This window comes from Condylostylus longicornis, unplaced genomic scaffold (assembly GCF_029603195.1).
Source record: "Condylostylus longicornis isolate FDR11 unplaced genomic scaffold, ASM2960319v2 ptg000045l, whole genome shotgun sequence".
Classification (NCBI taxonomy): Eukaryota; Metazoa; Arthropoda; class Insecta; order Diptera; family Dolichopodidae; genus Condylostylus; species Condylostylus longicornis.
In genome coordinates this window covers 1,122,479-1,266,657 of record NW_026578014.1, presented here as the reverse complement: position 1 = coordinate 1,266,657, position 144,179 = coordinate 1,122,479, and the positions used below count along the sequence as shown (strand labels likewise).

Genomic DNA, 144,179 nt, shown 5'->3' with positions numbered 1-144,179 from the left:
CTATAAAACATTTTCAATTTATTATAGATGAATATGTTTGTATAAAAAATATTTGGCATTTACTTCTATTTTATTGTTTAATTTCATACAATAGTACATTCACATATATATATATATACATAGGTATTATATAAGAGTAGCATGATAAGAATCTGAATAGATTAACATTTAAAATTTATTTATTTACATGTAGGTAATAGTGTACAAGCCCAAAATTTTATACTTCTTAGCATAATATCCATAATATCCAATATCGAAATTATCTTTTTCAAAAAAAGAAAAACATTTACATATTATACAGAAATTGTATAAGAAACAGATGTCCTTTTTAGACTATTCATATTTATATGGTAAAAATGACGTACGCAAACCTCTATATGTATATACATATATACATGTTAAGCAAAAGCAGAAGAACTAAAATTTAACTAAAATTAGCCTAGAAAACTATTACAATTCATTGAATAACAAAAGCATTTATTATACACAATGATATGTAGCTACATACATACTTATACATATAAAAAGGCAGATAAGCTTATAGGAAGTGTACCGAAAAATGTTAAGAAAACAAAAAAACAAAAAAAGGAAACCCACATTATAATATCATCAAAAACAAAAATAAAAAACAAAAATAAAAACAAGAACAGCACCAGAAGCAGCAGCAGTAAAATGCAAAATAAAAGGGACTGATTATCAATAAAACCAACTAACAACTAAAAGTTGACTAAAAACTAAATTCTTATACGAGCAAGTCAAATTGTAGTTATCTTAAAAGAAAGTATTGAGAAAATAAATGAAACCAAAATCAACATTAATATAAATACATACTTACGTATGCCTATGTATACATACATACATATATGTATGCATAACTCTGTGTTTGAATATCTAAAAAATATCTAACGCATTTCAAGTCAATAATCTAAAGAAGAAAAAAGAAATAAAAGATGAGATCTTTGTGAGAAGATTTACCTCCAAGTGAGAAATAACACCAGGTCAGCTTTCGAAGGAATAATAACATAATTTTTTTCCTTATTCTAAGGAACATGCCCCTCAACATAAAAACACTTTACTAAGTAAACATTATGAGCGTATTGAAATGAAAAAAAAATAAAATTAAAAAATTACAGAAAAGAAAAAAAAAACACGAAACCCTCCAACACACACTCCTTGATTGTTGTTAAAATAAGTTAGTAAGGTCTTTTAGTATCTGTACATTTGTATGTTTTATTTAAATTTACATTAAGATTCTTATCATACATATATATATGTATGTAGGTGTAAATCTAAGTATAGTTTGCGAACCTATATCTAAGGTGCGAGATTTATGTTTCACTTTTACCTTTAATAACAATAAATTGTGTATTGTGTATAAATGACCATCGGGAACGTCCCATTCGTGTATTCATAAAATTGATCATCATTTGGACTTGGTGAATAGACAGTTATAAATTGAATTTAACGTTTGTAAGTGTTAAATAAGAGGTTTAAATATTTAAAGTAATCACCCAACAAAGCTTCTAGACAATGCGAACGAAACATTTGTCAGTCATTAATGCAAAATTCATCGTGCTAAAATAGGGGGTGGAGGTGAAAAAAAATTTTCTTCTAACAAAATCACCTATTTATTAGCGCCTAAAAGATGCTAGAATTTCAGTCGAAAACAGGTAAATTTTGACGGCCATTTTGTTTTTTAAAAGTTCAAACATATTATACCGAGAAAGCAGAAGCCAGTCGCTGTTTTTCTCCATTGGCAAATTTATTTTTTAAATTTTTGTATTTTTTGAAAACTTATGGTTTGTAGAACTTCTTCAAGAATTATAACATTCTTTAATACACTTTCATAAACAAACATAAAATTATACCTTGGGGATCATCGATGGATTCTCCAACATTATGTAAGTATTCCTTCGTAAATTTTATATTAAATTACCCAGATTGTTTGTTGTTTTTTTTTTAAGGATTTACAACTAATGAACACTCTTCTGCAGTCAATGAATTTCAACATTATCGGAAGCTTCAACAATCCGGATTTCAAATTCAGTGAAAGGTTTATCCATAAATGCAATATAATCTTATAGTAAGCATGAATAATATTCCTTTTTTATTTAGTTTTGTATTTAGTTTGTTTTGCTCAATAGCAAAAATGAAAACAAAAAATAATAATATACATAACCCAATGCACGTGGCTACTTAAATGCACTCCTTTGGATTAAAGGTTTTTAAAAGAAATTGAAACAATAATAATACGTACATTATATTTACCTGGTGTAGGTTTGTATGTACATAGGAAATCATCATAGTACCTACTTATATACTAAATCTAGTAAATTTCGATTCGATCCTTCTTCAATATTCTATGCAATAATGATGATACAAAATATGTAAAAATTGTACATATGTGTATACACTCTGATGCCTTATAGAAATTTAAACCATATAGAATATTGCGTTTCTCTTTTAGCCTTTATCGAAATATAAATTAGAAAAAAGGAAGAAGAAGAAGAAAAATCAATTTTCAATGCGAGTTTTTAGCATCTTTAGCATCTACACATAATCGTGCCTGAATACATTGCTTTTGGTAATTCTTTTTTTTGATTATATGTAATAGATATGTGTAACATTACCTTTCGAAATATACTTAGGACATTATTTTCTTTTTTTAATTTTTTCATTACTTTTTACTTTTTCGATTTAGTTTTTGTTTTTTTTTTTTTGTATGAAACCTTTTTGTTTACGTATTAGACTAAGAAAGACAGATTTGTTTAACACCTTGGGTTGCTATTGTGTGCTAAATAGATTTTAAAAAGCCGATATTAAAATTTATCTATATGCTTAATATTTATATATATCTACATACCCAAACATATAATCTAATGTATAGGTATGTAAAATATTTTACATATTAAAAGAGAATGTACACAGTTAGTTTTAATTTATTTGTTTATTTTTTATATTTTTATTTTTCCATTTTCTTATATAGATAATTTTGTTGTTCCTTTCTTTTTTTTTGTTTAAAAAAATACTTCCTTTTAGTTCCTGTGTATACAATCTCCGGAGATAACAATGAAAACAGTTGTTTATATATGAAAAGATAAATTTGTATTGAGATAAACGGTACGGTAATAAAGATCTATTTTAAACAATGTGGTTTTTGTTTTATTTGAAATTTATGTAAGAGTTTTTCAAGATTATACAAAATGTGTATATGAAGTGTTGCAGATCTAGAGATATGATTGTACATACGTACACTTATAGTTGGGTACATTAAAAATACTCTTATATATATTTGCAAAAATAAAAATGTTAAAGTTACAAATAAATTAAAATTTTACTTTTTTAAAATTTAAGTAATTTTTTGTTTTTGTAGATGTTGTTTCAAGTTCATTAATGCGAGTTTTAACAAACAAAATTAATTTTTTTTGTTGAATAATTAAGCTGCACATACACACATTTGTATGAGCCAAAGGTGGAGACATTGGCTTCTTGACTGTAATACGTGGAGAGTAGCCGACATGCTCAGTGACCATGTGATGATCGCAGCAGATACCCAAATAAAACTGCCGTCTATAAGGTTATATCCACGAATCAGGCTATATGGAATACATCTACAAAAAAGAAAAATATTGAACCTCACAATAACACAGATATAAAGCGAGAATTTATATTAAGAATAACAGAAGAAACAAGAAATATAAATTCAAATAACATACAAAACATATTCATATGTAGATACATATATAGAGAACGTGGGAAAAAATAAAGCTTTGGATTAAGCTCAACTGACAAAGAAGTTAAGAAGCAAGCAAAAAGAGATAAGAGAAGAATACACAACAAAATAGTCAGAGAAGCCGGCTAAACTGCTTAGAGTTAACCCTAGTCTGGTAGCTACACTTCTTGGCCCTATAATATAGACCATATACTTCGGGGTCTGTATAGGGTAACAATGAGCTATGGGCGATTATCAGTAGTGTATAAAAGAAAGTGGAGATAGCTGGCATGCACGCTATGGAGGTTCACTAATTCGATGGCCAGGCAAGAATTAGATTGAAACTCACAGGGAAAAAGGTAGGTGGGTATCAAATAGGAAATCTTGGTCAGAATGGACAATGCGGAATTCTCACCGGAAGTGAACAAAGGAGGCAAAAAAAAAACTTGCTCATACATAGAAACATATATGTCCTTGCTCTACATTTAATGAAACTAGGTAATTTATTAATATCAAAATATAATTAACAATTTTAAATTATATTCGAAAAGAAAATCTAAATTTATTTTTAAGAAATTTTAAAACCTAACTGAAATTTCTATTACAACTAATAAAGTGCAGTACTGTAAAATATTGCTAATATTTAATTTGGTTTAAGAGAAAAAAATCGATAAGATTATGCTAATGTTATCGAAATAACTATAAATTCTAATTGTTGTTAAATTACCTAAAAATTCAGTAAAAATACGATATTAAGTTTTTAACTGGATTTGAATTTCTAAATTAATATTTATTTGAATTCATAATTCAATCGTTCACATTTAATTTTGCGAATAAAGCTTCATGTGAATGTTGGTCATGAAAAAATTTCAGCGATTTTGCGCGTATTTCGGCTACTTTTGTCTTTCTTTACATAAAGCTGTAATCGATTTTAGGAAATCGGTATACACAGAGGATGATCCATGAACCATTATTATGCGCTCAGTCATATCATATACCGCCGCCTGGTAGAAATGTCATATGAATGGCAATAAACCGTACTTATTTTTCGGAATACATTGACGTTTTGTAAGGAGCTGTCTAACTTTATTTTTTTTTAGTTTTAGAGCTAATTGTTAGTTTGTGGACTACCGAACAATAGCCAGTTGATGATTTTTGGACTTTGGTCATAAATAGAATCATAATAGAATCATAAAGAGAATAAACATTTTTGTCATAAATAGTATAAATGTTGAAACTTTTAACTTCTGTGAAATAAAATGTATTCCACAGGTACTAAACGTATGAAAGAATCGAAAATATTATTCAGCGGAACACATTGCCATTTTATAAATCTTCAAATAATTTATTATTATTTAATTAGGGAAAGATCCTAAAAACATATAATAAATAACCATGTTCAGAGGTTTTTAAGTACATATGTTTATTGATAAAAACTCGTACATAAAAAAGAAAAACAAAATTAACAAAAGATATTTACTCAAACAACTAATGGAGGAACAAAAAAGACATACACTCGAGTAAGCATAAACAAATAAAGAATTTGTTTGATTCTTAAAGAATCGAAATAATAAATTACAGTCATCGAGTAGAATGCCAAAATTTGTTAAATTCAAACTAAAATGAGAATGAAGAAAATAAAAATTTGTGTTTTGGTCAATTTTCGAATAATGTCGTTGACCAGGAGTTTTATAGGCTCGAAAATAGTCAGATTTGGTTTTATTTCAGCTTTAACCAAATAAACAAGATTTTTAAGCACGTATCATCTGACTGTGGTGATAACTGCACGTTTTGCTGTTGCGACGTATTTTATTTTTAAGATAGGAGTTCTAAGTTTTTACTTTGTCTATGAATACTTATTATAATTCAATAATTTTATATTTTTAAAATTGTATTCTTAATTGCAACTCAAACTTCGGTCGTTAGTAATTATTTTTATAAGGATTGTTTATTGGTAATATGTAAGTGTATATTAACTGTTAGAAAGTATTAATTGTTACCTACGAAACATTAGGGTTATAACACTTTTTGCATTTTAACCATTTTTTAAATTGAAAGACATTGCGCTCTATAGTTATTATTGTTCAATATTATGAATTTATGTACATACACACTGTTTTATTTTAACTTTTATTTCACTAGAGGTTTTTTCTGCTGCTACTCAAGAACAAGGGTGTTGTTTCCAATTTGGTTGTTTCTCAATAGAGTCATGTGAATTGTGCGAAGGTGACTAAATGTTTACACAATTATTATGTATTTGTATTTTTTGTTATTATTTTATTATATTTTGTTTTCAGTTATATTTTGACTTTTGTTCTTTAATTTTATTTGTTATAAACTGCTATTATTAAGTATAAGGACTTCATGCTGAGTTTCAATCACATCGAATTTAAAAGGTTCTCGATGATGCGATTTATAGCCTTGTCTTAAGAAAATACCAAGAGTTGGAAACATTCTTTTATTTTTAAGTAAAAGATTTTTGTAAATATTTTTTTCTTTTTTATACTTCTTGATCTGTTGTTTTGAATTTTTTTTTTCTGTTTCAATGAGGTACATGCAGTTTTTAAAGAGCATTTAGCAAACAAAAATTTTCAACAAGGAAGGAAAAATTTACAAAAATTGATTCCAAATTACATAAAAAAAGAAGAGAAAACTAAAAACAAAATTTAAATCGAAAATATTTTTCGCTATTAAAAAAAGAAAATTATATTATAGCTTTACGAAAGAGCAATCTTGTCTGCCGAATTTTTAAATGTTTGAATGAAGTTTACTACTTGTATTTGAAAATTTATTATTTATGAAAACTATGGGCACGAAATCGATTTGTAAAATTTCATGTGGTTATGTGTTTAATATGGCAAATATGACTATGAGCTTAAATTTAAAAATGTTACTGTGATAAAATATACGCGCCTCATCAAATATTATAGTATTTTAAGCTCATATTTGGTATGAACTTATAAAATGCATGTTGGTCTTATTACTTTACTAAATTGCTACTAATAATTGCACAATATACAAATGCAGTTATATGAATTTTTTAATTTTGCAAATGCTTAACTTAAAAAAAACGTTACACTTATACTTGATTAATAAAACATTTTGTTACCTAGTAACCTTCCAGTTAATTCAATTTAAATAATTACCCAAAAACCAGTTAACACTTGTCGCGGTTCATTCCTCTTAAAATAATACTAAAAATTTTTTAAAATGATTGCCCACAACAATTTTTAAAGGATTAACAAAAAAAAAAAAAAGTAAAAAAGAAACAAATAATTTAAAAATTTGTTTTTTGGTCCTGCCTGATCTTGTTAGAAGATTAATTTATTCTGAAGTTAAACAAATCTAGTTATCTGTTAACATGGAGTTTAAATAGGAAGTACATATAAAATATCAATAGATTTTGCAATTAATTCAAAATCGAATTATTTTGCGCATCATTCTACTAGTACAACCACTTATTAGAAGCTGGGTAATTTCAATATTCTTGGACATAAAAATTCAAGTACAAAAATTATGCAAAAAACTAAAGAAATTATGTCAGGAAGGGAATTTTTAAGAATGTTATTATGTTCTCCAAAAAAAATAAAAAAATTCGTGCATAAGAAAAACACAAAAAAACGGCAAAAGTAGATTTATATCATTTTCTTATTCCTGTTCGTTACTAATGTTCTCATTAGTTTTTTCATTTTTGATATTAATCGAAAAAAGCAGTTCATAATTAGCATAAAAATTAACATAAAACATGATTAAACATTTTTGGATGATTTGTTATTCCATTTTTTACAATTATTTCATTACATATATGGTGTAGTTTCCTCTTAATTTTGTACAACATTTTCTACTGGAAAATTTAGTTTTTTTCTTTTTTAGTGAAAATTATAATGGATTTTAAATTAGAAGTGTATTATTAGTTAACAGTGAACAAATACCCGATTAAAAAAGTGAAATTTTTTTTTCAACCATCATTTATTGCAAGGAATTTATTTTATAAAAGTTATATGGTATATGTGGAGTAGCAAACGACATATAACCAAAGTATTTCATTCAATATCTAAGAAATTATCTTATTGATTTCTATAATTTTTATTCCAAAAATTAACTTTAAACAATAATATTAAAGTAAACTAAAAATTCCGTAATATGAATTGTATAATTAACTCACGAATTACTTTAATACTTAAAATTTTAATCAATTCATAGATTATAATTTACTTTGTAACTATACGTAGTCAAAAATTTAACATAGAAACAATATTTTTATTGGTAAATTAAAAAGAGTGTATAACGTAATTTTCTTAAGTATACAGCGAGTTCTCGAAAATATATTAAAATATAGTTTGAGTTCACATTTTGGCATATTGTATTTAAATTCTGTTTTTGATATTAGTGTCCAATAATTAGATGCTTCAAAAGTTACATTGAAATGTGTATGCATATGTTATATTTATTTCACCCTCAAACGGTAATATTATAATGTTATATATTAATGTGATAATAAGTATAACTACATTTGGGTATATGATATAAAATTTATTATGAGTTTTTTTTATGTAAATTAATTTTATTTTATTTTTCAACCAAATTTTTCAATTTCTTAAAATAAAATATCAAAATATTCTTCTTTACTTTTTATAGACTCTAATGATCATCGTATTATTATACGTAGTATAGTTAAAAATCTTAAAAAGGTTCAATCACGAAAAAAATATTTATACAAAGATTAACATAATCTGCATCGTAAATAAATAACTGAGTAAAAAGAAGTCAAAAATAAATAATTTAACTAGCCAGCTAGTTATTATGAACTAATATTACCTAAAAAGAAAAAATCTGATGTGATCAGCACATAACCGACAAAAATGTAAATTTAGCTCTTAGTAGACTTTCGCTTTGAGCCATTTAACACCCCTGAAAAGTTTTCCAGTTAGTTCCGATAACATACAGAACTCAACTATTAAATTTCAAGAAACTCCATCAATTAGTTCCGTAGATGTGGTAAAAATGTAAAATCAGCCTCTAGTCCGATTTCCGAGTTCTGATCTTTCTAAAACTCCGAATCTAAATATTAAATATCAAGATTGGTTAATAATTCCCTTTTATATGCGCAAAAATGTAAAATCGGTCTCAAAAGTTGATAAAACCTTGACATAACCAAAATAAACTCTCACGTTAAATTTTATCAAAATAGGTTCAATCCAAATTGAGATACACATATGCAAACATAGCCAGACAGGCCGATATCTTTCTAAAAACAGTTTATATAAGCTTCCCTACTATAGGGAAGTGCGTTTCGACCGAAAACTTGAAATTTGGTGCCATCACATGACTTCTCTTAATGTATACAATGCGGTCGTTAAAAAGAAAATTGGAAGAAGTAAAACATAGAAATTGCGATATTTCGCGAAATTACAGTTTGTATATTGAACACAATAACTTTAAAAACGCTTGACTTTAGAAATGTCTATAAAAGTCAAAAATGGCGACAGCATCGCACAGTCGCATCGAAGAAATCAATAAAAAGAAATATAAATGAACAGTTTTATGCATATTTTACGTTTATATAGTTATTTATTAACAGTAAATTCACGGTATATAATAAGAGAAAGTTAAGAGCACGATGTTTTTATGAATTTGAGAAAATAAAAAAAAAAACAATTTTTTTTTTTTTAAATAAAAATTTAGTAAAACTTTTCAAATAATGAAAATTAGTCTTAAGCATTTTGATTATATAATAATCAAATATATACATATATGTATATATATATATATATATATATATATATATATATATATATATATATATATATATATTTATATATATATATATATATATATATATATATATATATATATATATATATATATATATATATATATATATATATATATACAAATATATATATATATATATATATATATATATATATATATATATATATATATATACAAATATATATATATATATATATATATATATATATATATATATATATATATATATATATATATATATATATATATACAAATATATATACAAATATATATATATATATATATACAAATATATATACAAATATATATGTATATATACTTATATGTATATATGTGTATATATTATATATATATATATATATATATATGTATATATGTAAATTAATGAATTTCGACACTGTTAAATATTTTTTATTTGAACACTAAACATTTGGATTAGTCAATTGAAAAATTAAATTGGTTAAAACTATGTATCATTGATAAAATATATATCAGTAAACAAAATCCTAATTTTTCATCTTGAACAATAAAGAATTTTTTTGAAATCGATGAATAAAAGGACTGACAACGGGGAAACATTGTTAAGTATGTAGTTTATAAATGTAAGGATATCTGCATATGTACATATGTATATGTGTATTGATTATTTATTCGGCCAAGAAATAGTGTTCTATTTATATTATATGATACAAAAGTGAATGTTGTTTTCCCATTTTTGAATGAAGAAACAAAAATTTTAATGCTTATAATTTATTTAAGAACATTAATATTTTGGAAACGACAGCTTATAAATTGGAATTTAAAATTTTATACACAAAAGCAATTTAAATATAAATGGTATGTATTTTAATCTCCTGTGTTTAATTTTAAAACAAAAGCATTTTTCCTAAAAAACTTTGATTTTTGCTTGGGTAAGCTTTTGTTACTGAAAATTGTTCTACATTGGTGCAAATGGATAAAGTCCACCAATATTATAATATTATGTTAAATCATGCATGTTATTCTACTTAAATCATGGTAGAATGTTGAACAATATGCTAACAAAATGAATAAAATAGACCAACATTAGATCATTTTTATGGGAATTGTCTTAAGTATAGAAATTTATATAAAGTAAGTCGGTATAAAATTTACAATATTTTATATTAAATAATAGTAGAAAACCTGATATCTAAGTACTCGAAGAAAGTCAAAAAAAAACTATTGCTATTCTGTTTTCGCACAGGTTTTGCCTTAAAAATTAAATTTTTTTTTATGCTTTCGCTTTGAAAATTCGTGACATTATCGAACATTTCAAATCAATATCAGTTGTTTCTTTTTCTTTGCGCTATTTTATTGGTAGGTTTTTTATATTTGAAATTGTTATAATTTTTATTAAATTTTTTTATTGTCTTGGTTAATATAAATGAGCGGTAGTATAAGATGTAATGAAAACTTTTCATTAAAACTGATTCTAGGAGATTATTAGATTAATGTTTTTGAGTTTTTCTTTTTGATACAACGAAAGTGATGATAGGTTAATAAAAATACTGTATTCATTCATATAAAAAAAATTAAGGACGAAAATTTATAATAATTAAGGTTTAAGGTATTTTAAGGCATTTAATAAAGTTGTAATTTTTCTAATATTGAAATATTAAGTGATCTGTTGATGGGTTTAGTTTTTCTTTAAATTTCTACATCATTAAATTTCTACAAGCATTTAACACCATTGAAAAATGAAGAAAATTAATGTGAAAAAGGAAAAAGAAATAACACTAAAAACATATAATTTTATAACTAGTAATTATTTTAACATAAATTTGATAAAAACATAAATAAATCTATAAGCGTCTACCTATTAAATACTAAGTGTGTTAAGAAAACTAAAGATGATTTATTTTTTCATGCACATACCAAATCTACCTCAATATGATTATATTGAGGTAGTGTTAATACTATTATTTGTATCATCGGTTCTGGAATATGTTATGATATGCATTTGCAAAAAATTTCATTTTTAAATTTAAAATATTGAAATGATATTGAAGTAAACGAAGCAATAATAATGTAGTATAAAGAAGAAAATGATTGCTCTTATTGAGTGACTTATTTGTTATTTTTTTATGTTCGATGTTGTTGTACTTTCAATAGAAAAAAATTGATATTCATCAATAGAGTAAAACTCATTCAAATAATATTTTGGTAATTGTATACACGATTTTGTAATAATAGTTAAATAATCATAAAATTACATATTTAATATTAAAATATAGAGCGAAAAGTCCAAATACAATTCAATGAGTATAGAGTTCATGTATTATTCTATTTACAACAATATCTTAATAACTGACGAACTCTTGGTAATATGAGAAATTTCCAATGGCTATAGTAATTGGATTTAATTCCACATACATTAGAGAAAAATTTAAATTTGTATATAAAAAGTTTAAATTTGTGTAATGGTTTTTTTCCACGTTTAGTATTCTTCTTTCACTTTCAAAGCGCTATATAATCCCTACTATATACAAGATCCAAATGAATCTATAATATACACATTCTATGAATCTATAATTTTACACATTTACGCTCCTTATGTATTTTATAATATGCTTTAGTACTATAGTCCTACAATTGTTTTTGCAGGTAATTATGCAACTGAAATCAAAATACTATTTTGGCAACCTAAAAACTATTCCAAATTCAATCATTGTTTTCTGTAGATAATACCAAAAGTTGACTAAAATGTATGTTACATATAAATGTAAATACAAACTTGTATGTGAAATTATATTTTTCAATTTTAATTTTCAACGAAAAATAATAAATTTTAAATTACAAAAATATAATTATCATAACCATAACATACATATAATCATCTCGTTTACGAATATAAATAAATTTGTATTATGATTCTGTATGCACCCTTGTAAAACCATAACGTATATTTATTTATTATCATCATATCTGGAGCGTTCATTATATTATATGTAACAATATATTCATTTAAACAATATATATACATATATAGGTATTGTAGAATGTGTAAAAATAATTATTAAAAAAATAATTTAAAAACAATTTTCACAATGTAAAATCTCGTAAATCATCAATTTTTATCTTAAAAAGCCAGTAATTCAATAACTTTACTATTTTAACAAATAAAATTTGAACTTTAAACCCACTGTTCAACATTTATTGCAACATAATTTATTAAAAATATGAAAATGATAAAATCGCTATAAATTTTAAATTTTCAACATATTTGTCATTCATCTATATACAAAAATATTTTATTTATTAATATAAATAGGTGTACTTATATATCTTTGCAAATATTTTATTTTATATAAAATATATGACCGAATAAAGGATAATGTATTTCATTATTGATAACTTAAAATGCCAATATATCGGCTTTTCGTTGTGATATATATATACATATATATATTTGTTTTACAAAATAGTGTAATGAGTACCCTATTGGCGTTTCAATTAAATTAATAATGCTATCAACTTTCAAAAATATATATTTTCATGTATTAAAATGTAAAGTATATGAATATAATATATAAAATATATCCTGGAAAATGACGGTGTTTACAGAATATTATTGAAAATTGTTAGATTTATATTTACAACGCTAATTTCACTCAATTTGTTTGAATACGGTACATAAATTTGATTTGGTTTTAATATTCGAACTTTACATTTCAAATATAAAAACAAAATATCTAATTTATACAAAATAAAAGCTTTAAGTAATATCTGCCTTTCTAAAATTAATAATAAAAATAAATCGTTATATAATTTATGTCAAATATATATATGTCAAATTTATTTATGTCAGAGCTATAAACATTCCTTATTATGGAAAGAGGCTACTTATATGAAATATGTATGCACTTTCTGGCTTTTCGTAGAAGAAAGAGTGCAGGAAACTACTGATTATTAAATAATTTACTTAGACTCTACTTGGGAATATTTCGCGAATCTAAAATATTTATTTTTAAAAACTCTAGTATTTGAAAGCACTTCAGTACATACTAATACATTAAATTGTATATTCTATGGATTAGTAAATACAACAAACACATATTCATCTTTTTACGAGTATACATATATATATATATATACATGTATGTATATATATATATGCTATTAATATATGAATATATATTCATAAAATGCATTCATATATATGTATATATAAATATATATATGTATATATTTATATATACATATATATATATATATATATATATATATATATATATATATATATATCATTCATATTATATCATTGAAAGCGACATTTATAAATGATAACTTTTTTTTTGTTAAATATATGATTTACAAATTTATTTTAAAGGCCGACAAAATGGTATATATTGCATATAAATCAAACAATTGTCCAGCAATGACAGAATGCACATGCACATTTCAAAAAAAAATTTTTATACACATTCCATTTATGTATTTTACACAAAACATAAATTTAATATACGCCATGATTTTAATTTAAATTAAAAAAACAAATTCAAAACAATGAAAACAAAAAAAAAATCAATTTTATTACTATAGCGGAAAGGATATACACAAATATCCTTACGAGCGTATTTTCATTTTAACCTAGTTTATTTTTTTATTTTTTTTTAATGCTGTACGTTATATTTAAAGCATATACGAACATATTTTATTGGTATATATACATGTGTATGATATATAAAATAATGTATGGATTTTTATGATATTGTGCTTTGGTGAATCTATTCATTGGTTAGTGTATTTTATAAAAATCAATATTGTGGACCTCTATTGTTTGATGATCAATTTTAAAGTTTTAAAATGTTTCATGCTTTTTTTCTACAGCCCGTAAATGCATCTCGTTGTGTTGTTCATAATATGGATGACGGCAGCTTGGAATGATATCAACCTTAATGTATTACTAAAAGATCATAGGACTTAACCATATCTATTTAAAAATACATAAAAAAGAACCAAAATAAGGACAGATAAAATAAAAAATTAAATGAAAATGGTAAACAAAAAGCTTTTCAATTAAAAGCAACTCCTCTCTCATAATTTTTATCATTTTACTGTTATTTATTTTCGGTTTTTTTTTGTGTATAAATTATGAATTTTAAGATGTCCTTTTCGCCCTTGTATTTGGTCGGTTAGCAATTAGCTTAAACCAGATGCTCGCTGCTTTTAATTCATCATAATTCTTGATGGGTAAAAAAGTAAAGACATCTTTTGTTTTTGTTTTGTGTTCATTTGTTTTTGTTGGTTTATTTTGAATACATTCGTCGGTGTATTTTAATACATTCACGTTTTCGTTTTTAACTTTATTCAACTTTTTATAACTTTTTTTTTTTTTTGGAAAACTTTTTCTCAATTTATTTTATTTTTCCATTAAGAAATTAAAAATTTATTTCATTGGTATTAAATTGAAAATTCACTGAAAGGTACTTTAATAAAATAATTTTATATAAGTGTTTGGAAGGCATGAAAGTCTCTGATGGATTTTATGTTGTCTGATATAATTTTAGAAGAGTTGTTATAAAATATTCCAAATTAAAAAAACTGATATCCTTAAAGAAATGAAGCTGTCAAAACCTACTACTTGTGAACCTACTAGTTACTTGTGAAATTTTTTTAAAATGAGCCTGAAAGTATGTAATTATTAAAAATTCGATAAACATTGTATGCATTTATGTATATTTATCTTTTAGTAATTCTTCAATTCTTTTATTTTTGGAAATAATTAGGCTTGGTTTAGGGTAGGAAAGTAGTATTAAGTTTTAGATTATTCATTAGGATTAAATTTTACATACATATAAACACAATGTTTTTAATACAAAAATTGTTTTTTTCTAAGTTTTTCTAATATCATAAAAATATATACAATCAATTGTTATGAAATTTCAGTAAAATAATGAAAAAAAAATTATATATACTAAATAGACCTTATGTTAACAAGTTGGAATCAGCGAGTTGGAGAGTATTTTGGCCACGAACATTCTATAACATTGTATAACTAAGATTAATTTTTTGTTGTTTTATAATGATTTGTAAAAATTATAAATTGTGCAGAGCAAGTGACGCAGAAGAACTGACCTTAAAAAGTTAAAGTGTTATTTAAAAAATATTCTTCAAGTGATTAAATCAAAAACAAAAATATATTTAATAATAATTATGTGCCATAATCAAATAAGAAATTTTAATTTTCCAAAAATTTTTGAAAATTTTTTAATTAACATAAAATTTTTAAATTCTAATATTTTCTTTTTATTTCCATTTAAAATACATTTTAATTATTAGTGATTTGTTTTCTTTGAATAATGCGTCGCCTTAAACCATGAAGTGCTCTTTTAAATATGTTTTGCTTAAAGATAAAACTTATAAATAATTATAGTTCCTGTATCACCTATTTATACGTTTATTTTGTCAGATATTTTATCTTATTATCTTTTTACTTGTATTTTAATTTTATGTTCATTATTTTCTCTTATATACATATACACAAATTTTTGAGCATTCTACAATTTCATACTTAATTTTGATTTATTAAATATTCTCAAATTATCGACTCACCTAACTGTGTTTACAACACCTTCATCATTGTTATACAATGACGAAAACAAAAAAATAAAGCCGAATATAATAATAACCAAGAAATTATGTGCCAAAACTTAATCATAGTTGCAACGAATCTGACAACAAAGTAACTGCTTTCGAAAATCTTAAAAAAAAAAAATGAATTTATTTTTTTCTCTTAATAAATCATAACAATCGAGAAATAACAGATATTGTTATACGATATTTACTCATGTATATAAAAGTATGAATGTTGATATAAAATGTGTTAAATTGCTAATAAAATCACATCATATGCCATATACATAACTTACATGTATTTATTAAATGGATATGTACGCTGTATTGTACAAAATATATTATATTTTGTACATTTGTATGTAAATACAAATCTATACGACAAATGTTTTATTGGAAGTTAATAAAATTAACCGCGTAACTTAAAATTTACCAACAAAAAAAAAAAGGAAAAACAAAACAAAAACCACGAATAAAAACAGAAAAAAAGCAAGTTAACAGCGAAGAAAAGTTAAGAGGAATCAAATAATTTTCACCCGAAACAAAAATTACTAGCGCAGATTCAATCTGACAAATGAATCAAAACAAAATCCTTAAAAATATTTCATATAATAAATTATCTTTTGTGACACCGACTTTTTATACATACATATAAGATGTTCAAGCAGAAGATGTTAATGTACAAACTTTTACTTCCAACATTTATTTGTATGGAAAATAGCATAGACCTACACTATGTATTTTATAATTATAGTTTGTTTATGCATTTTATATTTCTAAGTGCGCATTATTTTACTTAAATCACGAATTCAGTTAGCATGAGTGAACACTCTAAGAGGCTTACTTCTAAAACCAATCTTTAAAGTATATTGATTTATGTAATAATAGAGTGATTCCACATTTTTAGAGAAACTAAATTAGCAAAAAATTTTAGTTAGCTTTTCTAATATGTTTTTACATGCATATGCTATAAGGAACAGGGTTTTATGATTAAAAAAAATTTTCAAATTCCCTAACGTATAAACACTTCATTCAATGGACTGCAATTAAAAAACGCGATCCTCCCCTTAAAAATTTGAAAAATATAGGTAAAATGTGCCATACCAATGGTGCCATACAATATTCAGTACAAGTGCTTATTTCCTCAAAGCGGTTTAATGCATTGAAGAAAATTTTTCTATTTTCTAGAACAAACTTCACATACATATTTTATATTAATTAATGGTAAACTTTAAACATTTCTCTCGAATTTGCTTAAAACCGTTATATATTTTTCCTATCAAACTTTATTTTTGATTCATTATGATTGACTCATTTAAATTTTCTGCTCCACAGTTTGAGGTTATTTAAAAAAAAAATTATTTCAAAATATTTTTATGGTATTTAAGAGGTTTTTTTCTATTTCAATTTCATTTTTGAATTAAAAAAATAAAATGGTACAAAAATTTTAAATTGTAGGATACATATTTGCATGTGTGTGGTCATTGCTAATAAGAAAATGAATAATAATAATTTTTATATCTATTTATCATTTTCCAGTATTTTCATGGATATTAAAATTATATTGGTCAGAAGTAATAAAAACGAAATTACAATACATATAAAATTCTAAAAAAAATGTGCTTCATACTTATTTATATGGAGATATTTTGAACAGTTATTATGTAATTTCAACTACACATAGAACCATTCAATACAGAGTGTTGCATGTGGATTACTTCGATTAAAAGAGTTTTCAAGAAATCTCATTAAGAGTTCAATATTTCAAAAATAGTAAACGTGTTGGCAAATAATTAGACAACAAGTCACAAATTCACACAAGTGATGAATGTCAAATTAAGGTTAACGAAGTGGAAAAGTATGCGCTACTCATTATATTACAAATATTTTTTCTTAAATGAGATGGGTATTGTTAGGGATTTTATCATTTATCAAACATAATATTCAAAATGTTTTTGATATATTTTAAAAAATTGTACCAGATATTCTTTACTCTGAGTTTCTGTTATATTTTTTAAAGTGATTAAAATATACTGATGCATTTCCGCAATATCTATTCCTGATTCAGGTAAACTTTGGCCGATTTACTGCAAAATAAAACATTATGACTTTTTGAAATGTTTTCAAGAAGAATACGATTAGATTGGTCATTCGTTTTTAACTTCGTGCATTGGTAGTAACATTAAAATTAATTCAATTCATTTTTCGCTTAAATATCTTTTCATTTAATTTTTTTATACTTAGTCTTTTTTTTAAAAAAATCCTGGCTTCACTCTTTTTTTTTTCAACTTCACCAAATAAAAATTTCTTTAACTTTGTGCGAAAATTTACGACTTTTAGTATTCAAAGACCAACAATTGCATAATAAAATGATAAATAGTAATATAAAAATATTATTATAAAAAATTAAAAATTATATTAGGTGAAAATTGATAAAGAACAATTAATTTTTTAAAAATTTTTAAATTATTACAACATTATGCAAGTTTCTTACTTAAAATAAAATTTTAATTGGAAATCGGGACTAACTCTCCCCAATCAGAATAATTGTAACTTTTTTAAAATATCGCAAATATTGATTAATTTTATTACAATTTTTTTCAATTTATTTATTACATAATGCTTCGGTTTTTAATTAAATGTCATGAATGTACAGGTAAAATATAACATTAAGAATTTTTGTGGGCAGCCAACTTTCAGATTGGTATGCTAAAATATTCAGATATTTCCTATTTACAAATAACTTCAATAAATTATCTCAGCCTATGAAAGATTTAATTGTCAAGCACAATTATGTTTATTAAATGTAAATTGTCCACTAGCTAACATATACATAATACTCTTTTCTTCCTATGAAAGTTTTGCAAAACAAAAATGTGCTCTTTGAATATTTTTGTCAATTTGATTTTTAACTTTGTAAGATCGCATTATCAAATCATAAGTGTATGTGTATGAATGCATACGTATTTATAAGTACATACACTTTGTACATGTACATAGATTTTTTCGCTCTATACGTAAAACTATCTATAATATGACAATAAAAAAGAAATAAACGATATAAAAAACTAAAAATAAAAAAGAAATATTGAGTTAAAGTGCAAGAAACGAAAAAAAAAAGTAAAAATTTTTCTTTAAAGGAAAATTCAAAAGCATACCCACTGAGAAGTTAAGGCAGTACATCAGTATAAACCAGTGAAAACTAATTTGCACAAAATGAAAATAACAATTCGACAATCTTCACTACCAATTTTGAAGTAAATGGTGAAATATATTTTTGCATCTCGGCATAGTTGTTGTTCTTAATTTTTGTTTTCCTTTTTTTTTTAATATCATTTATTCCATTCGAAAGGATTAAGTTAATTCGTAATTTATGTGTCACAAAATTGAATGCAACAGAATTATATTAATTTATAGCTCTGCGTTATACTGCGCAGTTTTAAGTTTTTTTTTTTTAAAGCAAGAAAGCTAAAAGTGAGAGATGAGGAAAGTGACTCCGTGAAATAGTGTTTCATATAAGAAAGACACACAATAAAAGACACACAAGAGAGTGTATGTTGCAATCTTCATTGAAATTTTTATATGTTATTTCTTTAAAACTGTAAAGAATACCATACTTTCTTGCTTTGGGAGTTTTTTAAATATGCAGTGAAGTAAAGCAATAAATTAATAATATTATTTGAAAACTACGAAAGTTCATCCAGTTATAAAAATTGGAATTGTTAATCGAAATACCCTAGTAATTACTAATTTTTGCAATATGATTTTAAAGCTATTATGGATACTGATAACAAGATCAGCTTAGCAGATTTCAGTAAAAAAATAAGTAGCTCAGATAGACGATTTATAAATAAAAATAACGTGACATTTCATGTTTTTTAATTTTTCCAGAAATTTTAAGTTGGTAACTTTAACAGAGTATACTACTTTAAAATTAACATAAGCCTAATATTATAATAAGAATGCACGTATATTAGTTTGTTGTAAAGTTTATGTACATATATGATTTATATTATGTAGGTATATTAATATTAAACTTGAATAAAAATTCGATTTGCGGGTAATTTTAATGTTTTTGTTGTGAATGCGCAAATATGTGCAAATTGGATGTCATGCGGTGAAAGATTTTCGTTAAAAAAATTAAAGTAAAATTATGTACATATGTAGGTACTATAATATTTTTTTTTTCATTTTTCTTTTATTAAATTAAATGTTATAGGATAATAATTTTTCATAAGTACATACATACATACATATGTATATAAAATCACAAATACAAAATTGTAGTGTCAATTTTTTTGTTATTTATTTTTTTTTGTTGTTTTGTGTTTATTGTAAGGAGTACAGATGTGTTGTATGTTCACAAGTTAACATTTGTTTTTATTTATATTTAATTTATGCTTCGAAATTGAAATAAAATTTATATTTTTGAGCTTATATAAGATTAAAATCATACTAAATCATAAGAAAATTAAATTGAAATATTTTCTCAAAAAAAAAAAAAAAAAACATTTTTTAATAACTTTTGTATTGATTAAAAACCAATCGATATGATGTCGTAGCTTCATTTAATTAATTAAAGAGCAAATAAAAAATAAATTAGGAAAGATTTAGTGCTAGGTACATCTTTTATTTTATAAGTTGTAAAAAATATGCAAGATGCGTTGTTAATAATAATAAACTGCACCTAGATATTAGATAATCCTCTTATAATTGTTTCTTTTCAAGCTTTCGCAACGTGAGCCTAAAAAGTAGCAATTGGTATAATATTTAGGACTTCCAATTTAATTAAATATTATTTTAATGACATAGCCTAACTAATACTTTAGCCTATATATAAAATTAAAATGTTCAAAATATTATGAACCTCCTAAAGCAAAATATTTGAGTTGAATTTGGTTGAATCATGAATTTTTCTATTTGAAAATTCATTTTAGATTTTAAAAATACTCATATAACTTAGACCTAGTTAAAGTGCTAAAGTCTTTCTTTTTACGTTATGTCCCCAATAATATATCTGCATATATAACACTTTTTTTAATTTTGGCATATATTCCTAAAACTTTGCATATAATGCAATATTTTCCTTCAGGTGCTTATATAGAGAGTTTTTTTTTGAATTATTCAAAATATAAAGAATATAATCAAGGAAAATTTTTTTATAAAATACATTCACATATTTTTGGTTGATAGTAAAATAAAATATTGTGTCAGTGTCATCATCAAACGTCAATATACTCGGTTTCTGTCAAAAGAAAAACTGAATTATTATTATGTTATACCTTTTTAATTTTTTTTTTTGGGTTTTTTTTTTCATTTTTACTTAACATCTTCATTTGAGAACATTTTATTCGCTTATATAAGATTATGATTGACTTTTATATGACAGCGATATAATCATACATTGTATTTGTATATGTTTGTGCATGTTGCTTCTGTTTGCTATATTGAATGCTTGACACAATAATGACATGAATATTTTAATGATATGTAAATAAAATGACATTTTTTCTGTTGTTTTTTTTTGCTAGATTTATTTATATTTTTTAAATAAATAAAGTAGTAAAAAAAGTACATTATTTAATGCTCTTCTCTTAATCACTCAATGATCACTCAGTCAGCCAGTCAACCAATAATTATTGTGTTATCAAATAAATAAAACTGTTATAATATATGCATAGGCATACTATGAACTTCATTTAAAAGTATTTATCATACAAAAATATAGATACGAGTACAATATAGATAAAAAATAGTATATGATAATATTACTGAAACAAATTGCTAATGTGTGTGTAAAATTGTTTGCATGAAATAGCATAAATGAAATTAAAATAATAAGTGATAATTACGAGAATCATATTAATTATGTACATAAAAAGTTATTAAAAAGTTCATAGAGTTTAATTACGTATATGAAGTATGTATTTATAAAAAAAATTGAACAAATTACAATATGTACGTATTTTATTATATCTTGAAAGATTTTTAATATAAAACATAGATTGTGTGAAGTTGTACTCGATATACCTTGTTGCCACAACACATTTAAGGAGCTATAAGAAAGCGATACATTTTAAAATGAGTTTACAATATATACAGATACTTTTAAAAATTTTAAACATTTGTATTACGTTACATTTTGAATTAATTACGATAAATTATGAGTTGCGAGTTTTAAAGTTAGTGTTTTCTTTACTTTTTTTCAGAACTAAAATTATATAAAAATTAATGATTTTTATAACAATTTCTAATTATGATAAGAAACTAAAATTTTATGCTTTTTAATACTGTTTGAATTCTTTTTTAAAACGTTCCCTGTCCGCTGAGCCACATATGGTTCAGGAAACGTGCGCTTGATAAGCACTGATACGTTCTTGAGCCATATGTGCGTCAGGGGGTATAAGAAACTTCTAAAGCAAATTATTCGACTGGACGTAATGGAATTGTACAGTTTCTGCACTGGACGTGCTGGTACGATAATAAGGTAAAGAAAAATGCCGGGACATACGAAAAAATATTTTTTTAAATTTTGCATTTTTGTATTGGGACAGGGAACGTGTTAATAAAGTTAAATACAAAACTAAAATTTCAATTTTAAATCGATTACGAACTTTATAATAAAACAAGAATACCAAGTACAAAGAAGTAATGATTGCACCCTTTAGATGCAGGTATGTACATACATTTGTGTACTTATGTATTTGTTTCGTTATTTTGAATCCTTATATATAAATATAAAAAATCTTTTGATGATGTCAAGTACTTTGATGACAACAGTATAAACACAAAAATTTTCTATTTATCTTGTTGTTATTTAACTTAACTGTAAGCGGCGGCATTCCATTAAATAAATATGTACAAAATAGATTTTGTATTTAGTTTATTATAATGGGTAAATCAATATACTGAAAATTGATTTTTTGTCCGATACCATGAAAGAAAAGGCAATAGTTAGTTAATTGCTATATTTGGATTACTTAATTATCTATTTAATAAGGATACCTATGGTGGAAAATAATTTTTACTTTGTGTTCACAGTATACTTACATAATATAAAGGATGAAAATTATTAACCAAATTTTCACATTTTATTCATATGTTTTTTCTTAATGCTGAACCTAATTTTGATCTCTTCATAATAATGCTATCGTGTAACATTATTTTTCGGCCACTTTTAGTATGAAATTTTCAATATTTGTGCTTTTAAAATAACATATCATGCGGCAGTGTTGAAAATTATGTCCCTAGAAATTTTGGGACATAATTTCAAACCTGTGGAAGTTATTGCAAATAAATTTTAAAACTCTACTTTAGTGTTGTGAGAAGATTAATACTGATGATATATTTAGATATTTTTACCGATCGCGTTGCATACAATAAGGGAGGTGATGTAATCGTAACAAATTTTACATATCGACTTTTCGGTGGAAACGCACTTACATCGAACATGTAAATTTTTTTGAAACGATCATAGATCGGAAATCGTACTATGAGCCGAATTTACATTTTTCATCATATCTATGGAATTAATTGATGAAATTTCTTGAAATTGAATATGTGAAATCTCGGATGGCAAAAAGCAAAAAAGCTGCAAAGAGCCAAATTTATATTTTTCTAGGTATGTGAACTAAAATCTCAATAACACCCTTAAAATTGAAAAAAACTGTCTAAAAGTCATTTTCAGAATCTTCTGTAACACTGTTGCTAATATAGTCAATACACATTGCGTGTGGTTATGTTATGACAATATCAGATATTTTTATGTACATGTATTCATAATAATGCCAATCAAATGACGACACCCTTCATAATTGAATACATACATACGTATATACATATTCGTGTATATCGTTAAATATTTAATTTTTTTTATAGTATAAATTGTAAATATGTTTACATTTAGTTGTCCTTTAGTAAATTTTAAGTAAATATTGTAAGTGCATGTCTATATAGTGTAAGTGTGTTTATCGAAGTGTTAAATAATGATTGCATCAATATTATATTATGTAAAAGAGTATGGCAATTAATACAATAAAGTTGGGTCAAACCAATGGTTTGTATTGTAGCACTTTTCCCTTCAGCAAGTGAAAATTCTGCTTTTAAATACAGTCGATGTATACCTATCACACATTCTAAAAATTATTTTCATTCATATACAAAACTCTTTCTAGGATTGCATATATTTAGGATGATACATACATGCAGTCTTTGAAATAAAGCAAAAATTAATATAAAGAGGGTTTAACATAATGCTCGATTTTAAGGTTTAATTATGTGAGTTAAGAAAAATAATTATATTTTTTAATGTCATGGAATTTACCGTTAGCTTTTTGTGTTTATAGAAATTTGAAAAAGCTTGCGGTTTCGGAAATATAAGGTGTCAAAAATTCAAATTTTACAAATTTCAAGAGGCAATAACTTGAGAGGGGAAGGAGATGGAAAAAAATTTTCTTCCAACGAAATGAACTATTTGTTAATGTCTAAAAGCCCATAAAACTTCAAGCTTCTACAGGTTGGGGTCTAGAAAATAAACGACATCAAAAATTTGGAAAAAACGGACTTTAGATAACGGTAAATTTGAGCGGCCATTTTGTTTTTTTAAGGTTAACCTTTAGTATACCCCGCTAGGGGAAGCAAGCCACTGCCTTTCTGCGTTTGCAAAATTTGAAAAGTCCTTATGGTTTCATTGCACTAAATAGTTAAAGAATGGCATTTTTAGGGTTTCGGGAGGGTATAACTTCTAAAGGGGGGGGAGATAGATAAAAATTTTGTTCTACGAAAATAAGTTTCTAGTAAAATTCTATGTACGTACAAAATTTCAGCTTTCTATCTTCAAGGGTGTAGAAGTTTTGTAAACAGACACACGGACAGACGGACGGACGGACGGACGGACGGACAGAGTGAAACTAATAAGCACTTTTTTTCAAAAATTTTTTGGGAAAGTGCTAATGATAATATCAATTCAAACTATATATGTTTACTTGCCCTCCTTTTCAAGAGTTTTTATTTTAATTAACAAATCAATTCAAGTTTAGGTTATATTCGATTGCTTAAGTAAATTAAAAAAAAGCGAATAAATATATGTTATGTATTTAGTGTATTTAAATAGAAAAACATAAAATAGTAAATAAAAATATTTTATTTTTGATTTAATTCACATTTTTTTTCTAACTTTTTTTTGGTATGAAATATATTTGTGTACAAAAACAATAAATAAAAAAGTTGGAAAATTTCAAACGATATTATTTTTTATTTGCTAAAAATTGGTATGTATATATACATATATATACATATGTACATACAATATAAATTTATTTATTGCTTCATTCCTAATTAAAATTTTTTGGACTGGAATTGATTTGGATAAAACTGATTTTTAATTTCTACTCTCTGTAATTAAAATAATTGACGCAATAAAAAAATAAAAAAATAAATAAATAAATAAAGTAAAAAAACATAACATACTTTTCCATAATGTAATTATGAAATTATGTTTATCAAAGGGATTTATTATTTTTAATTAGGAAATTCATATTATAATACAAATTTATTGACAAATAAATAAGCTAATTATCATTATTTAAGCGGTTTTGTATAAATATGTTTTATTTGCATTACGAACACACAATACTTACAATGTACTTACTTATTTCCTTTGAATTCTTCTTAATTATAATGTGTATGTGCATGTTTAATTTTGCATTCATATATTAAGAATATCTTAGGTGAACGAGACAGTTTTTTACGGGACATGGATCATTTTGGGCATATACTTAAAGGAGATGGAAAATGTGTGTGTATAATACCTTAATGTGTACACTATAATGCTACAAACAAGGACACTGCATTTCATACTATTTTCGTTTAAAACATAGAAGAAGCAGAACAGAGATATTGGAAGCTGCAGTAAAAAGCGCATTATCAGGGAATATCTTGGGGATAGTATCATAGAATGAAAGTATTGGATTGAAATTGAACAAACATAGTGCTCTGCAAAAAGAAGATGATCTGTAGGGTAGAAAGGCAAATCTATAAATGAAGCAAGGCAAACCGTGTGGTTTCTGTTTTTCTTAACCATGGTATAGTATGCGATTTAATAGGTACATGTCCAGAATCCAAGCATTTTTTATTGAATTGATAAACAATTCTCTAAGAAACTTTTTTTATTGCTTAATATACAATTTATATATTATTCATTTAATATACATTTTATGAGCTAAATATATATCAATATCATAATAAACGAAATATATACCAAGATAACTACAGCTAAACCAGAGCTTTAGCGTTTCTACTATTTGCATATTCATAATTTAACAAAGTATAATTTTTAAATATTCAAAAAAATTGTGTGCAATTGTCAAACTCTTAAATTATAACACAATTTTAAATTAAATTAACAAACATTAATATTTTATAATTAAAGATTGTGAATTTCTCCCACTTTAAATTTATTGGACTGCATATAAGTTAAATTTAATGATTATCTTACACCCATTATTAATAATTAGTACGGGAGCATATTGTCCATTTTAACATGCTTACATTCATATGTATGTATGTATGTAAGTATATGCAAGTATTATAGGAGCAGTGTGAATGTAGGGAAATTAAAATCATTAAATTGTTTTTATACAGGCATTAATTTTTTATAAAAAAATTTAATCTTAACATTATATCATTTAGTGTTAAAAGAAAAATACAACAAAAATGTGTAATCAACAAGACGGGTTGGGGTATTGAAATGTATTTACATTCTTATATATATGGAAAATGCATCTCATCGTTTAATTTACCCATATCACTGCTTTACAACAGCAAAAACAAACAGAGCATAAACTAAAGTATGTAAAAACAAACTTCAGTCAACTTATATAGACCACTATTTGGCTAGCGCCGTTTTTATTACTGAAAATCAGCTTGTCTATAAAACACATTGAATGATTGCAATAATAATATTTAGAGACAAAGAAGAAGAGCTGAATAAATTCAAGAAACTTTTTTCTCTCATATTATTTTGTTGTAATTTTGTAGCATATCATTTGACCTTTTGATTAACATTACACTTTATATGATTTAAATCTGTTTCTCAAGTGATGCTCGCTGTAGTGAAGTGAATATGCACATTCTTAAGGATGAAATTTTTGTAGGACATGTATAATATGTAATTCAGTTCTCTCTTCTAATTTATTTGTGTACGCAGTGTGTATTGTAATTCATTAAAATTTTCTATACCTATTTAAAATTTTAGCCAATAAACTTTAATACGAGTATTTTTTTTTTCAAATTTCGCGATAACGAAAACAAAATATTAACTTTTGCCGTAAGTGTGAAATGGTGCTTCTGATCATAAATCCTTTTTTTCACTAATGGGGACAATACCTAATTGTTCTTGAAGACTTAATTTTTACTCGTATGAACTTAAAACATTTTCTTGTATTATTATACACACATATGTACGTATATTGTGTATACGCTTAATACTGGTACATTACAACTTTTTAAATAAAAACAAGTGTTGAAACGATAATTTCTGTTTCTAATTGATAAGCGCGTGCGATATTACTTTGTGTGTTCTTGTATAAATGATATATATCATACGTATTTACGTAGTGTGTAGTAAATTTTGAGTATATTTATACGTATTCTGTGATCGTATACGCTTCTGTGTACTTACAAAAAGCAAACATGTAAGGGTTATGTTATATTTGTAGATTGTAGATTCCTGAAGAGAGATGTGGCAATCTACTCCGTACACGCTTGAGTTTACACCCGTGTTCTTTCTGGACATCGGTCTATAATAAACAGAACCAATCTTAAAAACTGGACCACCCTGTCCACACACGACTTGTTCGGGAAAAACTACTTCGCATCCACGAACGAAGTTTTGCCGGAGGAGACAGATGTTCGAGATGATTATCCCGAGAACAGTTTCGCCCTCGACGTCTGTGAGTGCCGTGGGCCAATACTTTCTCTGCAATATCATCGCGAGTAAGGCGTCGGTTGCTCAAAGTTCCCACACAATATAGAATTGCAACGACGGAAGTATAATGAATGTTTTTAGAGCAGCCATTGAGCCGCCCGCATTATTCAAGTCACTCTCATTCATCCTCTGAAGCTTTTCCAATCTGGTCCGCATACTCAACTGTTCCACCTTGTTGTACCGAATTTCGGAAGCGGAGATATCCACAAGGTCGTCGTTGCTCTTCCGATGAATCTGTCTACGAGTATATGATTATTCCAGGAGAGGTTAATTTATAGTTAAGTAGCGGCGTTCTTACATAAAATATTATGCTTATATTTATATAATTATATTTTTATAATGATTTTACCCAATAAATACATCTTTTAAATTCACAAAGTTGTAAGCACAGACTGTTCACTTAAACATTGCAAAATGGTGTGACAAATTAAAGATTCACAATTGCTAACTTTTTATAATTTGAATTAAGATCCAGAAATAATTGTGTTATGCCCATAAAAATTCAAAAAAGACCACAAAATCGCATTAAAATGTAGAAAGAAATAAAAATTTTAATAATACAAATTTTTTATTTGAAAATTTTATTTCCGATTGATTTTAAATTAAAGTTTTCGAAAGGCACTATTTTTCTTTTAAAAAGATTCTCAGTAAGAATTTGTTTTATGTTGTAATAAAAAACTTTAACTTCTTTTCTTTTATTAGGCATTCTATTGTTGAAATTTAATTTATGTTGCTATTCCGCATTTAAGTGTAATTTTTCAATTAATAATAAAGAACGTGAAAATATTGGAACAAATATTTTATTGCAATAAACATTTGTAGTAGAATTAAATTAAGATAATCGAATGTGTAAGTCTTACACTTCAGATTCTATTGGAACAGTTAGTTGAAATTAAAAATTTCTACTAAGACCTTATAATTTTTTTCAGTGTACTAAGAATTTATTGTAATAGCATTAAAATATGGTTTATTAAAAATGAAATTGGGTTTTTCGCACAATGAAGCAATCAAAATATTGAAATTTGTGGTTTTTTTATAGTTCCACACTTTCTTAGAGCAATAATTTTTAATATTGTCAATTTGATAGATTATATTTGTGTTGAAATGTTGTCTTCTATAAAGTTTTCAATAATCAGAATAGTTTTTTTTATGTATTTTTGAATTATTGAAGAATAAATAAAAATTATTATGGTATTTTTTAAATCTTCAATCAAAGAACTAAATGAAATTGCATTTTCAGTTTTGAACTTTCAAATTATGATTTTGGTCAAACAGAATTGTAATAAAAAACTTTATTTATAGCATCTTTAATTTTTTAATGTTTTTTTAAATTTTGCAAATTATAAATGCGGTTTTTTAACTAAAGTTTCACTTCACTATGGTGGGAAAGTTTAATATTATATTTTCTTATCTTTTGAATAGGGGAGGGGGAGAAAGTTTAAAATTAAAAATTATTTACACATTTATCAATAATAATAATCTATCAAAGTCTATTGGAAGATTTCGTGTTTCATATTTAAATTTAATTTGTGCAAAAAGGGTTAATCTTCTCAAGCGCGATAAGATTGTAATAAAAAATTATTCAACCTTATATTTTATATCCTTGTAAAAGAATATGCGGGCAAACAGACGGACGGACGTAATACTTTTTTCCAAAATTTTTTTGGAAAAGTTCGGATTGTATATTATTGTGTACAATGTCTACATGCGTATATTCATCAAATTTTCACGAGTCAAAAACTATAATTAAAATTTTATATTTCCATTTTTATTTTTTGCTATACTTTTTAGTAATAAATTTTGTTTTTGTTAACAATATTCGTAATAGAAATTCGTCAAAGAAAAAGTTTCCAAGAATTTCATTTCTCCATACAAAATTACACATGTGCGTAAATATGTAGCAATATGAAGATAAACAAAAAATAAATTTTAATCATTATAAACTGTTTATAATTTGCTTGATCATACCTTTTTTGAATGTTGTTATAATCCTTAAATATAAAAAGAAAAGTAGTAACAATGATGGGATTTAGTAGATATGACACTACGAATGTATATACAATATAAAACACCGTGGGGGAGATGAGACCACCATTTAATAATGATAAAATATAATAATAAATAGTAATATAGCAATAGTAAATGATATTATGACCAGTTAGTAGAATAAATATTCTTTAAGAATAAAATGATAATGAAAATTACATACGAGCATAGTTCTTTAAAAGAATTTATGTAATATTTAAAATACTATTTGACTATTTATAAGCACTTTAAAAAACGTATTTTATAATGAACGCGACACAATATATGAATAATGCATAATGGTGTATTGAAAATTGAGTGTATCAGTAATGATAAGCTAGTTCAAATAGTGTGACACTAATGAAAAATTAGTATAGTTGCAATTTAAGAAAATTGTTAAACTTTATACAAGAAATTTCAACAGCGGCCTCTCAAATCGAAATTTAGGTTATAAGAAAGAGGCGTCATATAATTTATAACACAAATTATACTTTTGTTTTTCTTATTATCGAACAATTTCTATAACTCTACAGCTTTTCACAACCATATTTATATCTTGCATACCTTGTTCATAGGTAAATCTAAGAATGAATAGAAATTCGAAATTTAAGCAAGCATTTTAAGTACAAATAAAAATTACGACAAATCATTAATCATTTCTTGCTAAGATTTGTTTGCCGTTTGTTTGTACCAGCGTTGCCATAAGTATATATATATATATGTAGTTAAAGAACGAATATTTTCGATCGTCTGTTATTTTTTTCATTTTTTTTTGTTTTGTATTGGAAAGAAAATACATATATTTTGCTATTTAAATTATCTAATTGCTTGGAATAAAAAAAAACATTCTGAAAATCTTGAATTTTATCTTTAACACTTACATTTTTCATGTATACTCGTATATGATGAGCTCTTAAAGTCCATTGCTATAATGGTTACAAACATTCTTAAAGAATTTTATTTTATTACTTATTTAACGCATGCAGAAACTATCGTTGATTATATCTTATTATACATTTTACTTACAATATCTTCTATATACTTAAATGACAAAAATGTATAATAGTTATAGGATTCTGGGTGTGATTTTAATGCAGAAGAAAATGAATGGATTGTTTATAAATATTTTGTATGTACATACCTATATTACTGTACGTTTACAACAAAGTATAAAAACGGTTTTAAAAGAGAATAAAAATCAAAAATCAAATCTAAAAGGTGAATAGATCAGAAGTTTTTGGGCTTAGATTCATTTAATTTAAGATTTTTTTTTTGTACCTTTTGTTTTATATATTCACGTCATATGAAAAGGACAGATGTTTAATATTATTGTTATTTTAATAAATGAATTTTTCCTTAAACTATACACATTCGAATAATTATTTTTGAAGGATTTTCTTAGAATTTTTGAAATATAGCAGACAAAATGAAATACTAGCACAGCACCTGTGTCATAATTTTTTTCATGATATTCTTGAATATTATTATAAAATCGTAATTTATTAAATTTTATGGAAGCATTGTGTATATAGTTTAGAGTGATATACAGAATATAATTTTTGTAATTACATTACAGAACTAAATTTTTTCAGTGGTGTTATTTCGCAAAATATATCAAAAATTTATTACATGTTAATAAATTATTTTCTCCTCTAAACATTTGATATGCTCAATATTATAAATATATATAGCATCTATCATACATCTTATAACAATATCACATTTTTGAAAAATTAAAATTTTTTGTTATTTTCATAATTCCCCATTGTGCATTCATATCGAAGTGCATACCTACTTGCAGTAAAAGCATATTTTTTTTTCAATTCATTCGCATTTAATTATCTCATAATTTTATTCCGTATTATAAAATATAAAATTGTAATACAATAATATTTAAAATATTAATTTCATCTGGCAAAATATTAATAAATAACAATTAATTTTGTAAAGCAAAATCAATATTTTTTTTCTTACACATAAAAATTGTCATCTTTTATTTTTAAATTTTCATTTTAAAAATAAATTTCGACCTAACATATAAACGTGGAATTGTAGCCTGATGTAAATAATTTCCCATAGTTTAATTACATTTATATAGCTATAGCTATTTATTTATGTATATTTACAATTAAATAATACCAAAATCCAAAGCTAAACCAAAAAAAGTCAACAAGACCTTTTAACTGTTTTTATTCTTTTAAAATTATTACCAAAATTATGCAAATTTATTAATATTATTTATTATTCAAATAATTTTATAAATGAAAGTTATGATTTTGTTTGTAGTTTAAGATTTTTTTTTAATAACTTCACTGGATATCAATATTTACCGTCCTGTGTACACAAATAGGTATATGTGTATTTCATATACAAATGCATGCATGAAAAACCATAATATGGTATATACCTATAGGCAATATGAAAAAATGAAAAAAACCATAATGACACCATAACAGTAATCAACTTAAAAATGCATTAAGAGAAGCATAGAAGAAAGCCAACCAAAAACAGAGTATAATATTAAAAACCATCTTTTATTATTGTGTTTTATGTAACAGGGGTTTGATGGGGAGATTTTCAGAGTTTTATTTAATTTACGATGATTCTTGTTCACTATTAATTATAAATATACTTTTTCTCTTTTATTTTCACTGTAATAATGTATATATAGTACATAATGTTCCTGTATAGAATAGAGATATGGTTTGAAAAAGTGCCACCTGTGGTGAAGTCAATTATCACATGTCTTGAAGATTCCCACCAAAAAAAAAAAAAAAATAAAAAAATTAGCACAAAAAACCAGAAAGCAATGAAATTATTTCCGCAAAAAATTTTTAATCATTTAATATAAAAGGAAGACAGCAATTACGGCCGATATTAAAGTCATTGGAACAACATAAAATTTTTATTGCGTACGGGTCTCTTTAAGTTTCAAATTCTGTTTACATATATTACAGCCAATCATATATAGGAAAAGAATAAAATAAAACCTAACTGAGTGAAAATTATCTACAGGGATAACATGAAAGCTCCACGGGTATTCGTTAAAGCGATGACGTCCTGAATTTTATTTAAAATAAATTGATATTATTTTTGACATTCAATGAAATTGATTAAATGATTCGTTTAAAATTGGTTTCGGTATACAAATTGAAAAAATTTCAGTAAAATACTTTTTAACAAAATAAAAAAAAATATGAGCTAGAAAGTAAAATTTACACCAATTTAATGAAAATGTACAAAAATGTACAGAAAAATTTCCTTTACAAAAAAGCGGTCTAAGCAAGGATAACTGCTTAAGATTTACAACATTGTATAAAAATAAAACAAGCTTTTAATTAAAATATACTTAATACTTGGAAGACTATTGAATATTGAAATACCAAAAAGGAATTTTAAACAAACCACAAAAAGTGTGTTAATTAAGATATTGAAAATTGTTTAGTGCGTAGATGTAGTGGGAGAGACACCAATTTGAAAGCTTTTGTTTTTAATTAAATTATTTGGAAATGTTTGCTTATTTAAATTGTTAAGAAATATTCAGCTTCAAGACGTGCAAAAGCCTTTCCGACGCTAAATACATACACGTTTCCTTTGGATTTCTGAATTCTGATTTTTAACTTCATAGATTTTTCTTCAAAAATAATTTCATTCAACTCTTTTCTAAACTCAAAAGACAAAGTTATAAGAAAAAATGTTCAGCCAAAAATAATGTTATTGAGTATCATATTGTTACAAATTTGCTTAATAGGTGACTAACCTTTTGTTTCAAAAAAATTTATTTTAAATCCTATATATATATACACATATTTCATACACACAACTATCTCCAAATATAACAAATATTTAAGCAAATCAATCTAACACTATTCTGTGAAATATTTATAAGTACATATTAATCCAATGAAATTGTATTTGCAATCAATTTCCGAAATATATACTTCAACTTAAAAACTGAGACCACACATTTAATATTAAGAAATTTTTCTTTTAAAGAATATCAAAATAAATAAAAATGAATTCTTGAATAAAAAAATGGTGTTGGATAAAAGCTACTAGGTATAATAATTGTAAATTTTTCGTCAGATTAAAGTAAAGATTAATCACGACAGATAATGAATGAATACACGTAGTATTTTTTGGTCACGATGTATTTATTTTCTGTGTCGTTCACAAATTTCTACAATATGAATCATTATTTTATATATTTGAAAACATTTTTTCATTAATTAACTAACATTATATTACATTATAGAATTTTGAAATACAGTTAACATTTATAATAATTTTTTTTTCTTTTGGAAAAAGAAGTAAAAATTTTGTATTTGTTGAATTTTTTTGAAAAACTTTAAAGCGTTTTGAACATATGAATCGATATATAGTGTTTGCGTTGTTGATAATTCAGTTTAAACTTAATATTGACTGTGTCCTATGTTTGGCATTAACAAACTGCACGTGCTGTCAAAAAATGTGTTTTATGATGCGGTACTATTTTTGCAGTTTGTTTTATAACTACAGCTGCATATTAAGACTTTTAACATATGCTGCATATTAAGACTTTTAACATTTAACTGCTTCGTTAACTATTTTGTAGTTAAAAAAAATAAATTCGGAAGCTTTTAAATTATGCGAAAACATATTGCATTATTAAAAACACCCTTTTATATATTGCACTGCAAACATAAACAGTGCTTTAAAATATTGAAATTTATGTTTAATAAATCCAACATACTATTGACATCGAGCAAGATTAATTACGATTAAATAATGTTAGAGTTAAACAAGTTTTAAATATATTTATGATTTAGTTAAAACCTATTTTCATAAATTAATAATCAAATATTTGCACTAATTATTTTTGTTTTGCAAAATTTTAAATTGTGGACCAAATATTGCATTTAAATCTTAATAATTATAAGATATTTTAAAATTTAAATTTTAATATATAAGGCTTCAAACTACATCAGCATATCTATGTATTAAATAAAAAATAATTTTGAACATTTATTCCAGTAGATGGAAAATAAATATTAATTATATGACCAATCAACGTAGTAACCCTACTACTTTCGAGTAACTAACGATACTGCACGCTTTCAAATTGAACGTAATCATTGTGAGAACATGAACTAATTCAGGAAGTCTTAGCTAAATCAGAATAAATGCTATTTGATTAGCAATTATATTTATTGCAGACCTACAATTATCTAACAAATATTAGACGCTAAAGGGTAACACTAAAATGGCTAGTGAATTAAAGAAAACCAGATTAATGATAATACAGGAAGGTTTCATTTTATTCGGGATTTTATAGAAAGGAACTTTCTAATAAATTTAAAAATAAATAAAAAATATAAAGCAATTTTTTTTTTTAAGAAAACTTTCATTTTATTTCATACAATTTCGTATTTTAATGGTTTCTTTATTTTTTTCTTTGTTTTTTGTTTTTTTTATTTTTTGAGTTTTTTTTTTCATTTTTTCATATAATATAACAGTTCAAAAATTTTTAAAAACAGAAAGGATATAATGTTATACATATATATATGTATATATAATATTTTATATAAACATAAATGTACATATACGCATGTTTAATTCTGAGTATATATATATACATATACTAATTCATTTATGTATTATATCAACATATTTTTCTACATACACTATTTATATATAATATGCATATATATATATTATATATTTTATTACACTTTTCATACAATTTTTTTTAAATATTAAAATTTTTAAAAATTTTAAACTAAATAAAAGTTATTGTTACTAAATATATTGAACTATATAATATATATGTATATCGTATGTAAGTCTAAATATTTTTTTTTTGAGAATTTAAATTATAATATTTTTAATTAAAAAAAAAAAAACAAAAAAAAATATAATAATAATAAAGAAAATTATAATTATTAATAATTAAGAAAAATAGATTGCACCTAAAAGAATCCCTAATAACTAATGGCACTCAAAGGAGTATTATTTCTCATTGTTTTAGGATTATGAAAAATAAGAAAAAAAAACTTATAAATATAAAGTTTGAGATTTAATTATATATTTCGTTAATTTTTTTTATATTAAACTTATTAATTTTATAATATAACATTTTGCCAATCGAAATAGGGAATTTTTTTTTGTTGGTCAATTAGATCAAATAAGCAGTCATTTTGTATAAAATATTAACCATTATAAAATAGTTAAATATTGAAATGTTGGTATGTCTATCGCGTAGAAATTAATCATACACTGTTAGACACATTTAAATAATTTAACAATAAGTAGTACCTTTTGAAATATTATTTAATTTTTTATCTAAATAATTTGGAATCATATTGAAATTTGTGGTAAGGGACTATAGATTTATCATTAAATTACTTACTAAAGATAATAAATTCTTAAAAAAATGTCTTTTTTTTTTTGTTCAAACTTAATCTTCCAAATAATAATTCACTAAAAATTAAAATATAATTATTAAAATTTTATTCAATTGGTAAAATATTTTATTTCATTTCAAAATTCGTTATTTAAGTAAGTAAGTGCCATTTTGTATTAATTTATTAATAAAAAATTAATAAAAAAAAAAAATATTCGTTTAACGAATATTTTTATTGCATAAACTTTTTCTCTCCTTCTATAAATATAAAATGAAAATTATAATTAATAAAAATATAAAATAGTAATTGGAAAAAAACTAGTCAATTAATCAATTTGGAATAGAATAATTTTCTAAAGAATTTTTTCTTGTATTTTCTAATAAGTTCAAAAGATTTGATTTTATTTAAATATTAAATTTGTGTATAATCTTTGAGTTTACTTAAAATATAAAATAAAAAAAAATATTGCGCTTAAGAACATCATTCTTGCTTCTGTTTGTTAATTATATCAAGGAAAACTCCCAAACTTATGTTATAGAATTTATTGCATTAAGGTTGTTCTATTCCAATATAAGATTAAAATTTTCACATTTTTAGTTTCTTGTTATATTAAGGTCATGAGTTGGTGTAATCACCATAATTTGTGTTTATTGGATTTAAGAAAAAGAAAACTTTTTATAAAAGTAATAAAAGACAGCTTCCACATATATCAGAGGAGCAGAAATTAGCAATAATTAATGATTTCAACTGTGTTATTAATAACATTTTAAATTTGTGAGAAAATTTCTAAAGGATACCAAAGTTTTTGTACGGTTTAATTTGGATGTTTGAAATTGTAAACAATATGTGTGTTTAGAAAGACTATAAAATTTTCAAGTGTAGTAAACTGCAGACTCAGAAATTTTTGACATTTTGAAATAATTTAGGTTTTTAGCTTTAAACCTTCTAAGCATAAAATTTTTTTATATAATTTAAACATTTAAATAATTTTAAATTTAACTGTTAAAACGTAAAGAGCAGAAATACTCTATATTTCTCTATAACATTTACGACAATTTAATACGGCTGTATGAAGAAAAATAGTTCAATTATTATGGTTCCAATAAATTTGTATAAACATAATGTAGTTTTAAAATGATGCTATAAAAATTATAATTATTAATTAATGATTTTTAAACCACATATATTTAATTTGTAGGAACAATATTTGATTTAGCAATTTCGATAAAAAATTTTAATTATTTAAAACTGAAAAACATTCTAATGCAATAATGTTTATTTTAAAATAAATTTTTAGATGGTCGAACTAATATGATTTCGGAATTTTAGGAAAGAATACTAAATTAAACCATTTTTATTGTGTATATTACGCAGTACTTAAATCTGATTTCAATTGGCGCTAACAGTTCACTCACTGATTATGTATAAAAGCCTAAAAGGCTGCAATTTAATTTGCAAATTAAACATGTCTAACTACAGTTTTCCTTGATAATTTTTTTTCCATGTTCTTTTCTTTTACTAAAATAAAATATATTTTTCATTCTTACAGCAATTTCTATTTGAACTAGCCTCATGGAAAGTTTTCCAGATTTTCAATTTTATATAGAATAATTGTTTTACTTTCTTTTGCTGTGTTTTTTCTTTTTTTATTAACTTATATAAATTTATATATTATAAAAATTATAATCCACATTTTAATAATAAAAAAAAAATGAGTTGTTTTTTTTTCCTAAGAATTCATTAAGATTAAAAGAAAAACCATGACAAAATAATAATTTTTTGTTAATTTTTTATTTGTTTTTTAATAAATTAAATTTTTTTTCCTTGTTTTTACTGTACTAAATATATAGTATGTATATACATAAATACACGTACTAATATATATATAAATTGTATTTTACAAACATTTTAATTTAAAATATTGCGTCTTTTGAGACCTTACATTAAATTATAATTTTTTAAATTAATTTTTTACCTTTTTTTTTTATATTTTTTAAATATTTTTTGTTTTTTAATATTGAATTTAATTATTTTCAATTTTTAATTTTTTTTTATTTTTCTTTTTTAATTTTTGGCTCCGAAATTTTCTCTTATATAGTTTTTTTTTTTTCATTTTGTTTTTTTTTCTCTTTCCTTTTGTTTTTTCCATAAATAATTTACACTTTGAATTTAATCATACTTATGTATATGCATATGTATATGTTTTATACTATATATTTTATATATGTTCTACATACATAATATTTATTGTTGGCATACCAACCTTCTGATAATAATTTTTTTATTTCTTTATAATTTTTTTATATTTATTAATAATTTATTTTTTGATATAATTTAGAAATCATCTTAACAGCAAGTACAATCTTAAAATAAATTGACAAAATAAAATTAAAAAACAAAAAAAAAAGTAAGTAAATGTTACTAAAATTTTTGTTTCTATACAATGTTTTCGTTTTTAACAATATATTTAGCTTTCTTTTTTTTATTATTTTGAATTTATAATTTCAATTAATTTAATAACGTTATTTCAATTAAATTAAATTTGACCACAAAATTTTCTTTTAGAAAAACAAAAATTTTTAGTTATTTTATTGAAATAATAGCCATTCCAATAGCACCTATTATTATTTAATATAATGGTGTAGTCATATTATATGTATATATACATATTATGTATTCCAATTTTGATTATATACCCATACTATATAATAAAATATATAAGTGTATAGGTATGAAACTGATGTACCTTGATTGAAATTATTTTTCTATTTGACATCTATAACATTTGATAAATCATTTGTACCACTAGTACTATTATTATTTGTTTCAATTAAATTATTCGATGATGATGACATTAGACTATCGGTTGATGTTATTGAAGCTGCTATATTAATATCATTATTATTATTTAACATTGTAACATCACAATTACTATTATTACTATTATTATTATGTAATAAATGATGATTATTGTTATGATGACTGTTATGATTGCTGTTATTATTATTTATATGATGTGATAATAAATTATTATTCATTTGGTTGGCAAGACTGTTATTATTATTATTATTATGATGATGAGGATGATTATTATTATTTGTATTATGAAAATTATTTGTAGTATAACAATTGGACAAAGATGAGATCCCCATTGTTGATCCCATCATTGCTGATGATCATGTTGTTGTTAATTGCCGCCACATTGTATGTCACATTGACGGTAAATAAGGCCATGAAAAACTGTTACCGGATAATAGCATATCACGTATCAATGTTTCAATTGGTGTTTTACCGACTAGACGTACAAAAAATAATTGCTCTATGACCTGTAATAATATTATATAAAAATATGAAATTAAAATTAAAAGTTAAGCAAAGTATTTAAAAATAAATTAGGAAACGAGTAACTATGAAATTACTGTTTTGAAATTGAGAGGTATGGTTTTTAGGTTTAATATAGGTAAGCATATACCAGCATGAATTTCAATTATATTGCAAATTGCAAAAAAAACTAATTTATAACAATTACAGAGGATAGATTTAAGAAGCTGGCATGTTTTTTTTAAGATTTTAAGTATCTAAGCTATAAATTATTACAAGAAACTTACTTGTGATGAAACTGTTCTCAATGATGGCAGTCTCAATAATAATTTTCCAAATCTTGTTGGTTGATTAGGATATTGTGTTCGGCAGTATTCTTCGAGAGCGCATTGTGATTTTTCTTGTAATGATTCTATATGCGTAACATCTGACAACCCACAAGCATCTTTAAATGTAAAACATAATTACAACAATTAACTTATTTATATATAGTTAATAAAAATCTACATAATTATACAAAATATATAGAATTAGTTTTGGTATATACAAATAAATTAATTTTTCGTACACAAATTACATAATTTGTATACAGATTTGTTGAAAGTTCGATTTTATAGAATAAATATTATTAGTGTTAGTAGTAGTGTTAGTATAAGTGTTAGTTTGCAGTACTAATAGAAAGTAATAGAGAAAATATTTTTAAATATACTTTAATTGGCTTTTTTTTTGTTGCTATTAAAATATCATATCTAAGATATTACTAATTTTAAATTGCATTGTTGGATTAACATAATATAACTGATAAAAAAGAAAATAAAATACCATTTAAGACATACCTTTTATATTTTTAATAGTACATACTATGAAACAATGTATGTATTTGTTAAAAGCGATTTGTGATTCATATACCTTCAGTTAAAATTTGGAATTTTTTTGCTATATTAGAATACTATAAACTAAAATTGTTAGAAATTGTGATAAAGAAAAAAATTTTCAACAATGGCAAGAGAAAAAAAATTCCACCTCATCTTCCGAAATCCCACTTCAATTTTTTTTCTCTTCATTAAAGAATATACGAAATCTAGATGATAAACAAACAATTTTCAAAAATTAAGACTTACAATTTAAGGAAAGAAAAATGTATTTTTGGAATGTAGATTTTATAATTTTGCTTTTTACTAATTTAAATGAATAATAATAGCATTCACTTCACAATTATTATACCAACTAAACAAACCTTTTTTTTTACCGTAAATGTACACAATTTGAAATATTATTTATCTATGTATATCTATATAAGAAATATTTTGATTGGATTAATATTTTAAAAATATCGTCTAAATAATTTATAATGAAAAATATTGTAGAAATTATCATCAATAAAAAATACTGTATAAATTCGAATAAACTATTAAAACATAAGAGGCGAACCAAGGACATGGAAGTTGCTCAAACTTTCAAAAATTATAGATGAATGATAACAGGCGTGTTATAGGTAATACTTTAAAATCAGTTTGAAGCCAAATATCGCTGCTACAAATTTTCATTGACCAGATTATATAATAATAAATCTATACTCGTCTATTGTAACAACGTGTTTCATACTGCAAATTACTGACGCGGTATTAAAATTCCATTATTTTTGTGCTGTTATGAATATTATAAAATTCGAGTAATTGTACATAACTGTACGTAATTACATTTTACATATACAAATGTACGCAATATCAATGATATAATTTGTATATTATTTTTTGAATTTTATAATTTTTTCTTTACATTTTTTTCTTTTGTTTTCATAATACCGCATTTCATATTAATTAATATGCATTAGAATAAAAGGAATGTATTTACGTACAATATTTAAATTTCACTAAAACAAAAAAAAAACAAGAAAAATACAGAATAATTGGAAGAGTAATAAAGCGCCTTACTATGTACGTACTAACTATTAAAAATTCAATTATTTAATATGTAAAACTAGATAAAATTAAAAACATAAAATGTTCCATACTTTTAATTATAGATAGGGTATAGAAGCAGGGAACACTTTTTTTTTTAAATAGAAAATGAAAAACACGTTAATTTGAGGTTCAATTAAATTTTCTTCCGTCATTTCAAAAAATGGCAATAATATTTTTGTTTGCGTATATATTGTTTCATTTTCATTAAGGAACAAAAAAAAAAACAAGCAGAACAAATAAAATTTTTTTTTTAAATAAATTATTATTCACTCAATCAATCCAATTTAAATGGCGTCAGAATGACCTCAAAATATGAACTTAAAACAAAACGAAAAAGAAAAAAAAAATTATATTAAAAGTACATCAGAGTGTATATAAAATGCATGTATGTATGCATATATGTATATAAGTAAGTATTTGTTTTTTAAATTAAAGAAGAAATTAACTTAAAGAAAACAATAAAATTTTGTGTTTTAATAACAAAAGAATTCCTCTTTTCTTATTTTTTTTTGGTTTTCATAGATAGATTAAATTAATTGTTCAGTTTCAAAATAAGAATAAAATTCAAAATATGTAGTTTCCCCGAAAAAATGTTCTTATACATACATATGTACTGTTGTATAGACGGTATGTACATATATGTATGTATAAATGTAGGTATGTAAAATTTTAACATACTTAATTTATGGGTGAATAAAAACGCGACAATTTATTTTATTCGTAAGTGAAATACAAAAGAGACAAAAATTTTATATTTTTTATTCGTTTCCATTTTTTTGTTCTTTAATTGATTTTCTAGGAGCAAAGTTCTGTTATAATCCGTTATAATCTATAAAACACGTGATAATTGTATTTGTTTTGAGGGTTTTAGTGTTCTTATTTTAATTTTCTAGCTTTGTCTCATAATTTCTAAATAACATACATACATACGTCATTTTCGTACATAGTTATCAAATAAAAGGCCAACGAAAGATTTTGTAGTATATTCCTGTGGCAGCAATATAAGAAACCCATAATTATGAAACATGCATATTGTAGTTCTTACCGATGCAAAAATAAAGATTGGTTTTTAATAATCCTGTTGGAAATCCTGTTGGAATAAATATATTGTCTGAGTTTTGTAAGATGACGTCAACCGCTTCGATAATCCGCCACGAAAAATCAAATTTTTCTGTAAGAATATGTAGGTATCTATATACATATACATACGAATGAAGGACATACATATATGGTTATTTGTAATGAAGTTCTACTTTTAATTTGTTTTAATGCGTAAACCCTTTTAGAGTAGTAGTTCCAGTTATATTAAAAAATATGTAATATCACAATTTAATTGTTCATTTTCGTCTTAATTAGAAATGTCTTGTTTTCTTCTGTGTATAAATATCTACATACATTATATACAGTGCATACTCAAATATTTAAAACCTTACATAACCATTTACTTGCTTTTAATCTGGCGAACCGGTGTAAATCTAAACCAAATAAGTGATAAATTTTCGATTGAAATAAATAAATTTCATATTATTAATATGAAACATCACAATACAAAATAACAATGTATATAATGTACATACATACATAGATTCATTCGGCTTTGATTTTAAATTTATTTTAATTTACTTTAAATTACATAAAATTTTCAATACGCCACGTTGTTTAAAATATTTTCATATACATGCATATGTACAGATATTAAAGAACGTCATCAAAATCATTACCAATACATTTAGGATTTCCAATATATTTTTCAAAATTCTGTGGTTTTATTGGAAAACATGCCAAGATTAAAAGTCTTGCTTCGAATGAATTCAATTCGAAGTTAAGATTTTACATTAAAAAAAAAATTGAACTATTCCAAATTGGAGCCCATCCCGATATATAATTTCGGATCTAACTGCGGCATTAACCAAAATTTAATTCCTGTTATATATTTTACTTTATAAAATTCAGAACTAAAATCAAATTAAGAAACAATAAGCGCGATTTATATATTTTTCCCTTGTAATCACAGAAATTTTTATAAAGCGTGTTTACATAATACGTATTATGATATTTCATTAAGAAATAATGTACACATGGGTGTATGTGCGCACATTCATATTAGTATTTAATTGATCTTAATTGATTCAGCATTGATTCATACAGTTTTTTTGTTGTTTTTTTTTTTTGTTACAGTCAATTAAATTTTCGATACCAATTGAATTTATAAAGTGGAAGAATAAGAAAAAAAAAGTATATACATACATATAAAGATTTATGTTTAAAAATCTAAAATAATATATTTAAAAATCTAAATCTTATTAGTATAAAAATTTAAAACAATATTATTTACAGTTCTGTACCAGTATGATATGAGCTTATGGTTTCTAATGGCCTTCAGTTTTACTTATAGCCTTAAATAAAACTTGATATAGTGAACAACAAAGTTTATTAATATTTTGGGTGGTTTAACTACGGTTAAGTCAGGGTTTTCTAGTCTTTAATAAAAAATTCAAAGCCAAGAAAATAATATAAGTATGGGTTCATTCACCTAAAAGGCATTCAGGCGAAGTATAGTCGTCAATTTGTATATAGACTATATTAAGCGGGTTAAGTTTTAGACGTCAAATTGAACTTTTTTTAACTTTGATAATATTATGCCACTTAAAAAAAATATACGTGTTTGATTTTTTTCATCAATCTTGTAAATAACAATATCGTTTGCAACTCTTAGTTACTTTACCTATACTCATAGTTTTGTTTTGCACTCTTGAGTAAATTTTTGTGATTACAAATATCATCGTACACCTATAATTGTTTGAACAACCTACATATATGAAATTTCTTGTTATTATTCTTAACTTTTATTCAAATAAACATATTTATTTTATTAAATTTTTTTTTATGTTAAAATTTATATTTTGTCTGTTGTTTATTAAACTCTTTAATTTTATTGAAGTAGTTAGTTTTCATCAAATGATTTGAAAGGATCAAAAGTCAAAACAAAAAAAAAATAACTAAAATTCTTTTATTAAATAATATGAATGAGAAGTAGCTAAGTATATGTACTCGTAAATGAAATTGAAAGTTTAATATTGACTTTATCGAAGTAAATTGTGTTGAATGATATGACTAATTTAATTGTTTAGTTTATGTCTTTGAAAAAATAAAATTACAGGTTACACTTTAAAAGAGGTTATGATCTGAAATACCATCTATATAGATGGTATTAATTTGTTGGTACTTTGTTTTGTATAGGAAAATCAATGTGTAATTGTAGCACTGCAATTTAGCTGATTGAGATTTGTACTTATAGTTTAATTTTAAGTGAAAAATTTCAATTTTAATATTGATACGTATGCGCTAATAAGATTTTGATTCTTAAATTCGATGGTAATTAAACAATAGATTTTAGTCATAAACTGTTATACACATATTTCATTATTTGAAAAGACAATCATAATGAACTGCGAATAATAATTATAGAAGCAAATTTTCCGAATAGTATTGAGTTCCATAATGCCGTAGAACGTTTTTAAATTTTTTAATTCAGTGCGCTAAAGGTGGAACTTCATGTTTAATTTAAATTAAACTCAAAAATGCACTTCTGTATTATGGAAATTTAATAAATTTTTTAAATATACCTTTCTTCAAAATTTTTGCAACAATTTAAAGCTGATTTATTATAGCTTAACAAATAAATACATAGAATTTTAAGAAAAAAAATTTTTACTACCTCGAAAAAATCGACGTAAACTATACAGTCGTTAAATGCATCATAATATTTTTTTTATAAAACTGTAATAAAGTTTTTGTTGGTCTGGTTTTTTCAATTAATTTCTATATTTATAGAAACAGATTTTCTTTTAAAGAAACGAAGAACGTTTTCTTGCTGCAGACAATAATGCCTTCCAAAACAGCAATTTGTATATTTCTTAAAATTTAAAGAAAAAACAAAATGTAAAATAAAAGTAAGAGATAGTAAAAAAAATTTTTAAAAAGTAGGTAAGTTGAATAAAAAAGAAAAGCCTTGAAAAACAATAAGTTACCAAAAAAGAAAAGCAAAACAAACTTTTAAAATGAAAAACAAAAAGTTCTTTTTAATATGACAAAAGCGAAAAAAAAGCAAAAACTTCCATCACTGGCGGGGAAATACACAAACCTATCAGCTGGTATAAATTTTTTTTCAAAATGTTTTCTTTTGCTGATCCCTATTGCTTTTGGCAAGAGAATTGCCAAATATTTTTCTATTGTAATGTTTTTAAAAAATAAAGTGTTAGATATTTCATTTTGGGGGAATGGTAAATTTAAAACCTCTAACATGGAACTTAATAATCATTGCCAAAATATATTTCTGTTTAAGAACGTCATTAATTTTAGATTTTAGTATTAAGCATGATATAGTTATAATACCCAAAATAATTCAATTAACAGTAGTTAAAATAATGATTCTAATTTCAATAGGATAAATAAGTCGATTCAAAATAATTGAAATTGGTCGAAACGAGGGAAATGGAAACATTTATTTATTTAAGCTAAATCAGCACATATTTGAAATTAATCTGGTAACACAATTCCATGTTTATATAAAATAAAATTGATAAGTAGAAAAAAAACGAATTAAAGAAAAATCGTGACTTTGAAGGCATTAAAAATAGTTTTGGAAGAAAAATAAAAAAAATTTTTTTTTTTTTTTTAAAACATTAAGAAAAAACACAAAAGAAAATTTTTTGCATTAGCGGAAGAGACAACATATTGAAACAATGGCAATTTTTGTTTTATTTTTAAGATGTGGTTTTTTATTCACAAAATTTTATTGAGGTTATGTTGCGATGAAAGAAAAAGGAAAAACAAAACGGAATCCAAGAAAAATTAAAAGAAAAGTATACATTTATACTATTTTGCATAATCAGTTGTTAATTACCGTTGATAATGTAAAAGATTACAATCCTAGTAAAAATAATCTTCAAAATCCTATATAACTGAGATCATTAAGACACGAAAAATTTACATTTTCTGATTTCAATTTTAATTCCTTTATCATTCACAAACTTTAGTGTAAAATGAAATTTAAATTGAATTTGAATTAAGTTGGGAATCATTGAAAATTGTGTCTTCATAAAGATTTTTCTTATAATATAAAATAAATTAATTAACATGCACATATGATACAATTTCAATAAATTTGAATTTATCATTTCTTCAAGAATTTTAAGGAAATCATTTGGAAATTTTTTATTTATTTTATTACTTTGCAATCATAGATACATGAATGTTATTTAATTGAAGAAAACACGATTAAATTAAAATCCATGAAACTTAAGAGTATAGTTTGACTTCAAAATTTTTACTCATAAGAAACATATTTCCGTGCTTAATAATCTAAAAAATGTGAATTTTGAATTGAATTTTGATTGAAAATTCTCCTACTAACAAAATTTATAAGAAAACGTTTATAAATTTGAAATTTTATTGTGGTTAAGAAACTTATGCTTAAACATTAAACCTGCATGACGTTTTTGCAATTTTTTAAACATAAAATTAATATTTTTGTAATACTCTAATAGAAAATATCATATAGAAAGCCTTCTACTTTTAAATTCAAAATGGTTGATATAGCCATTATTTAAAGCCCTGCTTTTTTAAGTGCAACAGATTTAATCACATTCAATTTTCCAAATAGATCAGTTTATTAAATTCAAAATTAAGTTATAATTATTAAAGTTTATTTCCATTTTATTTCTAAATTGATCATTAGATAGATATAAATTATCATAATTAAATTTTAAAATATTATTTTCAATTAAATTTAACTAAAAATCACGATAATTCAATTAACATAATTTTCATCTCAATTTATTTTCTTATATAGTGACAATTTAGTAATATTTATTCAATTTCAATAGAATCGTATGGTATACTCAAAATCACCTATCTTCATAATCATTCATAAAATATAAAACTTGGAGAAATATATTAATAATATTGTATACATACATGTACATATATGCAAAATTTAACTGTTATTGTACCTGATCTTTTTCTTATAAACCATTCAAATTATAGTAATTCTATAGGTAATCAAAATAATTGAAAAATAGCAAAAGAAAAAATCATTTTTATTTTATAGATATTTTTATTTCCCTAGTTAAATATTCACCTACAATATTAATATACTTGCACATATGTATGTATATAATAACTTTATGCAAGTAATTTGAAACTATATGTTTTTGTAACTATTATCGTTTAACTATTATTATAATGTTGGTAATGTTGGAATACTATTTATATGCCAAGTATGTTGTTAATTTATATAAAGTACATACATATATGTATATGTATATAAAAACAAAAGTGGAAGAAAAATAAAATTAACTATTTTTCCTGTCTATACCTTGTCTAAAGAGCTAAAAGATTTGGAGAAGGCGAGAGTAAATAGTGGTGGTATTGTTGCGGTGATGGAAAATTAACAATAGCTTATATTATAAATGCTTTTATAAGTACATAAATATTATGTACGTATACAAAATAATAAAAAAAATAATTCACCTACGTCATATTTTCTTAAACACACTTTATAATGTGCTATGCAACGAATTTTTATAGTTAAATTGATTTTATTTTAGGTTTTCATAGATTATAAGTACCTATCAGGCAAACTTGTCAATTTATTTTTGGAATGCCGATCCTTTATTTTTTTCTACCTTGTTTAATTTTTTTTTTTTGTTTTTGAATTTTGTCATTGTAATTTATCGTGTTTTAATACATATCACATATTAAAACAATATTAAATAAAGTTGGGTCAAACCAATGGTTTGTATTGTAGCACTTTTCCCTTCAACAAGTGAAAATTCTGCTTTTAAATACAGTCTATGTATACCTATCACACTATTAAAATTATTTTCATTCATATACAAAACTCTTTCTAGGATTGCATATATTTAGGATGAACGATTTATGCAGTCTTTGAAATAAAGCAAAAATTAATATAAAAAGGGGTTAACATAATGCTCGATTTTAAGGGTTAATTGTGTGAGTTAAGAAAAATAATTATATTTTTTAATTTCATGGAATTTACCGTTAGCTTTTTGCGTTTATAGAAATTTGGAAAAGCTTGCGGTTTCGGAAATATAAGGTGTCAAAAATTCAAATTTTACGAATTTCAAGAGGTGATAACTTGAGAGGGGGTGGAGATGGAAAAAAATTTTCTTCTAACAAAATGAACTACTTGTTAATGTCTAAAAGCCCCTAAAATTTCAAGCTTGTACAGGCTGGGGTCTAGAAGAAAAACGACATCAAAAATTTGGAAAAAAAGGACTTTAGATAACGGTAAATTTGAACGGCCATTTTGTTTTTCTAAAGTTTAACTATAGTATACCGCGGTAGGGGAAGCAAGCTACTGCCTTTCTGCGTTTGCAAAATTTCAAAAATGCTTATGGTTTCATTGCAACAAATAGTTAAAATAGGCCGTTTTTAGTGCTTTGGGGGGGTATAACTTCTAGAGGGGGGGAGATAGGTAAAAATTTTGTTCTACGGAAGTAAGTTTCTAGTAAAGATCTATGTACATATAAAATTTCAGCTTCCTATCTTCAAGGGTGTAGAAGTTTTGTAAACAAAAAAAGTGTCCACGGACGGACGGACGGACGGACGGACGGACGGACAGAGTGAAACTAATAAGCACTTTTTTCAAAAAATTTTTTGGAAAAGTGCTAAAAATGATACTGAAAGTACCTATAACTAACATATAATTTCAGTAGCTAAAATTCATATGTAACAATATGTAACAGTGCTATTATATGTTAGGAAGCTATATTGCAACAAATTGCAATATATGTATATATAGCTAAATTAAAATTAATAAAAGTAGGTAATGTTGGTAATACACGATTTTTCAATGTAAAAGAAAAAAATTATTATTATACCAATTTGTAATTTTCTTGCAAGTCTTAAAAAATTAGGTGACATCTAATATTTAATTAAATTAAAACTTTAATTAATTTTATTTAACAAATTATTGCAGGTCTTTATAAGTTTTTATATAATTATATAACGTATGTATGTACATTGTTATTTTATAATATTTTAGAGTATTTTGTTCATGTTACTTTGCTATTACTTTATATTCATTAAAAAAATTTATAATACAATAAAATTTTCCTAGAATTTCAACAAAAACATTCTATTCTTTGTTAGGGTCATAATGACAGATTTAGAGCGTGTTATGTCATCATAAAACCTAAACCTAAAACTTCTTTTTGATTTTTGGAATTTCGATTTAAAAAAAATTTAAGCGAAATTTTAGCTTAATTAAATCTATTTATTGGATAAGCATAAATTTATAATTTTTTGAGAATATTCCGGATTTTGTTAGTTTTCAAATAAAAAGCTTGCTATTTAAATTTAAATTTATAGCAAAATTACAATCATTTATTTCCAACTTACTAAAATAGGTTATGTACTGTATCTATGCAGTAAGAAGAGTTTAAAAATTTAAAATAATATACCGATAGATTTTATTATATGCAAACTAAACTACAAACACTTTAATACACTTTAATATATGAATGCACTTCTCCCAATATCTTTATACTATAATAAGCATTTTTAATACAGCTTAATATTATAATACATATAAGCGTTTTGTTTACTGTACTCGTACTCAAATCAAAATCAAATTGAATATTTAAATATGATAAATATTTATGTATTTAATTTGAATATTAAACTGAAATCAAAAACCAAATTATAAATTGAAAGTAGCAATTCAAGTTAAAAATTATTTAAATATTATATTTTAGCAATTTGCATAATATAGTTAAGAGGAATGAATTTGAATGATTATTTGAGAAAATTATATTATTATTGCATTCGAAATCATTTGAAAGAATAATCGTTTTACTAAAAAAATTTTTAAAATGTTTTTTGGGTTAAACAAAAATTTAAAAAAATTTTGGTTTTAAATTAATTTGAAAGAACATTTATTTTTACAATACAGCTCCAGTATAATTTTTTATTACATTAAATTGGAAATTATTATGTAAATTAGAAGCAGCAGCGTTTAATAGAAACTAAAAGCTGATATTGCATAAGTTAAAGCAAAAGCCAAAATTGATAATTAAAGCAAAAGCCAAAAGAAAAATTGTCAGCCAAGTTAGCACAAGAAATTTAGAACTAAGCGGAAAAACATAAACTTTCCCATAACAGAAATTGAAGCAGAATCAAAAAAATAATATTTTCAATACATTGTAAGTATTTATAATGGTACAGCACAAGTATAAAAATTCTCTTATCTAAAAAATTTAATAGATTTTTCTTTTTGTTTTTTAAATACTAGTTAGGAATTCAGCAAAAGCACATTAGACTCTTCATTGAAAATTAATTTCTACATGTGTATATGATGTAAAAAATAAAAAAAATAAAAAACAGAAGCGTTTAATTTCTTATTTTATAAAAGCGTAATTTTCCCTATAAAATTAAAAAGTAAGCGTTTTATGATCTAGCTCTAAGAATATTGTAATTTTTTTTTGACAAACCTTAAACCTTAAAACATATTAACACATTTAATACGGGAATGCTATTTGTTCGCATTGTAAGCAAAAGCATATTATATATATAGTATTGCATAAGCCAAAGCATATAAAAAATTAATGTGCCTAAAAATAAAATTCTACATCACATTGTTTTTAAAACCTAGCGAATATAATTTCTAATCATTTAAATTATAGATTTACACTACTCGAGGTTAGAATGTGCAAATTAAGCGTTCTAATATAAAGGCGAGTTGTAACAAGATAATACGATAGCGGTTCAGTAGTAAAAATGCGATTTCTTAAAAAGCAAGCAATCTTTAGAAAATAGATTCAAAGCAAAGCAAATGTAACTGAAAATTATAATTAAAATTGGCCAATTCAATATTACAATAAAGTAAAATAATTTTTATACACAAAAGTTATTATGGCGTTAGATTTGATAAGCGTAACTCAATATTTTTAATATGCTCACGTATTTTTAAGCACGTGCATATGTGACTACTTTGTATATTTTAAAATATTATTAATAACATATAATTTATGCAATTTTATTAATTTTTAATTTGATTAATTTTAAAAGCTTTTACTGCAGTGCAATTATAAACATATATATAATTTGATAACAATAAGCGTTTAAGACAAAGTGTTTTATAATATGTATTTAATTCCTAAAGCAAAGAGAAGTGATTGCAATGCAATTTGCACCATTAAAAAACTAGGAAAATATTGGTCGAGCCACTAAAAACATCAATATGTAAAGCATACTCTGCAATTGCCCAACTTATAAAATAATACAAGTTCTAATAAATAAGTCCCCTACAGAGTTGTTTCTTTCCATCAAGCACCTAGTAAAACGGACTTTCCACCTAGCAAAGCGGACAAAATTTATATTTTGCAGGTTTCTTCAATACCTTTTCGAGGTACACAATACCTGCATTCTCTGCAAGATTCTTAGGTCACGCAAATTCCATTTACGATAATGTCCCAGAAGAACACGGAACATTTTCATAATGACATCCTAAAGAACTGTTCTGCAAAGCATAAAATTTTCAATTGTGGAGAAAAATTTACAATTGCGGCGGCTCTCCAAGCTGAGTGTAGCTTATAAGTATATTTATAACCCTTAGATCTAACGTACATATATGACTCAAAATTTGAATTTCTTTTTTAAAATTCATTTGATTAAAAACAATTAAAACCCAAGTAATTAGTGAGATTGCCATGTGATTGTATTTATTTTAAAACGAAAGTTGAAATTTTGTAAAATATTAAAAAAATTAAAAAAATATAATTTAAATAAATTAAAATGTAAAGAAACAGTATAACATAAATAAAATTCAACGCTATACACTAAAATACCAACTAAATTAAAAATAATATAAATATTTAAAATGAAAATAAAACTAATAATAAAAGAATATTTAAGAAATTAAATTAAATTAAATTGAACTAAATTAAACTAAAGATATATGTAAATCAAAAAATTGAATGGTATAAGAGAGCAGTAGAAGACCTAGAATTATTTTTGTTAGAAAAATTAACATAATTTTTAAAACAAAGTTTGGTACTTCTTCCTGTCTCTCTTATACCACTGAACTTTTTGTTGAAATAATTAAATACAATAAATAAGAAGTAAACTAAGGTTTTTTACAAATTAATTTACAAAACAAAAATTAACTGAATTTTAACTTAACGTTTCCTGAATAAATATTTCTAAATTTTACATTTATACAGATTTCACAATCGAGTTCAATACTAACCTACATTCACAATATTATGTTATACTAATTTGTGTAAAGTCGAATCTCAATAAGAACTAAACAACTTCCTACAAACTTGAAGAAATATTCTATATATTGCCTTAAGTACAAGTTATTACAGAAATCCAGAGTACGATAAATAGTTCTACCATTTAGTAGAATAAAGTATAAAAAATATAAAAGTAATAGACAAAATTTTTTACAATTGCCATCTACTGCCGAAATGATACGGCGAATATCGGTAACTAGAACTACTAAACGTATTACTATTATTAGCTGCAGCAGCAGCGGCAGCAGCAGCCGCTGCAGCTGCATGACTAACAAATGGTGTACTATGATGGAACATATGATCGAATGCTGAGCTAAATGCCGAAGAACGTGGTGGCGTTTGATGATAACCAAACATCGATGTTGGTGAATTATATGTTCCTATACTACCTGTACTTGGATTTGAACTTAACGGTGAACCAGATGTATTTAATGTCGTTGTACTGTTGTTGGTGTTATTACATAAAGAATTACCTAAATTTATATGATTAGAACTATTTAAATTTGGATTAAAATTAAAATTATTGCTAAATGCTGATGATGTATTATTACTAGAATTATTAATACTATTATTACTACTGTAATGTAAATTATGTAATGCAACAGCTGCATTAACAGCAACAGTAGCAGCATTAACAGCCGTTACATTATTATTACAACTACTTATACCATTGCCACCAATTGAATTATTGTGACTATTATTAAGATTATTATAAGAATTTCCGCCACAAATATTAAAACCCAAAGTAGCACCACCATAATTATTTGCAGTATTAGATGAAGGAGAAGCTGATGTAATTGGATTAAAAGCTGTAACAAAATTTGATATTGGATCAATAATATTACTAATATTACCACTAATACTACTATTATTTCCTGAATTAGGTGGGATTTCAACATCAGTATTATTCGTTGATGTAGAAATATTTTCACTATTTGTATTTTGGGAACTTTTAGTAGAACGTGAATTGTTTTTATTTTCATTTCTCACATTACTTGAAACTGTTAATGATGATTCTATTTCATTTTTGATAGTTGCTAAAGAATTTTTGATTGCTTTTGAACTATGTAATGATACTTTATCTGTTTGTGTTTGTGTTTGTGAGCTATCTAATGTGGATGTAATATTAACATCACCATCAACATTTGTGGTTGTTGATGGTAAAATGTCTGAGTATTGTTCATCTAAATGTGTTTTTATAATGTGCATTAATTCATCATTAAAATTTAAACTATCACTATTATTTAAACTTTCACCAGAGCTATTGTTATTATTATTATTGTTATTTAATGTGCTATCATTGTTATTTGTTAATAATAATGTTGTGCAATTATCAAAATTTTGTTTAATTTTTATAACAATTTTTGTTAGTAAAGCTGGAACATTCTTATAAAGAATATCCAATAGCTTACCGGTTGTAAATAAAACAATTGCTTTTAAACATGAATATTCAGCTGAATCAACATGTAATGCTTTTAATTTTTCAACTTGTTCTTGAAATATTCTAATATGATCCATAAATGCTACAACACGATCGGCAGCCATTGGTGATGCATGTAAACCAGCTGCAGCTAATAATGGTGCTACATGTAATGGCATTGAACATTGTGATGCATTTAATACAAATAATTCTGACCATACTAAACGTAATAGCGCTACTTGATCGGTTACTTGTAATTCTGGAAAAAATGGTATATTTTTTGCCCATTCGACTGCCGAAAATAATAACCTAGCCGCTAATTCACATATATTATCAATACCCATTATATTATTTGGTTGCATACATTGACCATAACGTGATGTTGGATATGGTTCAGCTCTTAATAATAATGATATATAGGAACTTAAATATGAATGACCATTAAAACTCATTGGATCACCATTTGCTAATTGATATTGACCGTGCATTAAACCAGTTTGTGTTGGTGGTACACGTCCACGCTGAACAGCTGAAAAGAAAAAAGAAAATTAAAAAACTTAGAGTTTATGGCAAATTTCGTATTGCTCTAAATTAAATTTTAAATTAAATTAAATGTAATAATCAAACATTCTTAAATTACACACGTACAAGTCAAATTATAAAACAGAAAAAATAATTGTTATTAACTAGGACAAATCAGAAAAATAATTTGATTGATAAGTTAATCAAATACAAATTCGCTTAGATTTCAGAATATTTATTAAATTTTTCTTTTTATCAGAACAAACTGCAAATGTAATAACAAAACTTGACGTAAATAAATGACATGATTGATTATTGCAGTACTTTAAAAGCATAAACTATTGAGTATTATAGTGCTAGCGTTTAACTGTACATATGTATGTATACATATGTGCATTAAATAGTTGTGCTATTAATTTTATGCTGAGCTCCCTTATATATAAACAGTAAGGGACCTCGAAAAATATATTTATGTATTGTAATCATATTACTTAATATCATATTATAATGATTCAAACCTTTTTTGAAATAAATATAATACATTTTGTTAATACATAAGTCGTTTAGTTTGCTTATATGTATTTGATTAAAATGCAGTGTAATTCGCCGAAATATGTCACCCCGAATAAGTTAATTAAAAGTATTATTTACGATCATTTCTTTCGATAAGGAAGTACGCATTAAATTTGGATGGTATTTTCAAGATCAATTTGTAGAGAAATTATTTATTTTATTAAAGAGACAACTTGGCCGAAAACTAAAGGTTTATGCTTAAATTTAAGGTAATATTTATTATGAGAAAATTTCGAAAAACGTTTGCCTTTTGTAGTGAAATAGTACAGGAGATTATTCTGGGTTATTTTGGGGAGTGAATTACTAAGCGATAGCTATTTTATCGTAAAAATTCAGATGTTATTATTATAGACACAAACCAATTAGTACTGACTTCGGTCTATAATTAAATTAATTTTGAAAATTTTTACAGTAAATTTTTATATCACTTAAGCATTTTCTTAAAATAACTCCAATTATTTAGTACGGCGAATTATTTATTTGTTATTTCGCAAACAATTTTCTAATAAATTATAGTGTATGTATGAAAACATTTTTTTTTTTGTTAGTTATTCAGAACTGTAATATTTATATCTAAAGACACAAAGTTTTTCACATTTTAAAATCCTTAAAAATATTGAATTGATTTGCAAGAACCCTTTACAAAAAATAAGTTCGAAAATTAAACACAAATCAAATGTGAATTAAGAAAATAATTTAACTTACATTTATACTGTACTTTAATATTGCTTATAATTTCTAAACGCTTATAATTTTTGAACTTTAAATTGAAATGAATAAATCATTGATCATTACGAATTTTGAAGTCATTTGTCAATCAATTCAATTTTGACTTATTTGAAAATATTTTTATTTCCTTTTGATATTTTTCTATTTATTTTTAGCTTAATAGTTATCTGTATTTGGTATTTCTGGAAGAATTATATTCACGCTTTTAATCCAGGTCATTAGATCTAACAGTTTAAAAATATTAAAGTTAATGTTTCTAGATAATTCTTAAAATTTTACTCATTCAAGTACAAATATATTTTATTTATTTCATAAAAATGTATGAATTGTGCTTAAAAACTATAAAATTAGTAAGTAATTAAAATTTATAGTTCCCAACAAGTTCCTATGAAATCATTATTTAATAATAACAATTCAATTATAATTTTTATTGATCTAAAATATTTATAATAAATTGAGTGTAAAATATTTCAATAAAAGTTTGTTACGAAATTGTACTTATATTATTAATTTGCTTTATATTTTACTTATTTTTGCCGCGTTAATTAATTATAAAAATATTGGTTTTATCAAGGAACTTTTGTGTTATTTTTTCAAACTTTAATATCAATAAATAAAAAATATTTTACCGACTCATTAATCTCTTTAAATAAGTTAATTTGATTGAAATTACTAGTGTTTTTCAATCTGGTTTTTGTTTAATTGGAAATTCGAAAATGATAATTTTTGATCATCAAATGATTCTGCAATAGGGATATAACGTAAAAAATGCTTTGTATAACATAAAAATATCTACAAAATGCTTTCTTTCTCACAAATTTTATGTTTTATCAGGTTTTAATTAGAAAAAATAAATCACGAATTCTATATCCGAGTTAATAGTCAAGGCATATTACTTAAGTAGAGAATTTTACACAAAAATTAAAAATATTAGCAAACTGCAAATTAGTTACCCTTTTGTTTTTAAATATGTGAAAGCAATTAATTAAAATAATTATAGTGATTTAAGCTAAAGTATCCACATATTTATGTAAATATAGGATTAATTACTTCACGTGCGTCTAACCAGTTTTGTTAGTTGTTTTTATATATTTGCATAACAATTCAATTAAGACCTAAGCTAATTGTAGCGCTATGATATATATGTAAGCAATAATAATCAATTTAATAAGTTTGATTGCATATTATTTTGAATCAAATATAAACCATTATTTTAAATAATGTTAAATATAAAATTAGTTTTGAAGTAGTTTACATGTAAATTTGTGCTTGTTACACTTGTTAAGAAATATTAAAACAAAAATTTTTATCAGTTTAACATTCCCGTATGTAGTATATGAAAATATAGAATTCTCATTAAATATTTTTCTAATAATATTAACTGTATATTATACAGGATCTATACATATTCAATAATTTTATATAATGTTCGTTACCTATAATTGTTGAACTTTTTATATTTAAATAACATTAGGTACCATTTTTTTAGTTTTAATAACAGAAATTGAAAAAAACTGAAACATCTAAATTAGAATGTTCTTAAATTCTATGACTTACTCGTAATAGAAAACAGAAAAATGATCTAAAAACCCCTTTTTTTAGGGTGCGAACATGTTTTTTACGTGATTAAGAGTTCTAATATGTTTTCACCTATATTCGAGTTTTAAATTAATATCAAAATTTATTAATATTGTGTGTATAATAAACCAAGCGTTTGAGATATAAAATTATGTGTAAGTGGGTATTATATAAAATAAATGCTCATAACAGAAAATGAAAAGGGGAATATAAAAAAAGTAGTAATAAATGAGAAAAAAAACAAGAAAAACGGCAAGAACATTATTGAAAAAAAAATTTTTAAAAAAAGGTCACGACACAAATGAACCAGCACATCTGAAGAGTCGAATTTGAGTTCTGAAGAGTTGGTATAATAAAATAATTTATCTTAAGATATTTTTTTTTGTTTTTTGTCTTTCTTTTCAATTTTAATTTTGTTTTACTTTGTAAATTTTTTCCTTTTTTTTATTTTTTTTTTAGCGCTCTCAACTCCTAAACTGTTTGATCCGCTCAAGCTGAGATGTGATGCTGTGTTTAACCTCTTAAATTTATTTTATGCTAAAATAAATTTTTAAGTGTGTGTTTGTGTTAAATTTGCTCTTTTTACATTGTGTTCGGAGTAAAATATAAAAACAAAATGAAAAAAAAACAATAAAACATTTAGGGCGCGTGCCAAAGCATCCATAATTATTTTATGGCTATTGTTGGATTAAAAAATTATTTTTTCTCTATTTTTAAGTTGAAATTTTCTTTGTTTTTTCTTTGCTGTTAAAATTTTATTTCCGGATTTTATTATTTTTTTTTTGTTTTATGTTTTACTGACATAAGAAATAATTCGTAGCAAAACGGATAATTTATGAGATATTTTCCGACACCATATACATATGTATGTATTTAGTGTGTGAGTGTGATGTTACGTATTAATGAAGGAAGGATTAGGATAGAAAGAGTTATGAGGTAAGCCGGAAGAAATAATTTTAAGAAAATAAGCCGTGTAAATTGAAGGAGCAAAAAAAATTAAATATCGTGATTAAGTGGTAATAATTAAGTAATATGCAAATTAATGTTAAGGGTTATAACTAAAGCATGATTAGTATGAATTGATTTATTTCCATGTTTTTGCTTCCGTTTTAACACATTTTAAAATTGTATAACAAATTTTCAGCATATAAATATTAAAGTATATAAATATGAAATTTAGGAAATCATATGAAGAAAAAGTAAAGGGTCCCATGTAAAATAATAGAGAAACGCCAAAAACTGTAAGTTTTTCTTTAAAAAGAAGTAAATAATTAAATTATTATTTTGAATTCTCTAAATAATATTTTGTGTATTTATGTACACAACATGTCGATTTTTATTTCTTTTTTATAGTAAATTAGATTATAATTTAATTTTTGGCTAGTGTACATACAAATTTTATCGAAAGTGCTGATAAAATTTAAAAAAAAAATTTATTTTAGTAGTGTGCACAGTTTTTGCAAAATGATTAATCACATATGTAATGGAATTGAAAAAATATATGTAGATTGGCAGGCAGAATAAAAAAATATTGGTATATACATACAAATATTTGAATATGCCCGACATTCAACCAAAAAATTCAAATTATTCGAATTTTTTATTCATTGAGAACACTGTAAACGAGTGTTTTTTCGTTCTGACAGGAAAGTCACTTCAAATGCCAAATTCATGACAGAAAAGGTGACATAATGTCAGTGTAATTGTTAAAGTTTATTTTTGCAAAAATTAAGAAATATTTTTTTTTATTAATTTATTTTTAAAAAAAAGTAACAGTTGTTTGTGTATGGATTGATATGTGTGTGAATCCAAAAAATCCGATGTGGTCAGCACATAACCGACCGCAATGTGTATTGTCTAGTTAAGTGAAAATGTTACAGAATATTATAAAAATGTCTGTTAAATACTTCTTTCCAATTTTTAGAACATTAGTAAGCTTATAGTTAACATACCTAGAAAAATGTAAAATTGGCTGTTAGTAGAATTTTGCTTTGTGCTACCCGGATTCCCTGAAATACTCGCCAGTTAGTTTCGGTAACAACCAGAACTCAAATATCAAATTTCAAGAAATTCCATCAATTCGTTCCTTAGATATGGTGAAAAATGTAAAATCGGCCAGCAGATCAGTTTTCGAGCTCTGATCTTTCCAAAAATTTATATATTCATTGTTTTAATACGAAGAATTCAAATATTAAATTTCAATGAAATCTTCCAAAATTTAGGAGGTTTCGCGAACGGTCGAGCGAAGCTTATATATGAAATTTCAAGTAAATCGGTTGAATATTTTCTTTAAAATGTTCAAAAATGATATATACAAAAAGTTGATCAATCCATGCCATGGTGGAAATAAATTTACATATAAAATTTCATCAAAATCGGTTCAGAAGAACTTGAGATACACGCGTGCACACACAGACCGACAGACCGACTAGTTGCTAAAAATAGTTTACTTACACTTCCCTACTATGGAGAAGTGCATTCCCACCGAAAACTCGATATGTAAAATTTTTTGCCATCACATAACCTACCTATTGTATACACAATACGGTCGGTAAAAAGTTTGTATACTTTTACTTATTTTCAGTATAAAATTATTTTGTATATACTATTATCGTGTGAACTAGTTTCTTCAGTAAAATTTTTTTGTTTTCGAATTTTAAATTGACAAACAATTTTAATGCTAATAAATTGTTAGTGGAAACCTATTACATTATTGACTTTATGTACTCAAATACATGTATTTATTAAAGTTGTGTAGTTTTTATAATTAATTGTAGTATTAATAACATGTATAGCGGTATACATTTTATTAATTACATGTATTAATAACATGTGGCTTATTGTTAGGTATAAAATTCGAATGATTTTGAAAATTAAACTTATTGTGACCTTAAAAAGCTAAGAAAAAATAAATTTTTTTAAGAAACGACTCAGATATCACCTTTTAGTCTAAGAGTTGTTTTGAGAGATAAACCAATGACTGACAGTGATATTTATTGCGAAATTTTAACCCGAATCATTTGTACGAGTTGATTTGGGTTCCGATCTACAAACATTTCCATAAATACTGCTATTCGGTAGTTATTAGTTTTTCAGTTAAAATCGCGAAATATAGTTATAAAAGGGAATTTCATGAGAAATTTTCGTTTCAAAAATTTTTTGAAACTGTCGAAAAATAAATCTGTTTACGTCATTCTAAATTAATTATGTTTTACATAATAAAATAATTTTCAAAATATTTCTTGTTTTGTATTGCTTTTTTTCAAGTTTTTTCAGTTCAATATCTGGTTTTAATGTCCAGCTTTTATTTATTTTTCTTCATAAAAAAAATGTTATAAAAAATTCTTTAGTCCTTTAGGTCCTTTTTAATAAATTAACTCTTTATACAATACTTCTTTTCTTCAAGAAATTCAATATTCCCATGGATTGAAACATGGGGGAAAAAAATTAAATTAAGGAAAAGATAAACAGACAACTAAAAATTGTTGACCAGTCTTGCCAAAACACATCTTCTTCACCTTTTATTATCAATTGTTAACCCTTTTGTTATCGTAAATCATAACAACTGTATAATATATGCAAGTAATATGTATCTGTATACCTATAAAAATATGTGTTTTCTTTTTTATATAATTTTAAATAATGATTTCTGCACACACATCATTGCAATATATTATAAAAAATTAAAATCCTTGGGAAAAAGATCAAAATTCAGGTAAGCAAATAATTAAAAAATGACCCCTTTCAAAATATATGTATATTATATATGATGACCAAAAGACTGGTTAACTGACCAGTACTGACCACTATAAAAAATAATCCTTATTTTGTTTTTCTCATACGCATTTATCCTTTTTCATACCCATTATGAAATAAATTACAAAATATGTTTTGTAAAGTTCTTTTTTTTTGGCTATGATACTACAGATAGTTTTATTAAAATGCTGTCTTTTTCTTTTTATTACGCAAATGTATTTGTTAACGTATAAGTTTTAAAGAAAATTGTGTTTTTAAAGCCGAAAAAGGATTCATTATATTAATAGTTAAATCCTGTCTATTACTCATTTATTATAACTTTTTTTTATTTTGTCTTTTTTTTTTTTCATTTCAAATTGACATCTGCAAATTTAAAAGAAATTTTTTGGTTAAATAATTTTATTATTCAATCATCAGGATTGTCTTTTATGTAATGTACCGTTTTAACACTTTTTAGTTGTTTGGTTCAAATAAAGGAAAAGAAAAAAGGATTTCTTTTGAAATATTACTTTTCTTTTTTTTATATCTATATCTTTTATAATTTTAATCTATAAACAAACCAGATAAAATCTGATACCTGAATTAATAATTTAAATCCCTTAAAAAAAGTATTTAAAAATTGTCGTTTGCAATAATGTCCTTTAAAGTTATTAAAAAGTAAAAAGGATAAATAATGAAAGGATCATAACACTGTGGTAATTTTTATAATGAATATCCCATCTCCGGTTAATTGTAAATAGAAAATAGCGGTTTCATAAGAGTAAAAAGAAAGTGATCTTTAATATTATTAAAATTGAAAATCGAAGTTGTGAAGTGGCAATGATTTATTTTGTTAATAATTATTGAGAGCAGTTATGTACTATTTGGGGATTTTTCGTTCGCAAATTCAACAGAATCGAGCAAAGTAAAATATTTCTTTCGTGGAAGATACTGTTTTTTAAAATTTAAAAAATTTAAAAAAAATATTTATGTATATCAATGAATCGAGTTTTCAATACGAATTGAACGTGTGTTCGAATTGTACATATTCTTAAATAATACGTATGTTTTATCATTGCATACAAAAAAAATTTACCAGATATTGTATGGGTACCTAAACATGAGTAAGAAAATAATAAAAAATTCAATTCTTCAAAAATAATTTCATTGTATATTGGATTATTTATTGATATTGAGCCGCTTGTCATCAGAACACAAAATAAAAACCTAAGAATACAAAACCCCCATTGGGTAAACCAATGCCAAATATGCCAGTAATTTTTGTAATTTTTTTTTTTTTATGTAATCTAAAAAAATTGAAATATTAAAACTGAACTTCCATTTACAACATAAGATTCTTATATAGAATTATTAATAACAACGGTGTGAAATATGAAAATTTTAGACAATTGGAAATTATTTTAAATATTAAGCAAAAGAACAAGTTCCAAACTTTTTCAAAATTCTTAGTCGAATAAGTAATATGATCAAATATCTTTTATGGTTGAAAAAAATTATATTAGCTAATAAGTGGTAGACGGGGATAACTATAATTTTTTTTTATTTCATTTATTTTACTAAAGAAAAATAAAATAAAGAATAAAAAAATTTAAAAAATGAAGAAGATTTTTATTGAACATAAATTCAATATTAAAAATTCAATTGTATTGAAAAAAATAATAAAAACATTTTTTTAAAATAACAAAAAAAAAAAACGACCAGATCAATTTACCACTCTTTCACCAACAATAATAATAATTTTTCATACAATCACTCCAGGGTACACAAATGCTCTTAAAAACCATTGATTTCAATACCTTTTCTCGAATTTTGTGTTTTTTTTTTGGTTGTTTAGTTTTTTAAACTTTTATTGCTTTTGTACTTGCATTTTTAAAAAAATAAAAGAAATATTACCATTGAAATTATAATTCTTTTATATTGTATATAATTTTTTCTTTTTTGCTTATCATATAATATAAATATGCTATAAATATTGGTATAGAATTTTCCAAAGAAGTCTGCAACAGGTATTGCACATTATATGAAATAAAGAAAAAATTGGAAAATTTACTGCTTAATTGTTTGATTCTTTAAACTTAAAGGTACCTTTCTATATATTGTTATTGTTTTATAGTTGAACTTTGTTTGTGTATAAAGCATACTTTCAAAAATATTATATTTACATTGTTAAATTAAGTGAAAATTATAACTGTATGTATACTCGTATTAAATTATCAATAGACTATATGGTATTCTCAAAACATTTCGAAATAAACCAGATAATTTCAAAGAGTTGTCTAAATTATAAAATAAAAGTTATAAAACTGAATTTGATAGTTAAATTTAATTAATATAAAATTCAAGATAATATTCCTATACTATTTTTAAAGTACTTTATTTTTCGAGAATTATCAAGACTTTCATTGTCGCGTTTTCAAATATCAGTTTTGTATATTACTAACTTTGAGACTATATATTAACACTTGCTATTAAATAGAAAATAATGTCATAACTTGAATTTTAATTGAATTAAAATTCATTATCCTTTTTTTAATAATGGAAGCTACAACCAAAAATAATATATTTTTAATACAATTATAAAAAATTTTGAATGTAATTTAATCAAGAGCATATTTATTTACATGTACATACATACATAGATGCTATTTTTAATTAGAGCGTTGAAACATCAATAATTGAGTAAGATATCTATGATCTTAATTCTCGAAAATAAATAAATTTTTGTCTATTTATATAGCAATGTTATAAATATTTTGATATCTTATGCCTTTCTATTGAAAGATAAAATTATATCATATATGTTTTTTATATCAATATCCTTTTTTTTTCTTGAATAATAACGATGGACAACATAATCACTTAAATCTATTTGATGAGTGTGTTCGATTATAATGTGTTGAATAATATGAAAATAAAAAAAAAATTAATTATAAGAATCTTATACTTTTTATGGTAAATTTAATTATATCTCAAATCTTCTCCTTATTGTAATTTGCAATTTTAAGATTCTCAACCCTTCTTTCTATTTTACTTCTTATACAATATCTCGATTATTTCGTTTTTAAAAGTTAAAGATCCTTTTAAAATCCTTACCAAAATCTTTTTAGAAAAGAAAACATTTTTTCTTTTATATATCCCATTCTGGTATTTGTGGTAATCTATACCTGATGCTATAAGATGTTTATAAGGTTAAATTATAATGCCAACAATAATAATTGCATCTCACAATTTTCTTATAATATGTTTGTTTTTTTTTTCTCCTGATTCTATCCTTTATAATATTCAAGTAAAAACTTTTTTTCAGAAAATTCTTATATCCTTTTTTAAAATTTCTATTTTGATTGTTCTTATTTTTCAATATCTGTATGTAAATAAGCGTCTTTATTTCGAACATTTCTTAAACTTCTTACATGATATCTAAAATTTTTTTTTTGCTGTTTTTTTTTCTTTTCACATCTCCGTTGAATTTTAATTTATACGGTATAGTAGTAGAAGAGTAAGAAAATAATGATTTTGTCTTCTTTCATATGCAAATTAATAAAGGTAACAGTATATTTTTAATTTTTTTTTTTTTTTTTTTTTATTTGTTTATTTAAAGATTTAATAGTTTTTCTTTTGTTAAATTTTATACCTTAAGTGTACCATACATAGATCTACAAGAATAAGCGTATAAACCTTTTGTAATTTTTTGTTTGTAAGAATCTGTAACTAAGAGTAAATGTAAACCTTGAAAATAATATTCACGGTAGAAAGTCTTAAGGGCCTTGCAATATTTTTAATGAATAAAATTTATATTCTAGTAAGTGCTCTATATGTCATCAAAACCGCAATATATAGTGTGAATAATAATGGAAACATTTTTTTTGTAAATTGATATATAATTACGATATTGAAATTATTAAAATAAAAACTTAAAGGAATTCAATTTTAATATGCGAAGACCTTCTTAATTTAAAATAATTTTAAATTCGAAAAAATGAAAATGAATTAGATTTGTAACAGTGAAGTTATAACAGACTAGGCGAAAAATTTTAGCGCTTTTAGAAGGATCACTTAAAAAGACCGAACAATAATATTATAATATATATACTAGTAATATGCAATATAATAATTATATAATATCACTTTTTAAATCAAACAATTAAAAAAAAACAATTTTTTTCTAGTCAGAGTTTGTTTAAAATAAATGTTCCAATAAATAATATTTAAAATTATATACAACATTTATATAAAAAATGAAACACCGACTTGGTATAATACATTTAAATTATTATACAATATAACAAATCAAATGTTATATGTATAACTAACACATGTATACAATGGCAATTAAAATCTTGCGGTTTTAAAAGATAAGAAAAATAGTTAATTAATATGCGTAAGCATTAATGTATAATGTATGTATTCTTAAGATGAACCATATATTGTAATTTACGTTACACCTCTTACAACCAAATTTCACATTTCAATGTATAACATACATTTTGTGTGAATTCATTGACGAACGCAACATAAGGTACGAGTATACTTAAAAATAATTAGCATACAATTTTAAAAGGATCAAAACAAAAATATTATATTTATAAGAAAAAAATAATATTTCCATTAAATTTTCATTATAAATTTTATTTAAATAAACATAACAAAAGAGTATGAATATTTTCTTTTAATTGAAAAAAAAATATTGTTGTAAGGGTGGTGAAATTTCAATGAAAGTTTTAAGTTACGAAAAAGTAAATTAAAATACGCAAAATAATGTCACGTTTCTATTTAAAATGCTAAAAATAAATGTCATTTTAACAAGAAAATTATATAAGTAAATAAATAAGTATAACATAGAAAATATATACAACCGTTTTCATTATTGACATGACGCTTGAACTTATAAGAGCAAATTTAGGCTGGGATATAAACTTATACGTTAGGAAATATTTAACTAATAAATTTTTATCTGCTTATGGTAATAATATAATATGTACCGATACATATATTTACTTTAATGATAAATAAGTACAATTTTCCCTTTCTGTTTTGTCAACGTTGGTTTTGCTCCCCTATGTGTTACCGCATAGGTTAAAGTTGTTAAATGTTATCATAATGGCACATATGATAGATACACACATTTTTTAAATCGAATTTTTTATAACTCTGGAATGCATAAAATGTGATATGTAGATGTTAGAAATTCATTGAGGATGCCAAAAATTTGGTTGACATATTCGTTTTTAGGAGTTTCTTAAAACAATTTTAAGTTAAATTCGTTTATTAACAGCCGTTTGAAATTTAATAGATACTTAAAAGAAATTATAAGATGAAGGACTTCAGTAGAAATATTCACATCTTATATGCTCCATAGTAATTTTGAATTCAAAATTAAATATAAATAAGAAAAATTTTAATTTACTTGTATTTTTTTTTTTTGGAATTATTCAACTGTTAGAAATTTACAAATTTGATTTTTTTTTGTCAAGAAAAAATAATAATTGGACAAATAATTATAAAAAATCTTACCTTCTCGTCGCATACCCATTTTCAGGCACTTTCTTAATCGACAATATTGACATTGATTCCTATGATGCTGATCAATTGGACAACTTCTATTGCCCCGACATGAATATGTTAAATTTCTTCTAACAGATCGTTTAAAAAATGATTTACAGCCTGGAAGAAAAAAATAAAAAAATATGAGAAATGATCGAGCTACAATTTGTCTTCAAATAATATTAATTTTTTTTTTTTTGTCATAATTTCTAATATAATTAATCATAAAAAAAATTTAGAACATTTTTATGTAGTAAATTGTTAGTAAAATTCATTAAAAATAATTGATGTCATATTTACAAAATTCAGATAAATTCTAAAAATTTGTTAAATGTCAAAAGTTTTACAAATATTGTAGAGTCAGCGGCAATTTATTTTAACACAAAACAAAATCAATTTTTTTTTTTTGCTTAAATTGAGTTCCAGATAATTGAAGAAAATTTTCACGATTATAATTGTAATTATAAAATTTTTTTTAGTTCTATGAAATTTAATAATGTAGGTGTGTCAAAAATCATTAACTTTAATAGATTTGAAAACGAGCAACTAAAGTGTTAGAAATATAAAGGAAAATAACAGCAAAATTAGGAAAAAATAAATTTAAGCTTAAGCATATAATAAGAATCTCTTCATGTTTTAAATGGCCATAACGTCTTTTGAATAAAGTTTATTTCAATATCAATGATTATTCCAAAATTCAAACATTTATTAAAATTGTTATACAAAAATAATTTTTATTTTATATTTAATATTATTCAGTTCATATTTATATAAATTTATTAATTTTATTTAAATTTAAATTGATTTCAACCGTAAGTCGAATCTTGAATTCAAATTATTATTCAACATTACAATTTCACTACAAGTAGGGTAACACTATTAACTTAAAAAAATGCTAAATGTTCTTATGCATATTTATAAAATGGCAGACTACAGGACAAAATTTTATTTTAAGTAAAATGTTATTTCAATTCAAAATGTAAATGAAAATTAATAAAAAATTTAATTCTAAAATTTTTATAAATAATATAAAAAAAACTTTTTAACACATGTTATGTTTTCTCAAATACTTCTTCACAATATTATAAAAAATAAAAATTTACAAACTTATATGTATGTATAACTGTGTATTTATATTTTTCTATCTGCCTATAAATATTGTTAATATGTATGTATATGAATGTATGTAAACATATTTTTATCAACATTTACATATATATATTTATAAATGTAAAAAACAAAAGTTAACAGCAGTCATCTTCAAATAAATTCACGATAAAATCATGACACATTTATAAACAATCACTTAAGAGTATTATGCTGCTGTAACTATCATATCTTTGTAATAGCTGACAAAAGCTAATACTCGTATATTATAACTATGCATACACGAAGTATTTGTGGAAGTATACATGCACTTACATATTATGTACATGATATGTATATAACGTATATATATATATATATATATTTATTATAAAAGAATACCAATAATAAGTGATTTTCGTATAAATAGTGTGTTTTTTAAAATAACATACAAGATATATTCTTTTAAGTATTGTGATTACCTACATTAATATAATATAAATGTGTAAACGTATGTTATAAAAATATACTGATTGCTAGCTATTAGCCCATTAAATGTGCGCATTTAACTTTTATACTATACTCAATTTTATAATATTAGAGGTAAGTAATATGGAAAAACGTTTTCTTTTTCTTAGTTTTTTTTTTGGTTTTTGCTTTTTGAAAAACAGTAATGAAATGTTCAAAGATTCAATTTTAACTGTTGAATTTATAGAAAAATAAGAAGGGTATCGTAAATATCTTGATAATATTTTTGGTATCCCCGGATATATGCCAAAAAAAATCTTATATGTAGCTAGCATGTTATAATTAAAATTAAGGTTATATTTAGTGGGAAACATGGAAAGATAAAAATTTATTTTTTTTTTGAACATGAAATACTCATTACGAATGTCTGTTTGTCAAACTGCACCCTCTAATTAACTGGGAGTTTAAACCGATCTAATTTTGCTCCAACATTGGATAAGTATATTGTGGTATCAGGGCTATTAATAATATTTTTGTGTGTTATTATAAACTTGATAATGATGTTAAGATTTCGCCTAAATTTATGCAAAATTATATTTTATAAGTGGATATTAAGAAAAATGTTCTAATAGACAATCTGCTATATGAGTATGTGTTCCAAACTTAGGTTGTTAGTGCAGAAATATGTTGTATTTCAAAAACTATAAGTTGGATCCGTTAAAAATATATTTGTATCTTATTGTAGTTGCATTTCACATTTATTCCAAATTATTCAGTTTGTTGAATTTTATTAAAACATTTCTTTATATAATAAAAAAATATGTAATTTCTTTAAAAGAAAAATAATAATTTTTTTGTTTTCTTTTTCTTTAAGAGAAATATTTTTGATCATTTTAACATTTTGCAACTAGACATAACTAGATATACATAAAGTACATAAAATTCCATGCGACAAACTAAAATTGTACTAAAAAATCTTCAATCGTATAATATTTCTATGAAAACACATTGCACATCGAGCCGTATATAAGTATATACATACATAATTACATTACTTATATACATATGTATAAAATATATGTCTATGTAACTTTAGTTAAATAAGTATAGCTATAAATTTTATACTTGTTTTCGATACAAGTAATAATATGTACTGAAGTACAACTTTAACGCCTATAAAATTACTTTAATGGGTTTCAATTAACCAAAAAAAAAAAAATTCATTGAAAGAAAACGAAAATAATCGAATAAAAAATGAAAATAAAAATAATATAAAATAAACAAAAATTAAATCTGATATAAAAAAAAAAACCAAATTACGAGAAACTATAAGTGAAACACGGAAAATACATGTGGCTCAACAAAACGACAATTTCCTTATCCGTGTTCATTATTGGCTGTTAGTTGCTTTTATGTTCAATCTTAATTTTGCTCATTTTTTTTATTATTATGTTTTTTTTTTCTTATATATTTATAGATCTTCAAAATTTATATGGGACACAGTATAACCTAAAGAAATGAAAATCGAAAGGGAAAAATTATTAAAAGTTTTTTGAAATAGCGCTTTTCTTTTAAAATACCGATTTAAAATTATATGCATTTAAGTGATAAAAATTGGCCGGTTAATATACAATTACATTATCTATTGCAAAAAGCCGTAACTCTAAAAAAGTGTAGCGAATAATAGGGTAATTAAGTGAAAAATATTGAAATAAATATTAATGATTTTCAAGAGAGTTATCGCAGCAAGTGAATTAGACTAAAGAATATTGGTTAAGTATAATAGCTTTTAATGATAATTTATTATTAACACTGTTAACTAAATTTCTTGGTAAGAAGTACTGATTTCGAAAAATTCATTCCTTTGCTAAAAATTATATTAGATATTTTGTGTGTAGCATGGGTCATGCACAGAATTTGTCACTACTGCTTTGTTGAAATGTCATTACCGAATTTGATTCTTGACTTATAATGGAATGGTATTGTGAATTTTTTATGTCCCAAAAAATTATGAGTTTTTCTTAAATTTTCTTAAATATTTCTATGCCTAATATAGCGGATATAAAGTATTTCTATGTATGCATATGCATATATACATGAACATTTTTAAGTTCCTCTTTAAATTTTTGAAATCCAAGAAACTAAATAATCGCTAAGAATTTATGATTATTGAGGGCATTAAAAATATGTAGAGATCGCCAAATATATAACAAAATCAACAGTTGTTATAAATGATAATTTCATTTTATATATATATATATATATATAATATACATGCGTTAAAGATAGCTTTAGCTTTCGTATAATATTAGTAAAAATATAGACCTAAGACACAGCTTGTGTAATATAATGTGTATATAATGTGTTTTATAAATATTGTATTAATTGTTAAACACTCAAAATATTAGATTTAAATTCATAAGAATTAATTCTTCACTTTATGTGTATAAATCTGTGATTTATAATTTTTGTATTTAACTTTTAAATATATAATAGATACATCCGTATGCATAAAATATCTACAATAGATACATAAGTATAAAATATTAAATATTGCCATATGATGAAATATATATGCATACATTATGATATTACCTCAGAAAAAGTACTGGCTAGAGGAATATTGAAAGAAACTCTTAAAGAATTATTATATGTGATGGGAACCAAAAATTTTCATCTTTTAATAAATTATTTTACTAGGTACATCTGTATAATTTATATACTTATATTTTTGAAAATATTATGCTTATATTAACAGAATTATATGAGAAAATATATTATTTGTATATAAATATAGATATCTTTTTTTTTTGCAGAAATGCTCAACACAACTATTTACAAAATTTTTTTTCTAAATTAAAGAAATAAACAAAAAAAAGAACAAAAAGGAAAAATTCAATTAGACAGCACAGCGTTGAATACGATGACAATAACGACACACGACTATCATAATGTCATATCACAGCACGACATAAAAATAGGATAAGCCACTGACTATCTTCCTAAAATTTCTAAGTTGGTTGGTTGATTATTAATTCTTTTAGTATATATTATGGTTTGGCTAGCTAGCATGCCTGTAATAGCTAAGTTAGTTAATTTGAAGAATCTTTTTCCTTTTTTTTTTAATTTTGTTTTATTTTAACTTGTCTTAAGGCAAAAATTGTTTTTCAATATTACAAACCATACTAGGAAAATTTATCTTTTATATGGCCTAGCAGATTGAAAGAAGATTTATTAATCGTTTTTATTTTTCCTCTCCTTTTCCTGTATATGTATGTGCTTTTTCTTCAAATAAAAGTTAATTGAATTTAAATTTAAAGTAATTTTTGTTTTCATAAACTTATATTCGAATATTATTTGGACATGTTATTAAAAAGAACTTTAATATTGTAAGTGATACATGAGTCACACACAGTATAAATCTTACATGCATATGGAACGTGAAGAATGTTAATTGAATACATGTACAATGATAGATATGTTAGCTACGTACATGGATAGTAACGAAAAAAAAGATAAATGAAGTAGATATTTGGAAAATTGAATATATATGTAATATAGCATTTAATAAAAAATAAAACTCATGACTTGAAGATTACAATTCAATATATAAGAACAACGAAAAATACATAAGAGTGTAACGGAAACTATAAAATTGGCATCAATGAAAATTTTAGCAATCATTTATTATAACACGCAATTGATCATAGACCACCATGGAATAAACAAATTCAACAATTATTGTATTTGAAATCCGGTTAATATGACCGAGTACAAATTTTCATTCATTAGTATTTCTAGTAATTTTGCACTAGAGTCGTGGCAATATTTGTGGTTATATTCTGAAAATAAAACTATATCGATAAAAAGCTTGCTTTGTTGAGCAAATAACAATATAATCTCAAATATGCAATATCCTATAAATGTTAACATTTAATATCCATACAATAATTTGATGTAGTCCTTTTCATTTCAAATTTTTATTCCTTTTCAAGGAATATTTTGTGGTATAAATTTCATAATAAAATCACATAAAACTAAATATTCGAGTATATCTATGTGCTAACAAAATTATATTCTTATATTTGAAATAATTTCAGTCGATAAAATAATCCTTAATCATGACAAATGGAAGTTAAAAATGCATAATAAGCGCTCATTTTTATTTAAACATTCTTAAACAAAATAAGTTTTAACGGTGTAAATAAGCGTATAAAATCCGATATACTTATCAATATTAGGTAGATGAGCGCATTTAAAGGATGGAATCAGTTAAAGTATAGTGAAATACGAAAACTTGAAGTTATATTTGTGTTTGTTATAGGAAAGAACAGTAAAAAATGTATTCCTTCGCAAATTCATCATGTTAATTCGAAAAGTGGTAGGATATTTTTCTTTCTAATTCTTATTATTCTAATTCCTATTATATTTAAATTGTGCGGTTTTACAAGGTGTACCAAAGTATAACAAATAAAGCTTTACATTCATAATCTTATAAAATTATTTTTTGCTTTATTGTGGGTGATTTTGCTAAATTACTATAACGAAAAGAATTTATTAAACGTAAATCTATAACAAAATCGCGTATAAATCGCATAAAGAATATAGTGTGACATTTTGGAGCAAAATATAATCCAATTATGTATAAAGATTTATAAGTAGCTGTATTATGAAAACCTCAAAGTAAAATAGAATATTAAAGTACATTATAGAAATTTTTGTCTTCTTTTGCTCATACCTAGACTACATTTATTTTTTGTTCTTGTATTTAAGCAAATCCTCGATTGTACCCAGTTGTGTTCATATAGATATTTATTCCCATATACATTATATACTTCATATTTCATATAATGGTAACTGAAGTAGATTTTCGTAAAGTATGAGTGAAATTAAGCTAGTGATTCGCGTTTTTTAAGTATAAAGTAAAACGAGAACAATTGTCATTAAATTTTTTTGTTTTTGTTAAAATTCAATAATGAAGGCACATCAAATGGAAATTTGTCATTAAAAAAATATTTTTTTGATATTTCAAAATGAAAGTATTTTAAAATGAAAAAGAATGAAAAGAAACCATATTAATGCTTTGAAATATATCTCTGCTTTGGCATTAGCTAATTTTTCTTAGCATTTCAAAACTCTAAAATAGGCTTATATTTAATTCCTTTACTTTAAAAGAAAAAACGGCAGAAATTTTTTAAACACATTGAAATGGTATATTATAACAGGAAAACATGTAAAAGACTTTACAAAATTACAAATGTGGCAAAAATGCTTTTACTTTGAATTTTGAGTAGCACACTTATTTTTCGTTAAATATGCATAGAAATTAAATCTATAGATCTACATACAAACATTACTACTTCATATAATTTATATAGCATATTATTGAATTATATGAAATCATTGTATAGCATTTATATGAAATAGTGCAACAGCTACTGTATAGGTTATAAGCACTTTTGCCACATTGTCAATATGACAATTTTATCTAAAAATCTATCGAATAAAAATGATAACGGCACTAACTACTTCGAAATTAAAAAATTAAAAGCATAATGTTGGGACAAAATCAAAGCAAACTAGGCTACATTATGTGCCGTGGGTTATCAACTTATCATTTTGTAATTGCATAATGAAATTTTGATCACTATATTTTTGTAAATCATTTCTGAACTCCTTCTTGTCCTGAAGATCCCTGAATTTTTCCATTAATATGTGATTATTTCTTATAAACTTATCCAAGATTCTCGGATATCCTCCTTGATTCATCTGGTGTCTTTACATTTCATTTGTATTAAAAAAATTTTTCAATTACAATTGTATTTAAATTTTAGTTTTCCATCAATTTATAAAAAAAACTGCGATAACACATTATTGAAAATTCTGTAACAACGCATATTTACAAAAGAAAGAATAGTATATATTTTTACTCATAATACTTTAAAAATTAATTTTAAACACCGGTTAACCTTTTTAGTTTAAATTCACATGTATATTTTTTCACCTACATTTTTATTTTGAACGCATCATCAAAAGTTTGACGAAAGTTCATCACCTAATATTTTACCCTATTACCTTTTTTTTTAATTCTTTAGTTATGAAAATCTTGTTATAATTTTCTTTTATTTTTCTATTTTTACGAGTACTTTTCTATTACAAATTATAATTGTGACCATTTACTATTATCGGTTTTTGTTTGCACAAACCAACCATATAAAATTTATGCTAATCTGTAGTCAAGTGTATATTTTTATGTGTACTATGCCAATGTACACCTGACATTAATATTATTTACATTCACCTAAAATTCTTACGTCTTCATCTAATTTTGAATACAAACTAGTTTAAATTTTTAAGTAACCACAGAGTGCTTACCATATTTTTGAAAATATTTTGTTCAATCAAAAAAAAATCTTCTAATAAAATATTCCGGTGCAACATGACCCCAATATTATTAAATATTAAGTAATTAACTTTCGAAACGATTGGCTGTGATGATAAAATAACATTAGTACACATATACGTTACATATTTTAAACCTAGAAACGACATTACACGTAGGACAAATAGGAGAGTATTTGCTAAATAATGCGGATTGTTAATATAGCAATTATATTAGTTGTGTTTTATTTATTATTTAATTTTTTCACACCTTGTACAACTGTTTTCATTCAATACATGCAGATGAGCATAACTTAATAAGATTTTGTGGTAGTAATATAAAACATATACACACATCAAACATATTTATATATATAGCTATTACCCGCTGATTATAATACATTATTTGTTGTCACCTACCAATTATTCAGGTCATAGCTCAGTAGGCGATAGAAAAATTTTAAAGATATGTAAGTATTTAGTTATATTTTTAGCTATGTTAAGCTAGTTGTATTGTGGTATTAATATGTTATGTAATTATGTATACATAGTGTACTTTTTAAGAATTTGACACCACTAGCGAATAGAAAAGCTAACTCCAGTATTATATTGTGGGGCTGAAGGCTTTTTACGGAATGAATTCAATGCAAGAGTGAACACACCACTCCGGGATTTGCCCGAAATTTACTAGAACCAAGAAAAATTCATTTTTAGCTTGGGTTTCGAGGAAGTGCAAAACAATAATCACTTAGATAGGTACGTAATAGCTCTTTTAAATTCCGGTGCAGCATCACCCCAATAATAAAGCTATCATATAGCATCTATATAAAAGACTTAATATAGTTCTTGTTTAAATCCTCTTGTATGTAATATTTTGTAAAATCAGTAATATATACCCTATATTTATTATTGGTGTAATACTCAACATTCGATAACTGAGATTCAATTGTTAAAATTCATTATAACTTAGTAATAAATTACTAAAACACATTTGATGGCATTCGCGAAAATGGCATAGTCGTAGAATTTTATGAAAAAAAAATTTCTATTTCCTTGCTTTTGCATGTTGTGTTTATTATTTTTTTCTTGAAATTTATATAAATTCATTCATACCTAAGTCATATATTATAACCGGTACGTATCCACCCTTTTTTGGTATATTTAAAAATGATATAAAAATTACGTATAAACAACTATTTATGTATATGCATACTTGGCTACGTTTAAAATGAATTTATGTATGCATGTTTGTGTGAAAGTTTATTTAATACATATTGTTTTGTTTATTGAAAAAAATATAAAATTAACAAAATCGTGACTAAAACAATACCGTATATGTTTATTATTTTTCTATAAAAAAGCACAGATCAAAAGTACTAAAAATTGAAAATTTATACTTAACTATATGGGTACCTACATTATATAATCCCTTTTATATTTCTTTAACTTCAGAAAATAAAGAGTAAATCCTAGAGTAAATCCTTTATTTGTATTTTCAATAATATTATAGTAGATACTCGTAACACATAAGTATGTACACACTCATACATAATACCCTAAACTATTTTGATGCAATAATATTCGACGTATTGTGATTAATGTTTGCACTATATATTTTGTAATATTATTATAGGAACGTTACGTTATATGTTCATGACTAGGTAGACTCAAGGTACATACATGCGTGCAAGTAACATACATATTTATATGATGAATACATATATACTTATATACAAAATTTGACCATATAAAAAAATAAATAGATGCAAATGCATATTTACACATACCTGAGAATTTATATGCAAAAATATATTTGTAAATGTAAATATTATGTATTACTTTATGTTCTTATAATTATATGTGATTAAGTATATAATGTATATGCATACATATTTATTATATCTGAGTATTTATATCGTATATAAATCAAATAGAAAATAAAACTCATTTTATTGTGCATAAAAAATAACGATTCTAAGAGTTTGCGCGCACGTTTTGTGTTACTGTATAATCCTACTTTTATACAAAATGCTTTTATAAAAAATAACAATATAAGATATACACACAATTATTTCAATATTATATAAGATATGCACACAAATGTAGATAGGCTATTTTGTCTCCTTAAGCAAAATAATAGGCCAGCTTGTTTCATTCCTTTTCGCTCTTTTCAAAAAGTTTAATAAAGATGAAATAAACAAATAAAATATAATAATAATAATAGTATAATAGTAATATAACAAGAATAAAAACACATTATAAATGTCATATTTTATTAAATTTAATAAAATTGTTCTTTTTACTAATAATTTTTTATTGAATACCAAATTGAGTTTGTTTTGATTTTTGAAATTACAAAATCATATCAAAGTCTTATTAAATCTTTTGTCGCATGGCATGTCCGACTTAATTCATGAAGAATGACCAGATTAGGGTTTGTTGGAAAGTTCTTCTGTTACAAGAAGATATGATTGTGTATAGGTGTAAAATCGAACCTGTATGTCATTAGGTGTGAAACCGGGCCAGGTATCATTCTTGCAAAAACCAGAAAAATTCAATTGGGAGCATTGGGGCGGCACACTTTTTAGGCTGTTTGAAAAGTTTATATGTCTAGGTTTATACCAAAGCCCATTGCAGTGACCAGAAGAGGATCTGTTTTAATTTTATATCAATCCATTTTTATTAAAATACATTTATCATTCAAGTATGCATATTCCTGTAAATGAAGGTCGAAGTAATTCAGATGTTAATCAAATTATAAAATGAATATTAAACATTTTTTGGTTTGGGTTTCCTAATAATTTAAAAAAAATATTTGTGTATATAATTTCGGTTTCAAGATTATAATTTGTTTTGTTTTGTTAAGCTTTCAGTAACCAATCATTTTATAATTAAGGTTACTTCCGAATAAAGTGGAGCATTCGGAGTAATTATTATCAATGAAAAAAAATTAGTCGGATTGTACGAGTAATATTTATCGTTTTCTTTAGGCAGTACACATGCAAATGAACCTTTTTTCTCTTTGAGAATTGAGGTGTATGCGAGCATGACCAATTTATATCGTAGTATGTCATATGGCGCATCAAAGCTAGCTACATATTATCTAAAAGTTTTAAGTTACTATATATTAACATATATGTAGGTAATATGTTTTTTAATAATTTTTTACAGTTAAAGTTTATTTCAGTTTATGGAGTAATATTTGTATTGCTATAATAAAATGCTTCCATTATTACATTAAATTATGGGAAAAAATATTTGAATTTTTCATATCAGATGTGCACACATGTATGTACAAATATGCAATTAAAAATGTGGGATCGTCCCCAGTTTGTACATATATAGAACTCATTCTCTTCTTTCTCCTACTTTGATCATCTTCATTACTATAATCAAATTTATTCCTACATGCATGTATATAGCAAGCAGAAAGAATAGTGGAGGAGAAGAAAAGAGAGAAAAGTATAGAAGAAAATAACCACTTTTAATAGCTGGGAAAAATTTGTTCTACATATAACATGTAGGTGAAATATTGTTATTTTCAGAGATTTCTATCCATTTTTAAAAGAATCAATGAAAAGAATCGATTATAGATATATTCATATATTAGGTATTACATTTTGATGTTGTTCAAAGCATGTGCACATGCATCTTTAGAAAAATTGGCAATAATCTTATGGAAAAGAATGTCCATTACAAGTGATGTAGTAAAGCGCGATAGATAAAGACTTTTCTTAACTTTTTTTTAGATATTACAGATAACATTCTATTATATTGTCTACAGAGCAGATGGTTATAATAATATTATTATATAATATATGTACATTATTTTAAATCTTTTGCAATCCAAATAACTACATTATTAGAAAATGAATATGTATGGATTATGTGAGCAAATATATGTACCTTTGATATGTTGATAATGGTATCTGAAGATTCTATTTAAAATTTATTCTAGTGGATGAAAGTTAAGTATAATCTATTTTTTTTTTATCGAAAATTTCGGAATTCAGATGCAATTTCAAAAGTCACTCTTTAAAATTTTCTGTGTTCCAGGCAACAATAATAGGTGCAGGATTACTGTGATAGTTAATAAAGATAAAACAGGTACAGCTTTTCATTTCTAGTTTATTCCATAGATGGTTATCTTGCGCTCAACTCTTAGTACGATATTCTACTTGAGCACAAATAAGAAGTCCTGCGAGCTACTGCACAACTTTGGTCTTCAGTGGATGAGCAGATTAATCACATTATCCGGAGCTACTGCGGTGCATAGGAGGGCATATCGTACAGAAATATGTCCTAGCATGTTCTGCTTTGTGGAAAGTGTCGGACTGGCGTGCAGCTTATTATCGCTACTGTGTCTTTGTATGAATTTTATTTTTGTCAAACTAGAATCACAATCTTAACCGCTCTATAGATAGATTAATCAGTTAATGCAGCAGCTATTGTGTAATGGAAAAAAATTCAATACTTAATATTATAACTCGGATAGATAAGTTTAATATGTAGTATTGAATAATAATATAAACATACATACTTATTTAAGATTATTTTAAATAGAAAATATTTGGTATATAAATAAGTGAATGGGTTTTATAAACTCTGAATAACTTTGTATATTGGCTATGTAATTGTGGTTCTTTGAAATATATTATCTGCATACATATTTATATTATCTTAATAGTGGGTGATTTATTAAACAGTTTTTATCATTTTGACATCATTAAATTTAAGAAATTGTTTTTTTTTACATAAATGATCATCATATGGACGCTCAGATTATTAAATAGATAATCAAAATATTTTTAATATTTTCTTAATTATGCTGCATAAAAGTTAATAGAGCTTTTTCAATTTTTTTTTACTTTTTTTATTTTTTAACATTGTGACTTACAGCTGCAGCCAATAAATAAGAATAGTGCACGTGTAACAATGGATAAGTATTTTAATAAAGTAAAAATAGGTAATATCTTCTATTTAAGATATTGTTGCAATTGTGACCAATCATATTGTTTGTTTTGCCACTAGCAGACATCACAGTATACGAACATTTTTAAGGTTTAAAACGTTCTCATAAACGTTACTCTTAATGATTTATTTGTAACCGACAACGAGTTATATGGTTAATTCAGATTCACTCATTTTCATTAATATTTAAAACTTTACTTCCTTTGACATAATTATTTTACCTAAACTTATTACTTTTAAAGCAAGTTTCCGCTTCATTTTAGTGATTTATTATTTTTATTCAAATAGAGATTTCAATCTTTCATTATGATTTGCCCTGGCAAAAAAATTTAAAATCTTTTTTTTTTCGATAGTATATTGTAAGCAAAGAAAAAATCAAAAATCTTTTGGGCTTTAAAATCTTGTCATTTACAGGATTGTAAGTTGGAATTTCATAATGGTATATTAAGGTAACAAAAACTTTACATAGAATAGAAACGAAGAAACTTTAAAGGTGATGATAAACAAAATAATATATTTTGTCCTTTACTCATTTCGAGATTTTAAGATGAAGATGCGGTGCGATTTAATTTTTCACTTTAAATTTTAAAAAAGATTAAAATGTGGAACAAAGAAAATAATAGTAATAAAACTCATATGATATTGTATGTCCTATATCTTTGTTCTTTATCTTACATATTGTACGTTAGAAATTTCATTTGCTGGTGTAAATATTCTTATTCTGTTTTATTCCTTTTTTTTTTCATTTTGTAATATATCTTTGAGAACAAAAAGAAATGATCATAATCGTGGAATATTGCATTAAGATCTGAGTTGAAATCAACATTATTCTTTAACGTTCACAGTGTGTACATGTTACTCTTTCATATACCGGTGAAATAAGACATTTTATACTTATATTGTTTTGGGTACATTTATTATAAAATTAAATATGCATCAACGGTGGTCAAAATTTAAATGTTATACATATTTGTTTGTATGTGATTTAATTTTAAGTAAATTTTAACATTTACTACGCGCATTTTTAAATTTTTATAATGAAAAATAAGAGGAAAACTGAGATTTCATAATAATTTTATATTTAAGAAAACAAAATTCTCATTTAATAAAAGTTATGTTCATCTTTTTCACTATATTTTTATAAATTTATTTTAAAAGAAAACTTTGCTTACGTATAATGGTTATTTTGAATTATTTTTGAGTTGAAACAATACAAGTAAGTATTGAATTATAATTTAATTCAAAAAGTATGTATAATTTTAATAATAATATTATTTGAATGTATTCAATTTATAATAAATAAACTTCTAGTAAAATTAATTGATTTCTTATTCAGAATTAAATTTTAGTATTATTACGGAAAATTGACGGAATGAGGTAAAAATTGCTGTGTACAGGTTCTTATTCATAATAAGTTTAATAGCGTTAACGATAATATAATGAGCAAAAATGTAATTTTAATTTTTTAAGAAAAAATTCAAATTAAATAATATAAGTGGGAAATCACATTCTTCCTTTGGAAATTAAAAAATTAATTGTCTCTATATTTAATCTGTAGAACATTTATGAACCTTCAACAGAAATTCCACTCCGAATTTTAAAGTTTTTTTATAATTTTTTCAATGTTGTTGAAATAATACAAATTGCTATGTTTAAAAATATTACTTAGAAAAATTACGGGTTTCTATTGGGATAATTGACAATTTGCGTTGCAGCTCAAATTTTTTACCTATTTTTCATATTATTTTTTTTGAGACTTTATACTTTGATGAAATGGTCAGCAACGCTCATATGCAAATAACTTTAATTTGTATATATTTTTTTTGTATTAGGTTTAAATATGTGTGTTTTTTGTATGAATACATTGAATGTATACACAAATGTGTATACACTTTAAAATTATGGCATTCAACTTTTTAATATGTATTTTTTTTAATTTCGACATTATATTATTATTATTATCATAAAGGACAAAAAGAAACAAAATTTTTAATTTAGTTTTTGTATCATGTTAATTTCTTCGTATTTAAAATTTCCACATAAAATGAGTTTTCTTTGGAACAATTTAAAAAGTACACATACTGTACGTTTATAATATATGGTATATATTATAACATACTGCTATAAAAGTGAAATAATATTTCGTGGTATGAAAAATTTTTGAATTTTCATTTATTTTTACCGACATATTAAAAAAGGCCACCAAGGTTGATTTAATGCATTATATTATTATTATGTTTTTATATTTATGCACACGTAAAAACTTCATACTAATATTTATAAAAGAAAGCGTGAATATTTTTATATTTGTTTTTTCATAATATTTAGATTATATTATTAAATAAGTTAACACAAAATAATAATGGTCATAATAATCACTTAGAAATAAAAATTTAAGTAATTTTTATATTTTAATGCGTGCAATACAACGCTTAATCATAAAAAAATTTGTTATATAAAACCTAAATTAGTCACATAGATTATTTCTTTTTATTTAATTAAAAACTAATTGATTTAACAATAAGAAAAAGCAGTAAAACGGGGCTAGATGGAGTTGATAAGGATTATTCTGTAATACAACGAAAAATAGATGGTTAATTAGTTGTATTAGTGCTACCAATAAGACTGGTACATCCCTGATTAATTAACATTTTGAAAATACAGTAAATTCACATTTATCGACTTCAATTAAGTAAACTAAAGTAAAATATAACATTTCTCTTGGGATTGCTGAAAAAGTAATGTGATATTCTGGAAAATATATTATTTTCCTATTTAATCATTTTACATATTTTTGGAAAGGAAATTAAATGATTGAGGATATATGTGTTTATAGCGATTAAATGTCGAATATATTAAAGAAACGTAAAGAATCTGTTCCTGCATTTGTAGAATACAACCTGGATGAACTTTTTAATAATAAATACATTTGAGTATCAAAACTTGTGACTATTTCTATTCAGTAAATACCCAACGCAAAACTTTATACAAATGAATTCATACATGTACTCACTAACAAAAAAAAATTATCCTTGCGCAAAATCGTAGTGCGCATTTATTGTTATTTTGTAATTTAACTAACAAATCTGAATACAGTATTTGTACAATGGTACAAACAATTATGTATAACTGTTTCATGCAAAATATTTGTGTATACATAAGATTATTCTAAATAAGTTTTCTCAACACCTCTAAAATTTAATAGATTGGATACAAAAAAAAAAAGTACAAAAAAATATGTAATTTTTAAATCTAATCTTCTTTTTTTCTAGCACAATAAATAATTTCTGCACTAAAATAAAAAACATTCTTTTATACTTACATATACACATATATTATACGAAAAATTTATACTATGCAATCAATTTTGAAACCGCATACATGCACATATCTCCACATACATATATGCATTTAAATTTATATCAGAATTATTGCAGAACTTATAATATTTTTTTTACATACCATTGTTATATGTATGTACGAATACGTTCATAAAATGTACATGTTTGTATATATACATATATTATATGCATATATAAAGTATACTTATAAATTTTAAATTGCATAATTGCAATTTCTTTTATAGATATTATCAGCGAAATTCAACAATTTTTCCTAGTATCTTGTTTTGTTATGTGGTTCCATATTGTGGTATGAAATCCTCGCGCGCATTTAAAATAATAATAAAAAAAAAATTTAAAATTTAACCATATGGTTCAATTTTATTTATTTATTTATTTCTTGTTCTTCTTTTTCATTCTTATTATAGTTGATGTGGAATTATGCCATGATTTCAAAATTTTTCTTTTGTTATTAACAAACTATCATATTTGAAGGTTAACTCTGAAAATGATTGTTTCCTATATTGTACCGTTTATAATGGATGAATTCTATTAAAAAAAATTACATTATTTAACTAACCGTTCTTTGGAACACATTTTGAAAAGAAACTAAGTCACGAAATAAAAGATAACATTTCCAGTAAAATGGTCTGCTTTCGTAAGTAAAAACTTTTGTCATATCGAATTCCTATTAGCTCTATATCAGGTAATTATAGGTAATATTCTCTTTACCAAAAATAAAACGAAAAAATTTAAAATTTTTCTCAAAGCAAAAATTTCGGATTTGGAAAAGTTTTTTATTTGAAAAGTTTACTTTTAAAAACTCCTGGTTGCCACTCTGGAATGACATTCTGGAAAAAAATTGTTCAACAAATTTATACGAAAACATAATGTTTCCCTATAGGTGAATATTACTAATTGTATCTATCAGTTGGTCTTACCTCCCTAACCCTAATGAATAAGATTTTCTTTATAATAGCAAAATTTCATCTTCAATTAAGATTTCAAAATTATAAATTCTATATCCTATTATTGTTATAAGTGACTAAAATAATTTTTCTTTCTCATATTAATTTTTTTTTCTCTCGTATTCTTCCAATGTTTTTAAACTTGAACCAGCATATTTGCACATAACTTGTAGTACGCGACTATGGATATTAAAACTTATGTACATAGGTGATTCAATTCTGTGTCTTTGTTTTTGTACGAATATGCGCGCGAGTTGCATATAATATGAATCCATAAATTCCATATATAAAAATGTAAGTATGCCCATTAAACTATATGTGTACATATATGTTTGTTGACTTGGTCCGAAAGAATTTTATGTGTATCCATATTAACATTTATAAACTTTTCATATAGATATACTAAAAATATAAAATTGAATATATGGAACAATATGAGCCAGAAAACTAAAAAAAAAAAAAGAAGCAAAAACAGAAAACTTAATAAAAGTCAAAAAATAAAAAATGAAAATAATATTAAACACAATTTCCCTGAGAAAATTCTTATTAAAATGCACTTTAAGAGTATACTGAAGAATTAAGAAAAAATAACAACTAGCATATTGTATAAAGACAACCAAAAGAAGAAACGCGCGCAGACAATAGCCTCAGGCATTTAAAGAAATATAAAACAGAAAATAAGATGATAAAACTGCTTTTCTTCTTAGCCTTGTAGTCTTGTGAAGATTTAGTAAGCTCAATGGCAATAACAAAACTTTGTGAAATTAATAAAAAAAAAAATCAGAAAAAAAAAATTGAAAAGAGTTATTGTTATGTTATGGGAAGGCAGTTATAAATATTTTTACTCTTTTTTATTTTGCTTCTTTTTTTTGGACTTTTTTATCTGTTTTTTTTTTAGTTTCAGTTTAAGTAATTGGTGGTGAAGGAGTTCAAAAATTATGATGACGCTATTTTATGTTTTTATTTTATTCTTCTCTTTCTTAAAGAATTTAAGATCTTTTTTTTAATAAATATCTCATAATCTAAAATAAAGGAGAATAAATAAAGAGAAATAAATATAATATTTATTCTTCTTAAATGTTATATCCGGATGGGGATATGAATTTAAATCAAAAAATTCTGGAAATTTACTAATCGTTACTTCCGATTTAATTCAAATAACAAAATATACATACTTATATAAAAAATAAGATCTTGTTAGTTTTCATTATTGTCGGCAAATTCGGTGATCAGTTTTCGTTTCTTTAAAATAAAAATTAAAGAGCATAAATATTTAAATCAAATTAAACCCACGCATAACAAATTTGAAACATGAAGAAAATTGGGATAATTTGATAACTTTGTCGTTTCCCTTAAAATGTTAATGAATTTAATGGGTTTTTACACGTACCTCATGCACCTAGTAAGATTATTATTATTAAAGACTTTTAATCCTACAGTTATGCAATAGTTTTTTATTACTTAAAATCACTAAAATTTTTATTTCTTAAAATTAGTTTGAAAATTTTCTGATTTTTTCCGCCCCATTAAAAAATATTTATTCCAAAATTTTTGCCGTATCATCAAAGAAAATTCGAGAACTATAATTAATAAATAAAATTTATTGTACATTTAGTCATTTACTATAATTTGCAAATGATTCGAAATTGTTAACAAAAATTCAATTTTTTTTTTAATATTAAAACTTTCTACTATGCTTAATTCAATTGAAATAATCAAAGAAGAGAAAATAAACTACTAAAACTCGAACTTTTAATACAATTTATAACTTGCATTTAGCTTATATTTCTCCCTAACAATTTAATAATATTATTATTAATTTCTTTCCCAAAATATTTCCAATTTATTTTTTATGCTTTATATACCATGCATACAGATACCATAATTTTTTTTTAAAATTAAAAGTCTGGCAATATTAAAAATAATTGTATGACATTAAATATGAATAAAATTATCATATTTTTCATTTTAAAATGCACTTAACATTTAATTTATATGTAATTTGCACACAAATATTCATATATCATAAATAAAATTGAAATAAAATTAATTTTTCTTTTAAGTAAATTTATTTATCAAAAAAAAACAAAAAATAACAAATTTCCATTTTAATCAAAGAACCATCGTGTAAAAATACAGATTGAAGCAAAAAAAAAAATACTAAAAGACTAAAGTTATTTTTGTATTAAAATATAAAAATTAAATTTTTATTTTAAATAAAGTCAATGGTCTATTATAATTCAGTTTTCCTATTTTGATTGCCTTGTTTTTATAGATATTATTTTTTTTTTGTGCAAAACTAAAAATCGTGATCAAAAGCATAACTTTACTAGTAACGGTTTAATTAATTACGTTATTGTACTACCTTTCTTGATAAAAATAAAAAACGAAAAGGTATGTATGAAAAGACTTAAGGAAGAATATTTCTATCAACAAACATATATATATATACATACGTAATATGTATATATATGCATATATAAGTATACTAAAAATTCATGTATTTAAGTGAATTAATATATAGTTGTAGGTATGCATGTTTAAAAGGTAAAAATTAACTATGATGTATAAGTTTAAGCCATCTTCAAATGCCGTAATGAATTTTCTCTAAGATAACATTAACAAATGAAAAACGAAAGAAAAAATAATACAAAAAATTATTTAGAAGGAGAAAAACGTACCAAAAAAAATAAAAGAGAAGAATAATCTCTACTATCTTGGCGATATTAATTATAGTCTAGGAGTTAAACTGAGATTTTTGAATATATAGGATATAATATGTTTATTATTCAAGAATAAAATATTTTTAATTGTGCATAGTGAGCAAAATGAAATAATATTATCATGCACGTTTACATATGTTCTTTTTACAAAACAGCGTTTTTATAGAAATGAAAATCTGCTCTTAAAAAAGGACCTGCTGTTTGATAGTATCTTTAAAGTTGGTCAATTCATTCCATACCTAAAGCGAATTCAAAAATAAATTTTCATTAAAATCGGTTTATCAGAAAACAGTATTTAGAAGTACGCACAGATCGAAGTCTCTGTTAACGTAATTTATTTGCGTTTTTCTATTACGGAGAATCGCAATTCCCTTAAATATTTCCGAATATATGAAATTTACCAGTCAATCAAAATTTTTCAAATCTAAGTTGCTTTGCAATTAATTATGATATTTTGGTCGTTTCGAAAAGTACAATACGCATCATTATATAACATTAGTTTGTGCATATTTGATTTAGCATTCTAAACATCAACATTTTAAAATTTTTAATAGATTTAATTAGAAAACAGATTTGGGCCGCATTACATTCTTCGACTATACGTTTTGCATGCATTTTGTTTGTATATCTGTACATGCATGTATGTATGTTATAAATATATTTATAATATTATGAGTCGCTTTGCTTGCCTTCGATTTTAACTTCATTTTATATTTATACAGCATTATAACAGCATTAAATTGTTTTTAATAATTATTGTTTTTCTTATATATTACTGTATTGTAGTTAAAAAGAACTTGATCATGAACTGTAAGCTTAAAATAGTTAGTGAAACAAATAAAAAACAGGAAAACAAGGGAAAAAAAAGACAACTAAATAATCGAAGCCTAGACTAGACGAGTAAGAAAAATAAAAAGGAAAAAAAAATTAAATTATAGTAAGAGTTAAGCCAAGTTAAAAATATAGCCAACTACTTTTAAAATTTAAAAAGAAAAAAAATATAAAAGAATAAAAAGAAAAATTTGCGAACGACTATCTGTATTGAATGGCAATATGAGAATATGCGCAGTTAACATAAATTCGATTTGGCAGCGGCCTCAAGAAGAAGAAGAGTCAAAAAATAAAAAACGATTTAAATTCTAAAGTAAATCGCGATTTAGTTAATTTTTTTTTGTTCTATTTTCTATTTTTTATTTTTTTTTTTAAACAAATTTTTTGCATGGAGTTTTATGTAAAAGAATTATTATGTATATGTAAAGAAAATAGGAGTATTTATGTAATAATGGAATGTGTATAACAAAATATAACAGACACTGAATCATCATCACAAATACATCGTCATTATAGTGGAAATAACCGTTGTGTGGGGGAGAAGAATTTCTCTCCAAAATTACAAAAGCGGCCAACCTAGATTTTCTTTTTAGATTTTCTTCATAATTTTTATACATAGTATACCTTATCTTGTTCTTTCTTTTTAATTTCACCTTTAATTTTATCATGTCAAAAAACTATTGGAAACTAAATCGAAGTTTTAACGTATTACGCTGACAATCTGTCGATGTTATGGCGTGCGATTGTTGTTATAATAGTGGTTACCTAGAAGAACTTATTAATAAACATCTACATAGGTATATATAATGTATAACTAAAGCAATTACTTTTATATTGTAAGACATCTTCAAATAACTTTTTTCTTGAAGGAGACAACGATATTAAATTTACATGCACCATAGCAACATGTTAAAAAAATTTTCGAAAATGAACATTATTGGATATGGAAGATAACTTTGGAGTTTTCATATTTGGCTGGTAATAGTTTTTTCTGTTGTTTTGTGCTCTTACTTTTGTACATACATATACATATATATAATATATGTATATATATGTTAATGTGTGTTCGTGAAAAAAAGAGCAGAATTTAAAATATTGTGCTTTTGAATTTTCGTTTTTAATTTTTGCTTTTATTCTATATCAAAATTTCCTTTAAATCATAAAATGACGAGGAAAAAACTAAAACAAAAAAATAAATATTTCGTGCCGTTCTCGTCCACTTGGCACCTGAATGTTGATAACCTAGACCCTTTGGGTGAATTTATACTGTTTTGTACTAACTGCTATTCGGTTGGAGTAGTTTAAATTTTTGTTGTATTGCTGTTTTTTCGTCTCCTTGATGAAGTGAACATTTGATTTGGTAAGTAATATTTTGTTTTTTTTTTTGGTATTTTTTACCAATTTTTGTTTAGTAGTTTTAGCAATTTCTTTTTCTTTTGATTATTTTACTTTGTAATAGTTGTAAGTTGCGATGTTGTATAGTTTTTCTTTTTATATGGTTTTAAACTCTATGAAGGTTCTAAAGTTTTAGTTGTAAGACATTTCCTCTATTTGTTTATCACAGTTGTTGTACATTGTAGCTTTAGTTTTTTATTTTTTTTTTTGATTTCTTGTTTCATAATGTTTTTGTGAAAAAAATTTCCTCGTTTATAATTTTCTAGATTAGTTAAGTGTTGTATTCATGTTCTTTTATACATGCATATATAATTTTGGATTATGCAACTATACCACACAAAGTAAGTTTTGGACTGTATGATACAGTTAGTCTAGTTATAAAAATATTGAATTCAAATAAAATATTATGGATTGAAAATTTCAGGAATAACTACATATTAGAATTTATAATGTTGAAGCAATGTATTCTAATATACATAGATTATTCGTATGGGCCTTATGGCATTCTGCTTTTAACCATGAACAGTGGGATTGTGCTTATTTATGGGAAAGGAAAAGAAAGGAAAGACAAAGACGTAAATAACTGAAATGTTATGTAAGTATGAGAAACAACAAACAGAAAAAAAGCAAAATAGCAAACATCGGTTAAAAAACTAAACCGATCCAAAAATCTTGACCTAGTTTTCAAAAATTTTAACAGGGAAATTTGTATATTTTGCAAAATTTTTTATAAAATCAGCTGAGTTTTCATCATGATTACTGTAACTGAAAAAGTATTCGTATATGGCGATATTATGTAGATTTTAAAGTATTTTGTGATACAAACTACCTGAAATTATTGAATAGTACTGTGAAATAGAATTTAGTGCTGTCTTTGCTATGGAAAACAAAGAAACAACATGTTAATGTCTAATTTGTCGAACAAAAGATGAAAATTCTATAATATAAGTTATAAACAACTTGTAGTGAAAACATTTTGCTCTAATTGTTTTTCATAAATTTTTTTAAATTGTAATGTGCTGTAAGATAAATAAATACGAGTATGTACTTAAAATGAAAACTTTACAAAAATGATTATTTTAAATTTTATTTATTCGGCCGTCTTGTTTCATAAAATTAATGAGTTTCAAATCGAATTGGCATTCCATTTTTATTTTTTTAGTCGTGTATTATCGTCAATACTGTATTAAACTTTTTTAGATATGGGGACAGTAATATAGAACTTTAATTTGGTCAATGGCTACTCTTCCTTCATAATTTTTTACATAAGTTCAATTAGGAAAAAAATCTCGTGCAATATGTATACTATAAACGAACTTGTTACATAAATAAATACTGAGAGAATAGAAGGCATTTTTTTCTATGCATGTGGAAAAATAAAATGCTAGGACGAAATTATCCTTGAATATCTACACAGTGTACGAATAAAGCTAAAAAAAATTCATAAGAAATTCATATGAGCATTTATAATAATGATTAATATGTCATAAAAACATAAAAATGGGAAAATTGGATGCTAAAAAATTTATATATGTATGTACACAATATAAATCGTTATTAATAAAAAATTATTTTTATTTTGAGTGGATTTTATTGTGCGGATATTAGTGGAAGAATGTGATTTGAATTTATTTAAAAGCAAAAAAATGCAAAAATTATTGTGACTTTTATATATTATGTTCGCATACGGTAGAACAATTTTTTTCTCCCGTTTTTATAAATCTATCGGAAATGATTTGTTTTAGAAAAGACAAAATAGTAAAATTCAACGTTTTATCGATTTTTTTTTTTGAATTTTTATTGTGTTCCAAGTATTTGTGTTCATTCGTTGAATTTAATATAAATAAAATCATGTTTGGGTTCTAATAAACTATAAAAAATTATATGTGGATAATTTTATAAAGACATTTAAATAGGGCGTAAAGCTATTGATGTTATACGTATAGGCTTTCTTTATACGTATATCCTTATTTTATAAGATATTTTTAATGTAACTATGTATATAGTGAAATATTAAGTTCAATTAGGAATTTAAAAAGGACTTAGAAATTTAATTGTATATAACTTCGCTATTCCAAGAATAAATTTCATTATTTCAAAGACTCTCAATTGGGATTTTCATTAACAAACTTATTTAAAATTGTGAGAATATCAGTCATTTGAGATTTTCCAAATGTTGCCAACTAATCATAAAAGTTTTATTGTATGCAACAAACATATTTCATGAACTTTTTAAAATTTGAACATATTATTACACATATAGTGTCTATATGGAAACTTAATTTACTTTATTTAATAATTTAACAATAATTGCAATTGAATAATTTCAAAAATTTTCATTTAAAAATAAATTAAATCGTGTAAATAATTTTAAGTGCATTAGCAGATATACATTCTTCTTTTGTGTCGTTAATTAAATTTATAAATAATTACATGTACCCATAAAAAAATTAACACATATTTTTTACATTCTTCTACACAATGAATAAATAAATATATAATATATGTATATATGTATTAATAATAACAATTTAAGAAAACAAAACGACGAAAAATTTTTATTGTAAAATCAATTGCAGTGTGGCAAAATATTTAAAAAGTATATGTATAATACGTATGTACATATACTCATTATTACACATGTATACGAATAAGCTCATATAAATACTCAAACTTTGATCTCTAGCAACTTGAGTTACTTTTAATGCTCGTTCATTATAAGTACAAGAACAACAAACTATATTTAATATTATTATTAATAAAGCCAAGAAAATTAAATGAGAATATCTAGATACTAAAAATATTTTAATTTTTAAACTTTGATCCTTAAGTAGTTTTATTAAATTATATATTTACCTACAAATTTAAATTATAAATCACATATACTAATGAAATTCATGTAACATATAATAAATTTATCTCTTCATTTGTAATGTTTAATAAACATCATATGACAATTTTAATAATATCAAATTGTTATACTAAAAATTAGACAATTGAAACTCAAAAAGTTTATTTTGTGTAGCGCACTTATCTTAAAGAACTCAGTTATTCAAGTCGTAATGAACTTTGTAAAATTTTGCTGGTATTCATAAGATACTTGACATTCTAAAATCAATCAAATTAATTAATTCATCAGCAAATTGTATGTATATGTATGTATGTATTTCGCGTATATCGTTACCGCTAATTAATTGCTTATATATAGTAATTTGTATGTGAATGTGCAACAATTCAATAATTTGCGGCACTTTGCTTTTCATATATTATGTTTTTTTTTCTTTATTAAAATTACCTAGTAAATTTTCAAAACCGGTTTATTATTGTAATAAAAATTAAAATAGGCGCTGAAATATGCTTAACAATAAGTTTTTCTTTTATTAATTTGGAACAAATAAATAAGTATATTTAAAGATTTTTTTGCAAATTTTTATGATAAGAATGTTAAATATAATTTAAATGTACAATATATAATATATGTACATACACATATACACACATATATTAAGTATGTAATTTTCACAAAAATTTAATTCAGTACAAGCTGCTATATTATAATTAAAGTTGATAAGAGTTGAAACTTTTCATGTAGGTAAATGATATTAAAATTTGAATGTGTTCTCATTTGATAAATAAGAGTATTTTTCATCTTACTAAACGTATCATGGAAAAGTTAATAAATTTAAGATTTTGTTTAATTGTAATTAAACTTAAATCACTTGGCTGCGAACAGAACACTTAAAGTAACAAAACGTATAACAATGATCATTTACAATGTTATCGGCGTTCTCGTAAATAACATCATGACAATGTTTCTATTTTATTAACTATATTTTCAGTAAAATTGTGATTGTCCACTGTTTATTATAAAAATTTAACGTTATAAACTTTTATTCTAATAATTGATTAATAATTGAACCTGTGTACATAAGATGTATGCGATTAATTTAAATTTCTTTTTGTTTTTTATTTTTTTCGATGCGGTAGAAAAAAATTTTTACGCGAATTAATTTTTTATATTTGCTCTTAATTTCAATTATTTAATTGAAAACTAAAATTATGCTCACACTATATATATCACACTATATATTATACATATTTCTAGCCTTGAAAGAAAATTCCCAGTTAATTTGAACTATTGTATGTGAAAAAAAGCAAACACTCCGACTATGTAAGTAAATTTGCAAATTGAAATGCAACTAAAAAAACAAAAACGTAAGTTGAAGGAAAAACATCTAATGCAGCCAGTACATAGTCCAACCTCATTGTTAAAATGTTGCGTAGGAATTGTAATTTCGACGCGCAGTAAAATTTTTCGCGCTGATACATGATAAAAGTTAGGTGGTTTGTCATGTTTTGCAACAGCTGTTTTGCAACAAAGGTCTGGTTTCTAAGAAAAGTGATATATTTTGTTTAGATTTCATCAAAAGTCTACAAAATTTTATTTGTCTTTCTCTTTTTACCTTTTATCAACAAATAAACTGGCAGAATGAAACTAATTTGCACATTTTTTCCAAAACTTATTGACAATGTGCCCAAAAGAAAAAAACTAAACAAAAAGAATAATTTTTTTTTTAAGAAATTAAGACTCAAATAGAACCATTTTAATTATAGACATCGAAAAAAATTAATTATTTGGGTCAAAATTAATAACTGTTTTACAAGTATTTGTGCGTAAATTATAAAATTATATAGTATGTATATACAATCAAACTTAAAAAAACTATAAATGACTTATAACAATTGTACAGCAATTGTTTCAATTAAAGCTTTTTAATTAAAAATATGGTTTTTTTTTTTGTTATTTTTAACAATTTTCATATATCATTAAACAACTATGTTATAAAAATTAAGAATAATTAATACTAATATACTCCAACTAGCCAATATAGTCGCAAACTACATATACATAGTTATTAATTAGATCAATTTTTTTTATGTTTTTGTGTTTTTGCGAGTACCCTATGTTTTGCAAATAAAATATCTTTCAAAATCAAGTTCAATTTATTGTTGATTATTTTCAGTTTAGATTAAATTTTTTATTTCGGAATGTTTAAAAACAAAATGTTAAATTAATAAATTTTTGTTAGGCTGTCTAAGGAATTTAACTTTGAAAATTGTATAAACTATGTTCGTACATAGTGTGTGCAAATGTAGATATAAGAAAATAAATGATTTATTGAAGTCAATCCCACGAGTATTGGCTATATATAAATTATAAAATTTTGATAGATAGTTGATTTTTATCTAATAAATCTTTCACTATCTTAGTCGAAATAAAGAAATCAATAAGTTATTGCTAAAATTTTTGCTTTTTTTACGTTTAAAAAGTCATGTTATTTTTAATTTTTTGTAAAATTTAAGTGTTTTGTAATTTAAGTGTACTTAAGGATATTAACATTAATTGAACATTATAATGGTATTAGTATTCAGAGTACTAACAGTATTAATAAACGATAATAGTATTAAGCAATTCATAAGCAACATTAATAAAGAGAACTCATTTTAAAAATAATTTTGGGTAACTCCTTTTAATAACCTTACTAATAAGATATACTTATAATTACTCTTAATTTATCTGTTATAACAATTTATGAAATTACATAGAAAACCTGTACTAAAAATTTTTATATAAAGTTATTTTTTACATATTACACTTATGCATAGTTTATTATAAAATCGGAATGAAAATTACATGTTGTCTATTTATAGAATGTACGTAGATAAATTGTGAGCGGATATTTCATAATAAAAATATTTAAATTTCAACCTAGCAATTAAATATAAATCAAAAATATTTAAATGAATGGATAAATGTATGCGTTCATACTTTTAAATGCATAATTTCGGAAATTATGAACTTTGGTATCTATCATAACCTAGATTTTTTATTCATTCGGTTATTTTTATAATTAACTGTATGCAATGAAAATCAAACTTAAGCGGTGTTTAAATCCAATATTTGATCATAAAAACAAAAACAGAAAGAAAACAAAAAATAAACAATTTATATTGGGTTTTTAATTTTATCTTAGTGTTGTTTTTTTTTCAGTGGCATTTTCACTGTGTCAAGCGGAAGTTAAAGAATTTTTTTTTTTAAATGTCCTATGACATTGTATATATATTGGGGTTGCCGTTATCATGTAATTAAATATCGTATTACAATAATTATATGCTGCGTAAGAACAATTTCCAGTAAGAATGAGAAAACTACTTAAAATGATCTAGATTTTAATATTGTATATTCGAAACGTGTGCGTTTCATATACTTTAACATTAGCACTCAATTTCGAGTTGAAAACTACGATTTTAGAAGAGAAGACAAGAGATTTTCAACATCTTACAATTTACAACACAACTATATAATTTTAATTTTAATTAGCAGATGAATAAGATATGTTTGAAGTTTGCTGTTTCCATAGCTTTATTATACTGTACTTTGCTTTTAATTTTAATTTTAAATTAATTTAATATTTTCAAATTAAAATTCTTTTCTCTAATACTATATTTAAAGTTGCAAATAAGATGTAATTACAAAATTTATTAATTAAAATTTTCAATGTGAATTCTGAGATTTTTCTCTTTTAAAATTCAAATTAAATGTAAAAAGACTTTTCTTTACAATTAATTGTTCAGACATTCTTGCATACACGTTTCAGTTTTAATCTAATCTCTTAGAAAAGACGGTGTAGAATATGAGACCGAATTTTTTTCGTTATACATACATTTTAATATTAAATTTTCAAACAAATTTATCTTTTTAACACAAATGTATAATATTTATCTCTATGATACATCCGTGTAAATATTTTTAAAATGTATTATTCATTAAAATAGATTTCATAATTTATATCTTTGTTAATTCATAACCTCAGGTTAAATTTAACATACGCATACATTTAAATCTGTAGCTGTATTTTATGAATACCTACATACATATGAATATATAAAAATTTAAATAATATTTCATTTTAAGAGAGCAGTGAGTGAGTAACTATTATAGAAATAAAAAATAGTGAAGTGGAAGTAGATAATATTATGTACATAATAATAATAATAACAATAATAATAATAATGTCTACATAATATCTATAAGTGCTCATAAATAAATAAATGAATAACTTGTAAAAAATACAAATTGGGAGAATTGTACAAATAATTAATGAAAAAAAAAATTAAAATTTTTCATTATATTTCTTAGCATGCAATTTTTAAAATTGGAATTATGATTTGCTGTGGTATCTCTAATTAAAACAATCATGTATAAAGAATTCCAAATAGAGTAATTTTTAGGTAGAATCACAAAAATGAGATTTAAAGCATAAAATACAGTTTACAAGGTACATAACAAAAAAAATTTTTAGATCTTTGTAAATTGATACAATAGTAGTTCCAAGGTCATAAAGAGAGTAAATCTAAACATACATAACACTAAAAATTAATGTACATACAAATGTGGCTTATATTAGAAAAATCATAAGATCATTAAGATTGGTTAAAGTTAATTAATCGATTGACGTTCTTGTTGATTTGTTGCATGCTTTTTACATACAGTAAGACATATTATTATATAAATAAGCAATTAAAACTATTTTGTTTCAATTTATTCATTCCAACCATTCCATACAATTTAACATCCCTTCTATACTATAATTTCTAAGATAGGCTATATATTGCCGAAAAATATTAATAGTTCAGAAATTTGAACTTTTTAGAGCTGTTCTGAAAAATAAAAACCGAAATAGTTATAGCAGTTTATCTTTTATCAAAAATCTGAATGACTGGAATTTATAACATTCATATTTGCAGTTAAACCATGTTAAACATCACAAACGGATTTACATATGCAAGTATATGTATGTACCTGCATAATAAAAAATTAATTTTTTTTAAACTAGATATGAAAAACGCAAAATACCGATTGAATCAATGTCTTTTCCTTTTCTACTTCTATCTTATTTTCTAATTGACAGCCTATGTGTGTGACAAAGTACAATTTTCTAAATTTACTTACTTAAGACCGCGATAATAAAGTAATTTATTTATTATTTAATTGGCAAAGTCTCATTAAACAGTAAAATTAAATGTAGCATAAAAAAATAAATTAATTATTAACCATATTATTATTATATTTAATAAGACTCAGAAATGCTTATAGCATTAAAGTTGGGTCAACCAATGGTTTGTAAAGTAGCACTTTTCCCTTCAACAAGAGAAAATACGGCAATTAAGAACAATCTATATGAACTACATTATTAAAATTACTTCCATTCATATACGAAAATATATTTAACAAAATTGCATACATTTAGGATAAGCAATGTATGCAAACTTTGAAATAAAACAAAAAAAAATTAAAGAGACGTTAACATAATACTCGAATTTAAGGGTTGATTACGTGAGTTAAAAAACATTCTGTAATCGTAAGGTTTCTGCATTTACAGAAACATTTGTGGAAAAGCTATTTAGTTTCGGAAATATAAGGTGCTAAAAATTGGAATTTTACAAATTTCGATAATTTGATAGGAGGTGAAAGTGAAAAAAAATTTTCTTTTAATGAAATGTACTATTTATGAGTACCTAAGAGCTACTAAAATTTCATACTCCTGCAACGAGTTTTAGATAACGGGTGGCTAAAACTTTTAAATTGATATTTCAGCTTTCTATCTTTACGGTTATAGAAGTTCTGTAAACAGGTTCACGGATGGACGACAGACTGAAGCTAACAAACACTTTTTATCAAAAACTTTTGGAAAAGTGCTAGAAATTAACATTTAATAGTTTCAATTTTACTTTTATAGCGAAATGTTTGTAGGAAATTTAATTACAATTTTAAAAATTGCACTTATGTGACATTATTTTTTTTTATTTTTTTAACATTTTTTATTTAATGAAAATTAGTTACCAAACAATTTGTACAATATTGGAAAATCAGTTTATAAAAGCGAATCAGTCTACTCAAGAAATTGAGATTTGAGTAAAAGACATTTTTTGTTGTAGTGCAATCAAAACTAATAAAATATTTCAAAATTTGTTATTTTGGCAGTTATTCGAAAGAGTTGATTTCGACTAACTTGGTTAAAAGTGATTAATGAATGGTTAGACGACAATATTTTGGGTTACAAAACAACTACACTATTATCATGTATGCACATGCATGTGTATAGTAAACTGTCTTAATTTTTAGCTTTAACACAACAAAGTATATATACTTGATACTCGAAAAAGTTAATCGTTCATTTAACTCTTTAAAAATCTGTACAAGCTCTTTACACAAATAATGTGAAATGTTATCTGTTTAAATGTATTTCTATGTACAAACGTACGAATATTTCGGTTCCTAGACACATATAATATACTTTTGTGATTAAAAACAATACAACTTATATACATCATAACATAATAATAACATCGATATTAAACTTAATTATTATCATCGGTAAGGTGGCGAGCGATGGTGCATTATGTAATGCGCTTTAGTTTCGGTTAATTATTTTGCACTTCCGTACAGTTTCTTATAATTGTATGATTATCTTTAACTGCTTTATAGCGAAAAATATTGTACAATATCTAGATTAAATAATATGAAAAAACAAAAATCTGTGTTTTTTCTCTTTCTTCTTTATACTACAATTTCTAATGTTCTTTGGCGAGAAAGTTATAATTTGTGATCGCATCATGTGCTCAGAAAATAAAATAACAGAAAAATGTTTAGATAATAGTTTAAGACTGTAAATATATACATATACCGTATCTAGATTGTGTGAATGAGTAATTTAACGTGTTTAAAAATCTGAAACTATGTAAGAAAATATATATTATGTACGTATGTGTACAATTTATTTTAAAGATAGTAAATATGTGAAAAACTATGAGTAAAAGGGTAATGAATCTTTTAATTTAAGATAGGTTTCATCACGATATCTCTTCAATATATAGAAATAACAAAAAAAAAAAAAAAAACAAATAAATTTTTAAGAATGAAAATACGCTCGGGTGCATTTTTCTTTCACTAGAAGGAAGTTGAAGTTTTTTTCTTTTTCTAATGCTTAAAACAATATAATCTTAACTTTTATTACTTTTTATAAATGTTCTTGAACAAAACTTCTATTTGATTATATATTAAGTATGTATGTTTAAAGTCTTAGCGTGTGAAGAACTTAAAAAAAATATTTTATGATGATATTTACTGATCTGATGCGATTTTTAGTTTACGTATTTTTTTAAGTTGGAATTGATTTTTTCTTTTAATAAAGTTATGATTTTCTTTTTAAGAATGAAAGAATTGCAATTAATATACGACAGTGTACATAACATAAAAGTATACATATGAAAAAATATCAAAATAACATAAGAATTTAATCTATCATCATAATATTAATTATATATGAGAAATTATAATTGAAATTAATTAATATTTAAGTAAAGAAAAAGTTATTAATATAAGTAATTAACTGTTTTGTATATACATACATATGTTTATATTATTTTAAAAAAAAATTTAAATTTTACTTAAAATTAAGTTTTATTTATTTTATTTTAAAAATAATAAATATAAAACAGTAATTTTTTCTATTTAATGTAAGTTTTCAAAGAAAAATTTTTCCATTGATCTTTTAGCGAATCCCAAAAAATCAATGCTAAAATTTTCTATATTAAATGTGTAAACAAAACCAATAATGTTATATAACATATAAAATACAAATTTTATATAACATTCCGGTGTTTAAAATAAAATATAAAAACTTTGTACATGTATAACAATTGCATTGTTTCAATATATCTAATTAACATCCAATTTCAATTAGAGTCTTTGGTACATATGGTGGTGTATAACTTATATTTAACATCCTCCTTACTAGATAAAACGTATTTGCTTATTATAATTTTGAATTCTTTTATACAAAAGTATAAGGTTATTTTTATGCGTTTCAATATTGAGGTTCAATTTTATTGTATTAATATTAATATAACACATAATAATTAAGATCAGGATTAAATTAATTTAAATACGATGTAGGAATTAATTATATAGATACTAATAAAAATATGTATGTAAATATTAAAATTTAATTTTAATTGTAAAAGCAATTAAAATGTATTTATAGTAACATGATCATATTTTATTCACAATTAAAAGTAACTAACAATTAAAATTAATTATAAATTGAATATTATTGAAATTAGACTTGTCTTAATTAGTTTTGTAATGGCATATTAGACCATATAAAAATTCCTTTTTTTAACAGACTCAATTTAGAACAATCGAAATCTTAAGTAAATACGCAATATAAATAAAATGTACAAAACGATTTCTTTAAATTAATAGTATGCAATATACTAGTTCCTAAGTTTTTTTTATACATATTATATTATTATGAAAACCTAAGGCTAAATGCTTCAGTTCACTCCTAAAACATTATATAATTCATAATTAAATACGAAAACAATCAAGGTTAATTTGGCAGATTTTATAATCTTTGCACAAAGGGCAAAACTTATATTCGATTTTGTAAATTCTATAGGAATCTAAAACAAATTATGTGAAAAATAATGAACTTATGAATTTTTATCGAATTATAGATTTAAATAGAACTGATCAACCAAATTAACAATCTTAAATCAATCTTAAGATTTTAGTATTAAACACTTTTTGTGTTTTAATTGTTTAATAAAAGAAACGTTAGCATTAATTTTAATATATTAAAAATTAATAAAACGAGATTTATATCAAAGTATTTAACAGAACCACCTTTAAAAAATATTGACTTATACGAGTTATGATACTTTTACTTGCTGCAAGTCCATGTATACTAATTTATAATAAAAATATAAAATAAATTTTAAATAATCATAATAAAAAATTATAATAGCATTTTTTTTTTCTTCAAAGCGATTAATCTCTTAATTAAATAAAGCATAAATTTAATAATATCAGAATATACGCATATATACATATATACATAAATGTATGTACATTCTCATTTAAATGAAAAAAAATTAAATAGTGAAAATAAAATATGATCGTAGTTAAGCTAATTTCTCGCACATTATTCAACAAAATTGAAAAATACTATTTAAAATAATAATATGGTTGTGTATTTTTGTATTCTTGAAAAAGCAAAAGATTAGGAAATGAGCCCAATGATGTGCAATATGGATAAATATGAGCTTTGGAGTTGTAAATTTCTGTAAACTCTTATAAGGTAAAATGTAGTTGTTTTTTATGGAATGGTGTGAAATACTAGAATTAACGAAATTACTCGCCTTCGAATTGTCGTAAGCTCTAATAGGGTATTTTCGAAATATTTTAAATTAGACTCATATGATAATTTTCTAGTTCAATTTCCCTTTAATTGTTGCATACATATATAAACGATTACCTACATGATTCACCCTTGGTAAAGGCCTTAATTCAACATTGCGATTATGTTCGTTATTTTACAAGTTATATTCGTACTACATGGTAGTAACATAACAATAGTGAAAATAAAAATAGTTAAAATTCAAAAAAAAACCTTAAAATTTTTCGCGCTCAAACCATTTTCTTTTTTCATTTTATTTTAACTGGGTAATATGTTTTGTTTTTAACTTTTGATACTCGTACATCTAGACATTTTCATGTTCGTATAAGAGTCTTATATCTGATTATTGTCATGTTCGTGACATGATGAGTCTTTAACATGATCCAACATTAAAGATACAAACAATAAAATGCAACCATACACATTTATATAAGCATGTGTATATTGTAATATTAATTTGAACAGTGCATATATAGTTGCATTGTTATTCCTTAGTTAAACATGATCTTTCTATGTTAGCAATTCTTTACTTATGCTGTTTTTTTCCTTTTTTTTAACTGTTTAAAATCTTTTTGATAATTTCTTTAGTAAAAAAAACAAAGATTTCTTTTTGCTTAAAAAAATTTTTTTTTTTTATTATTTATTTTTAATAAGAATTAAATATGCAAATTATTTTTGTCTCACCAAACCGAACTCATGAAAACTCAGCGGTACAAGACAATTATTGAGTTGAGGGCAAAAATATACGCTTAATATAATAAAACAATTAAATTGGTGGAAAAATAAATTTTAAAACAGTTAGAAATTGTTTTCACTTATACAATTATTTAATTAACAATAATAGAATTATAACAGTAAATGTATCAATTTTATAAAGCAATTTATAAATTTTTTTATGCAAAGCAATTGTTACTTTGATAGCATGTTCAATAGCATTTGTTAGGAATTCGTTGTTGGTAACATGAAAAAACAAAATTTATGAAATTTCAAATACGGCTGGTATAATTTTTTTTAATTTATTTTCCCCAACGTTGTAAAAATTAAGCTCGTCTTTTAGTTATTGGCAGCTTTTAAACTTTTGTTTTAATTTCATGCGTCTACAAACGTTAAAATTAACCTTAATATTCTGTAGGGAGTATTCCATTAAGTATAAAAAGTGAATATTTATTTAGCAGAATTATAGCTAGTAATATGAAAAATACTGCTTTTCGGTAATTATTACAATTTCAAGTCGTGGATCTCCCGAAGCTGGTGCATCCGAGCTAAAAAAAAATCATTATATATACAGAAATACTTATTTAAATTTAACAGTTTAACTGTTCTACATGCACATTGTTGTACAAATCATTTAATAATTATTGCAAATAATACTTTCTAATTATTCCAAAATAATTATTTCTACGTCACATATTGACACATTCATAATCATTACATTAAAACGGTTTTTATCTGGAGAAACAATGGAGCTTTCAAAGAAATTTTAACTTTGCCGAACTTATACTGTATGCCTTGGGTCTGAGTTTTATTTTTTCCGCATAATTTATGTTATATGTACAATTTGTTATACTTTTCCTATTAATTAAAGCAAATACAAGTATCATAATTAAGTAATCGTCCTTAGGCTATTTTATGCGCTTTCATGTACAAATTTCATTATATAATTATTACGTTCTTTTCGAGTGGGAGAAGTTCACACGTATATATGTGCTTGTGCATTTATAGGTTTACATTTACAATGTAAGATGCAAGTATTCTTCACCATTTTACATAACAACAGTTTATATATGATTACACATATTCATAAATTTCATCAGGTATTCATAAATAAATGAAGTTCATCAGGTTATTAATTATTTTGTACAGTGACAATTATAACAGTTTTCTTGTTCATTAAAATAGCGAGAATTTTTTCATTTCAGAATATCAGTAATTTTATAAACATACATATTATAACTTTTCAAATAACATCATATTGTCGGCCCCCAAAAGTATGCTAAATTTACGGTAATTAACGTTACAAACAACCTTTGTTAAACGAATTAATAAAAAAAATGTCATTACCTGCCGTCTTTTCAGGTAGATTAATGGATTGGTCGCTTTTAAGTTAAAATAATTCAAATTTTCAAAATAATTTTCGTCTTGTTGGTTTATTGGTTCATCAGCTGAGCGATTTTTTCATTACTCTTCATATGAAACTCGACGAAAAAATAGTATGTAATTGTAGTAGCGCAGTATTTTAATTATTAATAAAGTTGACTTTTTAAAAAAACCTATGAATTTGATTCAAATTTTTGAGAGAGAAAAATAATGCAATTATATAGAGAATGTCAATTTTGCACAAAATACATCAGTTAGGTCGAAACTTACGGACCAATGAATCTAACTTAATAGTTTGAATATAACAACCGATCAATCAGCAACTCTTTCTGTAATTTCCTATTTTTTCAATAAAAACAAATTTTTCACACAAACTTTTAGTTTTAGTTTTGCTTTGCATGTCAATTTTCTCAAAGTAACATTTTCATTATTATAAAATTACATATTGAGAAACTTTTCAAATATTTATGTTTGAATGTCAACAAAAAAAAAAATTTAAATGAAAAATTTTGTACAAAAGAAGTTTTATTTTCCTTTTTTTTTATTTTTTGTTTTTTTGAATTTAAACAATGAGCTTGGCTAAGTGAAAATTTCGATAATTGAGGGAAAAAATTTATTAAATTAACGTTTAAGATTGGAGATAAGAGGGGCTTGATTATGTTTAACATGAGAGTTTTAGAGGCATAAATCAGTTGTAATAAATACTTTTAAAGTAATAATGATATCAACAAACGTATTGAAATATGTACACACACATACACCAATAAAATTCGAAAATGGTAAAACAATAAAGTTGCTCCTTGTATGCATCTAATTTATTAGAGGATTTATGTGTGTAGAACACAAAGAAAAATTCCTAAAATTTTCCCGTATTTACATTTCTTTTCAAAAAATATTTTATATAGAAAGCTAATTTGAATTAAAAAAGAAATAAAAGTTCTGTTTTTAAAAAAAAACATCTACTATTAAAAATAAAAAAAGCAAATAATTTTAAGTTTATTAAAATTACATACATACACATTTATATGCAAATTACTTTTTGTTTTAGCTGGCTTTTTAATTGCAGCAGCTAATTTGATATTAAACATAGAGAAAAATATTTCTGTAAAATTGCAATGAAGGAAAAATCAAGGTTAGAAAAATTTAATGTTAATTTTTATAATAAATACGCCATTGATTAGTAAAATTTTAAATTAATTTTATTTCTAATACAACGTGTAAACCGGTATATTGATAAAAATTAAATGTGGCAATTACATGTGTGCAATTATAGTACAAAATCATATATAGCATAATTTCAGGCTGAAATTCAAAACAAATATACATACATAAACATTTCTTATAAATTTCACGGCAATAATCGGCAACTTATTATTGTCACTCCAACTGCTTAATAATTGAAATTAAAATTTTTAGCACTTTTCCAAAAAAATTTTTGAAAAAGGTGCTTATTAGTTTCACTCTGTCCGTCCGTCCGTCCGTCCGTCCGTCCGTGGACACTTTTTTTGTTTACAAAAGTTCTACACCCTTGAAGATAGAAAGCTGAAATTTCATACGTACATAGATCTTGACTAGAAACTTATTTCCGTAGAACAAAATTTTTACCTATCTTCCCCCCTCTAGAAGTTATACCCCTCCAAAACCCTAAAAATGGCCTTTTTTAAATATTTGTTACAATGAAACCGTAAGCATTTTTGAATTTTTTCAAACGCAGAAAGGCAGCGGCTTTCTTCCCCTAGCGCGGTATACTATAGTTAAACTTTAGAAAAACAAAATGGCCGTTCAAATTTACCGTTATCTAAAGGTCTTTTTTTACAAATTTTTGATCTCGTTTTTCTTCTAGATCCCAGTCTGTAGAAGATTGAAATTTTAGGGGCTTTTAGACCTTAATAAATAGTTTATTTCGTTAGAAGAAAATTTTTTTGCATCTCCACCCCCTCTCAAGTTATCGCCTCTTGAAATTCGTAAAATTTGAATTTTTGACACCTTATATTTCCGAAACCGCAAGTTTTTTCAAATTTTTATAAACGCAAAAAGCTAACGGTAAATTCCATGAAATTAAAAAATATAATTATTTTTCTTAACTCACACAATTAAACCTTAAAATCGAGCATTATGTTAACCCCTTTTTATATTAATTTTCGCTTTATTTCATATGCGCCATCCTAAATATAGGCAATCCTAGAAATAGTTTTATGTATGAATGAAAATAATTTTAATAGTGCGGTAGGTACACATAGATTGTATTTAAAAGCAGAATTTTCACTTGTTGAAGGGAAAAGTGCTACAATACAAACCATTGGTTTGACCCAACTTTATTTTTTAAATGTTTCTAAATTTAAAGCAAAGCAGAGCCACAGATCAATATAAATTTTAATCAATATTAAACGAATAAATAGTTTCTAAAGTTATTTGGTGTTCCAACACATTATATTTTTAATAATTAAATTAAATTACGATATTTATAATGCTTAAAAAAAAAATTTACTTCCGCTTCAATTATAAAATTCTTTAAATTTACGTGTACGATGTACATGTACATATGTATAAATGAAAATGTATATATATATATATATATATATGTATGCATAATTTCAGTTGAACTAGCTTACCTCTGCAAAAGAGGTTAATTTTCATTAGAAAGAAAAGCACCGATTTGAAACGCGTTGCATGGGATTTGCTCTTTTAATTTTTTTGTTGGTAATTTTTTATTTGTTTTTTAATCATAAAGTACGTACATTTTTAACACGCAAGTCTAGATAAATAAACCTGTAAACATGAACTTTTTGTTTTTAGTTTTTCTAGTTCTTTTGCCTGGTCTTTCTGTAACATCTGAAACAATAGAACTAATAATTAATAGCATAAAATATTTTGTATGAAAACAATTAAATAAAGTTAAATGAAATGCACTCAATAAAAGTTATAATGTAAGCGTAATAATATTTCTATTTTATTTTTTAAAACAGTTAAATGCAAGTGATCTAGACAAATCTGTGGTGATCTTGAGTATATAAAATATATATGTATGTATATATATTAAACAAAAACTTTTATGTTCAACGGTAAATCTCCGTTTTTTTTCTCACTTCAAAAATCAGTTCTACACTTATGAACCATTAGTGCAGTTATGCACTGATTCAAAAACATAGGACTGCACTCAATTAATGCACTCAATTTTTTTAAATGTGTTATGAAAATTAGGGGGCTCACTTACAACTTGCAGAACAGATTAACCATTTTAACGTTTTGCTTTAAGAAAATATTAAAAAACTTAGTTAAAAACTTTGTGTTATCTTAAGTATGCAGGTTCAATACATTTTCGAATTCGATAAAATACCTATGTAGTTGAATTAATTGCAACTTCATAAAAATTTTTTTGAGTTTCTATTTTAATTTAATCTTTTACAAAAAAAATTCAATCTCTGGGCTAATTAATTTTTGAACAAGAATATAACCCATACAAAAGTGGTTTTTGCACGTCTAAAAATTGTCTTTATTTTTCAAGTCACCTTCAACCTTGTTTAACGGTAATAATCATCTTCAAATCTTATATATAATATGTATACGTATGTATATGTAAAATTTCATAATTGGATAATATCCTAAATCACAAGCTTTTTTTTTCATAATATTATAAATATTATTAATAATACCAAAACTTTCCCCAAAAAAAGAACAAAAAAAGAAATTCAGCACATTAAACTCTTTCGCCTCTTTTTATTTTTATTATTATTATTGTTATTATTGACCAAATCGATCTTTAAATTGATCAAAGGTCGATCTAATTGGTCATAAAATTTCATTGTTATTATCTGCTTATTCATATAATAAAATAACAAAAACAACAATACTAATCCTAATATTCCCTATAAAATTTTTTTCGTCAGTTTTTTTCTTCCCTCTGTGTATACCTATATATATATTCATTTTTTTACGTTATTATTTTTTTAATTTTCTATTTTCAACCTTGTTACCACGATCAAAACATCGTATTCTTCACTCTAGAATCTCAAATTTTAACAACAAAAAAAGCAGGAAAATAAAAGCGATTATAACAAGAAAATCGGAGAATCATTCAAACGTGAGCCGTACATTCTTATGTACAATAAACACCGTTGCAGTTATAAAACATATAAAAAAAATCGAAAAAAAGTAATAAATAGTAACAGAAAACAATATTCGAACACATCTCTTGGATTAGATCTTGTAAAAAGGAAAACCTTTAAATTTTACAGTATGTGAACGTATGAAATATTTATACAATGAAATTTCTTTATAACATATTGACTGACTGAATGAGTCGCTCAGTCTTCATGGATATGATGAATGGATTTACTCGTAAAAATATTATTTATGGTTATAAAGTGAAAAAATGAAAGAATGAATGCGAATTATATTAAATGGTTAAATGGTATATACATACATACACATAATAACATATAAACCTGTATTTATATGACGTTTAGAATATAATAATAACAGCATTCTTGACATATCAAAAATATTATAATATTATAACTTAAAACCTATCGTTAAAAGCAATGTGAACTTTTATTTACATTTTTAGCCTCTATATACTCAAATAAGAAGGTATATATGTATATATATATATATATGTATGTATATAGATTATTTGCACATATTTGTATAGAAAAATAAATTTGTTGCTTATGCGTTTGTCTATCATACGTTAATGAATAATAATGATGAATGTTCGTATAGTACTCGTATGTAGAACCAACTTATGATTATTATCATCGTCATCATCATGCTATATGATACTTACTATTAAAGGTAAAAAAATGAAATAAGTGGTGGATAGCCGTGAAAGAGTTATGTTGTGCAAATCATCATCATCAATTTCTTACTCATCACATAACATTATAAAGACATACATCCATACATAAAATCAAAATAAGTATTTAATATCAATGATGACGATGTTAATGGCGATGATGAAATAATAATAGAATTATGATGGTATTGATGTTATTATTGTTGTTAAGTTTTGTTTTTCTTTTTTGATCATATTGTCCTCATCGATATTAGCTTCGGAATTCTTAAAAAGGTTCAGGTAAAAAAAAATGTTTATGTTTTTTTTACATTTTTTTTTAAATGTATTTTAAATGAGGAAGAATATCCCAAGTACAAATATAATTCTTGGTTTCAATTTAATGCATTCGGGGTTATAGTTGATATTTTCATTAAACATAAATAGAGGACTAGAGGAAAGTTTTAAAAAAATGCGAGTAATCTTTTTACAATTTAAGATTAAAGGATCTGACAGCAAAAATATTTATTTTTAATGAACAAATTTTACAGTTAAAAAGGAATTTGACTGGTTAATGCGATTACCAAAATAAAAATATTGCCTATAATAAATGCAATTAACAAAACTTGTATATAAGGTGGCATCCCAGTACTATTCCGTTTCCTATGCTGTATGTAGATTGAACTACCATTTGATTAATTAAAATAATGAATTTGGATTCAACGTACTATTTTATAAAATAAACCAAACGGAGTTTATGTAAACTTAGTTTATGTAAACGGAGTTTATAGTGGAATGCAAACACTCGATTTTTATTTTTTTTAGGAAAAACTTTTGCACACTCCTTAGTTTAATACACATTAATATTAAAACCAAAAACAAAAGTGCTTAATCCATTTTCCTTATTATTCATTTTCGTATATTTTTGTTAGCCCATTATGATTTTTAAATAATTTATAGGGTTACTTTTTTTCTCATCATAATTTTCGATGATGTTCAAGAAAGATGGATTGAAATATACAAGAAAGAAAAAAAAGCAAAATTTATTTAACGAAATGCTATAAGTGCAATTTAAGTACATTTGGATTTTTTCACCGTTGTAAAAAAGATTAATTATGGTAACTTCAAAAATAATAAGAATAAAATTTGACATCTGTTAATTTTATATAAACAATTTTTTATTAAAAATATTGTTGACTTCATTCGAATAACATTTAAGGTGACTGTGTAAGTCAATTAACTTTGACATTTTTACAGTTGTATTTTTTGTATTATAACAGACTAATTTTATTAGCAAATTAAAAGCCATCGAATATCGAATTAATTTAAGGCAATAAAACTTAGAAATTTTAAATAGTAAAAGGAAAGGAAAATGTACTTAATTAAAACTACAGAATTGAAGTTAAATTTTTGGTTGCCTAAAATTTTAAAAACTCACTGTAATTAATGCCAATTTGAATTTTTTAAGAAGACATAATGACTTTATGTTGTGATATTAAATCTATAAAATACATTAACATCGAAATTTAACAATCTGAGAAAAATGTTCGTGCACTAAAATTTAAAAATGTTCTCTTAAATATATTTTAAACATAAATATTCCAAAGGAACGATCATTTTAGTCAATCGGCATTCAAAGAGTTAATATTTTTTTTAAAATATTCATTCTTAGGTAATCATTTTAAAATGCTCTTTAAGAAAATATTCTTAAAAAAAAATATGTATGCAAGTATGTATATTATTTATGAATTTTAAACAGGATATCAAACTAATCGTTTTATTTCCGCATCGTTACTTTCGCGTGATATTAATATCAACCTAAAAATTTTTTTATAACCGTTTCTATTAAACAAGGAATAGATTTTATTTTGTAATGTTCCATAAGGTAAACAATAAGAAAGTGTCCTTGAAAAAGGATTTTCTATCATTAATAAATGTCTTTAAAGGATTTACATGCTACCTATGTTTATTAAAAATCAGTTCTTATACAGATAATTTGATTTAAAGATTGCATACTACCACTTTTTGCTTATGTTAAGTAGTTGTACCACAGTTTTTCATTTGATTCTTTTATAACATTTCAAACCTTATACATATATTTTAGCAAATATTTTCCTAAATTTGCTTCCGGTGCCCTATCAATCTGTCTATTAAAAAACATATGTACACATTTAAATTTAAATTTAGTACACATTCAAGCATGTTATGAAAACTAAAACTTTTGTCTATTGCGCTACGGATCAAGAAAGAATAATATCCAGAAAAACACTGACTAGACAAGAATTAGACTATACCTAGGCTAACTAATAAAAAATCATTGTGGTCAATTTTAAAATTTATAACATTGAATTTATTAAATTTACAGCCTTCAATATTATTGCTATGATTTTATGTACATATTTTTGTACGTCATATGAAATATTCGAATTTCAGATCAATTTGTTAACGAATTAAAATTGCAATAATATAAAAATAAAATTTAGATAACAAATCACTTATATGTGCAGAAGAATGTATAGAGAACACAATAATGTAAAGTGGGGGTGTGTTGCATATCTCTCAACCTAATTATATATATACATATATATATATATATTAACTATGTATATTATATTCACTATTAAATAAACCGTCTTCATACCAAAACAGTTATCTAAAATAAAATATAATATAAAAGCAAAAAGGTTATTTTGAATTGCGATATCAGTGCATCTTCACTACAGTGATCTTTGAAAAATGCATTCTTTTTTGTTGTTTTTTTTTTAAACGATTAAATATTTATATGTACGTTTGTACTCATAAATATATAAACATATCGGTATGTGCACATATAATATACGTTATGTTTTAGCTTTGAAGATCGTATGCCATGTATACATTGTACATAAGAATTTTAAACATTGAATTGAATTTTGTGGTCAAACGATTTAAACAAAACAAAAATAAAAAAAAAAGCAAGACAACAAAAACAAAAATGAAAATAATTTAGAAAATATCATGAAAAATTAAATTGCGCAATATTTAAGTCTATTTTATTTTTCATCGCGCGAAAATTTAATAAACCGTCTGATTAAAATTATGAAAGAGGTATGTTTGTACATATGTACACAGTATTTTTAAAACATTTTTGAAAATTTATAATAATTTTCTTATTCTTTTGTAAGCATGATCATATTTTCGTGGTAAGAAAATGTAACCATAAAGATATACATGTGTCTATACATACATACATATGTATTTATATTATGCATACAAGTACCAATTGAGTAATTGCATGCAATTAGTAATATAAGCAAATTGTAGGCATAATACTAGGTAAAAGAGTTTAATAATAGTTTAACATACAAATTAAAAAAGATGAATATTTCATTTTTAGTCAAAAATTGATGTTTATTATATAGTGTCGTGCCACTATGCAAATATTTTATGAAATATTAATTTAATAATAAATTTCTTTATATAAATACAACACCTACTTTTACTATAAATATTAGAAAAACTATTGTTTGATTAAATTATTGTTAATCCTACAATTAAAAGTTTTTAATAGCAAAATGAAAAATTCCTCTTTAATATTAATTCTTACTTCTTTTCTAAATTCTTCACTTAAACTGGCTGATTCATAAATGAAAACTAATTTATTTAACACTAAATTGAAAATATTCTTGGGTTTGAAAATATTCTAACCCAAAATAATTATTTTTTTTTTTTAAATTAATTTTTTACCTTGGTCATCTTTAAAATTTAAATAAAAATACAATTTTGTGACTATATTATGTACATATGTAGGTATTTAGTGTTGGAATTTCATATCACTAATAACAAGTTTGTTAAAATAGTTAATAGTGCGTATTAAACTGAAACAAAACTTTAAAAATATGAACAATGCTAAAATCTATAAGAACAAAAATTACATTAACAAAATATTTATAGAAAAAAAATCTTAAGATCTTAACTTTTTAATATAATATTGTGTGTTCTTCTTATATGATTGTGTTTCTAGTCTATATGCAGGATAGGATCAATATGGAACTTTTTATAAATATTCAAAAATATAATTTAATCCTTGCCTTGCACAAATGTGCATTTTACCCGTAATATATAAACTTAAATTTAATAAAAAAGAAAAATGCAATAAAGAGAAAGAAAAACATTACAATAGAAAAACAACAACAAAAAAGAAAAAATAATAAAATAAAAGTTTGTATAAAATTCTTTTGACGGATACCAAAATAGTTTCATCGGCATTTTAGAATTATAGTCATCAATATCAAAATTATCATTAATATCATAATAACTATTACTATCATGATTTTGGAACCTATCACAATCATGACCACTATATAGTATCGGTCTAAGAATTTTAGATATTTACAACTTTTATATAATATGTGTACTCAAGATATGTGTATATATTTATTTACATATATATAAGCATATATGTATATATTTAGTTAAAGTTTAGATATATTTGAGAATTGGGATATTTTTTTCTTTTCGAGTTATTCAATTCTTAGGCTCGCTGAAATTTTGTAACATATATTATAATAGCTTTCCTTAAATATTAAGGAGAAAAGACGAATTTTTCCTATTATATGTACATACATACTTATTGTGTATATCCATATTAATGCATATTCTGTGTGTTTGTTTGTATATGTACATAAATAATGTTCCGGATTGTAATAAATGATCGTGACCGGTTCAAAGGTGAGAGAAATCATTTTTTTTGGTTGTTTTTATTATGATTTTTAATGTAGTTTTCTGTTTTTTTTTCTTTTTTTAAATTTATATGATAGATATTCCTTCTTTAATAAAAAAAAAAATATAAATGATTCTTTTATAGTTGAATGCCGTATGCCGATTGTAATATCGCAGTATATGGATCTATTATTCGCGTATGGAACATAATATATTTTTCATAGTTATCCATATACAAAAGCATACCTACCATGTATAATGGTACAGAAATAATAGAACAAAGTAAAAGCGTATTAGAAAAAAACAACAGAAACAATAACAAATGTGCACGTCAATGAGAAATCTTCTGGACATTTTGCTTTTTTTTTTCATTTTTTTTTTACAACAACCCAAATTTTCTCTATAGATTTAATTCTTTCGATGAAATTGGAAAAGTTGTTCGCAAAGAGGCAATAGAAAAAGAAGGTGGAATTAGTAACTAGTTAATGAATCATTATTAAATATAAAAAAAAACTATTATATTAAAAACTAAAATATAACTTCAGTTTAAAGCAAAAGAGTGGGGGGAAAAGAAATTTTTAGAATTGTTTTTGTTTTCTAAAAAAAAATTGACTAGAGTCGATTAAAATTATTTTTATATTTACTTACAGCCCTTTTTTTTGTGTGTTACTATTATTAGTTAATTGCTATGCGTGTATACAAGATTTATGTTCAAACATAACTATAATACATTGAAGTTAAATTTTATAAGTTATATTGAAAAATAAATTGTAGAAAATAAAATAATTTTGAAATAAATAACAAAAATACGAAAACTTGACATATGTGTATGAGAAACTCCTTTTTACAAAAAATTTTTACTTCTCTAAAAGATTGCACTTGTACTTGTATGATTTTCTTAAATATTATGCAAATTACGAATTGTATACGAACATGAGTATATTCATGAATAACCTAATATTATGACCTTCATGAATAATATTAATTTATACTGATATTTAATAATATTTCGTAGTACCTACGTCATATAGAATGTCAAAACAGAATATTGTAGTCAATATAACTTCAATTTTATTTCACAGATGTTATTCAAAGAGTTTATGATTATGAAGTATGATTGGATGCAAGCCGAGAAAATTAAATTTTTTTTAACTCAGTATTATGATTACAATTTAACCAAAATTCAACTTTCAAAATGATCACAATTCAACCAAAATTCAATTTAGAATTAACAGTGATCATAATATCGTTTTTGCCATCATACTGGTGCCACCTTGATTATACCGGTATTATTTAAATTTTATTTTGACTCAAATTAATAATTTCTTATATTCACAACAATTCCTTAAATACATATTGAATATAAATAACTAGTCTAATAAATCCATTTCAAATATTGCTCTCAGATATTATACTTAATTTTAATTTTTTTATACTTTTCCAAAATTTTTAGATAATAATATTATCTAAAAACTAAAAATAATAATTTATATAAAGCCTAGTTTTATATTGTTGTACTAGCAATTCACAGCTTATTTACATAAAAAATTCACGTAATAAAATCTTTGAAATATGCAAATAATTTGCTATTCCGACGGCTTTTTAGATCTATTGAAAAATACACCACATAATATTTGGTATTATTTATTTCACATATAAAATCTGTTAAGTCTGAATTAATTTTCTCTGAATTGTATGACACAACATGCATTCTTACAGCAACCGCAGGTGAACACAATATCTTATTATATCACTTTTTATATACAAACTATTTCATAAGTTTTAAAAGTTGCCTAAAAAATCTTACTTTCCATATAAAAGGAAGATTTTTTTTCTTGATTTTTAATATACAATGGAGTCTACAATTACAGTCAAATCTTATTAATTCAAATAATTTAAATAGAAAGTTTAACAGAATTAACCAATTCAATGACCTAACATATATGAATCAATTGGAAATCATTAAATATATGGGCATCATATTTAACTGTTGTAATTTTCCGTAGCAAAACTTAACTTTACTAAAAAAAGGAATTCACGATTTTCATGTCTTTACAATGATGATGCAAATTCTTTTTTTTTTTATTTTTCTTTTTACTATTATTTTGTTTTCATATTTGTTTTTGTAAATTCTCTACACATTCCCTAGGGTATTCAAATGATGAAATTCAGTTTTTCTTTTTCGAAAATTAGTAAAACAAAAAAAAAATAGAAGAATAATAAAACAATTAGTAAATTTTTGGGTTAAATTAATGTGCAACTGTGTATGCATTTTTAATAAATTGCCGCTGATTAAAATAATTAAATCCGAAAATTCTAAAAGTATTAAGCATTAATAACAAAATTAAACTTACCTTCGCAAGTAAATTGTCCGTAATGTTTACCGGAACTTTTATCACCGCAAACAACACATTCAATATTTGGTTTAACATCAGCTTGTGAACCACAGCCACCATTACTACTTTGTGAACTATTCGCTTGTGAACTAGGTGTTGTGCTAATTGGTTTACAATCTGTATTATTATTTAAAATAGGTACTAATCCACTATTATTGCCTGTACTATTGGTGCCATCATTTGTATTATTATTAGAACCACCACCACCTCCACCTCCACTACCATTTGTCCCGCCAGATGTATGATGTCCAGCTGATAAACTTGTTAATTCTGTTTTTGTTGATATTAATGATGATGGTGTTGTTGCACTTACACTAGATGCTGATGATGATACAGGTAAATGACTACTTAAATTGGGATCATGCCATGCACTTGGTGGACATGGTGGTGCAACCAATGGCATACCACGTGTAAAACCCAATTCTAGTGCAGTTAAATCAGATGTTTGCGATCTCGGATTAAAAAATCCTGTCGCTGTGGACGGTGAGGCGCACATAACGCCACCCCCGTACACACTCAATGAATTATGGGTAATAATTTTGACGGTTTTCTAACGAACAGGGGAAAAAATAAAAAAAAATTTTAAAGTTTTTATGGCAAGAATATACTTTTTTGTTTTTTTTTTATTTCGAATAATAATTCAATATTACTTTTCCCCTTTTTGCATTAAAAATTTCTCAAAAATAAAAATTTTTAAAATTTTGGTAAACTATTCATATTTTGGGATCACCTTCTTAAATATTATTTTTATATAATTTTTATGTATTTTTCATGAATTTTATTATCTAAACATGAACATTATAGAATCAGAATTGCATTTCATCTTCTTTCATAATTTTTTTTTAATTAAATAATTAATGCCAAAATTTTAAATCAATTACCACTTTTTTATACTTTATAAACATTCACAATTCAAAACTCAAATCAATCGAAAAAAAAATACTGTTTCCGAAATTTATTTCCGTATAAAAACACAATTATTCATTCAAAATATATTCAAATTTTTTGTTTTTAAATTTTAAATTAACATACAGATAATATTTTATAACATATAAATAAATCCGCCAAAAAAATTAATTTATTTCTGTTCTATCATATTGTGAACTACTTGAACTCCAAGTATTTAAAAAAATCTTAATAATAAAATTTTATTTTCAAATTTCAAATAAAAAAAAAATATTTTTTCTCTATTTCTATTTTATTAATTATTTGCCCGCACAACGAACCAGTTCATTGTTTCAATTAACACGGATTATAAATATTTTATTTTAAATTGATTTTGTTTTAATAAAAATTTAAATTATTAATTTTATTATTCAATTGGCATTTAAATTTAATGTTTCATTTATTAAATTTTCGTAATTCAGCGAAAATTTTATATTTAGTTGAAATAATATAAATATATAAGAATATTTTCTTATAAAATAAATAAGAAATTAAATAAAAAAAAATAAATAAATAATATCATGAAAAATATTATTTTTAAAAATATATTTTGTTTTTATTTTAATTTTTTTTTTGTGTATTATTATTTTTCTATTTATTTCTTATTTTATTTTTTTCTATATTTATTTTTTATTCAATTCGACTCTCAGTCAAATGTGTAGTTAACGTAAGGCCTTTTAGAGGCTGACTGGCAAAACAGTCGGTGCAAAAGGTACACGACCCGACCCGACTCGACCATAGCGACCTGACACATCGACATCTAAAATACTCTCAACACATGAGAATATCTCTCTATACATAAGATACACTCTTAAGATGAATATCTAACTGTATATTCATATATAATAAAATATATACATGTATAAAAATCATGTAAATTAAATATGAATAAGAAAGAAACAAAAAATAATAATAAAGATAGATAATATAAAAAGGTTTAAGTCAAAAGAGGAAAAGTAAAATAACAAATACACATAATAATAATAAACTATACTATAAAAGTGAAGTTTGAACCGAAAAAAATCACATCAATGTTAATAAAGAGCATTGAAGCAAATCTTTAAAGAAATACAAATGAATACAAACACATAAAATTTTAAATTACCAATATTTACATATGTATGACTTAACTGTATGTACTAGTGTAGTTATACAACTAAAAGAAAAATACTATTCTAATATTGGTTCAAAACCTTTGAATTCAATTTAACATTAAAAATAATAAAAGAGTGCAAAGCAACAAAATACAAAATTGGTATATTGTAAGACACACTATATGCACATAATACAAAAATATTTTTATATTCACACTAAAAATACAAGGACGATTACCTATACTCACACATAAATATTGTAATTTTTTTTGTATGTGTATGTTTGTGAAAAAAATATAATGGAAAATAAGAAAAATAATATTTTAACGGTAAAGTTATTTTCTTATGGAAAATTGACAAACCAAATCGTTTTGCATCCAATACGATTCTTATACGATTTTACAATACAAATATATACTATATGGGTTAGTATATACAATACTCATACATATAAATCAAATTAATTTAATAATATTTCTGTAATATTGCAATATTCTTTTAACGTTGGTATTAATTTATATATGTACATACATATAATAAATATTATTTGAGATTTATATTTTATCTGATTATATTTAAATATTTCATGTTATAATTTTATCATAATTATGTTAACTAAATAAATATATTTGTGTGTGTGAAAATGTTACTAACAAAAAATTATACATGTATAAATTGTGAATTTACTTAAGTATCTATATGGCTTAGAGAGTGTAATAATTTTTCTATATAAAGCTTTCGTTTTGCAGTACAATGGCTAAGGAAAACTTTTTTAAAAGGTGGAATGAATTTTGGCATTTCATGTCGTGAACTTAATGTATACCATTCAACACTACTAAAATTTTACAATTACAATGATCACGTAGGTAAGTATGAAAAATATAACATTATAATATTATTTAAGTATGTTTTTATGATAATATAATATATTATGTGCATTATATTCTTTATTATGTATATTTTTCATTACATGTGCCTTCATATTTAATGATATACATATGTATAAAATATGTATGTATGAGTTGGATAGGTGAAACCTTCCCACCCTGTTATAATATGTGGTATGAAACACTTAAAAGTTTTCCAAGTGTGTAAGTAAGAGAAACTAAAATTTAATATTTAAAAAATTATTTCATTTAGCCATATTTATAACTTTTTTAATGAATTTTACCTTTTCAACAGTCATTCATTTTAAATATACTCGTAATTACTTTAATTTGTAGTTCGGCTCATTGTAAAGTTACATTGTTGGGCATACATAATTGTTACGGTAATTGAATGAATAAACAATATAATTTAACAATGAAAATATATTAAATATTTATGTTAATTTAAACATTTGTAGAAATTATTTATACGCATATACGTACATACATACATACGTACGTATACATTGAAGTATAATCATCAAATCAATGGTTGTTCTTAAAACGATACGAGTACCATTTAATTACATAAATAAAATTGATTTTTAAATATACTTATTTCATAAATGTTAATAATGTATAACCTGAAGAATGTGCGTATATAGATATCAAGTAAAAAATACCTACATATGTATGCTTTATATATACCTACATCGTACAGTTTAAATTAGCCTTTATCCTTCATTAAATTTCTTAAATAAAAGTAGTATCAAAGATCATATAGTAGTAATTAAATTAAAATATAAGTATAGTAAAAAATGATGATCTATTTTTGAGATTTTAATTTAGTGCAGCAAGTATACAATTTCCTAAATAGTAAATAATTTTAACCACATGATAAATTAAGGGGAGTTTGTTGCAACTGGTCTCAGTGTTTTACAGTATTAAATTAAAATTTTCAATTAACATTTGGGCTTCGTATATTATGAGTTTCATTTTTTATACTTTTTAAGTATTCACATATATGTATATGGTTGTATATCTCCTGAAATATAGCTTACAATTAAAATTTTGAAAAACAAAAGTAGGCTTAATAAATTTTCTAAGATAGGGCTATTGTTGCAACAATATTTTCCTTTTTACGTCTACATGTCACTTTACTGTTAGCATACTTTTGCAAAACTTTTGAATGCATATGTGAATTTAAAACACATGGAATAGTATACAGCTAATATTAATAAATCTTAACATTTATGTAAAATATTTTATCATAGTAAGTTAAATATGTTTTGTGACACCACCTTCATGTTGCAATAATTATTTACACATAATAATAATGGTTATGAAGTAGATACAAAATATTTACTTCTAAATTTCTAGTATCACTGATACAAACACAAATCATAATAATATGCATATATGAAATGTTTCAAATTCAAGAAAATCCAGGTGCCAAACTTATACTAACTAATTTAACAAGTATGATATAAGTAATAACTATATTTCTAATTAACAATAACGACCACCTACATATATATTTCTGTAATTTTTGTTTTAGTTTTTTTCTTATTTCTCCTTCTCTATACAGTTTAAAAATTTCCACCTGAAGTTAAAATCAAAAATATAGGAAATATCATCGATGTATAAAATAAATGTACATACATATTTAAAAAATCAGTTATTTCTATCAACGTAAGCGAATTAAATATTAAAGTAATGGGAAGGTACCTAGTTACAGGTTGAAATTGTTTATTTCTAATAAAAACCAACAAAAATTTCAAACATATTTTGTCTATACATTTCTTCAGAGAGCTCTTCTGTTTATCTAACACGATACCATTAAAACAACTTAAAAAAGCTGCTATGAAAAACAACAAGAAGTTAAATGTCTGTATGTACATAGGTATATATAAAAATGGAATCAAATATAAAAATAATAATAATAAAAAAATACAGATTCACCTACATTTCTATATTCGACCAGTCAGAGAATGACTTTCAAAGCCAAAGATCGAATGATAAGGTTGGCTAAGTTTAAGCTTTCTTCGTTCGAATTCAAATTAAGTGCATATTATGTACAAATGTATACATACACAACTTTTACTGTTAAAAGAAAACAAAAAATAAAACAAAATTGAGAGAAATGAGAAAAAAAATAAAACAAAATTCATAAATATGTATACATATAATATCTATAATTTAGCAAGATGCCACCTTTAACTATTGTAGGTATAACGTGGCATTAGCCTGGATTTTGACCCCACTCTCTATATTATTCAAATACGTATATGCAAACATATACATGCACGCATACTTTTTTATTTTTACTCATTTTCCATATAGATTACAATTTTCCTTTTTTTCTCAGTATATATTTATTTCTCTCTCTCTCTTTCTCTCATACTCTATATCTTATATTCTTATCATTCCCAGAAAATCTTATCATAAAAGAAGAACTAAAAACAAAAATTAATAAAAATTTTTTTCTTTGGAATTTTATATTTGGTAGTTTTTATTTTTATTCTGTCTCCCTTTTCACTACGTTATCTGCATTGTATATGTATGTCGCTAAGTATAACAATTTATAAATTGTTGCATATAAGTAAAAGATAAAAATACTTTTGTTAACTGTAAAAAAAATTTTCTTAAGATTTGACAGAGAAGTGTTTTTAATTCACACGTTCAAATTTTTGATTAAAACAAACTATTCACCATGTTACATTATTTTCACCACAAAAAACTGCTCTCTCTCTACACCACTTATCACATATTATTTACAAATTTACATGTAAGTATTCATATACATATGCATATGAATTCACAAAATAAACAAGAGCCTAATAGAGTTTAATTTTTGTAAATTAGCCCCACCCCAAGCAATATTTATATTACACATAACCCAAAACTAAGTACATGCTTTATATTTACACACACAAAAATACATAAAGAGAATTTCTCATTAAAGTTCGAAAGTTGGATTGGCTTTCTCATTTCGAATAAATAACCGTTTAAGTGAAACAACTACAGAAGCAGTTCAATAGCAAATCTGTATTTATAGATATTTAAAATAAATTTGTATATGCATGTGTTGGTATACACACACAACTGAGCAGAGCAACACTAATCCAATAAAAAAAATTTATACAATAAAAAAAAATTTCTTATCAGAAATACCGTTTTATATGATATCGCAAAAAATTGTGTGCCCATACGAGTGTAGTAACAGAAAAGAGGGAAAAAAAATTAAATACATAAAATAAAGCAACAAAATAAACTTTTTTACTGTTACGTTGAATTTTTGTTTACAGTTATTTATTTTTTATATTGTTAACTTATTGTTGGTATTTATTTGCTTTTTAAGTAATTTTTTAAACTATGCATTTTTGATTTCAATTTTTTTTTAATTTTAATTTTCAACGATTTAATTTAGATTAATTTTAATTTAGTGACAGAACGACATTGTGTTTTATAAAAAAAGTAATACAAATTCATGCCTACGTTCTACATTTTTGAAAGTATCAAAATATTTCAGTTCTTTTTATGTAGTTCAATTTTTGTTTTGTTTTTATGTTTGTACTCTACCTACATTACTATTACTGCATTGTTTTAAAAATATGGCATATACGTAGGCGTACAATTATGTTGGGTGTATAATTCTACTTATGTCTACAAATAACAAAACAAAGTGTAATGAATTTCATCGATTGTGTTAGCGTAAACTTAGAAACTAGGGGAAAATCAAAATTCAAAAGTACACTGGAAATATCCTAATGAAAATCCTAATTTTGACGCCTTTTACAGCTGAACAATGGAGTCGATTCGATATGAAGAGTGCAGCTCTACTTTTTTTCTAGTTTATTTAATTTTTGGGACTTACTTCGTAATATTTGGAACTTAAATTTGCCTTCTTTAACACTTACCTAGTTTTTTTTGCAAAAGTTTTACCAGAATAAAAATAATTTTTCTTTATTTAAAAATTAAAATACCCTCTATTGACAAAATCAGCTATTAAGTTCAATGCTTTATCAAATAATGTGCCGAATATTAAATGTTTAATTAACAACAAGAAATATAAATAAATGAAAAACATTTATATGAGTATATAGTTCATTTATACAAGTTTATAATTTTTTAAAAATTTAAAACTCAAAGAGAAAATATAAAATTGAAATACTTTTGGAAATTTAGTGACAGAACTTTTAGACAGAAAAATTAAAATTATTCGGGATGCATTAATCAATGTGACAACAAAATTAAACCAATTTCTTTGATCAAATGTTGGACAATTTAAAAATTTCGTTCAACAATTTTATTTAACACCATTTCAAAAAGGCGGCCGAAATTTGTTTTTTTTTTGTTTTTTTTTTTAGACTATTTTTTTTTAATCAAATCTGTTAATCATTGATCTATTAATAGTGCTTTAAAATCATTGACACTAAAACGTATTGTGCTTAATTTTCAACATCATCATTGCACTGTTCGGAAAAAAAAAATAAGTTAATAAAAATTAAATTTTTTAAATAAATATATAGATGTATAAAAAGTATTGTCTGATAAAACAAAAGGAAAAGTTGAAAATTTTATAGAATTTTAGAAATTATACAAATATCAATACTTCGAGCATTAAAGTTTTCAGAATTAAAAGAGTATTCTTGTTAACTTAACGCCACTGAAATTTTTCAAATTTTTAAAACCTGCCTAAAATCTTAAAATTTAATTCAGTAAAAATTGTTGAAGCTAAATAATTTTACATAAAAATTTTCGTCGGTTTATTGGGTTGTTGTGTCTGGTGTAAAACGAAAAAAACATTGATGAATGTTTTCAAATTGGACCGAAATTGCTTTACTTGAGTGAATCATGAACGAACATTGGTAAACCTATCTAGAGCATATTTTTTTAAAAATATCTATAGGCTTCGAGTTTGTAAGAGAAAATCCATGTTGTGCTAAGCCCTGTAAAGAAACTTATATATTTTATAAGAGATATATTATATTGAAATCTAGCCAGACCACTATTTGTAGTAAAATCGGCTTAATTCGAACAAACTAAGCATATTAAATACGAATAATTTTTCAACGGCGAGATCAATGCATTTTTCTTAACATCATGAACGGAGCTGTAAATAAAGCATCATCCCGTAAATAAAAACGAGTTCAAACATTATGTATATACATATACATACATGTGTGTATTTTTGTAACTACAAGAAAAGGAAGCGCATGAAACAGAAAAAAAAAACAATGAACTTCCAATCATCTGCATTTAATGGAATTTTAAAATTTGAAGATAAATGTGCTTACCAAATTGCGATTTTAAATGTATCCATAAATCAATTTGGAGCAATTTTTTTCTGTTTTTTGCTTTTCTTATTGTTAGTGATATTGTAGCCCCAAATCAAACAAAGATATTGTGATCATCATCAGTAAATCACGATCATTTAAAATGTCTCTTAATTCGTAAATTTATAAGAGAAAAAGAAAATAATTCTTGGCATTTAAATTTTTATTTTTTGTTTTTTTTTTTGTAAATAATTTTGTGTTAAATATTTTGGATTTTTATTTTTTTATTGTTATCATTATTATTGTATTTTCAGTTTCCTTATGAAAGAAAAAGGCGCATCCGTAGTGAAGCAATTTATTGATCTTTTAGATATGGTATCATTTTTGTTATAACTTGTGTGATTAACTAATATATTGTGCATACATTTATGTTCTCACATAATACCACATTTATACTTAGACATTGCAAGTGGTAAATGCTTCTTATAAAATTTATACTTAAAATATAATATTTTACGTATTGTTCACTGAACATTAGACCGTACGTAAAGATATGTATGTGAACGAATAAATATATTGTCGTTGTACATCTAAATTCAGAATTTTAAGTTGTGCATAAAAATGCAATAACGTCACATATTTTCCCTATTCTCCTTTTTTTGCTTAAATTGTTTTGAAATTGATTGTTTTATTTCATTTTTAATGCAAATTATTTTGCAAAATAAAAATCGATTATATTTTGGGTTTAATTTTTGTAGTTGGAATTTTAAGTTGTCCGGATGATGAAGCACTATTGTTCCTTTATTGTATGTATGTATATACATATATACATGCATGTATGTAATTTTAAACAAAATTTATATTTTACTAAATTAGTTTTGTTCGAATGTAAATTTGGAATATCATTTGCGAGGAAAACTATTTTAAATATTAAAAATCGGTGATTGAAAAAATAAAAGTTGAAAATTTAATTATAAATGGAACTGAATGGCTGAATGAAAATTCTTGACAAAATCGTTACGTATCTTTACGTATGCAACACTAACTAATCGGAACAAAGAACTAATGAACAATTTAAGCATTTTGCTAAAATATTCGTTGTCTTGGTTAAATAGACTTGAATAAAGAACAGCAACAGATGTTGCCAAGTATTTTCTGAAATCATACACTCAATAAGTATAATTTGTAATTTTATTTAAAATTTAGAATTCAAAATCTTATATATTTGACAATTAGATGTACGCTCTAAAAATTTTCATTCCACAAACGCGTAATAATATGAAAATACAACACTATATTTTAATAAACATGTTAAAAGCATTGATTAGCGAAAGAGGAAAATTGTAGTATAAGTAAACAATGGCTCGTCGTCAATTGTTAGATTGCTAAACATTAGAAAATTGTATATGTACTCGTACAATATGTATGTGTATATAACAATTTAGAAAGAAGTATTTTAAATAAAAAAATTTTAAACAAAAGCATTCTTTATGCTGTTAATCATGTTTTCCTAGTATAATCTAACAATATTATAAAGTAAATAGTTCAGTTCCCGTAATTTCACTGTAAGTATTGAATGTCAACAAACATTTATTATTTTATGTATTATATAATTTTCTATCATATATTATGCTCATTTTTTTAAGGTAATTTTTTTTAAGAATAAAAGTTTAAATTCTCAATGCAAATTTAATTTTGAGGTTTCCATAAGCTATCAATACTGTTGATAGGTGTATCATTTGGAACTTTTCGACTTTATAAAATGAGAGATGCTAAATTTTGATATCAATCAAGTTATAGATTTTAAAAGTAAGAATTGATAATAGAGGCATTCAGTAGATCAAAGCTCTTACTGAATTTTCTAAAATTTTACTTTGAAAGCAATTCTTGATATTATAACTTTTTGCCTTTTATATACCGACTTCATTTGAGGATGAACAAAAATATAAAAAATCAATTTTCAATTAACTAAATAAATCTTAAAAGTAATCCTTTTGAGCACACTTCATCTATTTATTAAAATTCATTAATACATTTGAACGTATATGTTAGATAGGCAACTCTTATCTCTTGAAAAACTAAGTAAACTTATAGATCCCTTTTTTTATTTTTGTCCTATGTCATCTTAGAAATTTTGTTTTTTTTTTTTATTGATATCAAGTACCGAAATCACATTTTTACTCTTTTTAAATGCTATTACACAAAATCATTATCGTTAAATGATTTCAAATGAAAATGATCTGAATTTTGACTGTTTCGGATTTATTTATAAATAAAAGTAAAAATAACGTTTAATTACCAAATATTTCAATTTTATTCTTCATAATTGAATTAATATTTGTAAATGTTGAAGTGGTGAATTTACGGTTCTCTGAAAAATATTTTATTAGAACCTCTATTATATCCTAAATTTAATATAAATTTAATAAAAAAACTGCAACAGGGTAAAAATTACTTTATTAAGGATTAAAAACTCATTCAGTACAAAAAAATCAAAAAAGGATTCTTATTACTTGTTACCCCTATTAACAACTTCCTATATGTGTAAAAAACAATTAAGTAGTTCACAAAAAAAAAAAGAATTTTTTTTTTTGCGGTTAATAACTTATGTAATGTATCAATTTTTTTGAAAATTTACCGCTGCTGTGTGATGCAACATAATCCAAACTACAGTAGCACTTATTCCGCCTCATAATATTTTACTTATGTTTTGAAAAATAAAAAGATTATTTTAGCATCAAGGATACTTAAAATCTTTTTGTTTCTGTTGTATTTTGCTGCTACATTTACAGTACATAATCACAATTTTATTAAATGTGGATTCACTTTAAATTTTTGTTTAGAATCCTTTTCCTTTTTAATATGCTTTTTCTTTTATCCTTTTTTAATCTGTCCTTTTTTTCTCGCATCCACGTATTTCTGTATAAATCATTTTTTTTTTTATTATGAATAGGTCTATTATTTTTGATATAAAAAGTATAACAGATTTCTGATGTTTAGTTCACACAATGAAAAAAAAAAAACAAAATAAAAGTTTATTAAATAAAATATTGAAATGTTTTATTTAATATAGATAAAAGTGTTATTAAGTGGTTGTAAATAATGCATAAAATATATAAATAAGGTGATCATTTAAATAGAAAATAATGCCTTTTGTTAGTAAAAATTATATTTAATCTGAGATCATTACACCACCGCAAAAATTAAATAATACTTTTTTTTTCTTTGTTAAATACTCTGAAGTAGAAAATACGATTACACACAATATTAAGATATTAATTTTTTTCTTATTATTATGAAAATAAGGTTTTTTTTTTATTTTGATTTTAACCACAACAGGCATATAGAGTGTGACGACAATTATTCAATAGTTACTAAGGATTAAATTTTGGTTTTTTATAACAATTTTCAATTTTTATAATAATTTCTTCAATGTGATTTCGACACCTGCTGTGTAAGAATCTGTTTGTTGGGTGTTAAGTGGAAATTTTTTGAAAAGATTAAAAATTACTTTAAAATTTATAAAAATTTAGTTAAAAAAAAGAATAGCATGGGAAAGCGCATACATTCAATTAAAATATTTGAAAAATAAAAGTATATAAAAGTTTAATTCAATTCAAATGAAATTTAACAAAGATTAGTAAACAACTAATTTTATTTAGTTTCAAAATAAGCAATGTGAATAAATAATTTGATTTAAGTGGCTATTGTCAGTTCCATTATTTATTTCTCATAAATATAAAACATTATATATTTGTTTAGTTAATAAAACATAATATATAGTTATTAAAAATTTATAATAGTGCCATACATATTTCAAAAATTTCACTTTTTAAACAAAAATTCTGATCGATGCTATTGCTCCCTGATTAAATTATAAACCTTTCAATTAACATTTAAAAAAAATCTTCAAATTAATTAACAATCAGAGCGAGTTTTAATTTGGTTCCCGTAAATAATATTTAAATTGTAAATAGTACGTAAATTTAAATTGTAAGTAGTAAATTGAATAAAATAATATTTAATACTTAAAAATAAATTTAATAAAATAAAAATAACTTTACAGTTTAAGCTAAAATTATAAAATTTTGAAAATTCTTATTCTATTACCAACATTGTGTTATATACATTGTATTTGAAAAACACAAGAATAATATAGAAAATAATATAAAATATAAAAAGCTGTTGGACCACAATTGTTTCACTTCATTAAAATCGGATTAGCAACGGAACACTTCGATTTCCTAACATTTTAAATAAATGAAAAAAAAAAAATTTTTCACGTTCATCCCTTTTCATAAATTTCAATTTTATAAAATTCAAATTTTCTTTTTGTGAATAATTTTTGAGTATAAATTATCATTAAAATACATACTGCCATAAAACGATTAGGTATACAAAGTAAGAAAAAAAAAAGGATAAAAACAAGCCGGAAAAAATCATATAATAACTGACCACTGCAAAAATTTTCTCACGAAGTTTTCTCCTCATTCAAGAAATGACCATACATTACAAGAGCGTAATCCTTTTGTACCCTATATCAAAATAAAAAAAACCTAAAACAAAATTTCGAATCCTAACAAAGGAAAAAGATTTTTCATTTCTTTTAAAATATAATTTCTTAGAATATTTTTGATAGGACCCCGTTTACCAAATTCTATTTTATTTACATTAAAATTAAAAATTCTTGATTTTTAATGAATAATATAAAATTTATATCGTTTTCTGTTAAAGTTATGGCATAGTAGATTGAATTTTTATTTTATATTTTCATATATTCTTATCCTTTTCGACGAAACAATATAAATAACAAGAATTAAAAGTGTATAGGTACCTAACAAAATAGAACCGGTCTTAAATGACCATTACTTTTTATGTATGTATGTATATACAAATATATTTTTATAATGTAGATACGAGTATGTATGTATAAAATTTATATAAAGGTATGATTTTATTATAAGTCGAATTCGATTTTCAGATATAATAGTCATATACATGTTGTATAATTAAAGACATAGCACTTACCCTGCACTCTTGTGTATATAAACAAGAAACAAGGACCTTTACAGAGAATACATTTTATTTATATGCTACTAATATAAACTTGTATTTCCAAATAAAATTTCTTGTCATATACATACTTATTTTGATATTTGAAAAATGGTTATCTAGACATTTAACAGAAAAATAAATAAAACAATAAACAAAAACTGAACAAAACAAAAAATAATAAGCAAAATATCAAAACGTATAACATATATATAGAGAAAAGGATATTTCATAAATACTGCTGTTTTTATTGTTGTTGCTTTAATTTTCTAAGGACATTTTATTGTCGAGGGGTTAATTTTTATCTTATTCGGGGTCAAAACGCAGCATCTGCATCATATCAAAATCATTAATTTGGTTACGTATATTTTTTTGAAGAAAAACAAAAAATTGTATAACATTAACATAAATGCAAATTGACCTTTTCTTATTTTTTGTGTGTTTGTTTTTCGCTATACCTAAACCTAATGTTTATTTTTGCTACTCAAACATGGCCCGGCTTTTATTTTACTTATTTATTTTTTGTTTTTTTATTTTTAATTTTTTTTTTTTTGATAAAGTTATAGGTCGCTACATAATATTCTCAATTATCAACATTATTTGCAATAATAAAATATAATTACCGATTCTTATGGAATTTTATTTAAAGGTCATATGCGTGAAAAAAAAATAGTAATGTGAAAATTTATGTTAAGAAGAAGTTCATACACAACATGGAATTCTTTTATTAAGTGCAAAATTGTTGCAAAATTAATATAAAAATTTTTAAATTACAAATACGAGATCAAATTTTGAAAGAAATTATTACAATACAAAGTTGTAAGAGTACTTTATCATTCAAAAATTCAGAATTTTGTTTTTAATAAATCTTGTAAATATTAAAACTGTTACAATAGTACTAACAGCACGATAGGACTGTAATTGATACTGGGTTCCACTATTCTTAATATTACCCATAACTGAAACTTAAGTTTTGTAAAAACAAACTCTTACCATTAATTTTTAATCAAATCGCATTCTCTTTTTTTATTTAATTTATTTTCAGCGGTCCTATATTTAATTTATTAATCATACATATGAAGGTTTGTAATTGTTAATTGCACTTTAAATTAGAAACTTTATTAATTATTAAAATTAATTTTTTTTAAACACATCCATATTAACTATCTTTCAAATCAATACAAATCTGACCATTGGTGCAGTGGTTATGGCAACGGTCCTTTAAACGAAGGGTCTCGGGTTCAAACCCCGACAGATCACTATAAAAATTATATTCAATATAATATAACTTAATATGCAATACTAATAAACATTGTTTATACAAGTAATTTTCAAATATTCATAATATTCGATACTAAAGACTAAAGAAAAAATAAACAGTAAATATTAATAAAGTGAAATATTTAATATAAATAAAAACTACGGTAGGCTAGTCACCTACCTAGCTAACTCTCTATGACTATAGAAACTAGGGCATGATATAGATATCATGCACTAGCCCTGTACTCCTCCTAGGAGTGAAGAAGGAAAAAAAAAAAAAAATTCAATACAAAATATTTATTGAACAAAATCTATGTGTGTATATTTGAAAAAATTAAATTCTTTTATTTCAAATATTTATTTTTAAAACAGAATCCCAAAAATACATATTTTGTATTTTATAGAAAAAATTGTTAATTATCTACTTAAGAAATATCACGTTTTAATATTTAAATAAATCGAGTATTTAAATATAAGTATAATAAAAAAGCAACCGAAATAAGGTAATGAAACTCAAAATGAACATACCCATAGAATGTAATATAGTGTTCAGATGCATAACATATTCGTATATAATTATAGATTTAAACGTTTTGTTCGCTCTATTTTATGATAATTTCCATTTTTGTTTCTATTTATATTCTTATGGGTCACCAATGGGTCAAATTTTTTTTTATATATTTTTTTATCATTTCGTTTCATATATGACTATATATTTTATTTTATCCATCCAATATATAGGCGCACAGTAAAAAGTTCCTCTATTTTAAATTTTATTTTCCCTCTATATTTAAAAAATAATTCTAATAAATTATGGCATGAATATTGATGAAGCAACAAAATCGATCTACTATGTATAACATATATTGTAAAAGAAATGGTCGGGACTAAAATGTTATGAAACAATATTCTATAAGGATTTTTGGTTGGAAAATGAACAATTCAGAAAATCCTATGTATATTACATTTAGTACAGTAGAATAAGTCAAAAAATTTTATAGGCAGATAATCATTTTCGGCTGATAATAATTTGTTTTAGAAGTTTGCGATGTGTAAGCCAGTTTAATAGAAATTGAATTGAAAATTACTTGATTGTAAATGAAAGGCAAATTTGTTGGAAAATTATTCTCAACTTAAGATTTTGTTAAAATAACGGATTAACTTCAAAAAATATTTTTAAAATCAAAATCTATTACTTATACAGAAGTTACATCTATTTAAAATTCGTGCAAAGTCGAACTTGCTTCAAATTAAGATTTGCCCTTTATATTTTAAATGTAATGGAAATTTTCATACATTTCAAGCGTGTTAATAAAATTAATATCAAATCAAAGGATCTTTTCATAGGTGTGCAGGATATAATACTATATATGTTTAGTAAGCATAAATGCAAGGGAGAGATGTAAAAATCAGCTAATGTTTTACCTGTACAAAAACTTATTTTATTCACACCCGCACTAATAGGCAATTATTAATATGGAAATAGAATACCAGATTGTTGTTTATTAATTTTGTTACTGTCAAAAATCGACAGCATGTTTATTATATACATAGATATGTACCTGTAATACATATATATATTTACAATTCGAGGCAAAATTTATGTACGCGCTATCTAAATTATTAGCTATTACGTTTCATAAGTAGCTATTTAAACAAGTCAAAGAAAATGATTGGCGTTCCAAATATGTATGCTTGCATTCGGTATATTTACATGAATTTATAATAGAAAATTAAAATAAAAAAAAAACTAGAAATTCTTTAAATAATATTGAAATGAATTGTTATAAATCGCTTTTTAAATTCCCCTTCTTTCATTTAGAATATTTTTAAAATCCAATATTTTTACAATGGCAAATGAAAACTTAATATATTTTATATACTCGTATTCACATGCACATACATATACGCATATCTATAACGAATATGAATATTTGATTTAATTATTATTACTATATTTTATGAACATGTACATCTGTTGTAGCTTTAAATCTTTTCTAAAATTTCATCTTTAGCGTTGTAAAACTTATTTGTTGTGTATAGCTATGCAATTTACTTATATAAATGCCAAACTTACGTTTTTGGGCAAACAACGACTACTAAGACTATGAATAAGTGATTGAAAATATTTTATGTATATAATGTAGGCATATACTCGTATGTAACTATAGGTATACAATGCATGATTGCTATGCAAATGATGATGCACTTAATGCTTCCGATTTCAGTTTATACATACTTTAATCGTTTAACAGATTATTCGGATTTTGGTGGTGTTTTTTTATTGCTATACGTTCCTTTTTTTATTGTTTTGTTATTTTACTTCTTAAAATAATGACATCTTAAAGGGGATTACACATGTGGCTTTCAAAGAATTTAAACATACGAATTTTTGACAGAAAACTCATGTTTTTCTTTTTCTTTTTGGTTTTTCTTTTGTCATTTAAATAGGAGCAGTATAAGACTGTATTGTGAGGCTAAAAAAAAAAGTAAAATTGAAAATTTAGGAAAATGTCATAAATTATTAGATGATGTGATAATTTTGTTCTAATTTGTTTATTATTATAAGGTATAAAATGACTAAAATATACATGAAAATATTGTAATTTAGTAAAATGGGATTTTAAAATATTTATGTATTTAAATGAATATTTTTTGTTTGATAAATTTATGAGTTTGTTTATTTATTTTTATACTGATTAAATATTGGTTTTTTCCAAAATATTTAACATTGTATTTGTGAAATAACTTTAAATTTTCTGATGTTGTAATAAAAAATAAATAATTTTAATAAACTAAAAAATACCAATTTTATATAACAATAATTGCGAGATTTACATGAGGCCATTTTTTTTTTATTTGAAGCAATATTATTCAACTTTCAAAGGTACCATCTACCTTTAAAAAATTTTAACAAGTTTTAAAAAAATTATTTTATTTGAATAACAAATTCGAATGTAAGAGAGTAATATTTCTGTTAGAACTCTGATATACAAGTAAATGAATTAGCACAACATTTTATATTATGCAACTGTAACATTGTACCATCTTTTAGGTAACGTAATACTATAAAGGTAGAACACTTTTTTTCCGTTTTCCAGCAAAAACAATAAAAATTAATTGTTTTTTAGAAACATCAAATAAGAAAATTAATTTTTTTTCCAAATCATTCATTAATCTTTAGCCCCGAATTTTACTATAAAATATATAAAAACAACGGTGTCAAACATTCAAATTAATTTCTAGACAAAATTAAAAAAAAAAATTAATAAGATATAATTTAACTAAAAAAAGAAATCGTTTAAAAAAAGCTTCTAACCTTATGATGACACTTTCTCATCCCAAAAATATTCGTGGAAAAAAACTAAATGAATTTTATATATACACATATAAAAATTTTTAGCTACAAATTTATTTTAATTTTTCAAAGTTTAGTCACATTAATATTAACCACAAACACATTAGTGAATGTTTGTTTTACATGATAATGTTGCATGTATGTAAAATATTAAGTAAATTGAAAAAGTTACATACAATATTCAAAATGGGTATAGTTTTATTAAGTTGCAAGCCTAAAACAACTATCAAGTTTAGTAACAACTGAAGTTTCAATATAATGTAGGTATATTTGGAAAAAAATATTTAACATGGAAAAAGTAAGTATACGTCAATTTGACATTTACATCACAAATGTTTGAGTTTCATAAATAATAAAATATAAATAACAGGTTTATCCAGTTTAATTAAAAGTACGGATTAATCCATGAAACAAAATGTGTTTTGCATATATTCCAAACGTTTTAATTTTAATACTGTTTTGATAATTTTCAATTAAAAGTTTGAAAAACGTTATTATTGCACTAATTTAATAGCTTTTAAAAGAAGTTTTTGTTATAAGTTTAAAATATTGAACCTGAGTATTGATCTAAAAAAATTTGTTCTGGGTAATTTTACTTAGATTTTTATTGAGTGGTATTTAAAGTCTATACTTCTATAAAAGACAATAAATTATACATTATTACTTTCTTTAAATGGTTTAAATGCATTCAAACCTCGGTCAGGTCACTATAAAAATTATATTCAATATTATAACTTAATATACAATACTAATAAATATTATACAAATAGGTAGGCTAGTCACCTACCCAGTTAAAACTCTATGACCTAGTTAAAGCTATGAAACTTTCATCACTACCCCTATGCTCATGATATCATTCACTACCCATATGCTACTCCTAGGAGTGAACAAGGAAAACTTTCTTTAAACCAAAAACCAAAACTTTATGTTAGTAAATCAGAAAATATACATACATAAGTATGTAGATATGGAAATGCTTGGTTGTCGTTCTTATCTTTAGATTAGTTTTTCGTATTAAATTTCGGGATGACCTTTTTATACGTTATAACGCTAATCGTCATTACATTTTGTGATAACATTAGTTCTTCATTTTTCTTAGTAAGCATGTTTAATATGTAATAAAAAAAATTTTCCTACTTAAATGCACATTCACTTGTATTTATATATAAATTTATACTCAGTGTATAAATTAGTATACGTAACTCTTAACATATAAACGCAAATTAATATTATCATGAAATATTTATATATACTTATATATTTATTTGCACAAACATACATAATACGTTCTTATTTTTATTATTAACTTATTTACAATTTATTTTACAGCATTTTTAATCTGTTTAGAGCTGACATCGAAATAATAAAAAAAATCATTAAATTTAAATTTAATTGCAAAATTTATAAAATATTTTTAGAGCGTGATAGCTAGCCACAATTATAATCTTTTGCTTAATTTTTTTATGTGTTCACTTCATTATAATCATTTAAAAGAAGAAACAATAAAAATGTACTCGTAGTCATACATTTTTTTTTGATAATATAAAAAATTAAATGCTATTTAAAATAGCAGAGAGATGAGAACAAGTGAAATAAGAAAAAAAAAATAGTGAAGAAAAAGTAAAATAAAGCATCTAAAAGAGCAAGTAAAGCGCCAAAAGTACCACATTTATTTTGCGATCGAATGGAAACCTTTGTCCTTTGGCTTTGCCTTTAGAACTTATATATCATTTTAAATTTTTAATTATACATAAATTTACTGTTATTATATAAATTTTCTTTTTATATACTTTTATTACTTACTCATATAATATGCAAAAAAATTATTAAAAAATGTAAAAGAAATTCAAAAAAAAAAAAAAAATAACAAGCTAATTATTAGGGATGGCAAGATCTTCAAACTTTGCGACACCAATTTTTAGGGTGAATGAAGATTTAATTAGAGGCGATCATGAATGCTCCCATTTCTGATGATTTTTTTTTCATGATTTTTCTTCATAATAATATTGTAACAGGAAATTTATTTGTATATATATATGTGTATTTACCTACGTATGAATTGTCTTATTCAATTTATAATTTATTTTTTTTTTGTTTAATCATTTTTATAATAAAAAGGAAGAGTGAAAGTGGAATTGTTTGCATATTACAAAAAATAATAATAATCAAAATGGCTATTATGATGTTACATTGATTCTGACTATGTTGGCTGAAGATATTATTTGCTAAATTTAAAGGCAATAGACCATGACTAAAACTTTAATTATTACAATTTGTATATAACTTGTTTATATTTACATACCGCACAATCTGTGAATTTGTAGTCTCAATTCAAATTGTCTCAACTCGCCTTAAGATGCTGTGCTTGTTATTTTTTCCGAAACCAACAAACAATGTCATTTGGTTATCCCGTTTTTGATCTCATTTGATAAAAAAAATATTTTGTATTTGTATGCAAATAAATTGCAAAATTTTCTTTCGCTTGGCCAGAATTTTCAATTTTGAATTTTTTGTGTTTTTGCTTATTACCACAGAAAAATAAAATACATATAATAAAAAAAATTCAAAAAAAATATGTACGTGGGTATATAGACGGAGAATCTTAATTACAAAGAATAATTTTGGTTTTTGATAACAATTATTGCCATAAAAATATTTTATATACGTAAGAGCATCTGAAAGATGTAGTTTTAGAATTTTTATTAGTCTAATAAATCGAAAATTAAGAAAAAACAAGAATTTGATTAAATTCGATTTGTTAAACAAATTACACAATTATTGTTTTCGTTCATTGTTTTAAAATTTAAAAATGAAACAACACGCGTTACAACAGCAAATATTTAATGCTTTGAAAAATAACAAATATTTTAAGAAAAAAATTAATTTTATTCAAAAAAAGAAAATATTGAAATTATTGTACAAATGTACTATATACATACATATAGGTATACACGTTAATAATGGACATTATAACATAATGCGACAAATACCTGTACGTAGCCAATAATCGTACATCGCATATAACCAGAAAATACGCCGGAACACAACTGAAATGATAATGAAAATAATAAGGAAATTTTTATTGATCTACGCTCAAAACACATATATGCTAATAAATATAAGTATAGACATACATACATACATACATGAATGAAAATAACATAATTATTAAAATCATATAAATATAATACTGTTTTATTTATATAAATTATAAATATGTACATATGTATTTATACATTGGTAATATTAAAAATTTTTTATTTTTTATTTCAGTTTTTTTACTAATCAGTTTTTACGAACATGTTTTGATTTAATATGAAAGCAGGTCATCAAAGCGAGATAACCTCAAGACGAAAAAATCAAATCATAATGATGTAAAAAATAATGAATACAGAAAAAAAATAAAAACCAAATCCATAATAATGAGAAAAAATTTAGTTCATCTTATAAATTATTTTAACAAATATGTCAGCTTATTATAATAAGGTACGAGCATTTTACATCTACATATGTCTAATTCTAAAATTCTTAAAGATTATCGAGAAGTTAGCGAATCTTGAAAGAATCATGAAAAAATCTTGAGAGTAAATATAATCCAATAGATTATTTTTACATACACACATATATTATTATGTTATGAAGTATATTATCACAAAGTACGTTACACCAAAATCTGACCATTGGTGCAGTGGTTATGGCACCGGTCCTTTAACCGAAGGGTCTCGGGTTCAAACCCCGATCAGGTCACTATAAAAATTATATTCAATATTATTATAACTTAATATACAATACCAATAAATATTATACAAGTAATTTTCAAATATTCGTAATATTCGATATTAAAAAACTAAGAAAAATAAACAGTAAATATTAATAACCTCAAATAATTAATATAAATAAAACTACGGCAGGCTAGTCACCTACCTAGTTAAACTCTATGACGCTATGAAACTAGTGCATGACAAATCATGCACTAGCCCTATGCTCCTTCTAGGAGTGAATAAGGAAAAGAACGTTACACCAAAAAGTAAACCTTTGCGACGCCATAAATATATTATTGCAAAGAAAACAAATTTTAAGTCGGCTTGGTTATATCCGTCCATCCGCCTATTGATGAAGCGCTCATTTAAGAAAACAATGAGCTACCGACTTGAAATTTGGCAGCAAACACATAATTTTACTGCATATGAGCTGATTTTGGAAACAGACAAGATTCGCCTATTGAAATAGAATTGTGCGAGATCCTTTAAAAAATTCATGAAATATGGTTATGCTGTATAAATTTGAAAAGCTCTCTTAAAACTCTAGAAGCTTTGTTCAACAGTTTTTGAAAATTTCCCTACCTGTAAAATATACGTATGTAATTACTTATATATTTGTAGTGAAAGTGAAAAATATTCATCTTATCCTGTTATTCTTATATTTTTCAGTTATTGTTATCTTACATTTGATAAACTAAAATTACATCAAATTAAATACAATTAAATTCTCTTAAAAATTCATAGAAGTTAAATCTGCCACTTCATACTAATATTAGAAAATAAATTTAATCTATATTCAAATCTATAGACGCATAGTATTATGAACGAGAGTCGTAGAAAAATTTGTCAAAAATTTTTTTTAAAAATTATTGAAATAGACAAGAACATATATATAAGAATATCAAAGAACATAATATACATATTATGTATACATAAATAGAATTGATTGTTATAATGTCGTTGCAATTTTAAAACCTTGGATGTCCAAATATTGCCAAAGTCACTTTTCTTGATTAATTTGTCTATTTAAAATAGAAAAGTATATAGCAAAAACTAATTTTCAATTTGTCAGTATATGTATATATATATATCATGTAAATGTGCATGTATGCATTTAAAAATATATTTAATTTTTCATTTTAAGTACGTCATATTTAAAACTATAAAAATGAATTTACTTTGTATGTCATACTGTAAAATTATATTTTTGTCGTTTACTAGGTATCATTCGGCAACGACAACAATTTTTTCTTTTATTTATTTCGAAAAAAAAAACATTTATTTTACGTTCATTTTGTTATGTTATGACCGGAATCATTAAAATTATTATTTTGTCAACAATTTTTGATTAGGTCACTATCTTTTGACTTTTTCTATATTAATAATAAAATAAATTTTATTTTTATTTCGATTTCATTTTTTCTTGAAATATTATTTTTTCTATAGAATTTTTTAATACATGCCTACATAAGTGTACCAGAATATTAAATTATTCTTATACTATACATATTCGATGCCTAATCCTTGAAAAATTTTTTTAGTAAAATAATGTGAAAATAAATTGATAAAATTAAAAATTTGTAGTTAAAAGAATATTAAAAATAAATGTGTTGATAAAAGAGAAAAATAAATGCACAAAAAGAAAATAATTAACGACACACTTTAGGAATTTTTAAAATTATTAAAAATATTTTGTTTAAATTTTAGTAGAATTTTCCATTTTATTTAATTAATTTTTGTTATGAAAAGTTAAACTCGTCATCTTATGGAATTTGTTTGGAATTAGAATTGCGTACTTGGACTCAAATAAAAAATAATAATTAAATTTTAGAAATACTAATTTTTGATAACAATATAGTGAAAAATTTCTAAAATTATATCAGTAAATGAAAATTTTTTTTTAGTTTTGTACATTGGAATTCAATCAACATAATATTTTGATCGAAATCATATTTTTATTTCATTTTATTTGCTATTATTTTAATATTAAAATAAAAATATTTTAAACAAATTGCATAAAATCCAAATAGTTTCTAATCAAACAATACAAAATCACGCAATAAACAAAAGCAGCTGATAATTCAAAATCAAAACGAATAATTTAAAAAATCTATTAATTACTAAGCCTAGAAATTTATTTAAAAAAACTAAAAGCGTTAGTCAGTTATAATTTAAATTAATGATATTTTTTACAATTTCCCACCAAAAATTCTTGTTTTAAGGCTGACGTCCGGTTTATAAATAGATTCCTGTGCATAATTTATGAAATAATATTCTTATCCTTGGAATACAAAACTCATTAATAATTTTTTTTTTTGTCCCATAATGTCCAGCATAATCCTAATTTTCAAAACTGACCATTAAATACTTTTAATGGCAAAATTTTTCAAGTTGGTACTTTTCATAATTTTTTTTTTGCATTTCACCTTTAAGTACTTATAGTAGATTGTATATGAAACGTATAGGAAGTTCTACAAAAATAATCCTTTTATTTGTAAGAGAAAACATTCTAACAAAAGAATTTTTTTTATACAAAGTTGTATATAACAAAATATTTTAATTTTACCTATGTGTGTATAACGAGTATATTGGTAAAACAAAAGGGTATCATTTATTGATTCTTTTTAATTTCTTCTATAACAAAATTCATTTTGTTGTGTACGTTTATAAACAAAAATTTGGTTATTCACTATAAAATTTTGTCGAAAATTAGAATTTTAATTCTCTCATTCTCTCTTTTAGGAAAATTTAATATTCTCTCGTTATTGTAACTTTTGTGTAAAGATATTACAAAAGAAAATTCGATTTAAAAAAGATTCACAAAAACTTATTTTTTATTTTATAAACGGCATAAGAAAATAATTTAAGAACGTATTCTTACGAATTTTATCCTTTTTTTACCGAACATTTAAAAACAAACCAACGTTGTAAAAAATTTACAAAACTTGAAATTTAAAACAAAAAAAAAAACAGGAAAACAAGAAAAAAAAATTAACAATGCAAAACAAAAGGATCAATTGATTCTGATTATAGTAAATAATTTATATTTACAGTTAATAAAAGGATTAATTTATTGCATTATGTATAAGGTATTATTTACATACAAATGTATATGTGAATATAAATATACTTTTAAATGAAAAATAAGGGTAACATGCAATTATTTTTTTAATTTTAAAAAATCTTTTATTAGCATTGAACACGGATGTAAATGTGATCATAACATTATACTTTTTATATACTCATTTGCATAACATGAAAAGGGTTTATGAATTGTTGTTTTTTGGTTTTTTGTTTCATCTTTTCCTTACTTAAAAATAAAGTCCTGATATAGGATCCTTTTCGAATTTATTTGGCATTATTTTTTTATGAGATGATATTGGGTATAACTATAACCCTGAAATTTAAGAAGATACCTTAAGCTTAAAATTACCTTTTGTGAATTTGAATAAGATTCATTGCGTCATCAGTCAAGTTGATTAGGTAATTACAGAAAAAATTTTTTTTGTATACTTTTATTCTTTGACTTGTTTTTGTTCTAGCATTGTAATGTAAGAATATCTGCCACGATTATGCGGATAAATTTTTAGAAACAAAAACAATAAAAGATGGAAAAACAATAAATATTTTTTTGGTTGTCCGAATCAACTGTAGGATGTACAACAATAAATATTTTTTTGAATTTTCGAATATCTTACATGGTGTAAGTTTATTTAAAAAAATAATATAAACACAATAAAATTCTTAATTAAAATATCTTAATTGAATAGATTGCTCGGATGTATCAGTAAGTATAGCACATTCTCTTTATTTCACGTGATGCAAGATCGTTTATAGTTCATTGTGTATATAAAATTTACATAAGCATTTCATTATGCATTTATTTCTCTATACGATTCTCCTCGATTGTTAGTATTATAAATAAAACATGTATTTCATAACTCCTTAGAAATTATCTCGGCGTGTATATAAAAAGGAAGAAGTCTCATTGAAGCATTCTATGAAATGAATATCTGTTTCCTACTTTATAACTGTAAATACTACCTATGATGAATATATATTGTATTGCAGTTATTAATTTGAATGTCACAATAATCAGTAGCATTGAATTTACCTCGTTTACGTTTTTTAATAAATGTATACAAAAATATTTTAAAAATGACAAACCTGGTTAAAGGATTGAACATCATAAAATATTATAACTCACATTTCAAAATATGGTTTTTTCTCTTTTTTTTTTTGTGGAAAATCTTGGAAAATTTATTGCCATTGCAATCATGTAAATACAAGTTGAATTTTTATCAACATTAACAATTTATTACATATGGGGTATGTAGATGTGAAGCCAAAAGAAACATGAGATGCTGTGTTAAAATTTCAAGAAGATTTATGGGATAATAAAAATTATACTGTAATATAATTGAGATTTCAATTTACTTATTTATATAATATATATATATATATATATATATGTGTAAATAATTGAAAAACATAAAAAAAAACAATATTATACGTTTATATTTAAATTAAAAAAAAAAACTATTTTAAGACAGATAGAAGAGAGTGGGGTTCAATTTATTAAGAAATCATTTTTGTTTTTTTAAAATCCTTAATTTCATTTGTTTTATTTAAAGGTAATTTGATTTTGACCTCACTTGAAACACATAAATTTAATGAATACATTTATAACAAATATTAGCTACATATAAACATACGTAAAAAAGTATATTTTTTATTGAGCCTTCATTTGGTTGGTTTCATTACGTATTTTTCAGATCCGAAACAAAGATGTTCAAAAATTTTAAACTCAAAAATTAAGTAAAAGCACACTCTTTACTAATGTAAGCGATCTACTTAATAATGCTATAGTCGTTTTCAATTTTGGGTATAATCCTAGAAAACGCAAGGTAAGCTTAAAACAAACACTTATATAGTTATTAATTTGAAATTATACCTAATAAATATTTGCGGTTTAAGTAGACAAAATCAAAACACGCCACAAATGTAAAGTGAGACTAATTTAAGTAATTGGCAGAAGCAATTGTGATAAGATGTGGGGATTTTTTATGACATGATATTTCTCAAGATTGTATAATTAAATTTAGAACTAATCTAACAACTAAATTCTGATAAGAACTTTCTTATCGCAATCACTTTTCTTTAATTAAGAAAAAATTTGTTAGGTAAGGTTTTAATCGAAATATTGAATTTACATACAAATTAATTTCTGATTATCTAATTAAAATAGAATCTTAATAGGAAATAGAATCATATTCCAATATACTGATTTAAAAAAAAAAAATTCAAATTTTCTATTAGATAACTTAATCCAATTATTAGACTATCTCTGTCTATGTCATAAAGCATTGTTTAACTACTTTGTCATGAAAAGCGTTTAAAGCTCTTGAAATTTAAGCTTGCGATTAACACTAAAATTAAAATATTAAAATTTTTATTAGAACTGGAATTATTTTTGTGAAACTAAATTGAAGATAAAAATATTTCCCGATTTCCTTTTACAATAGTTAAAACGGTTAATGTTTATCTGCTATTATAAAATGAAATTCATCAAAAAGTATAAACGTTTAATATTACATCAAAAACATGTCACACGAATTCGAATTTCTTTACAACATGAATATTGATTCAGACTTTCGAAAACTTTTGAGACTCCTTGAAATTTACCTTATGTTAATTCCAAGTAAATTTCATTCAGTATTATTATTGTATATAATTTTACTTTATTTTATAAGCACGTAATCAGCACGAGACAAAGATTCTTTTAAGAACATTAAATAAAATCATGTTATAAATAATGTGAAAGATAAACAAATAAATAGTCATCAAGAGTACAAAATCTCTTATATATATTTATGAACATACATATATAAAATATGAATAAATTACTTTTATCTTAATGTGCTAATAAATTATAAAGACGAAAACAATAAAACTATAAAAACTACTCATGAAATTATCATCAAAATGGTAATAAAAATTAAAATGTTTTAAAACATTTTATTTCTAGAATTAAATTAAATTTAAGAATAATACAGAATGTCTGCTTTTTTTTCTGATTCAAGCGTTCTAAATACAAATATGAAAAAAAAAAAGAAAAACTTATGCTCTTTTAGAAAGGATTATTCCAAATTAAGATGTGTGTGCGTACATCATTTGAAAGTGGGTATATGGAAATGGTGTGCGCTCTATTAAAATTAATTCATTTAACTTTATCAGGGTAATAAAATATCAACACTCTTTAGTTTAGATTTATTTGACATTTTTTTCGTCTTTATTACATAATATCTATAAGATGTTTTTATTTTAAAAATACTTAAGTACATATATCTACACAAATATATGAAAAAAAATTCTTAAGAAAATGTGGCACATCATTTAAGTTCAATTTTTGTTGTTTTAATTAACTGAAAAGATTTTCATATTTGAATACTTATTGAGAAGAGCGATTTTAGTAATACTTAACGACAGGCGTCTTGAAATTTTAAAATATGTAAATTACTATTTATTAATTTTACTAAAAAACTATTGAATAACAGAAAATACTCTTTGCAATTTTTGAAAATAATTTTAAAAATATTTCTAATTTAAATCACGAATACCTTAAATTTTTTAAACAGGAACTCAGTCGTGTCTTGATTATTATTCATAGATTAAACCTTTTATATGGAAAACCTTCGCGATATTTCAATATACCTTTCCCTGTATGTGGGTACAATAGATGGTCATCCATGGAAAATTTTGGAAATTTTTAGAATACTGTAAATAAATTTTCGGCCGAGCAATTAAACAGCCCTTGAATTTATAAAGCATTTAATTTTCTTGATATTCACAAACTTTTTTAATAAAAATAGTTCGAAATACTTGTATTTAGCACTACATTAAATCCTTGACGAATCCTTAAGC

At 23.8% G+C, this 144,179-nt stretch overlaps 1 protein-coding gene across 1 annotated transcript; it reads right to left on the bottom strand.

The window, feature by feature from the left end:
• Positions 1–39,663: 39,663 nt before the first annotated feature.
• On the bottom strand, positions 39,664–117,216 carry LOC129610588 (steroid receptor seven-up, isoforms B/C). Its single transcript, XM_055523194.1, has 5 exons — positions 115,599–117,216; positions 67,177–67,326; positions 54,500–55,036; positions 40,087–40,244; positions 39,664–39,804 (listed from the first exon to the last, which is right to left on the bottom strand). Exons 1-5 carry the CDS (start codon positions 116,134–116,136, stop codon positions 39,688–39,690), a joined length of 1,500 nt encoding a protein of 499 aa, XP_055379169.1. The 5' UTR covers positions 116,137–117,216; the 3' UTR covers positions 39,664–39,687.
• Positions 117,217–144,179: the final 26,963 nt, after the last annotated feature.

Bases quoted from the DNA above. Each gene is read 5' to 3' on its own strand.
- LOC129610588 (XM_055523194.1), bottom strand. From the start codon at position 116,136: ATGTGCGCCTCACCGTCCACAGCGACAGGATTTTTTAATCCGAGATCG. The intron at 55,037-67,176 runs GTAAGATTTTTT...TTTTCTTTTCAG, and splicing joins AATGGGTATGCGACGAGAAG to CTGTTCAGCGTGGACGTGTA. The intron at 40,245-54,499 runs GTAAGCTATTGG...TTACATTTAAAG, and splicing joins AATTGTTTTATTTACAACCG to ATGCTTGTGGGTTGTCAGAT.